At 39.7% G+C, this 131,019-nt stretch overlaps 1 protein-coding gene across 1 annotated transcript; it reads left to right on the top strand.

Moving 5' to 3' along the window:
- The first annotated feature begins 46,339 nt into the window (after positions 1–46,339).
- Positions 46,340–107,705, top strand: ITGB8 (integrin subunit beta 8). Its single transcript, XM_058183081.1, has 14 exons — positions 46,340–47,235; positions 67,250–67,335; positions 68,326–68,497; positions 82,482–82,728; positions 84,366–84,531; positions 87,227–87,385; positions 93,656–93,751; positions 93,834–93,923; positions 95,460–95,594; positions 96,216–96,612; positions 97,506–97,731; positions 102,778–102,875; positions 104,960–105,126; positions 105,211–107,705. The coding sequence occupies exons 1-14, from the start codon at positions 46,917–46,919 to the stop codon at positions 105,325–105,327; spliced, it is 2,475 nt and encodes an 824-aa protein (XP_058039064.1). The 5' UTR covers positions 46,340–46,916; the 3' UTR covers positions 105,328–107,705.
- The last annotated feature ends 23,314 nt before the right edge of the window (positions 107,706–131,019 follow it).

Here is a 131,019-nt window from a genome sequence, read left to right as displayed (position 1 = left end):
ATGCAGGCACCAGGAATGTTGTTGTGTTTGCATCATTCCCTTGTTATTTTTAATTAAATTGCAGTTTATCAGGATTTTTCCCAGGTACCTCTAGTCTAAATTAACATATTTCTACGCAGAGCAACATTACAGTGTTTGGAAGGCTGTATGCAGATTTATCTTTGTAGGCCCTGTTGTATAATAATCCAGATGTACATCATTATAAGGTTATTCCTTGGACCAGTGTATTATTGCAATCAAATACATAATAAGGAATAGCATCTTATATTTTATCTCCTGCCTTATACTTTCTATAACTCAAAATAGCATACATAGTATTTTGTTTTGCTTTGCATTTTCCCTACAACTAGGAAAGAAAGAGAGTGGTCTAAATTATCCAGCCAGCTTCATGCCAAAGGAGACCATAACTCCATCTTTAATGATTCTACAGAGGACTTATTGAGTCTGTCATCTGCACCTCCATAAGTGTCTGGTTTGGCTCTGCAACCAAACAAGACAAACAGAGACTTCAATGGATAGTTAGAACTGCAGAAAAAACAATTGCTACCAAACTGCCTTCCATTGAGGATCTGTCTACTGCACATGTCAAAAAGAGGGCTGTGAATGTATCTACAGACTCCTCACATCCTGGACATAAATTGTTTCAACTTCTTCCCTCAAAAAGACGCTATAGGGCACTGCACACCAAAACAACTAGACACAAGGACAGTTTTTTCCTGAATGCCATCACTCTGCTTAACAACTAATTCCAACAACACTGTCAAATAATTTACTACAACGCTTCTCTTCCTTACTAGTATCTATCTCTTCCCACTTATTACTATAACCATATTGCTTGTAACTTTAATTATATTGTTTTTATTTGTTTCCTAGTACGATTTGATAGCTTATTAGTAACCTTGATTATCACTAAGTGTTGTATCTTTTTATTCTTGATGAATATATTTTATTCTCCTTATGTACACTGAGAGCATATACACCTAAGACAAATTCCTTTTGTGTCCAATCACACTTGGCTAATAAAGAATTCTATTCTATTCTTCTAGTGTGGCTCCTACATCAATTTGATACAGTGATTTTAGTGCTAATTTTTTATATATATACCCAAGGCATTTTGAAGGCCCTGGGCACTCTTCCTATTGTGGGATAATGTGGACATATTTCTGTGAGACCTGCTGTTCTCTTATAAAAGCTTATATAAGTGGAAGATCTGGTTATTAGTAGGATTACTAAGAGAATTATGATACCACAGGAGTTGACATATACATAAATGCAATTAGAATCATACTCTTCCTTGCCAAAAAAAAAATAAGCTTCCATTCTTTGGAAGTATAGAGAATGGGTATCTACCTTCTGAATCTTTATTTAATGGACCATGATTACAAATATTTTGAAAATAACTTTTCCACAGCCACCGTTCTGGTTTGTTGCTAGGGTGTTTGCCCTGAATTAGGGTATGCAGGTGTGTTAAGCTTTGCTCTATTGTCCCCCATTTTTTTAATCTTAAAAAAATCTTAATCTTAAAAACTGGTAGGGAAACACACCAGTTTTCAAATCACAACACTGTTGAAAATTTACAAATAGTTTTGGCTCATAGGTAGTCACATGGATTTAGCTATATGGCAAATTATCAAGTCTGCTTGTGGATCAGTTTTCACTCCTGATTTTATATGAAGGGATTTGTTTTTCTGAAACTATTTATGCAGAGATAACCAGTTCAAGACATCAAGGCCCTTTTGACATCACACAAATGATATAATTATGTAATTTCTGCAGTAATGAAATGATATACAGTATGGTATGGCATTTGTGCTTTGATGTTATGATGCCTATCACTTGGACCATTGCTTTCCCATCTCTCAAATCTACATGTTCATTATATGCTAGCATAATAGTTACAACTAAAATAATCTTTCTTTTGAAGTGCTGAATTGGTAATAGGCAGCCTTCGAAGTTGAATATGGAGTTAATTATTCTATTAGTTTTTAAATAATTTCTGACTTTAAGTATTACACTGGTTCCTTAATGGAAGTTTAGATTAGAATTCTAATTACATTAAATTACATTAAAGTAGTAGATTTGTTTCCTAGCATTTTTCTGCAAGTTCTGATTTATCGGTTGTGACAATAATTATAATTATATTATTAATGCTAAAAGATGGTTATACCAAATAACTTTTGATTTCTGGTTTCTGACACAGTTCCTCTATGACTAAAATCCATAGCCTAACACAATACTATTGTAGACACCACATTTAGATTATGATCTTAATATCTGGAGTGTTCATTGCTAATATTGGCTAATAAATAATTATGTGCTTCAATGCATTAATCAGAATATTTGTAGAAGAACTTTTTTAGGCAACCAGTAATAATACAGTAGTAACTGTCTGCTGATTTATTCATACATTCTTCATTTTTTTCCTTCTCTTTTTAACCGTGAAGCCAATTGTGGTTATTATGTTGCTTTAATAGTTAAATAGTTTGAGATTAGGATAATTACAAAAGAACAGTGAGGCATGAATAAAAAGGTGATGTCTGAGTTCCAAACAAAATGGATTTATCCAGAAACAGACACATAATATCCATCATATTCAACTTTTTACCTTCCAATTTTCATTCAAGACATCTAGGGATAGCAGATTATAGATAACTACATGCACACACTCTTCACATACAAACACACACACACATAGTTACGTTTTATGTTGTACAATGTTCAATATTGCTCAGTATCATCAATTCTCTGGCAAAAACTCAAGGCAACATGCAGCATTTTTTCAGCTTTTTCTTTTGAATTCATTTGTGTTAGGGGCTAATTACGTATGGCAAGTTATGTGCTCAATTGCTATAATATCCTTCAAATGTTTTCCAACTGAATTACTTCTGTGTCAAAGTATGCTGTCTGTTCTTGTTAAATATAAATTGCAAAAGGAAAAAATGCTGTATTTAAGGACATTAGTTATATATTAACTATAACTATATTATATATTTTAAGTGTTTCTGGGATTTAGAGGCAGCAAAGTTACCTTACATTGTTTATTTAAATCAAAGGGTTTATGTTTCTATATGTTTACCTAAACGAGAGATTCATTAAATTATTTATAACAACAGTGTGCAAAAAGTAATAATTAAAAGGGGGAGTGATGACACCTATTACTATTAGGCCCTAGAATGGAATTTGGTTGCTCATATCATGAACAAGAGTTATTGAAAGAGAGTGTGAAAGAGAGTGTGATTAATCAGCATAAGAACTGTCTAATCATAAGCTTCCTCTGAATCATAACACTGCATGAATAACCAATTCTGTGACCTTCAAATTCTGTTTTCGCAATCTCTTAGCATTATTTAAGCTCATTGGATATATTAGAAAACAAGCTTGTGGATGGTACCCAGTCTGCCAGTGCCTAATAAGAATGGTTCTGTAAACCTGATGAGACCTTATTACACTAAACTTTTAAAATCTTCTGATATAGGAGGGCAGGGATTTGTCTGAGTTCTTAAGCTTCTAGACAGTTAACTTTAAGAGTACAGAAGTCACAGTAATTTATTAATAAGTGCCTCACCAAAGACTTCCAAACAAGCTTTTCAAGCATGGGATATGAATCAGTAACTGCATAAAGAGCAGGAAGAACATAGCAATAAATGGACAGTCCTTTCAAGAATGGCATGCAGGAAGTTTAGTCTCCAAGGATTAGTATAGAAATTGATGAGTCAAATTTTGTTGTTAAATGACCTGGAACAGTGAGGTAATTATGTTTTCAATGCAGTGAAGATAAAAATGGATAGAAAAAGGATCTCTTCAGCAAAATGGTAAAAAAATAAATAAATGTGGAGTGTCTGGTCCTGTCTATGAGCATTGTTGTTTGCTTGTAGACATTTCATTACCCAATTTTACCAACTGGATGATGAAAATCTACTGTATATGCAAACAATTATACTCAGAGATTACCAAGGTCTCTCTATTTCAACCTAAAGCTACATAATTTTTTTATTATACCTTAGGGTACTGTATATGTAGGAAAAATTATGTACATTGGGCAAATACTCCTCACTTTACATAAATGTATGAGGCCTAACAAGGGAATGACTACTTTAGATTGTTGTGGATATGTGAATCAAAATAATCTAGGAAGCCTGGCAACTCTGGAGCTAATGATCCTGCTTATCATCTTGTTTCAGAAGAGATCAGTCAAGTGCTGCCATCTGCTGATACAATATGCATTTCTTATTGTGATAACCATATTGAATTGCCTCTGACCTGGATTATATTTGAAATATTATTTCTAAAATAAGGCCACAAGTAGGAGCTATTGTTGCAAGGAAACTCTCCTTTTATAATTATTGTATTTGAAACAGTGACCTTTGAGACATGTTCCTGATGCAAATTATTATTGAAATCAATATGACATACTTCAAAGTAAAAATCTACAGGAGTATGTCAATCCCCTAATTTAAAAATCAATTTGTAATAAGTAACTTTGTACAAAAGGAGTCATATTATCTGGTACACAAAAATCAGTAGTTTGTCTGAATTTTTCAGGCTAAAGTAATGTGTTTTATTAAGAAACATAAGCTTGTTATTTTGAAAAAGATATTACTAGATTCCTTCTAATTTTTGGAACATGATGCTATCTCAAATATTATTTATGAGTGACAGTAAAATGAATTTTATTTTCAACAATGACATTTTATTAATATAAAGAACATCCAGCCTTCTGTAAATATCAGGGCAGCATTCAATAAATACAATAAAAAATTGTTTAGTAATATATTATCATAAAACAGCAGAAAGACAGCAAAGAGAGAAAGAGAGAGAGCGTGCGTGCGTGTGTTTCAGCACTGAAAGTTAGTAAGGCTTGGCCAACCATTCTCCTCAAAGAATTTGTCATTCTCAGCATGACCTTTGTCTGGTATGCAGAATGAGCACTACAATGTACTTATCAGTGCCCTTGGAATCTTTTCCAAACTTGATAACAAGGCACCAGAGTTAGTGAACTCCATATTTTTAAAGACTCTGACTGATACTTACCATATATGAACATATAAAGTGATAAAGTAGGGAATCTAATAGCACCTACTTTAAAATGCCTTATTTAAATTAAATAATTTAATGCTGAAGAGCAAAGCACCAAATTGTAGCAGCTTCTTTATTTACAGCAGTGCTTTGGGAAGCCATACCATCAAAATTCTTAGAAAAGAAGAACAAATCATGGTTGTGGGTTAATGTTTTGTTTGGGAGTGGACACTCTTGGCTTAAAAAAAACAAAACAAAGATAAGGTCCTAAGATAATGTATAATTCCTTGGTCTTCAAGGGATAATAGAAAGCTTCCTTATCTGTTTGTATACTATTAAATTCTGATTGTTTGTCACTGATTATATTCTCTGTGGTAGCTAAATTGGCATTATATATACAATATATAATGTGCTTTCAAAATTCCAACTATCAGCTCCGGAGTATTGCCAATCCTTAACTTCTGACTCTGTAAAATATATATTCATTTGTTCAAGGAGTTGCCTTTTAGTTAAATTCTAACTAACAATAAAACAAAAAATGTAAACATGAGGAAAATTGTATGGTTAAAAATTAAACAAATGTTATGTGGAACATTTCAATGTCAAATATTTTACTTATGTTCTGTTTTTTTTTACTTCTGTTCAATGTTCTCTGATTCTCAGCGATTGCCTGGACATGTCCTTGTAGTTTTCTTGCCAAGGCTTTTCAGAAGTGGTTTGCCATTACCTCCTTCCTAGGATGGAGAGAAAATGACTGGCCTAAGGGCCCCAGCTAGTTTTGTGCCTTTAAGGTCTGAAACTCAGAGTCTCCTGATTTATAGCCTGATGCCTTAACCAGTACATCAAACTTTCTCTTCACTGGCAGATTGATTCTAGTAGTACAGAGTTTTACACTGTATGTTAAGAATACATATAAATAAACAATATCTGCATTTTAATTTAATGGGAGGCATTCATTTTTGAAATAGCTTAGTAATTATATAAGGTATGCTATTTAGTCTAATACAATGATATATAATATTATATATAAAATAATATAATAGTTTTGGAGAGCTAAATTTAAATATAACAAACAGTGACAATATTGCTTCATTGAAACGAAATACATGGATGATGAATGTCATCAATTGAGAGAATAGTATGGCTCAAATATTCTACAGACAGTTCTTGACTTTCCACTGCTAAGCAACACAGTTGTTAAATGAGTTCTGCTGTCAAGTCGCAAAGCCTGTTCTCAAGTTGCCTGGCCTCAAGGCAAAGCCTGGCCTGTTCTCAAGTTGCTAGAGGCAAGGGGGATGGGAAAACGAACTTCACAGCTGCATCAAGGAGCTGGTATCTCAGTCAAAACAGAGCACATTCCAACTGATAAGCTGAGGGCATCTCCATGGAAACCCACAGTGGCTGGAGAGGAGTGATCTCTATAACTCGCAAAATTGCTTCATTGGAGAATGTTACTGACGACCTACCTTGATGACTTACCTTCCCTGAGGAGGGAAACTGGGTCAGAGTCAGGACATAAATTAAGTGAAGTCAGAGTTGGATTCATTTGGTCCATGCTGACATGAAGCTCCTAATAAATAACTGGATTTCTTTTGAAGTCTGGCGTGAAGCTCATGATTTAATTAGGGCATCAGTGGGAACCCTGACAGCAAAGCCAACTTTCTCAAAATGACCAGACTCCTGAGTCCTGGGCACTCCAACCGCTCTCCGACATCTGGGGTGCATGGAAAGAAACTCAGGCCACCATGGCAGAGGGTTGACTATCCAAAAAAAGCCTGCTCCAGGTGACCCAGAAAGAGGCAGAACTTGCCTCCATCCAGGAACTTCTAGGACCCAGCAGCCCAATCAGAGCTGGATTGCAGCCCTTCCTGACCATCAAAGCCAAGACAGCCAAGATGCCTGTCCCAGTGACTGAAACAAAAAGGGATGAGTATTGGTGGGAAAAAATCCCTAAAGCAGCTGAGGTTGATTTCCCCCACCCTAGCACCCAGGCAGAGGTGGGATGCTACCGGTTCACACTTGTTCGGGCGTACCAGTTGTTAAGATTCTGCACAGTTGAGCAAACCAGCAAATCCCACCCCGCCTTCCTGCCCACCATGCCCCTCCTAGTCACTCCTTAGTCACGCCTGCCTTGGCAAGTTCCTAAAGTCACACCTGAGGCATAGCTGCTGCTGCTCTTTGGTTCCTTCGCTTGCCTCGATCATGTGGCCCAGCTGATCTCAGCCTGGTGAGCCTTCCTTCACTTCTCACCCAGCTGCCCTCCATGTGGTCCCAGAAGCCCACCTTGCTTGCCTGCCTTCCCTGTGGCCTCCCATGCAACCCAGGTACCTGCCTGTCTGGTGAGCCTTCCTTTGCCTGTTTGCCAGTGTGAATGGCCTTCCTAGGGTTCCCCTGGCCTCTTACAGGCCGAAATGGAGGGTCCCTGGCCCCAATCCACCCTCCCCATCCAATTTCTTATGGCTTTACTGTACTTACTTTTTGAAGAACTACAGAGGACGCTGAGCCACATGGCAAAAAAGCCAAAGTTTTTTATTCAGAAGCCGGTGAAGCTTTAAGAATGTGAGATGTAAGGAAAACAGCTTTCCCCATCTGAATAAAACATTTGGCTTCTCTGCCATGAGGACCTGCAGGCTTAGTTTTTACCCAGTCTGGTCAGGCTTATTTTGGACCTAATCTGCTTGCTGTTGACTGTCTAGTTTGAATGAGCATGGGAAATGGGGTGGGGAGGAGTAAGTGGAATCTGAGATGCTAGCAAAGCAGGCCCAGTCTGTGGAGACCCAGAGGATGTGGGGACTCCAGGGGAACATAGGTATCTAAGTGGATTGGGGAAGGCCTTGGATGGTCTGCTCCAGCATTAGGCCCCACATGCTGTTGCCCAGCCTGAGATACCTCATGTGCATTTAAAGACCTGTGCATTCTATTAACAAATGCATTGAGGAAAGCAGGGAGTGATTATGTTCATTTAACGTGATTCAATCAAATGAATCCCCAGGTTACAAATATAATTGGCAGGCTCTATTAAATTTGTTACTGGAGGATTACCTGTATAATAAGAGTGAGGGAGGGTCTCAGGAAGTCCTGCCTTAGCACCACATGAGTTCCATGTCATGCCCACCTTGGCCATACCCATATAGTCACTTGACCACCCAGCCATGCCCAGAGAACCGGTTGTTAAAAATTATGCAGCCTACCACTGCGCCCAGGGCTGGGGAAAGTCCCTGAGCAAATTCAGAAGAGTGGAATAGATGTGAGTCTGGGAACAGGCCAGGCTCCCAAAAACTCTGAGGGAACCCTTGGGGAGATCCATAAAGCAGCTGAGGGACGAATTTGACCAAGCCACCCTTTATGGTGAGAGGCCATCGTGCTGTCCAAAAGAGAGAGGGATTGCAACTGAGCCCTTTGAAGGGAAGAGACGCAGATGGGAATGCAACCCCACTTCTCCACCCATCAAAACTCAGGCTGCACTAGATGCTTGATTAACCTAACCACAGTCTGGAAACTGGGGATTAGAGCGAAAAGACTGGCCCACTCGATCAAGTTTGAACAGGTTGATGGGTCCCTATTGTGAGGAGCCTATGCCACCCACCTGGAGTTGCCAAAAAGTGGGGGGAACACAGTAATCTGGACTGTGATAGACTTATTTCCAAGCAGTCACACTTCATTCCCTAGAGCAGACTACCGCAGCCCACCAGCTAGCAAAACTGTTCCTGAAGCACATCTACCACCTGCATGGAGTGCCACGAAGAATTATCTCAGACAGAGTGATCTAATTCACAGCTAAATTCTGGAGGGAGTTCCTGCAGTCCATTTGGTCATCCCAGGGCCTTAGCTCAGTCTTTCATCTGAGCATCAATGGGGGGGGGGTGGCAGAGAAACTGAATGCCATGGTAGAAGAGTGCCTGAGGTGTTATATAAACTACCAGCAGTGCAATTGGGCAGACCTCCTGAAGTCGCATACAATAATGCTGTTTATAGTAGCATGGGACTAACTCCATTCAAAGTAGTGAGCGGCATGGACTTCGTCCCACTGCCAGAATATCCAAGGGATCCTCCCTCCTCAATTAGTTTGACAGACTGGCTGTCAATGCTGAAAGCATCATGGGAAAATGTCAAGAAAGTGCTAGCTAAAGCAGCGCAGACCAATAAGAAACAGGCAGACAAACACTGAGCCCCACAACAGCCATTCCAGCTGGGGTAAAAGGTCTACCTCTCCACAAAATTCTTCAGTTTAAAATTCCCCAGCAAGAAGCTTGGACCCAAGTTCAGGAGGCCATTCCCCATAGTGAAGATCATCAACCCAGTTACGGTGCAATTAAATGCCCTGACAGCTAGGGAAGATACACTCAGTATAGCTTCAAAACCTAATCAAGTGGAAGAGCTATCTCTTATCAGAGGCCTCTTGGGTAAAGAGTAGAAACATCCAGCACCAGTCTATGCCCCAACCACTGGTGCTGAAGAGGATGAACTTGACTGGTTCTATGAAGCCCTACGGTACCTTATAGAATTAACATTCATAGCTAAATTCCATGCAGATAACCCAAATAAGCTGGGGGTGGGAATCTCAACCCTAAAATCTATACCTGTACTCAGATTGTCTTTGCTTTGCACAGGTCACCTTCGGGAAGTGAGAGGAGCTGAATGTCAACTTGCAAAGTATCCCTGGCCTGCTCTTGAATTGCCATAGGCCAGGGGGATGGAAAAACAAACATCGCGGCTGCATCAAGGAGCTGGTATCTCAGTTAAAACAGAGCACATTCCAACTGATAAGCCAAGGCCTTTTCCATGGAAACCCACAGTGGCAGGAGGGGAGTGGTCTCTACAACCCATGAAATTGCTTCATTAGCTAATGTGACTGATGGCACACATTGAGGGGAGAGGGGAAACAGGGTCAGAGCTGGTAAATTAAGTGAGGTCAGAGTTAGCTTGATTTGGTCCATGCTGACTAATGACTCCTAATAAATAACTGGATTTCTTTTCAAGCCTGGCGTGAGGCTCAGGCATCGGTCAGAACCCTGACATGTGCTGCATTTTATGGCCTTTCTTGCCATAGTTGTTAAGTGAATCACTACAGTTTTTTTACTTAGTAACATAGTTGTTCAGTGAATCTGGCTTCCCCATTGACTTTGCTTGTCAGAAGGTCCCAACAGGTATCACATGACCCCAGGGTGCTGCAGCTGTCATAAGTACAAGCCAGTTCTAGGAATCCAAATTTTGATCATGGGAACATGGGAATGCTGTATATGTGAAAAATGGTCATAAGTAACATTTTCAGTACTGTTCAGTACTGTTGTATCTTCAAATGGTCATTAAATGAATGATTGTAAGTGAAGGACTACCTGTACTTGAAAGTCAAGAGAACAATATTTTATTTATTTATTTATTATTCGAATTTATATACCGCCCTATCTCCCAAAGGACTCAGGGCGGTTCACAGGCATATAAAACATCAATATACAAATTAAAATAATCCTTAAAAAACTTATTCTAGCGCCCGAATTATTAAAAATAGAAATATAAATATAAAATATAAATATTAAAATCAATTTAAAACCCCTCTAAATTTAAAATCTAAGCCAGTCCTGCACAGATGAATAAATGTGTCTTGAGCTCGCGACGGAAGGTTCGAAGGTCAGGAAGTTGACGGAGTCCTGGGGGGAGTTCGTTCCAGAGGGTGGGGGCCCCCACAGAGAAGGCCCTTCCCCTGGGCGTCGCCAAACGACACTGCCTAGCTGACGGCACCCTGAGGAGTCCCTCTCTGTGAGAGCGCACGGGTCGGTGAGAGGTATCTGGTCGCAGTAGGCGGTCCCGTAGATAACCCGGCCCTATGCCATATCTGATGTCCTTTAAATATTGGCCTTCTATCAGATGCAACCAGAATTGCTAAGGTATTTAGCAATATTTTTCAACATCTTCTGAAAAGTGTTCAGCAGAAGCTCTTACTCTGGAATTTATAACCATGTTTTCCTGAAAATAAGACCTGGTCTCGGGGCATGGGAGGCCTGGATGCAGTGGTTCTAAGGTAAGCAGGTAAGACATCCCCCCAAAATAAGGTGTGATACCTCTTTTGGAGACAAAAAGTATATAAGACCAGGTCTTAATTTGGGGGAAACACGTTAGAAAGATGATATTAAGAGATATGATGAGTTTCATCATCCTATTTTTAAAGATAAATATTACCATGAATAGTTCCAAACTAGAACACTGCATTTTATGACACATAATGAACACTATTTAAAAATATATAAACATAATATTGAAGATAAATGAAAGCATTTGGATGGTTTTGCTGACCTGCAGAGGGGAAAGAGGAAATGGTTCTGTGCAAGTGGTGGGCAAGCGCACACACACGCAGCTCCATTTGTGCAAGTGGAAGGCACCCGCACCACCGTTTGCATAAATGGAGGTACACATGCACTTGCCCGTCACTTCCGTGTCCTCGTTCTGAACAGGCCACAGCCCAATACTGGATCACAACCTGGAGGCTGCGGACCCTGGCTTAAAGTATATTAATTAATATATCTTATGTTGGTTGAAAATCCTTCTGAGCTTTTCAGATATTCCTGCAATATATGGAATGGCAACATTGTTATGCTTGTTCCCTTCTTTGTCTCTTCTCTGTAATGGAGGAGCTATTGCTGGATCTTTTTTTTGGATTTAATGAAGGCCCAATTTGGATAATCACAAGTTCTGAGGATTCCTTGATGTGTTTTAGTTTTCTTTTCTCTCTTTACTAGTAGGTAAACTTTCAGCCTGGTGGTATAAGGTTCTGATCACTCTCGTTTTGTGCTCCAGTGGGTGGTGAGAATCAAAATGTTAATAATTATTTCTGTTTTTGAGTTTTCTTTAAACTTCAAGAAGAAGCCTTAACATTGGTGAAAGAAAATATGGATTTTCTGTAAACTTCAATATTAAAGTTTAAATGGGGCAAAGCTCCCTTTAATTATAACTATCTCACCTCGTAACAGAAATTTTGGGCACAATTGTGGTTTTACATTGAGGACTAAGGTAAGGAAAAAATGTAAACAAAACAAAAAATTGTTTTGACTAAACTAGAGGCTAGTTGTAGATAATTCATTGATGATTAGAAATCTATTTTAATTTCATTGTTGTTTCCAATAGTCTGATTGGAAGTCTGATTGACAGTCTGATAAAAATATATTTAATAAATTTTCAAAATGAAGCAAACCAATCATTCAAGAAAGCATACAATTGAACACCTGGACAAAAAAAAGTAGATTTTCAATTATCAGCTTAGAGATAAAAGATTTAATATTCAGTACTGGATAAAAAAATATTCAGGACTGACAAAAAAGCCAACACAGTTCTGGGTTGCATAAACAGAGGGATAGACTCAAGATCACATGAAATGTTATTACCACTTTATAATGCCTTGGTAAGGCCACACTTGGAATATTGCATTCAGTTTTGGTCGCCACAATGTAAAAAAGATGTTGAGATTCTAGAAAGAGTGGAGAGAAGAGCAACAAAGATGATTAGGGGACTGGAAGAACGGTTGCAGGAACTGGGTATGTCTAGTTTAATGAAAAGAAGGACTAGGGGAGACATTATAGCAGTGTTCCAATATCTCAGGGTTACCACAAAGAAGAGGGAGTTAAACTATTCTCCAAAGCACCTGAGGGTAGAACAAGAAGCAATGGGTGGAAACTAATCAAGGAGAGAAGCAACTTAGAACTAAGGAGAAATTTCCTGACAATTAGAACAATCACTAAGTGGAACAACTTGCCTGCAGAAGTTGGGAATGCTCCAACACTGGAAATTTTTAAGAAAATGTTGGATAGCCATTTGTCTGAAATGGTATAGAGTTTCCTGCCTGGGCAGGGGGTTGGACTAGAAGACCTCCAAGGTCCCTTCCAACTCTGTTATTATGTTGTTGATTAGTGATGTAAATTATAATGAAATATGATTTCCATTCATTGAAATGTGTATTATACAACTATTATCCATGTATATGTTTCTATAAATATATGGCATGTATATTTTTGTTTCTTCTTTTGCTTTGTTTTTCTTTGAAAGGTTATTTGGAACTATAATTATTCTATTTAAAAATATCTCCATGGTATTAAAACACACACACACACCCCACCCAACCAAACTCCAATTCCAGACATATGTGGGAATAGGAAAAGTAATACTTTAATTCATCAAATAAAATATTTCATAAAATAATATTTATCCATAGTCCTGTTGCTGTTATGATAAATGTACAAAATCAAGTCAACACGCTATTTATAAAAGGGCATATAAATTCCCTTTATGTACATTTTCACTAAAAGTACTATATAATGTACATGCATACCTCAAAGTCTTTTAGTGATATTATAAGAGATTGTGGCTCTATTGACAACATCATCTAACCAGACAGAAAATGATGAAGTCATTAGGGAATCCTAATTTAGATAATTTTGAAAGGAGATGAGGAAATCCATAGAGTTAAGTTTATCAATGAATATTAATAAAAAATCTTATAGAATGCATTCAGAATCAGAAACCTTAAGGATCTAAATTCTATTGACGGAGAACAAAAGGAAAATTGTGAGAAATAATATGCTTAAATTTTGAACACTAACTAGGAAGTTTTGATCATGATGTCATTAATTAGAACACAAGCAAAGACCTTGAGGTTTTTTTTCAATCTAACCCTAGCTTAAAGAAATATTGAAAATCATTAGTATGATAGAAATCAGTCATCATAATAGCCTTTAATAGATTTCAGCAATATATGAGCTTTCACAATTACTACATAAAACCTATTTTGGCTGATTTTAAAAAATATATATAATTGTATTTCTAGAAATGATTCAACATTATATACTGTACTTTTGTTTTTCATTACATGTTTCATTTATGCAAAATTGGCTGTGAACCTTAAATGTTTTTTCGGTTTCTAGTATATAATTAATCTACTCCAAATGTGTATTAATACTAATTATTCAAGGTATTTTTCCAGAATTTATTGGTATTTACAAGTATTTTATGTCATATTTATTATTTTCAAATTCTAAAATGGTTTTTATTATCATTTAATCAAAGAAAAATTTTGAAAGTTGGAAAAAATGTTATCTGGCCTTTGAATATATGATAGTGCCTGCCATTCCCTTAATGCCTCAATGCAAACCTCTAAATATGTTGGGCTACAATTCCCCATTAAAACAGATACGAGTCTGCTGGTTGGAAATTCTGGGAATTGTAGTTTAAGCATTTGTGGAGAATGCCAGATGTGAGAGATTGTCTATGCTGCAAAATCCTTTTCCCGATAAAACTAATCTCCCAAACTTGCACTTTGTTCCTTGTATTAGGAAGCTTTTTCATTTGAGGAAAAACTTAATATACTGTAGTTCTTCAGGATTATTCAGATATCATCATATTTCTATTTTTTTTCATGTCTTTCATTTATGTTGCTTGTAAGTTTTTTCTTCCCTTTTCAAATTATTACTGGTAATTAACTTTTATAGCTACAGCTTGGTATAATTGATTGCGTAGTGCAATAATTCTTTTCTGAATGTTCACATATACAGGAAATTAATTAATTCCAAAAATTAGTTTAGTTCCAGAAATAAGATTTGTACTATCATCTATGGGATTTAAAGAAAAAAATTCTCCATCTTTAAGTTTATTCCCATAAACTATACTATTCTCTTTTAACACTGAGACCACAGTTATCTAAAAGAAGACGTTTATGGTCAATTTCTGTACAGGATGTATGTTGACGTAGGCCGTGTACTCATTTCTTTGCTCTAGAGAGATTTAGCTTTCTATATTTTGCCACTGCACCGGTTGGTCTCCATAGCAACCCATTTGCTCCCATGGCAAAATGGGACGGGGCTTTCTCAGAAAGCAAAACAAAAAGAAGATGCCTCAAATATTGAACTTATAAGGTTTATTTCTGTCTGTTGTTGTGTGTGTGTGTGTGTGTGTGTGTGTGTGTGTGTGTGTGTGTGTTGGGGGGCAAATCTTTGACTTCTCCTTGGCATTCATGTTTAATGGTAATGTTATTGAAGTTAAGAAACAGCTTTCCCAAAGGAAGCAGCAACAATAAAATCTAACCATATTTCCTTGTCAAACTGAAAGACTCATTTGCTTGTTTACATCTAAACATAGTGGCATTCGCTGTAGAAAAGCTAAAGAGTTCCCAATAGGAGGCAATTCTTCCAGTTGTTTAGGCCAAAATGTTACTTTCTCATACCTATTTCTCCTATCAGGTCATTTATTCTGCACACTGATTAGCAGCAAATTAAAAAAAACAAGCTCTGCAAAGTTATTGGTGAATGGTTGAAGCTGTTCTCATAAAAATGGCTTCCATGATCAACCCCTCCTGGTCACAGATTACTGAAGGCAAACTGGTATGGGTAAAATGGAAAAAATACCTTGGCTAACAGTTCAAAGATCTAGTATGATTTCAAAACACAAAACTTGATTGTGAAACTATCTGAAACCTCCTGTTTTGCAGAAGGTAGACTGATGAAACTAAGAGATATCAATGACTAGAAAACTGGAAATGGTAATGACAGGCTCAAAGCGTTAAAGGCTATTGCATATTTCTGCTCTCTGAATTATTTTTTTTTAAATCCCTATCACAGCAAAAAAAAAAAGATGATCAGAGAGAAAAACTCAAATAACGAATGCCATTATTCCCACAGATCTTAATTCAGTTTATCTTTCCTATTATAGATGACTGAGTGCATTTCAAAGTAAAGCCTAGATCAGGGCTTTCAAACTTGCAGCCCACAGGCCAGATGCGTCACACACCAGCCACACCATGCCTGGGGGGAGGGAGTCTCAATACATCAAGTGATACCACTGTGATGATGTGAGTTTGACACCCCTGGCCTAGATCATCATCCTTATTTTTTTAAGAATATCTTTGGACCTGGAGAGGTTTTTAGAATAAACATAATGTTGAAGCTCAGTCCTCGTGTCTCCCAATTTTTTTATTGATAAAATCTTTATTAATCAGAAGACGCTACTATAGAATTTGTTAACTGGGAATGGCATAATTATCATTTGTGCATCTGTCTTCTAACATGCAATATTCAGGTAGTGGTGGTCTAGAATATAGGTGACCAATGTAAGATATCTTTTTAGAAAGAAAAAAGAGAAAGAGATTTCAGTCTTCATTGAAACAATTCTAAGAAATCTGAGGAATTATAAGAGTTTATCTCAAAATAGTCATCTTTCCTGTATTGTGCAGAAAAAAATACTTGTGTATAAAGTAAATACTTATTTGTAAATCCTTATTAAGCATCACTAAAGTGCTTAGATTTTTCCCAGTATTAATGCATTATTGCTTCAAAACCCCAGTCTGGTGAGCAACTGTTTCATTTGTAGGTAATGAAGCTTTCATTTTCTATGCCAACTTTTCAAGTCCAACTTTTGACATGTGAAAAATACATTGCACAGATGGGCTATTTTAATGCCTAACTTCTCCTTACCTCTACAATGCATTCTCTAAAATCTTTAAATAGGCTGATTATATATGTGCCCTGAGTAAATGTTGGCTAACAGTTCTCTTGCAAGGTAGGCACTTTCACATTTCTATTGCCACATACTTTCTTTGAAAAGAAGGAAAAAAAATAAAGATCTGCATTACATAATAATGAATTTTGCAGCTATAGTTTGACAGCAGAATACAGAACCAAAAAAGGAATGGGAAAGCGAATAATACTGGGGATTATACTGATAAATTTCAGGCAAACATTTTGGTGAAATGTTGTTTTGTCACCAAAGTCTATTGAAAGCACAAATATTTATATGATAGGTTAGGTATTTAAATACAAGTGTAATATAAAATGCTTTCATAATTAGAACGAGGAAGACCTAGTTCTTCCAGGGTGCTATTTCTACAGCAAGCAAGCAAAAGTTTCTTTAAACTTCTCAAACAACACATGAATATCCTTACTTATTATCATTTCCATCAATTTTCAGATGATTTTTTAAAAGATAGATTAGGACAGCTACCATACTTTGCTTGCTTCTAAAGCAGAGGTCTTCAAACGTGGCAGCTTTAAGACCTGTTGACTTCAACTCCAACATAGCTGGCTGGAGAATTCTGGGAGCTGAAGTCCACAAGTCTTAAAGCTGCCAAGTTTGAAGACCTCTGTTCTAAAGCTTAGCAGGCAAACACTATTCAATAATCAATGAATAGTGTACGACTTTGTATTCACAGCTTAAAACTATTTACTTGTTCCATTTATTCCCGTTTACTTCTCTATGTAGTATAAACTATAAATTGACTTATTGGAAAAAGGAAAAAAATCAATGCCCTAAAAATCAATGTTCAATATGTGGATTATTTTACTTTAGCTTCTTACAAGATTTTTTTTAAAAATGGGTAGGTCTTGTGAATTCAGAAGCCTATCCTGTGACTTCTTTGTGAAGAATAGAATAGAATAGAATATTTTTATTTATAGACCACCCTTCTCCCGAAGGACTCAGGGCAGTGTACAGCCAAGAATAAAATACAGAAAGAAAACAACAATACAAAACTAAAAACAACCCTTAAAAAACCTATTTGATATGGCTACTTATAGATAAAATATTACCCTCTAAAATTTACAAAAAATTTAAACCTCATAAAATTAATTTGATAATTTAAAATTTAAGCGAGTCCAGCAAGACGAAATAAGTAGGTTTTAAGTTCGCGGCGGAAGGTCCTAAGGTCAAGTATTTGGCGGAGTCCAGGGGTGTCGTGTCCCACTCCTCCGCTGACGGCTGGGTCAGGGAAATCCGAATCAGGCTTGCCTCTGCAGCTCTGCACAAAGTCCTAGCAAAGTCCTCAGAGCAGGCAGGAGACCAGAAAGTGACTTCAGCAAGATAAGTTCGACTTTGCCTGACTCAGAGACTGCCAGAAAGCAGATCCTTTATATAGGCCATGGGGTGTGGCTCCATGACTCAGCACTCATTAAGGCCTGCCCCTCCCTTCCTTCTGTTGCCTCCGCCTATCCAGTCTTCTGATGCGAGGGTCACTCCAATCAGCAGCTGTTGGAAATAAACTTTCCTCAGGCTCACATGCTGTGGAGGAGGGGGAGGGGTCTAGCTGCTCCGTTTGCCTGGGCATGGAGCCAGGGCTGGGGCCGGGGGGTGCTCCCTCCTCTGCAGCCTGCTTGGGCATGGAGCCAGGGCTGGGACCGGGAGGTGCCCCCTCCTCTTCAGCTTGTCTGGGCATGGAGCCAGGACTGGGGCCGGGAGGCATACATTCCTCCGTGTTCGGGAGCAGATAAGAAGGCCCCGGCTGCTGTGAGAGCGGGCAAGACACAACAAGGGGGAAGCTCGTTCCATAGGGTAGGAGCCCCCACAGAGAATGCCCTCCCCCTGGGGGCCGCCAACCGACATTGCTTGGCTGACGGCACCCTGAGGAGCCCCTCTCTGTGAGAGCGCACCGGTTGTTGGGAGATAGACGTTGGCAGTAGACGGTCCTGTAGGTATCCCGGTCCTAAGCCATGAAGCGCTTTAAAAGTAGTAACTAACACCTTGAAGCGCACCCGGAAGACAACAGGCAGCCAGTGCAGTCTGCGCAGGATAGGTGTTACATGGGAGCTCCGAACTGCTCCCTCAATAACCCACGCAGCCGCATTCTGGACTAACTGGAGTCTCCGGGTGCTCCTCAAGGGGAGCCCCATGTAGAGAACATTGCAATAGTCCAGACGAGAGGTAACGAGAGCATGAGTGACCGTGCATAGGGCATCCCAGTCCAGGAAGGGGCGCAACTGGCGGATCAGGCGAACCTGATAAAAAGCTCTCCTGGAAACGGCTGTCAAATGGTCTTCGAAAGACAACCGCCCATCCAGGAGCACGCCCAAGTTGCGCACCCTCTCCATCGGGGCCAATGACTCGCCCCCAACAGACAGCTGTGGCTGCAGCTGACTGTATCGGGGTGCCAGCATCCACAGCCACTCCATCTTGGAGGGATTAAGTTTGAGCCTGTTCCTCCCCATCCAAACCCGTATGGCTTCCAGACACCAGGACAGTACTTCGATAGCTTCGTTGGGGTGGCCTGGGGTGGAAAAGTACAGCTGCGTGTCATCAGCGTACAGTTGGTATCTCACCCCAAAACCACTGATGATCTCACCCAGTGGCTTCATGTAGATGTTTAACAGGAGAGGCGAGAGAATCGATCCCTGCGGCACTCCACACATGAGGCGCCTCGGAGTCGATCTCTGCCCTCCTGTCAACACCATTTGCGTCCGGTCAGAGAGGTAGGAGGAGAAACACCGATAAACGGTGCCTCCCACTCCCAACCCCTCTAACCGGTGCAGCAAGATACCATGATCGATGGTATCGAAAGCCGCTGAGAGGTCTAATAGGACCAGGGCAGAGGAGTAACCCTTATCCTTGGCCCTCCAGAGATCATCCACCAACGCGACCAAAGCCGTCTCCGTACTGTACCCAGGCCGAAAGCCAGACTGGAATGGGTCCAGATAGACAGTTTCATCCAGGTACTGGGGTAACTGACATGCCACCACACTCTCTACAACCTTCGCCGTAAAGCGAAGGTTGGAGAACGGACGATAATTTCCTAAAACAGCCGGGTCCAGGGAAGGCTTCTTGAGGAGAGGTCTCACCACCGCCTCTTTCAAGGCAGCGGGAAAGACCCCGTCCTGCAAAGAAGCATTTATAATCCCCTGGAGCCAGCCTCGTGTCACCTCCTGCGTGGCCAGCACCAACCAGGAGGGGCACGGGTCCAGTAAACATGTGGTGGCATTCAGTCTTCCCAGCAACCTGTCCATGTCCTCGGGAGTCACAGGGTCAAAACCATCCCAAACACTCTCAACAAGACGGGTCTTGAAACTCTCGTCCGGATCTACCCAATTTTAATCCAATCCGTCCCGAAGCTGAACAATTTTATCGTATAGATAACCGTTAAACTCCTCGGCACGCCCTTGTAATGGGTCCCCCCACCCCTCCTGTTGAAGGAGAGAGCGGGTCACCCGAAATAGGTGGCCAGGCGATTATCTGCCAACGCAATGAAACGTAAGAACATTTCGCATCCCTCAATGCCACTAGGTAGGTCCTGATAAAGGACCTAACTAGTGTCCGGTCAGACTCAGAATGGCTGGATCTCCAGGCACTCTCTAGACGTCTTCTCCGGCGTTTCATCTCCCTCAGCTCCTCAGAAAACCAAGGAGCTGGTTGAGACCGACGCCGGGTCAGAGGGCGCAAAGGCACAACACGGTCCAAAGCTCCAGCTGTTCCCAGGCCGCGACTAGTTCTTCAGTCGTGCCTTGGGCCAGGTTCTCGGGAAACGGCCCAAGCTCCGTCAGGAACCTCTCAGGGTCCATCAAGCACCTGGGACGGAACCAACGTATTGGTTCCGTCTCCCTGCAGCGGTGGGTAGTGGTCTGAAAGTCCAGATGAAGGAGAAAATGATCTAACCATGACAAAGGTTCAATAACTAAATCATTTAAAATCAGATCATTCAGCCACTGGCCAGAGATAAAAACCAAGTCTAGGGTGCTACCCCCAATGTGAGTAGGGCCATCAATTAATTGAGTCAGGTCCATGGCCGTCATGGAAGCCATGAACTCCCGAGCAATCGAGGATGCCGCACCAGTTGATGGCAAGTTGAAATCCCCCATGACCAACAGTCTAGGGGTTTCAACTGCCAACTCAGCCAGCAACTCCAACAGCTCAGGCAGGGCTTTTGTCACGCAGCAAGGAGCCAGGTACGTGATCAACAAGCCCCCCTGAGTCCTACGACCCCACTATTGTTTTAAATTTTATTCTCAACAAGATCTACAAGCACATTTTTTAATATCGAGTTTCATTGTAAATTTGCTTTAAAATATATACAAACTGTGTTCTAAGTAGTGGCTATAATTAATACTGCTGATCTTAAAGGAAGCATTTAGTAGTCATAATGCCTATTTATTTATTTATTCATTTATTTCTTTATAACGACAATTTTTGCTATGACAGCCATTCAAGCAACTCTTTAACTTCCATAAAACAGTCTGGTCACCTTTATGGTCACTTCTAATGTCACCTAAAATTAATGGCTATCACTCCATATTGTAATAATAATTTCACTTGTGAATTATGAACTATGGCATGGGTGGGAAATGTGAGAGATTTTGTTGGGAACTACAACACAATCTCTTCATCTATGAGTTCACCACCATGTTTCATCTGGAAAAACACAAATACGTTGCCCATGGCCCCAGATCAACCATCGGTTGTCCACTTCTGCCTTCATATAAAGTTCTTCTTTTATTCTTTCAATCTTAGGCAATAGAAAACTATACTAAAGGCTCATTAGTTTAATAGCAACATTAATATGCAATAACAGACACATACACCTTTTCATAATTTCCTATGGTGATAGAAATTCTGATGTAAAAAATGTCCTCTCCTCCTTAAAGCGTCCTGCTACCTATGAGTGTGCATACACTCATACATTACATTACAATTGTACCAACTTTTAAGTGTAATTAAGTGTGTCAGGAAAAGGTAAGAGTACCACAGTGTTGTCCCCAATCATTATTGCAAACAACTTTTGTTTCAAGGTAACACTGCCTCTGAAAAACTATATAGTTAATAGGTTAACTACCTAATTAAACTGTTCACATGATGACAAGTGTGTGTGTCTTTTACTTTTTGGCAGGTTTCTTGAAAATTTACTCACTACTATTTCAGAATGTAGATAACTGCAAATTTCCAGCATCAGCAGAAATTGCTGATGCAAATGGCATTTTCAAGATCTTACCAGGAACAAAATGTCCAAAGAGACAAATTACAGAAGGAAGAGACTTAAAGAAAATGAAGAAATTACAGTATCTTCCTGTCTTGGCAACAATTCCTTTTCAAGACAACCAATAAGGCACTATTTTAGTGGTCCATTAAAGACTGGGAAGAGAGTTCTCTTACTTTACATCAATTTTTTCTTTGTTGTTCTGTATTATCTACCTATGATCATCAGTGGTTGTTTATTGGACAAAAATAGCAATTCCCAGCAGTTGATTCTTTCAACTGAAGATACCAAAGGTATAATGTAAGGCCTCCTAAATGCAAAGCCTATGATTTATCAACTCTTGTACAGAATGTAGTAAGGTTCATTGTAAATGTCTGTTCAACAAGAAAATAATGTGTGATAGTCCTTAGGGTTTAAAGAAGCAGGCTGTACGACTGACAGCATGGTGAAAATCCTCATATCAGAAAGATATACTTTATGTACCACTTTAACCTGGGAACTTCACTTTTGGAGAATGTATAAAGGCCTGTCCAGTGAGAATATAAGGCAGGGGTAAGCAACCAGCGGCTCCAGAGCCGCAAGCGGCTGTTTGGGCCCTCTGCTGTGGCCCCTTGTCCCATCACTAGTTGGCCCCTCCCCTCACCCCTCTTATTTATTTTTTTGGACTCCAGCCCGGAACGTCAGGAAGCGAAAGCTGTCTTATGCATAAATGTGGCATGAAGGCAGGTACAGGGCTACTTCGCTCCTGCAGTCTCCTCCCCCCTCCTCCTCTCATGACCCCCTGGCTAGCTGTGACTGAGCTGGGAGTATGCGCACATGCAAGGGAACCCACCTTAAGCAAGCTGCTGCCGCCCCATGTGCACCTTTCCTGAGCTTTGGCACTCTCTTAAGAAGGATCTCCCCATGCGTACACATGCTCCCAGCTTAGCCACAGCAGTCCCAGGCATCCTGAGAGGAGGATGGGGAAGAGGGTTGCCAGAGAGTGCAGGAACGAAGCCATATTTGCACATAAGGCAGCCTTCACTTCCTGCCACTGGAGCTGGACTGGAGTTTGTATTCTCCGCGCTTGGCTAAAGAGCTTCCGGGGGTGAGGGATGACATGACAAGGCGATGGCTGGAGCATTAGTGCAGGAGAGAAGCTGCATCCTGTTAAGACTCTCTAAGAAGCAGCCACCCACCCCATTCACATCTTTGCTGTACTTTGGCACTCGTTTGCGAGGGTCTCCCCGTGCGTGCACACGCTGCTGGCTCAGCCACAGGTGGCCAGGGGATTATGAGAGGAGAGGCGAGGAAGAGGATGGTCACCCAAAGGGAGTGGGACAGAGAGACGCACACACACACATATAGAGAGAGAGACATACACAGAGTTACATAGAGAGGGAGTGAGAGAGGGGAAGAGAGGGAGAGAAAGATACAGAGTGAGTGAGACACATGGGGGAAAGAGGGGAAGATAGGGAGATACAGAAAGAGAGGAGAGAGAGGGGGGAGAGGGAGAGAGACATAGAGAATGGTTTTGTAGTTGGGTAGGCAAGGCTATAGGTCATGTGACTATATTGGAGTGAGTGACATTGAGATGGCCATGCCCAGCCAGGTTTTGTGGCTCCCTGTGTGTTTTTTTTTCTGTAGTAAACCGGTCCAAGTGGCTCTTTGATTGTTTAAGGTTGCCGACCCCTGGTATAAGGTATACAGTGAAGGACTTACCTGAATGGCCCCCAGTTTCAGAGTCCAAAATCAAATCACTCATTGGCCAACTCAGGACTGGGAAGGCCTCAGGAGCTGACTCCATTACTGCTGAATTATTGAAGGACAATTTGGAGTGGTGGATACCAGTTCTGGCGGCGCTATTCACTTATATCGACTCACTGGCTATGTTTCAGAAGATTGGGGCTTGGCAATTGTTGTCCCAATTTTTAAAAAGGGAAAGAGAGATGACCCTGCCAATTATAGACCAGTAAGTCTACTAAACATAATCAGCAAACTTTATGCCAAACACCTCCAAAATAAACTAAAGGAGTGGCTGAATTCTGAGAATTTGATCGCTGAAGAGCAAGCCGGGTTTAGAGAGGGGAGAGACACCACCAATCAGTGCTTAGTTCTTCATCACCTGATTAAAAAATGCATCTCAAATAGACCCATACATTGGTTTTATAGATTTCAAGTCACCCTTTGATACAGTTACCAGGACTAAGCTATGGGAGAAGCTGGAAGCTGCTTCAATTGACCACAGGCATCTTCATCTATTACGTGCCCTACATACTAAAACATCCCTCAAGGTGAGGTGTAATATGCAAGAGTCCCTCTTAAAGTCAGTTAAAACTCAAAAGGGGGTTAAAAAGGGCTGCATTTGCCCCTCCCTGCTTTTCAACATAAAAAGGCTAAACAAACCAAATCACCATCCCCAAAAAATAGGTGACAGAAGCATTGCCCTCCTGCTGTATGGTAATCCTCACCAGGACACCAGTAGGCCTTAAAAGAGCCTTGCAAGCCCTTCTCCAGTACTGTAATTACAATAAACTGGACATAAATTATGAGAAAACAAAGATCATGGCTTTTGCAAAAAGGCCAAAACTTTATTTATGGATCTAAATGGCCACAAAATAGAGCAGTTAACCACCATCAAATACCTGGGGGTGGTCATTCAGGCCAATGGTTCAAGAAAAGCACATGGAGAATATGAACCTGCCTTGGGCCAAAGATCAGCGAGCACCGTTCTTAATTTTTTCCGCACAAAGAGAGGATACTACGTCTCTGCTGCTATTAAGCTTTTTGTGGCCAAGTCACTAGCACAGCTCCTTTATGGGACCTTGCTTAGACTATCAACTTCATGTTTTCAATAGTTCAATCCAAATTCATTAGATCAATTCTCCAGATGCCACGTTGTGTCTCAAATGCACTTCTGCACCTGGAGACAGGATCGATAAAAGTCGAAGCAAGAATCTGTATAGTGTCCTTAAATCTCTGGCTAAAGCTTAACTTATTTCTGCAAGGTCTTGCTTCATTAATCCTCCAAGACAAATTCTCTTCATCATGGATCAAGGCTGTCGAATCCAACCTTGCCAAATTAGGTTTCTCCACAGCTTTAATATTCAAGATGGACTATGATCTAGCAAGACAAACCCTTGTGACAAAGGGTGGAGGACATCGAGAGGCAGGTGGACTTAGGGAAAGCTCTGTTGCTTCTGGCTCCAGTTGCCACTTGGGATGGCATGCTTTCTTATGGTATGGGCAAGCTAAAACACAGGGATATTTTAAAAGACATTTTGTAAGAGAGGCATTGTTATTAAACTGGGAGAGGATTAAGAAAAGCCATTTTTAAAAAATTATAATTTGGGTATCATCTATTGAGGCATTCTCATATTCAATAACATTTAGAAAGGAACAAATTGTTAGATACAATAAATTGTTGAATGAAAAGGGTGAGCTGAAAACTAAGCAAGAACTAGAAGTAGAAAGCATAAAAATGAATTGGTTTTCTTACTTGCAAATATATTCCAGATATGATAAAGATTCCAAAACAGAAGGCTTCTGTAATAACTTGAACTAGTTTTGATAAGATTTTAACAGGTGCTGATGATAACTTCATTAGGAAATTGTATGGATATTTATTAGAGATTAAATTGGAAGAAGAACAAATAAAAGAGACAATGATTGCCTGGGGGAAGAATTTTGGTCATGGGATAGATCTAGAGGTATGGCAGAAATTATGGACATATAATTATAAAATGACAATGTCTACAGCATACAAGGAGAATTTGTATAAGATGTTTTATAGGTGGCATCTACCCCCGATAAGAATTGCCAGAATGTTCAAGGACAAATCTGAAAAATGTTGGAAGTGCCATCAAGTATCTGGATCATACTACCATATGTGGTGGATATGTGTTGAAGCTAAAAGATATTGAATTAAAATACACACATGGTTGGAGAAAATGATTAAAAAACATATAGATTTTAAGCCAGAAGTTTTTCTGTTGGGGATTATACCTGAAATATATAGTGGAGAATTAAAATATTTGATGGTGAATGTTATAACAGCAGCTAGGATTGTGTTTGCTAAAAATTGGAAAAATGAGAAATTACCTTTGCAAGATGAAATCATTAGGAAGATAATGGAATGTGCAGAAATGAGTAAATTGACATTTGAAATTAGAGACCAAGAAGATAAACAATATTATAAAATATGGGATTTATTTTATCAATGGTTAGAAGGAAAGATATGTTAGAAAAGAATTTTAAAAAAGTTGTTGTTAAGAGAAACAATTGAATTAAATTAATCTAGGAGAATGGAATGAACAATGTTATTAGATAAAATCTTAATTTGGGGAAATTAACATGAAATGAGAGCATGAAATGTTATTTATTTATTTATTTATTTATTATTTAAATTTATATACCGCCCTATCTCCCAAAGGACTCAGGGCGGTTCACAGGCATATAAAACATCGATACACAAAATTAAAATAATCTTTAAAAAACTTATTCCAATGCCCTATCATTAAAAATAGAAATATAAATATTAAAATCAATTTAAAACCCCTATAAAATTTAAAATCTAAGCCAGTCCTGCACAGATGAATAAATGTGTCTTGAGCTCGCGACGGAAGGTACGAAGGTCCGGAAGTTGACGGAGTCCTGGGGGGAGCTCGTTCCAGAGGGCGGAGCCCCACAGAGAAGGCCCTTCCCCTGGGCGTCCCCAGACGACACTGCCTAGCTGACGGCACCCTGAGGAGTCCCTCCCTGTGAGAGCGCACGGGTCGGTGAGAGGTATCTGGTCGCAGTAGGCGGTCCCAGATAACCCGGCCCTATGCCATGGGCGCTTTAAAGGTGGTCACCAAAACCTTGAAGCGCACCGGAGGCCACAGGTAGCCAGTGCAGCCTGCGCAGGATGGGTGTTATCACGGGAGCCACGAGGGCTCCATCTATCACCAGCGCAGCCGCATTCTGGACTAACTGTAGCCTCCGGATGCCCTTCAAGGGAGCCCCATGTAGAGGCGTTGCAGTAATCCAGGCGAGGCGTCACGAGGCGTGGTGACCGTGCATAGGGCCTCCCGGTCCAGAAAGGCGCAACTGGCGCACCAGGCGAACCTGGTAGAACGCTCTCCTGGAGGCGGCCGTCAAATGATCTTCTAGAGACAGCCGTTCATCCAGGAGGACGCTGTTGCGCACCCTCTCCATCGGGCCAGTGACTCGCCACCGATGGTCAGCCGCGGTTAGCTGACTGTACCGGGATGCGGCATCCACAGCCACTCCGTCTTGGAGGATTGAGCTTGAGCCTGTTTCTCCCCATCCAGACCCGTCGGCCTCCAGACACCGGGACAGCACTTGATAACCGTTGGGGTGGTCCGCAGAAAAGTACAGCTGGGTGTCATCCGCATACAGCTGGTACTTCACACCGAAACCACTGATGATCTCACCCAGCGGCTTCATGTAGATGTTAAACAGAAGGGGCGAGAGAATCGACCCCTGCGGCACCCCACAAGTGAGGCGCCTCGGGGCCGACCTCTGCCCCCCTGTCAACACCGACTGCGACCGGTCGGAGAGATAGGAGGAGAACCACCGATAAACGGTGCCTCCCACTCCCAATCCCTCCAATCGGCGCAGCAGGATACCATGGTCGATGGTATCGAAAGCCGCTGAGAGGTCTAATAGGACCAGGGCAGAGGAACAACCCCTATCCCTGGCCCTCCAGAGATCATCCACCAACGCGACCAAAGCCGTCTCCGTGCTGTAACCGGGTCGGAAACCGGACTGGAGCAGGTCTAGATAGACAGTTTCATCCAGGTGCAAGGAAACTGATATGCCACCATACTCTCTACAACCTTCGCCGCGAAGGTTGGAGACCGGACGATAATTACCTAAAACAGCGGGTCAGGAAGGCTTCTTGAGGAGGGCCTCACCACCGCCTCTTTCAAGGCGGCGGAAGACTCCCTCCACCAAAGAAGCACTCGTAATCGCCTGGAGCCAGCCTCGTGTCACCTCCTGCGTGGCCAGCACCAACCAGGAGGGCACGGGTCCAGTAAACATGTGGTGGCATTTAGCCTCCCCAACAACCTGTCCATGTCCTCGGGGCGACAGGGTCAAACTCATCCCATACAATGTCACCAAGACCGCCTCAGCCGTCTCACCCGTATCACCGCAATCTTGGTCCAAACCATCCCGAAGCTGAGCGATTTTATCGTATAGATAACCGTTAAACTCCTCAGCACGTCCCTGCAGCGGGTCATCCCGCTCCCCTGATGTAGGAGGAGCGGGTCACCCGAAACAGGGCGGCTGGGCGGTTATCTGCCGATGCAATGAGGGAGGAGGCGTAGGTACGCCTCGCTTCCCTCATTGCCACTAGGTAAGCCCTAGTATAGGACTTCACTAGTGTCCGATCAGCTTCTGAACGGCTAGACCTCCAGGAACTCTCTAGGCGTCTTCTCCGGCGCTTCATCCCTCTCAGCTCCTCGGAGGACCAAGGGGCTGGTTGGGACCTGCGCCGGGTCAGAGGCCGCAAAGGCACGACCCGGTCTAAGGCCCCCGCCGCGGCCCGTTCCCAGGCCGCAACAAGTTCCTCAGCCGAGCCGTGAGCCAGACCCTCAGGAAATGGCCCAAGCTCCGTCCGGAACCCCTCCGGGTCCATCAGGCGCCTGGGACGGAACCAACGTGTCGGCTCCGTCTCCCTGCGGTGGTGAATGGCGGTCAGAAAGTCCAGGCGAAGAAGGGGGTGATGTGGCCATGACAAAGGTTCAATGACTATTTCCTTTAAGTCCAGATCTCTCAACCACTGACCAGAGACAAAATCAAGTCCAGAGTGCCACCCCAACGTGAGTAGGGCCATCAACTACTTGGGTCAGGTCCAAGGCCGTCATGGAAGCCATGAACTCCCGAGCTACCGTCAATGACGAGCCGGACGATGGCAAGTTAAAGTCCCCCACGACTAAAAGTCTGGGGGTCTCAACTGCCACCCAGCAAGCACCTCCAGGAGCTCGGGCAGGGCAGCTGTCACGTAGCAAGGAGCCAGGTACGCGACCAGCAAGCCCATCTGACATCTATGACCCCATCTCACAAAGAGGGATTCGCACCCGGCAATCTGAGGTACAGTGGTCTCCCTCGGCTCTAGACTCTCTCTAATCACAACCGCCACCCCACCACCCCTACCCTGGCCCCTCGGCTGATGAAATGCTCGGAAACCCGGTGGGCACATCTGAACAAGGGGCACGCCCCCTTCTGGGCCCAACCAGGTCTCCGTAACGCCCATAAGGTCCGCGGCACCCCCCTGAATAAGATCGTGAATTAGGGGGGCCTTATTGGCCACGGACCGTGCATTGCATAACATCAGCCGAAGGCCAGGGCCCTGAGGATCCTGACCATCCGGGGAACGGGAGAAGTTTGAGGGCTCGGGGCGCGCGATCGCCTGTAAGCATCGAGCGCGCACCCCCCTAACACGATATGAGCCCCCACTTCCGCCATATCTGCCCCTCCCCCTTACCGTGGAAATAGCACCACCCTCCACCAATGGAACACCGACTCCCCCCATGACCCTCGGACCCACCAACCCCCCGCCACGAGCATGTGCAGGAACTGGACTTCAATAACATTGTTTAATTAAAAATTGATTGAGTAAGAGATTTAGATAATGTAACATTAGATGAATGAAAGAGATGTTTATCTTGAAATTGCACAAGAGATATGTAAACACCCCACCGACACACTGTAATTGGACTGAAGAGGCTTTTATGTTTGTTTGTTGTAAAAAATAAAAAACTTTTTATATAAAAAAAAAGGATGAACAATCCATAACTACAGCACAGGTGGTCAGATTCTGTGCAGCAGCACTGGGTTCGTTGCAAATATGTGTCTTTTCCACTTTAGTGATGCTCTACTGGGGAAGAGCAAAGGGCTAGTACTAATAGTGCCAGAAAGAGTGGGCCAAAGCCGAAAGGACACTCAGCTGTGGATGCATCTGGTGAGGAAAGGAAAGTCCAATGTAAAAAAAATTGAAACCTACCACTGCTGATAACCACGATGGGATGGTCACTGACCTCAAGCCAGACATCCTAGAATGTGAAGTCAAACGGGCCTTAGGAAATCTGAGCAACAACAAAGCTACTGGAGGTGACAGTATTCTAGCTGAGCTATTCAAAATCTTAAAAGACAATGCAGTAAAAGTTCTACACTCAATTTGCCAACAAATTTGGAAAACTCAGCAGTAGCCACAAGATTGGAAAAGGTCAGTTTACATTCCAATTTCAAAGAAGGCAATGCCAAAGAATGTTTAAACTATCACACCATTGCACTCCTTTCACATGCTAGTACAGTTATGTTTAAAATCCTACAAGCTAGGCTCTATCAGTATGTGGATCGAGAACTACTAGAAATACAGGCAGGATTTTGAAGAGGCAGAGAAACTAGAGATCAAATTGCGAACATACGCTGGATAATGGAGAAAGCTAGTGAGTTCCCAAAAAACATCTACTTCTGCTTTATTGACTATGCTAAGCCTTTGATTGTGTGGATCACAACAAATTATGGCAAGTTCTTAAAGAGATAGGAGTACCAGACCATTTGTCTCTTGAGAAACCTATATGTGAGTCAAGAAGCAACAGTGAGAACTGGACATGGAACCACTGATCGGTTCAAAATTGGGAAAGAAGTCCGGCAAGGCTGTATATACTATCGCCCTGCCTATTTAACTGATATGCAGAGCACATCATGAGAAAGGTGGGCTAGGCATACATTCCTCCGTGTTCGGGAGCAGATAAGAAGGCCCCGGCTGCTGAGAGCGGGCAAGACACAACAAGGGGAAGCTCGTTCCATAGGAGCCCCCACAGAGAATGCCCTCCCCCTGGGGGCCGCCAACCGACATTGCTTGGCTGACGGCACCCTGAGGAGCCCCTCTCTGTGAGAGCGCACCGGTTGTTGGGAGATAGACGTTGGCAGTAGACGGTCCTGTAGGTATCCCGGTCCTAAGCCATGAAGCGCTTTAAAAGTAGTAACTAACACCTTGAAGCGCACCCGGAAGACAACAGGCAGCCAGTGCAGTCTGCGCAGGATAGGTGTTACATGGGAGTTCCGAACTGCTCCCTCAATAACCCATGCAGCCGCATTCTGGACTAACTGGAGTCTCCGGGTGCTCCTCAAGGGGAGCCCCATGTAGAGAACATTGCAATAGTCCAGACGAGAGGTAACGAGAGCATGAGTGACCGTGCATAGGGCATCCCAGTCCAGGAAGGGGTGCAACTGGTGGATCAGGCGAACCTGATAAAAAGCTCTCCTGGAAACGGCTGTCAAATGGTCTTCGAAAGACAACCGCCCATCCAGGAGCACGCCCAAGTTGAGCACCCTCTCCATCGGGGCCAATGACTCGCCCCCAACAGACAGCTGCAGCTGCAGCTGACTGTATCAGGGTGCCGGCATCCACAGCCACTCCGTCTTGGAGGGATTAAGTTTGAGCCTGTTCCTCCCCATCCAAACCTGTATGGCTTCCAGACACCGGGACAGTACTTCGATAGCTTCGTTGGGGTGGCCTGGGGTGGAAAAGTACAGCTGCGTGTCATCAGCGTACAGTTGGTATCTCACCCCAAAACCACTGATGATCTCACCCAGTGGCTTCATGTAGATGTTTAACAGGAGAGGCGAGAGAATCGATCCCTGCGGCACTCCACACATGAGGCGCCTCGGAGTCGATCTCTGCCCCCCTGTCAACACCATCTGCGTCCGGTCAGAGAGGTAGGAGGAGAACACCGATAAACGGTGCCTCCCACTCCCAACCCCTCTAACCGGCGCAGCAAGATACCATGATCGATGGTATCGAAAGCCGCTGAGAGGTCTAATAGGACCAGGGCAGAGGAGTAACCCTTATCCTGGCCTCAGAGATCATCCTGCTTGACCAAAGCCGTCTCCACTGTACCCAGGCCAAAGCCAGACTGGAATGGGTCCAGATAGACAGTTTCATCCAGGTACTGGGGTAGCTGACATGCCACCACACTCTCTACAACCTTCGCCGTAAGCGAGGTTGGAGAACGGACGATAATTTCCTAAAACAGCGGGTCAGGAAGGCTTCTTGAGGAGAGGTCTCACCACCGCCTCTTTCAAGGCAGCGGGAAAGACCCCGTCCTGCAAAGAAGCATTTATAATCCCCTGGAGCCAGCCTCGTGTCACCTCCTGCGTGGCCAGCACCAACCAGGAGGGGCACGGGTCCAGTAAACATGTGGTGGCATTCAGTCTTCCCAGCAACTGTCCATGTCCTTGGGAGTCACAGGGTCAAAACCATCCCAAACACTCTCAACAAGACGGGTCTTGAAACTCTCGTCCGGATCTACCCAATTTTGATCCAATCCGTCCCGAAGCTGAACAATTTTATAGTATAGATAACCGTTAAACTCCTCGGCACGCCCTTGTAATGGGTCCCCCACCCCTCCTGTTGAAGGAGAGAGCGGGTCACCCGAAATAGGGTGGCCGGGCGATTATCTGCCAACGCAATAAGATAAACAATATTATAAAATATGGGATTTATTTTATCAATGGTTAGAAGGAAAGATATGTTAGAAAAGAATTTTTAAAAAGTTGTTGTTAAGAGAAACAATTGAATTAAATTAATCTAGGAGAATGGAATGAACAATGTTATTAGATAAAATCTTAATTTGGGGAAATTAACATGAAATGAGAGCATGAAATGTTATAACATTGTTTAATTAAAAATTGATTGAGTAAGAGATTTAGATAATGTAACATTAGATGAATGAAAGAGATGTTTATCTTGAAATTGCACAAGAGATATGTAAACACCCCACCGACACACTGTAATTGGACTGAAGAGGCTTTTATGTTTGTTTGTTGTAAAAAATAAAAAACTTTTTATATAAAAAAAAGGATGAACAATCCATAACTACAGCACAGGTGGTCAGATTCTGTGCAGCAGCACTGGGTTCGTTGCAAATATGTGTCTTTTCCACTTTAGTGATGCTCTACTGGGGAAGAGCAAAGGGCTAGTACTAATAGTGCCAGAAAGAGTGGACCAAAGCCGAAAGGACACACAGCTGTGGATGCATCTGGTGAGGAAAGGAAAGTCCAATGTAAAAAAAACTGAAACCTACCACTGCTGATAACCACGATGGGATGGTCACTGACCTCAAGCCAGACATCCTAGAATGTGAAGTCAAACGGGCCTTAGGAAATCTGAGCAACAACAAAGCTACTGGAGGTGACAGTATTCTAGCTGAGCTATTCAAAATCTTAAAAGACAATGCAGTAAAAGTTCTACACTCAATTTGCCAACAAATTTGGAAAACTCAGCAGTAGCCACAAGATTGGAAAAGGTCAGTTTACATTCCAATTTCAAAGAAGGCAATGCCAAAGAATGTTTAAACTATCACACCATTGCACTCCTTTCACATGCTAGTACAGTTATGTTTAAAATCCTACAAGCTAGGCTCTATCAGTATGTGGATCGAGAACTACTAGAAATACAGGCAGGATTTTGAAGAGGCAGAGGAATTAGAGATCAAACTGCCAACATATGCTGGATCATGGAGAAAGCTAGGAAGTTCCAGAAAAACATCTACTTCTGCTTAATTGACTATGCTAAAGCCTTTGATTGTGTGGATCACAACAAATCGTGGCAAGTTCTTAAAGAGATGGGAGTACCAGACCATCTTATTTGTCTCTTGAGAAACCTATATGTGGGTCAAGAAGCAACAGTGAGAACTGGACATGGAACCACTGAATGGTTCAAAATTGGGAAAAGAGTCCGGCAAGGTTATATACTGTCACCCTGCCTATTTAACTTATATGCAGAGCACATCATGAGAAAGGCCAGGCTAGAGGAATCAAAAGTTGGAATTAAGATAGCCTGGAGAAATATCAACAACCTCAGATATGCAGATGATACCACTCTAATGGCAGAAAGCGAAAAGGAATTAAAGAGCCTCTTGATGCGGGTAAAGAAGGAGAGTGCAAAAGTTGGCTTGAAACTCAATATTAAGATCATGGCATCCGACCCTCTCAATTCCTGGCAAATAGATGGGGAAGAAATGGAGATAGTGATAGATTTTATTTTCCTGGGTTCCAAGATCACTGCAGATGGGGACTGCAGCCAAGAAATTAAAAGATGCTTGCTCCTGGGGAGGAAAGCTATGGCAAATCTAGAAAGCGAACTAAAAAGCAGAGACATCACCCTGCCAACTAAAGTGTGTATAGTCAAGGCTATGGTTTTCCCAGTTGCAATGTAGGGCTGTGGAAGTTGGACCATAAGAAAGGGTGTGCGCCAAAGAATTGAGGCCTTTGAACCCTGGTGCTGGAGAGGATTCCTGCGAGTCCCTTGGACTGCAAGGTGATCAAATCGGTCAGTTCTAGAGGAGATCAATCCTGACTGCTCTTTAGAAGGCCAGATCCTGAAGAGGAAACTGAAATACTTTTGTCACCTAATGAGAAGGAAGGACTCACTGGAGAAGAGCCTAATGCTGGGAAAGATTGAGGGCAAAAGAAGAAGGGGGCGGCAGAGAACGAGGTGGCTGGATGGAGTCACTGAAGCACATCAGCTTAAATGGACTCAAGAAGATAGTAGAGGACAGGAAGGCCTGGAGGAACATTGTCTGTGGGGTTGCGACGGGTTGGACACGACTTTACAACTAACAATAACAATAGATTTGGAAATGATATCTGTTGACCTGTGCTCCTTGGTAAAAAAAATAGATTAAAAAAATAATTTACAAATCCTCTATTAATTCCAATTCCTCACTAATCAGCAATTGTAATAATAAGACAACTAATTGTCAGAATTGCTGCAGATAGCATATTACAGCTAATGGCAAGAGATTACATGGCAGTAAAATAACTAAAGAAAAAAAAAGAATGACTGCTTCGGAACAACATATGTTCGTTCTTAACTATCATGTAACCTTCAGTAATCTTATTTGATAAAGCACAGAGAAAATGTCAAAAGTTTCATCATAAGTTAATGCATCCTGCAAAAGTCAAGGTACTTAGCTGGATATAGCTTTTACAAGTTAGCAATGGGTTATTTTGAATGCTGACTTTAAAACATAAGAACACAAAAATAATTATACCTGTAGAAGTTAACAGCAGCCCTTGCCTGCCACCTAAAGGTTTCATGGGCCACTATACATTTTGGCTTTTGCGTATCTAAGCACTTCTCACAAATGAAAAGCAGAAAGGGAGAAGGACTATACACCCACCCACCCCCGACCTTTCATTTTCAAACATGTGAAAGTATAAACCTTTTTCTTCATGCATGCAAGCTGTTTGGAATTACCAAATGAGTTCTTTGGGGCAATTTCCTAAGAAATTATATTATACTTACACATGAGATATACATCATGAAATATCTCAGAGCACATTCTTTGCACGTTACTGGTGCCCTTGATGTTCAACAATTTTTCAGTATTCAAGCAATACTGAATATTTCAAGAAAGTCATCATAAGTATATATTTATTATTATCATAATTATCTTCTTAGTACTGAGAGACATAGTACATATCAATGGCCTGTTGATTTAGGAAAATCTGCAAAGGATTCCTTATCTCTCTTCCACCAGACAACAGAACATTTTGTTCATTTTTAGGAAGGAATAGTGGAAATAGATTAGCTTAGCCAGATGTCAGTTCCCAAAAGAATAAAGGACAGTCCACGTTTTCCACCCACATAAAAAACACAGTCTTCCTGTTATCCCAGAAAAAATGTAATCTTTATGTCTGGAGGGAACTCCCTGTAGACACGCTTGGAACAAGCATTGCTTCTTCCACCCTAAAAACTCAAATTTGTCCATAAGAATAATTCAGGACAAAAACCTGAATTTGATCCATATGTCAATGATGGATAAATTTTCAATTTTAAATATTTTAAATATTCATGTAAATATTGAATTGAAATCTCTAAGTATGTAAAGCAGGGACATTATATCAAATGCCCATATTATAATAGTCATGCAGTAGACTGTATATCTCAGAGGAGCCTGCTGGAGATACCAGTTGTATGGTATCTGATCATTGGAAGAAAATATTTTACTGTTGCAGAGTCAAAATAAGGATGTAGGTGATGCTACTTCTTTTAATTATACTACTCTTGCTACTCCAAACCTTCCATCAAAATTATATTTTCAAAAAGTCTTTAGTGCAGTTTTCCAATTACTGAGTCTATAATTTAATTTATGCACATGTAATCAAAACTGCATATATATTCCCCCTCCCTTCCTCTGTTATTTTTACTGTTTAAGATTCTAAGTTTTCTACTCTTCAAACAGCAGGAGATGCCATATTATGGATGTGACGATCAACAGTAACAAAATGCTTTTGTCTATTTTCATTTATTCCCATCGGGTTAACCTTACCTCCCTAAATTTTCTATTGCTTTCTATTTCTATGTTCTTTCTTCCTTTCCACCCTGTCCATATTTTAAAAGTTCATTATTTCTTGTCTCTTACCGCTTTGTAAGTTTTTTCTGAGTGACACTATAATGCAAATTTCATGTTGGTAGAATGAGGCAAGTCCTTTTTAAATTGGAGTTGGAGTTTATATATGGAGGACAAAAGGAGAAACGGTTATATATGCCAGATTCAGAATATTGTTAAATTATCATTGTACAATGTATGAAAGCAGAAAAAAATAGATAGGAAAAGTAATCAGGAGTATGGACATGAAGAGCAAGTTCAAAAGAGGCAGCAGAATTAAAATCATATGTTGAACTTGTAAATATATTTTAGCATGCATTAGTAAATTGGAAAAAAGTATATAAATATGCAGCATGTAAGTTTAACCATGTGGCATAGTTACTTAATACAACTATTAGATCATATTAGTCAAAGAGGTTTACAATATGGTAGTGGCCTGTTATTTGTCCTTCAAGCTATTTTCCATCATGCTGCAGGCACCAACTTGCATGCAAACTCTGAATATGTGATTTACAGAAGCCTGTTGTTGACTTTCAACTAAGAAAGTGCTGAAATAGTCAAAAATGAAAGCACTGTGCTTTTACTATCCCAATAAGAATGTCCTGCGTAATTCAAAAAAAGATTTATTCACTGACATGGACCAATGTTATTAAACATGTGTGGGAAGAATATTGTGCAATATATAATACTGAATTCTTTTTATTGGAGCACTACTTTAGGTAGTAATATGATGCTAAATTTGGTGTTATTTGAATAACTTTGCTGTATCTAGATTCTTTCCTAGGCTCTTTCCTAGTTTAGAATGTTCCTATTAACATTGAAAAACATTGAAATCAGTAGATCTGAGGATAAGAGAAGTTGCATTAAGTAAGCCACTGTTATGATTGGCTTCTGATTAAAGCAAATGAGTGGATTAAAAAACCTAGAAGCTCCAGTTAAAAAACAATTCACTTTGAAGTATTTCTTAGGGTCTTTGATTTTACAGAGAGATGGGGAGGAAGCAAAGGCATGTGAAGTTTGGACTGTGCCTCTATCATCTTTGCAGTCATTTTAACAAAATGAAAGATTATATAACTTCATTAAAGCTCACATTGATTTTAAGCAAAATGTCTATGTTGGATCCTAAAACTTTTCCCAATGATTTTAAAGACAGCAAATTTTATGGTCTGATTCATTTCTAGCTATAGCAGTGTTAAAACTATTTTTGCATGCTACAGTAGTATGCAGTTTTAATAATATATGATGGAGCTGGAAGAGGAGGAAGAGGAGGCTATTAAATGCCTATTAAATGACCAGAGTAATGAAGAATCAAATAGCAGATAATAATCTCTTTGTGGCAATGGCATGTAAAGAGAAGGATACATAGTTGTGAATAAAAGTTTTATCTACATCATTTTGCCAATTACATGACATAATAACAAGTGGCTAAATCTGAAAGATCAGGACAGTACAACATTGATTTGGGAAACTTATTTTATGATTTTATTTAATGCCTGTAAATCAAGAATATTACTAGAGTTCCCATGCTAGTTAATTCTTCTCTGTTATTTTGTTATTTAAAATGTGACATTCTAATGCCATATTAATTCAGAGCTGTGAACATGTTTTAAGAGACACAAATTCTTTACATCACTGTTTTCCTTAGGAGAAATGTGAAGACTGTATTCATTCTTCAGCCATAGAAATAAATAAACTAAAACAATAAACTATGATATATCTCTCAAATTAAGACCACAGATTTCTGTTCAAATAAAAGCTGTACTTCTAAACAAGACTTGCTAGGTTATAAGCCCCATTGGAACATAATGATATTTACTCAAGAAAATTAAATACAAGTAGTCCTCGACTACTTGATCCCACACATTTCTGTTCTTCACTTGCAGTTGTTAAGTTAATAACCTGGTTGTTAAATGAATCTGACTTCTCCATTGACTTTGCTTGTCAGAAGGTCACAAAAGGGAAATCACATGACTTTGAGAAATAAATATGAACAAGTTGCCAAGCATCTGAATGTTGATCACATGAATATGGGGATGTTGCAAAATTTGTAGCTGTTAAAAAAGTCCTAAGTCAATTTGTTCAGTGCAGTTCTAACTTTGAATGGTCACTAAATGAACTGTTGTAAGTCAAGGACTACCTGTATACGTAATTGTGCTGATAGCGAACAATGATAAAGTATACCTTTATCAAATGACCTTAGGAGAGGTCATTTCTGTCTATGTGTACGTGGGGCAGAGGGAAATGCTCACAGGAAAGATTTCATCTGAGCAGTGGTTGAATTCTGTAGTGATCAAATTGATTAATTTCTCTCATTCAATTTAGTAAAATAAGTTGGTTAAAATATACTTTCAACAGTATTTTGAATATTTCAACACATTCTTACTTCAGAAAAAAGCAAGGGAGACTTACAATTATATGGATAATCAGAACAATTTAAATTAACATAATTTAACATAATTTCCTAAAATATTTCCCAATAGCTGTTATAAGGAAGGAAGGAAGGTACTTAAAGGAAGATACCAAAAAAATCCCCTCTCAAAAGACATTGAGTCCATCTGGCAGACAAATAATTGCATCAATAAATATGTTATTTTGTATTTTTCTCCCTATGCAGAAGCTCACCAAGAATTATTAATTTCACTATTTATTGAATATCCTGATTGTTCCAATTTGTTGTCAAAATAGTATTATCAAACTGATTTTATTCTCTTACCACAACCAAGTACTTGCTGTTCTATAATCTGCACAGTACAAAATAAACTATTAACTTTAATCCCTTTAAGATATTTTAATATAAATATTATTTTTCTTTTTTCTTAATTAATTGTTTTATTTGCTGGTCTACGATCAAATGAAGATTGATTTTATTTGATCCCAAAAAATTTTAAATTCAGAATATTTGTTGCATTATTTATATTGTAATGCAATAATAAAATGAATAATCAACATTTTTCAGGGTCTTTACCTTTCAATTAAATTCAAAGACTAGTAGAGCGTATTTCTGTGTTTAGGACTGAAACCTAGTAATTTTTTACTGAGATTAATCAAATTCAAATTAGTTACAAATAAAAACTTTCTCTGACACTTCACTAAAATTCAAAAATAGCTAAATATATTTTTAAGAAAAGAAAGTTGATAATTGAAGTTAAAGATACTGTTGTGAGTACACACCGAGGTGGGTTTCAGCAGATTCTGACCAGTTCTGGAGAACCAATAGCGGAAATTTTGAGTAGTTCAGAGAACCGGTAGTAAAAATTCTGACTGGCTCCGTCCTCATCTATTTTCTGCCTCCCAAGTCTCAGCTGATCGGGAGGAAATGGAGATTTTGCAGGAACCTTTTCCTGGAGTGGGGTTGGAGTGGAGATTTTACAGTATCCTTCCCCTGCCACGCCCACCAAGTCATGCCCACCAAGCCACACCCACAGAACCAGTAGTAAAAATATTTGAAACCCACCACTGGTACATACTCTGTATGAGGGAAAAGAAATAACATTGTTTTACCTTGAAATATGCTGTGAGTTACATATTGTTGTTTTCTCACCTTTCCAATAAAGTAGTCCACCACACACTTAATCCTAAATATAGATTGTAATTAATTAACATTAAATAACATTGTTTTACCTTGAAATATGCTGTGAGTTACATATTGTTGTTTTCTCACCTTTCCAATAAAGTAGTCCACCACACACTTAATCCCAAATATAGATTGTAATTAATCAAAAAGCATTTCCTGCTAAAATAAACAACTGAAATGATTTACACTCATTTTAGGAGTATAGATTTTTGTTAAAATATTGAATTTGTATTAGTTTCTGCTTTTTGTCCAATGTACTAACTTGAAGAGCTATTATGACTTATGAATCAATGCTTTCTAATCTATTTTAACATTAACATAACATCAGAGTTGGAAGGGACCTTGGAGGCCTTCTAGTCCAACCCCCTGCCCAGGCAGGAAACCCTACACCATCTCAGTCAGATGGTTATCCAACATTTTCTTAAAAATTTCCAGTGTTGGAGCATTCACAACTTCTGAAGGCAAGTCGTTCCACTTATTAATTGTTCTAACTGTCAGGAAATTTCTCCTTAGTTCTAAGTTGCTTCTTTCCTTGATCAGTTTCCACCCATTGCTTCTTGTTCTACCCTCAGGTGCTCTGGAGAACAGCCCAACTCCCACTTCTCTGTGGCAGCCCCTGAGATATTGGAACACTGCTATCATGTCTCCCCTAGTCCTTCTTTTTATTAAACTAGACATACCCAGTTCCTGCAACCGTTCTTCATATGTTTTATCCTCCAGTCCCCTAATCATCTTTGTTGCTCTTCTCTGCACTCTTTCTAGAGTCTCAACATCTTTTTTACATCGTGGCGACCAAAACTGGATGCAATATTCCAAGTGTGGCCTTACCAAGGCATTATAAAGTGGTACTAGCACTTCACGTGATCTTGATTCTATCCCTCTGTTTATGCAGCCCAGAACTGTGTTGGCTTTTTTAACAGCTGCTGCACACTGCTGGCTCATATCTAGATGGTTATCCACTAGGACTCCAAGATCCCTCTCACAGGTACTACTATTGAGCAAGGTACCACATATACGGTACTGGTGCATTTTGTTTTTGGCCTAAATGTAGAACCTTACTTTTTCACTGTTGAATTTCATTTTGTTAGATAGCGCCCAATGTTCAAGTCTGTCAAGATCTTTCTGTAACTTGAGCCTATCTTCTGGAGTGTTGGCTATTCCTGCCAGCTTGGTGTCATCTGCAAATTTGATGAGTTCCCCATCTATCCCTCGTCCAAGTCATTGATGAAGATGTTGAAGAGTACTGGGCCTAAAACAGAGCCTTGGGGTACTCCACTGCATACTTCCTCCATGTGGATGTAGTTCCGTTGAGGACTACACGTTGAGTGCGTTGGTCAGCCAGTTACTAATCCATCTGGTGGTGGTGCTGTCTAACCCACATTTTTCTACTTTATCTAGTAGTAGGTTATGGTCTACTTTATCAAATGCTTTACTGAAGTCCAAGTAAATTATATCAACAGCATTCCTCTGGTCTACTAATTTTGTCATTTTGTCAAAGAATGCGATAAGATTAGTCTGGCATGATCTGTTTTGACAAACCCATGTTGGCTTTTGGTTATTACTTTGTTTGCTTCTAGGTGTTTGGTGATTCGTTGCTTGATTATCTTTTCCAGAATCTTCCCGGTATTGAGGTCAGACTGATAGGTCTGTAGTTTCCTGGATCTGTTTTTCCTTTTTGAAGATGGGAACTACATCAGCTCTTTTCCAGTCCTCTGGCAGCTCCCTGTGCTCCAGGATCTTGAAAGATATAGTTCAGTGGTTCTGAGATCACGCCTGCCAGTTCCTTCAGAACCTTGGGTGTAATCCATCCGGTCCTGGTGATTTGAACTCGTCTAGGGTAGACAGGTGTTCACTTACCATTTTCTTCCCTATTTTAACTTGTGTTTCTAATCTGTTTTTTGTAGTGCTGTTTTTGATAGGTTGGATTGTTTTTTCCTTTTGTGTAAAGACAGATGCAAAATATGAGTTAAGTAGATCTGCTTTCTCCCTGTTGCTTGTCATCTTCTTGCCACTTTCTCCCAGCAATGGGCCAATTGTTTCCTTGACTTTTTTCTTGTTTTTAACATGTTGGAAGAAGCTTTTTTTATTATTTTTTACTTTTGTCGCTAGCCTTTGTTCATTGTGAGCCTTAGCTTTCCTCACTTCATCTTTACAGGCTCGGGCTACTTGATTATTTGAGATAATCAAGGAGAGAACCAATTTAGAACTAAGGAGAAATTTCCTGACAGTGAGAACAATTAATGAGAGGAACAACTTGCCTTCAGAAATTGTGAGTGGTCCATCACTAAAGATTTTAAAGAAGAAAATGGATGGCCATTTGTCTCAAATGGTATAGGATAGTGATGGTTAACCTTTTCCGGACCGAGTATCCAAAACGCCTTAACCCCCAAAATGCAATGCGTGCACACACACCCCACACACATGTGCCCTGCCCCCCATGCATGTCCGTGCCCCAGCACACGCCCCCCCTGTGCATGTCCAAATGGGCCCCCTGGCGCACACTTCCCCCCCCCACGCATGCATGGGCACCCCCACGTGCCCCACCCTCTGCACATGTGTAGCAGAGACCCAAAGACCAGCTGGCCAGCAGTAGACACATGTGCATGTGCCCACAGAGCTGAACTGGGCTGAACTGGGATGATGGCTCATATGCCCACAGAGAGGACGCTGTGTGCCACCTCTGGCATACATGCCATAGGTTCACCATCATGGTTATAGGATCTCCTGTTTGAGCAGAGGGTTGGACTAAAAGACCTCCAAAATCCCTTCCAACTCTATTATTCTGTTATTCTTTATTCACATAGCATGATAAACCAGGTACTTAATTTTGGTTTGTAGTAAGCCTTATTTGGCATAGTTTGTTCCATGACAAGAATGTATGCATAACTTAGATAACATGTGTGACTAGAGAGGAAATATTCCAAGATGCCAAAAAACTGTCCTAGACCCAAAATGTGAAATAGTATGTAAACTGAGAGATCAGTGGCTAAGTCACAGGCTATAACTGGTTTGTTTTTAGCTTAGCATTATAAGTGAACCAGGCTATTATGACCTACTCAGTAATCCAGTTTTACAAAATCTGCCTTATTACATGTATGCGAGTTCAGCCAACATTTTATTGGAGTAAATACCTGGGGGAAAGGGAGGGAGTTTCCTTGGTTTGAAAAAAGGTACTTTCCGTTCATTCATCTGTTAAAAGAAACCTTTGTTCATTTCCATTTGCTCATCAAGCACTATTCTCATCAAGTGAGAATAGTAAATTTGTAATGTGGAAAACCATCCATGCATTTTTCTTCATTTGTATCCTTAATCCAAAGTAGCCCATTAAGACTTATTGAAATATTATTTAAAATGATTTACAGGAAATGGAGAAAAAGTATTATGCTCAGCTTCACAGAAGGATATGAAGGAAGACATCCATAGTTAATAACTGTTAGAAGAATTAGTATGGGAAAAGGCAGAATTATATTTATTACTCACTCCTAAGAGTGGGAAGAAAAATACATGGCCCTTTATTTTATTTTCTCTTTTCTTTGACTTTGGAAGTATCTAGCAATAATGCCTATATCTATTTCTCTCTTTTAATATTTGTGTATTTCTCTGAAGGTGTGTGTGTGTGTGTGTGTGTGTGTGTGTGTGTGTGTGTGGTCTTCCAAAGTTTATGGAGTCTTTCAGTCCAACTTAATTATTCTGCGGTCTTAATGTTACAACCAAGAAAACTTTACACAAGCTCTCAATTGCAACCCAATTTGGAACAGAGTCAGTTACGCTTTGAATTATGGGAAGAACCATTATAGCTCAATGCTAAACCCATGTAGATAATCCCAGTTAAACTGTATGCACTAATCAGCTAGATATAAGGGGTTGGGAGAAAATAACTGCAATCAAAGTAAACAGTACTGGACTAGACAAGCAATATGATCTAGATTATAGTGGCTTCCGGATATAAATCAGGACCCACTAATTATGGGCCTTAATAAACTGAATAACAATACTAATTGTTTTCTATATCCTGTTACATATTAAGCTGTGTGATACATTTAAATGGGATATAGTCATGAAGGCATTCCACAATTATAAATCTCATTCAAGCAGAGATTTCTTGTGGTCTGGAGAGAATCAGTATAGCTGAGACTTAATTTTGATCTAAACAAGAGGCAGAAATTTTTTGGGTGGCCGGGGATTTGCACCCAAATCCTATTTGCCCCTGCAGGAATGAAAGCAAGAATGAGGGGGGAAACCTTATGTGATGATGCATATAGGTAGTCCTCGACTTATAACAATTCATTAATGACCATTTAGAGTTACAGCAGAACTGAAAAAAGTGATTTATGACCATCTTTCACATTTGCAACTGTTGCAGCATCCTCATGGTAATGTGATCAAAATTGTTTGGTGACTGACTCATATTTATGACAGTTGCAGTGTCCTGGGGTCATGTGATCACCTTTGGTGACCTTCTGACAAGCAAAGTCAATGGAGAAGCCAGATTCATTTAACAACTGCATTGATTCACTTAAGAACTTTGGCAAGAAAGGTCATAAAATGGTGGAAAATTCATTTAACAACTCTTAGCCATACTTAGCAACAGAAATTTTGGGCTCAATTGTGGTCGTTAATCAAGGGCTACCTGCACTGATGGGATTAGGATTTTTTGGATACTTTTCTTCAAAGGGGGAAGGGGAAGTTTCAGAAATATTAGTTTTAGAATCTTTGTTTAAAGGCTTACTGTGTGATCCAAAGAGGGTCTATGGATGTTGGGACACATTTGGATATCAAAAACCTATTTGGGGGCCATATTTAGTGTTAAGGCACCAGGCTAAATTCTAATCTTGCTTTAGGCATGAAAGCCAGTTTGCACGCTACAAAAATAATAAAGGTGAGATATAATTATCTACAGTGCCTGCCTGCCTGCCTGCCTGCCTGCCTGCCTGCCTATCTATCTATCTATCTATCTATCTATCTATCTATCTATCTATCTATCTATCTATCTATCTATCTATCTATCTATCTACCTACCTACCTACCTACCTACCCCACCCACCCACCCACCCATCCATCCATCCATCCATCCATCCATCCATATGTAACACCTGACATATACCTAGGGTAGAATTATTGGGAATGAGTCAGTCACTGAACCAAAGTAAATACTGGGATATAGATGTTCTAGAACAACTTAACAAAAATATTCTGGCTGCATTCATACATTGTGCTAAGATGTAAAATTTGTTTGTTTCATTTAACACAGTGTAAACCATGTCACTGTAGTTTGCTAATCATTATTTAAAGCTTAAATATATGCCAGAATTTGGCTGCTGACTAGAAACCATGGTTATAAACTGACTTGTGAAATTGGAACATAGAGCTACATTTAGCTGACTAATTTATACAATATAATTAATCCAAAATATACTGAGTTAAATCCAGGTTAAAATAGTGGAAGTGAATATCTTACTAGACTTAGTGGGAATTTTTCATAGCATTGTTTATAAATGCAGCAAAACCTAATTTATGACTGATGTAAAAATATACAGGCCTGGTTTACCCTAAGGCAACTTGAAGCAATCACTTCAAATATATTACTAACAGAGTGCAATTTTCTTACCTCCCACTCATAAAATCATGGAGGATGGGTCTCCTGCCATGTTGGCTTGCCTACCACTAATTATATTTAATGAACTTTAACACCAGAGATCAGAACCGACAAGAAGAAACAAACATGATCCTTCATACCACCCAATTTCCAGCTTTGCAACCTCTTGTCAAGATTCTGTTTGAAATTACACAATCAAAAAATAACAATAAGATGTTCAACTACACATATAGAAAAAGCTTTTCATGTTAGGTTAAGCTTGGTTTCTTTTTCCTTATGAACTGGCTGGAATCCCAGTTTTGGTGGCAGAGTTGTCTTAGGAAAGCCACCAAACAGGGAGGAGTTTAATAGGTGTGGTTTCATCAACTGGGCTTTCCACATTTCTGCCTGCTGTTGCATTACTATTCAGAATGTGGGAGGGAGGTTCAAACACTGCAACTTTTCCTTTCACTTTTCTGGTGTGGTAAGTGATTCTTCTGGATGAAATCAACATGCTGAACACAGGTGGCCTTAATTTGGTTTAGCCTGAATTAGATTTCTCTGTCACAGCACATCTGGAAACATGTATCATTTGGAGACGGTTAGCATAACATATATCAGGAAGTCGTGTGAACCAATCTACACATGATGTGTACTTCTGCCTAGTGCAGATGGGATTTGGGAGGCCTTTGTGTCGGCCCACCTGCAGCCATCTGTCACCTATGGTTACACTTTCAAGCCCTTCATAGCACAGGTACGAAGCGATACCTAGACGCAGTTGCATTGCATTGCTGCATATCTACACTGCAAAGGAGTTGTACATTGCAGATGGCTGAAGATGGCCAACACAAAATTATGGTTGTGCTGAGGTGCGGTCTTGAGTGCTGATTGGTTGATCCAACTTCTTATTTGTTTGAGCGCCCCCTAGCCGGAACGTTTAATATTCACAGACATATACACGAAAAAGCTATGCAACCAACCAATGTGTGGCAGGCGCACACATTCGCTGACGGGCAATGACGGAGAAGTCTAATCTGAGCTTTAGGCGGCTCTCGGAGAGCAGAGCGTGGGTTGATTGTCAAGCGGCAACGGAGAGGAGGGCGGAGAGAGCGGCTCGCGGCTTTGCAGCCCAGAATGGAACAATAGAGGCAGGGGCAAGATCTGAGCCGCTGCTACAAAACAAAGAGCGGCTGGAGACAGGTCCACGCCCCGCTCTCCACCCACTCCCCGTCTTCCCTCCTTCACGTCTCTTCGGTTTTGCTCTAACCTGCTGGAAGGGAAGGGAAGGGAAGGGAAGGGAAAGGAGCAGCCGGCCGGGAGCCCCACCGGCACCAAGCGAGCTTTTCGATGCCCAAGCACCCGCGCCATTCTTCGATAGTTTCCCCAACACGCCGGGAATCAGAGAAGAGAAACCTTGCCACAGATACGCTTTCGTTCTTCACCCTCCTTTCTTCTTTCTAATTCTTCTGCTGCGAACTTGGTTTTGGTTGCCAGGACAGGCGGAGGACAGGCGGACAAAAGACTTTTGTTAACAGCTGCTTTGCAGCGGCGGCAGCGGCAGCAGCATCCAAGAAAGTTAAACGGCCAGATGGAGAGTTTCTCTGGAAAAGCAGGGCGCCACTTCTGCCGTCCTCGTCCTGCGATTTCGGCCGAGGGATGGCCCTGCTGTCCCTAACATGCGGCCGCGCTCCCCTTCCGGCTCTGCTGCTTCCTACCTGCGTCTCGGTGGGGGGTGGTAATTCATCCCCGTGCCGCCTCCGTCGTGGTCTCTACAGGGTTAGCGACTCCGCGACGAGCTTCTGCGCCGGGACTATGCACGACCTCCGAGGAGAACAAAACTGCATTATGTGGATCTCACTCCTGGCTTTCCTAACGGTCGGGCTCGTCTCGCTGCACAAATGCCAGCGGCATCCCGGCCCGGTCCTGGGAATGAGTCGCCTGCTCGCGGTGGTTGTGCCAGGCTCGGGGCAGCGCCGTAAGTTTCTTCTTCCCATGCCGAATCGCATCATGTTTTCCTCCCCCTTCTTCCCTCTTCTCTACCTGCCTATTCACACGTAATCCTTGAGATGCACCTGACTGGTTGCTTGCAGTTGAATCCGTGTCAGCCTCGTTATAACATAGTGGGACTTGGTCCAACCTCGCATGAAATCGAGCTTTAGTTAAATTGAACCCGAACCCACTCTGAGTTTTCTTAGATTGTAGTTCTAATATAAAGTTACAGTTATTTGAATGTTTATGAGCATTGCATCTTTTATACACTTCTAAAGGGGTTTAATATTATAAACAAGGCAGGAGTGACTCTAAAGTGAGTCAAACATAGATGAGACATACCTTTTGAGTATATTCTTTGAAAAGTAATCCTAAATAATGTTGGGTGTTTTGATTTTGGGGTCCTAGAAGCTGCTTATCCTGACTTTGGAGAGAGACATTGGCAGTGGTTTCAAAAAAAATTGCCAGATGGGTTGAATAGGATCTCCTGCTTGAGGGGATGGACTAAAAAACACCAAGGTCCCTTCCAACTCTGGTTTTCTGTTCAAGGCATCTGTCAAATGTATACAAATTCTGTTACCAGGATTTAAGACACAACCTTACACATGGTCAGAAACATTGATTCAGCTAGATCAGTACTAGATGTTTGTGTACTGATGGCAGTTTGACAGATTTCAGAAGCCTTCTTTCTCAGTCCTGCTTTTAGATACAAACAACTGAAATTTAGACTTCTGGAAAAATAAACAATATGATATATCACTGAATTTAACTATTTGCAGTTCATGTTTTCCATATGCATGATATGAAAAACTATAAGATGTTATCACTAATTACTACTTTTTGAAAGCATATCTGTACTTAACTTTGGATAATTTAATAGTCCTACTTTTTGCATACTCTACTTTTTGCATACTATTACTTTTCAGTTCCCACCTGAATCCTTTGAATAGGTGTCATCAAATTGCAGGAGATTCTGCTTGGCATGTCTTCCTTGGTCCGCGAAGTCCAGGATTTTGGGATAGTTGAATAAGAAAATATGGTCTGCTCAACATCTCTATTTTAAAAACTATGCCAAGCTGAGGAATGTTATTGGTTTATGATGAGTATATGGGTATTTGCATGTTTCACTGAGTAGAACTTGACGAATCAATTATAAACAGGACAAGAATTATTATTATTATTATTATTATTATTATTATTATTATTATTATTATTATTATTATTATTATTATTATTATTTATTAGATTACTATACCGCCCGAAGGACTCAGGGCGGTGTACAGCCAAAATAAAACAATACAATATACAATTAAAACAAAATTAAAAAACTTATTATACAATTGGCCGTAAACTTTAAAACATTTAAAATTCTAAGAACCCATTAAAATTCATATAAAATTTAGAAATATAAAATATAAATTTAAAAATACAACAAAATTTAAGCCAGCCCCGCGCGAATAAATAAATACGTTTTCAATTCGCGATGAAAGGTCCGAAGGTCAGATATTTGGCGTAAACCAGGGGGAAGTTCATTCCAGAGGGTAGGAGCCCCCACAGAGAAGGATCTTCCCCTGGGGGCCGCCAGCCGACATTGTTTGGCAGACGGCACCCTGAGAAGTCCCTCTCTGTGTGAGCGTACGGGTTGGTGGGAGGCATGAGGTAACAGCAGGCGGTCCCGTAAGTACCCAGGCCCTAAGCCATGGAGCGTTTTAAAGGTAGTAACCAAAACCTTAAAGTGCATCCGGGAGACCACAGGCAGCCAGTGCAGTCTGCGCAGGTGTGGTGTTATATGGGAGCTACGTGGAGCTCCCTCTATCACCCATGCAGCTGCATTCTGGACTAACTTAAGCCTCCGAGTGCACTTCAAGGGGAGCCCCATGTAGAGAGCATTGCAATAATCCAAGCGGGAGGTGACAAGAGCATGAGTGACTGTGCATAAGGCATCCCGATCAAGGAAGGGGCGCAACTGGCAAACCAGGCGAACCTGGTGAAAAGCCCTCCTGGAGACGGCCGTCAAATGGTCTTCAAACAACAGCCATTCATCCAGGAGAACACCCAAGTTGCGCACCCTTTCCTTTGGGGCCAATAACTCGCCTCCAACAGTCAGCCTGACTGAATCGGGGTGCCGGCATCCACAGCCACTCCGTCTTGGAGGGATTGAGCTTGAGCCTGTTCCTCCCCATCCTCCCCATCCAGACCTGTACAGCTTCCAAACACCATGACAGCACTTCAACAGCTTCGTTGGGGTGGCCCAGGGTGGAGAAGTACAGCTGAGTGTCGTCAGCGTACAGCTGGTATCTCACCCCGAAGCCACTGATGATCTCGCCCAGTGGCTTCATATAGATGTTGAACAGGAGGGGCAAAAGAATCGACCCCTGCGGCACCCCACAAGTGAGGCGCCTAGTGGCCGACCTCTGCCCCCCTGTCAACACCGTCTGCGACCGGTCAGAGAGATAGGAGGAGAATTACCGATAAACAGTGCCTCCCACTCCCAATCCCCCCAACCGGCGCAGCAAGATACCATGGTCGATGGTATCAAACGCTGCTGAGAGATCTAACAGGACCAGGGCAGAGGAATAACCCCTGTCTCTGGCCGTCCAGAGATCATCCACCAATGCGACCAAAGCTGTCTCCGTGCTGTATCCGGGTTGGAAGCTGGACTGGAACGGGTCTAGATAGACAGCTTCATCCAGGTTTTGGGGCAGCTGCCGCGCCACAGCACTCTCTACAACCTTCGCAACAAAGCGAAGGTTGGAGACCGGACGATAATTACCCAAAATAGCTGGGTCCAGGGAAGGCTTCTTGAGGAGGGGTCTCACCACCCTTTCAAGGCGGCAGGGAAATCCCTTCCAACAAAGAAGCGTTGATAATCCCCTGGAGCCAGCCTCGTGTCACCTCCTGTGTGGCCAGCACCAACCAGGAAGAGCACGGGTCCAGTAAACATGTAGTGGCGTGGAGCCTTCCTAACAACCTGTCCACGTCCTCGGGAGTCACAAGATCCAACTCATCCCAAACAATCTCAACAAGACGTGACTCCGCCCTCTCACCTGGATCATCCCAATTTCGGTCCAGACCATCCCGGAGCTGAGCGATTTTATCGTATAGATAACCACTAAACTCCTCGGCACGTCCCTTCAAAGGGTCATACCGCACCTCCTGGTGAAGGAGAGAGCGGATCACCCGAAACAGGGCGGCCGGGCGGTTATCTGCTGACGCAATGAGGGTGGAAGCATAGGACCGCTTCGCCTCCCTCATTGCCACTAGGTAGGTCTTAGAATAAGACCTAACCAGTGTCCGATCAGCTTCGGAATGACTGGACCTCCAGGTACTCTCTAGGTGTCTTCTCTGGCGTTTCATCTCCCTCAGCCCCTCGGAGAACCAAGGGGCCAGCTGAGATCTACGCCGGGTCAGAGGCCGCAAAGGCATGACACGGTCCAAAGCTCCAGCCGCGGCCTGTTCCCAGGCCACAACTAGTTCTTCAGCCGTGCCGTGGGCCAGATCCTCAGGAAATGGCCCAAGCTCCATCAGGAACCTCTCAGGGTCCATCAGGCGCCTGGGACGGAAACAACGTATTGGCTCCGTCTCCCTGTGATGGTGAGTGGCGGTTCAAAAGTCCAGGCGAAGGAGAAAATGATCTGACCATGACACCGGTTCTGTTACTAAATCATCTAATTCCAGATCATTTAGCCACTGTCCAGAGATATAAATTAGATCCAGCATGCCTCCTCCCATGTGCGTAGGGCCATCATTTACTTGAATCAGGTCCAAGGCCGTCATGGAAGCCTGGAACTCCCGAGCTGCAGTTGATGACAAGCTGGTCGATGGCAAGTTGAAATCCCCCATGACTATAAGTCTGGGGGTCTCAACCGCCACCCCGGCAAGCACCTCCAACAACTCGGGGAGGGCTGTAGTCACGCAGCAAGGAGCCAGGTATGTGATCAACAAACCCAACTGATTCCTATGGCCCCACCTCACAAAGAGGGATTCACAACCGGCAATCTGAGGAACAGTGGCCTCCCTCGGCTCTAGATTTTCCTTAATAACAACCGCCACCCCCACCCCTACCTTGGGTCCTCGGTTGATGAAATGCTCGGAAACCCGGAGGGCTCAACAAGGGGGACCCCCCCCCTGGGCCCAACCAGGTCTCCGTAATGCCCATGAGTCCACGGACTCCCCCTGAATAAGATCACAAATCAGGGGAGCTTTATTAACCACGGACCGGGCATTACATAACATCAACCGAAGACCGAATGTTAGATTTTCTCCACAGATGTATTAATTCATTACCTAAATAAAATCTGAGCAATTGTTTCACTCTCCCCAAACTTTCCATGAAATAATAGTAATGAAAGTTTCAATAAATAATGTTTAGAAATTTTTAGAAACAATTGAAACTGTTCAAGAAAATAACCTATGTGGAGAAATTCTTTCACCTCTTTTTCCTCATCATAAAACTATTTCACTAGCCTTCAGTCATTATGTACCACTGACTATATTATGTGATATATGTCTTTTGGTGATCAGCACAAGAAGACCCATGAACCAGGTTACATTTGCAAACTTTGTCAGCACAATGATAATTCCAAATTCTTCTCTAAAATATTCTATCATATATTTTTAGAGAATCTATTGGACTGTTAGGGATTTTTGGAAAAAGAGGAATCATATTTAAAATCTTACCCTGTTGTGAAATACTTAAGATGGTTTTAGGTTGATACCTTTCTTAATTATAATTTCTAGTCTATGAACTGGCACTACACTGGAAGCTTAAATCCCTCTCTTCAGATAAAGAAATAAATATTTGGATTTGGCAGGAACACTCTTACATGGAAGAAACCAAAAGGTTCCTGCATATATAAAGGTAAAGGTTCCCCTCGCACATACATGCTAGTCGTTGCCGACTCTAGGGGGCAGTGCTCATCTCTGTTTCAAAGCCGAAGAGCCAGCGCTGTCCGAAGACATCTCCGTGGTCATGTGGCCGGCATGACTCAATGCCAAAGGCACATGGAACGCTGTTACCTTCCCTATTTTTTCTACTTGCATTTTTCGTGCTTTCGAAACTGCTAGGTTGGCAGAAGCTGGGACAAGTAACGGGAGCTCACCCCGTTACACGGCAGCACTAGGGATTCGAACCGCTGAGCTGCCGACCTTTCGATTGACAAGCTCAACGTCCTAGTCCCTGAGCCACCATGTCCCTTTTTCCTGCATATATAGAGTTGTCCAATTAGATCTGTAAGATGTTGGCCTATTTGCTGATTGTTTTACTGTATAGTAATCTTTTTCTGACTTGATGTTGTCCAGAAGCGTTGGGATGACCACTCAGAATTTCACTCAGTCAGAAGTTGGAATCCAACACATCTGGGATGCTTACATTGAGGAATCATGTTTTGGAATGCGACTGGATATTAGGAATATACCTTATTTTATTTTATTTATTTATCATATTTTTGTACGAGTATGAAAGTGACTTGTGGCATACAACATTTAATTTAAAAATATATAAAATTAGATGCAATTAAAAAAATTGCTTTTATTTGCAACTTAGCTTAGCTTCTGATTTGATCAAGAAGAATCCAGCTGTAACTGAAATCCAAAGGCTAATTGCCATTATGCTTAATTTCTTATTTGAATTAAATGTTATAATATCTATTTACCTGAAATAAAGACTCAACTTCCCAAATCTGTGAAATAAAATTTTCTCGGAACATGATGTTTTCTTGTCTAAACTTTTCTAGTGAAAGAGCAGAATTGTGTTAAATGTAGAAGCATCATCCTTTCTGGTAAACATCTAAATAATTCCATGCCTAAATACCATGGAGAGTGTGCCTTTAACCATGACAAATATGAAGCTATCTAAGAATGGAATCTTAGATTACACCATTACAGATTACACCATTATGACGTGGATTCCAGATTAATTTATTCATTACATTTGCAAATATTCTTGAAACACCAAATTAATCTAATTTGAAATTGAAGCTAAAGTTTTTATTATTGATGTAGTGAATATCATGTTTCATTTCCTGATTTAAAACATAACAGTATTTGTTGGGGGATAGTAATTGTTTTTCTTTGCGTTTAGCTTATACACCAAATTTCTGCCTGGAGTCAATTAAAATATTCATGCTGGAACAAGTATGTTGTTACATATTTGACCAGTTAATAGCTCATATTGGACCTAACAATAAACAAAGGTTTGTGGAAGAAGTCCCTGGCTTCTATTCTGCCCCTCCCTTTTCTCTTCCAGTGTAGCTATGGGAAGGAATTTGGGAATGTTTGCTTCTGATTTCAATTAATCAGAATTACATAGTATGCCTCAACTATAAACTGTGATCTACTTCATGGCCTGAGCTATCTTCAAAAACTAAAGCTAGCCTTCTATTACTAATCCAAATTAAGACAAATTGTAGTTTGATTAGGTTCATTCAGATATAATATTTAATTATGTTTAATCAAATATGGAAGCAACGTTGAACTTCCCTTCCTATTGTTATGCCACAGAAGGGGAATGTGAAAACCCCAGATTCACTGTTTTTCAAGCTGTTACAATGTGCTAACTTTTATTATTAAGAATAGAAGATGTATAGATCATTTGCCCAAAATGTTATTCTATATCTCTCCATTTTTATATAATGCCTGCTTTTTAAATTTTAATTCAATCCAAAAGAAATGTAAAAACAAACTAGTTTTAAGCAAGATTTAATTATAAAAACCAGATCTGATTTTGGTATCTTTATTTATCCCACTCAAAAAGAATGGAAAACTGCTCTGAATGGCTAATTAATGACATTTAATACCTACTTTCTTGTAAAGGAGGAAGGAAGACAGAGGAGACTTTGTAAAAGCCTGCAGCATACTCATATCCATAAGATGACACATCTTTTGTGATGCTTAAATGCAGCTTTTGTAGTAGATTTTAGTGGTATGCCATCAATTTTAAATCAGCTGGAACCATGTCTGTATTTTTAATGCCCAGAATTTTATTTTGAACTACATTTGTTAATCTTGAAAGCTTTTATTATGGAAACATGTTGATAAAAATAGCTCATAATGTTTCCTCTATTCAAAATTTAATTTAAATAGGATGTTTAAATAGGGCATCTTTCAAGCAGACAAGAAGCTTTGCCCACTCTTAGCATTCAGCTAGTGCCTTTCTCTACTAGTAAGGGTATAAACTTATTGTGCGTTACTATTGTTAGCACAGATTGATTCATGCTATGCAGATATACCAGCAATATTCTAGTGGAGAGTCCATTTCCATCAAAGGGCTGCCTATGTAAAATATAAAAGTAAAATATGTAAAAGTAAGTTTTACCATGCTTTAAATTGAAATTGTGACCTTGCTATATAGCTTCTGTATGACAACAAAAGCCATTCTCAGACATGAGCATGCATTTGTTAACAACGAAAGCCTTGCCTCTCCTTCTTCATAGTAGCAGGTTACTTGGATCTCTAAAATTCACTTCTTCAGAAAGATTAGTTTTGAAGTGTACCAATGTTAGTGAGAAGTTAGCAAATTTATGATCATCATTTCAGCAAGTTCTTTTAGTTACTCCTGCCTACATAAGCAAAACAGAGTGCTTAATTTATGAAAAGAAACACGTGAAAGTAGACCTCAAATGTGGCAATTCTTAGGAAAAAGTTTAGAATGCTGATAAGCAAGAACAGCTTTATGGCCCAGTGACAAAGAATCTCCTGTTCTGTGACTTTCACCAAATGGTAACTTAGTTCAGCCAAATGAAACAAATATCTGGTGTTGGGATGAAAACAGAGGTGAATGGCAAAATCATTTCTCACAACAACTTGCCTTATTTCCCCCCCCCCCCCCCAGTAATTTGAAGGTTATCAAATGAATATATTTTAATAGCAAGAACGAAGATAATTGTCTGATGTTAACTACATTAACTTAAAATTTGGGAATGATCTGCTTTGGCAGGTATAATGAATGATTCAAAGCTTACTAAAATCTTTCTAGAAATGTTTAATGTAAGCAAAACATGTACAGTAAGCAAAAATTGCCCAGTTATAAGAGAAATAGGAGAATTTAGGAGATTCAAAATGTATGTAGATTACACAGAAGAGCTAAAAAAATTGAAGGATAATTCGTTGGAAGGGAAGCAAGTTTTAAGCAAAAATGGGCTTAATATGTCTAGGGCAGGGGTCTGCAACCTTAAACACTCAAAGAGCCATTTGGACCCATTTCCCACAGAAAAGAAAACACCAGGAACCACAAAACCCTTCCCATGCCTATTTCTTGTGCAATCACAAAACTAGCATATGTAGTTGAATTAAATGTTCAGTTTCCTTCTGAAACTTTTCTTTTCTTGGATTTATCCAAATTGGCCTACTGGGGGTTGAAAAGCTCAATAAATCGTGTGCCAGCGGGTGTTGTACATTGGCAGTTATGACGCATATTTTGAGTGACAGGGAGCCGCAGCAGAGGGGTGAAAGAACTACATGCAGCTCCAGTGCCGCAGATTGCTGACCCCTGGTCTTGGGAAACATCTTCCATTTAGTGTGTCTACCCTTTTATCTGCTGTTATTTCCATTTGCTGCTTTAGTTGAATTAGAAGAAGAAAAAATAAAAGTTACAAGAACGAAAACTTCCACAAGGTTACAATAATAAGTACTGTAAAAGGAAGTGTGGAATGTAAGGTAGCAGAGGATGCCTTGCATGTAAACCTGTTTTCAGGTTTGATCACTGATAATGAAGAGTTTATTGGCATTTCATCCATTCTTTGGGAGAAATACAGCCATTTCAGTGTATCTTTTAAATCTTTCTAAAGACAGAATAGATTGTAGCATTTTCATGATCTTTGAAAGGTTTCACCTAGTGACCATTTGAGGTTACAAAGTCACATTTACAACCATTAGAGCCTCTTCACGGTCATTTGATCAGAATGCAGATGCTTGGCAACTGGCATGTATTTATTGAAAGAGTTTTAAAAAACAAAAACATTTTTCCCCGTTTTTCCCCCCTCCCTCCCAAAAAAACCCAAAACCCTTCCCCCTCCTCCCCCGGTTTCCCGGGTCAATCACAAGGTATTGTTATACATATATACATATATACAACCAAACATAGAATAAAATTTTCCCTTCCAGTCCAAATAACCACATCCAAAGCTTTTCATCTCCCAACCCCCTCCCCATTACATAAAATAACTTTCTAATTATACAAAGGCAATCTGATATTTCTTAATCTGATATCTGTTTTGTAGATAATCAATCCATTTTCCATTCAATTAAATATCTTTCCTGCGTATTGTCTTTTAAAAGCTGAGATTTTAGCCATCTCAGCCAAATTAATAACTTTCAATATCCATTCTTCTATTGTAGGTATCTCTTCTTTCTTCCAGTATTGTCCAATCAACAGTCTTGCTGCTGTTATTAAATTCAGAATCAATTTAGTCTCAATCCCTGTACAATCCGTTATAATTCCCAAAAGGAAAAATTGTGGCAGGAACTTTATCTTCTTCTTCAGTACATTTTGAATAATCCACCAAATTCTTATCCAAAAGACCTTAATTTTCTTGCAAGTCCACCAAATATGAAAATATGTAGCATCATCACAATCACACCTCCAACATTTCGCTTGGATATTAGGATACATACATGATAATTTTTTGGGATCTAAGTGCCATCTATAAAACATCTTATCAGCAAAGTCTTTTTTGCATCTATCACCAGTTCAATAGCAATAAATCTTCCTTGAATATCTGCCTCAATTAACTTAGCTGGTATATCCTTCCTGATATATACAACAATTCCATGCTTCTTTTCCAAAGCTGATGCAACAAAATGGTTACCCAATTTTGAATTAATTAAATATTTTTGGTCTGATAATTTTATATGTGTCTCTTGCAAACAAATCACATCATTTTTAAATTGTTTCAAGTAGTGAAATATTTTCCTTCTTTTCTGAGCTGAATTCAAGCCATTAACATTCCATGACAAGATTCTATTTGCCATTACTGGCCTCCTGAAGCTTTGAAGCAGACAACGAAAGCTCCTCCTCCGGTATCTTCCGTCTAGCTCCTCCCACAGCTTCCATACTGGGATCCTGACTTTTACTTTGAGACTGTTGCTCTTCTTTACGCTTAAGGGCTCCTCTTGTCACCCTTTGCTCTTGTGGTTCCTCTAATACTGGCAGCAATAAAGGCTCTTGGATCACCACGCCTTCTTGAGTCTCTTGAAGTTTTTCTATCACTTCTATTTCGACTTTCAAAACTGTAGAAAGAAAATCCTTTGCCTTTAAAACAGTGTCAATTCTATATCTCCTTCCTTGATAGAATACTGTCAGTCCAACTGGCACCTCCCATCTGAATTGAATCTGATGTTTTTTAAGTTCTTGTGTAAAAAAAGCAAATTCCTTCCTGTCTCTTAACATCTTTGAAGGAATCTCTTTCAACACCTTCAACTCCTGTTCTCCAATTTTTAAAGTTGTCTGATATGAAACTTGCAGAATCTGATTTCTCATAGTCCTTTTCACAAAATAAACCACAATGTCCTGAGGAAGCTTTCTCTGTCTTGCAATCCAGGAATTAACTCTATATATTTTATCAATTTGGTAAGCTACCTCTTGGGGTCCACTTCAATAAATTCAGCCAATGCTTCTGATATAATTTTTCTTAAGTCTTCTCCTCGCTCTTCTTGCATACCACAATTCTAAGAGCTCCTTCCATAAGTTTATATTGTAATATCACAACCTGATCTTCATTTTGATCCACTTTTTTCTGAACACCTTTCATTTTGTCTTCTAAATGCTTATTTGACTGAGAGATCTGTTGCATTTCCACTTCCAATCCTTCAATTTTTTTACTCAGTCCTTGAACTGCCATAAGAATATCTTCTCTTATTTTTGCATTAAAATTCTCCATCATCTCTTTTTGCCTATCTTCAGAAAGTTTTAATTGTTCTTTCAATATTTCCTCAAGACTTGGTTCAGATCCCCTTCTTCCAGAAGGCTTTAAAGGTTTAGCTGCCATTCTGTCTTCAAAAGAATCAGGAATTCAAACTTAATAACTCTCCTTCCCTCCTTTCAGTATAAAAAAACTCCGTTTGTAACAATCCACAAATAATGCTGCTTCATCGTACTAAAAATTTTTACTTTCACTTTCAGACGCCATTTTAAAAGTCAATTAATCAAAGACAAAGAAAGGTTTCAAGTTTCAAAAAGGGAGTCGGTACTTGCCGTGCTGATTCTACATCAAAGATCGAACGCTTGTGAAATTCCCGTCTGCTTAGAATATCAATCAATTTAATAAGTCCTTTAGAGCAGAAGCGACATTCCCACTCCTTTTTCCTGATAAAAACAGGAGCGTGCTGAAGTTGGAGGGAGTGGAATTCGGTGGGGTCATAAATCCAGGAAAATTCGCTCTTGAGAGCAAACCCCCTGTCAGACCTGCCACTTTCCCACAACTCTGATAACCTCTTTCACCCAGAGGTTATGCTAAGCTCAGTGAACAGTGATTTTTTTTCTGTTTCACTGACTTTTACAATCTTCTAACACGGAGTGCTCTGTTAGAGCACCCAGCAGGAGGGTGACGTCACTGGAGCCGGCAACTGGCATATATTTATGACAGTTGTAATGTCCCAGGGTCATGTGATCACCTTTTGCAACCTTCTGACAAACAAAGTCAACAGGGAAATCAGATTCACTTAAGAACTGTGTTACTAACTTAACACTGTAGTGATTCATGTAACAAGAAAGGTTGTAAAATGGGGCAAAATTCATTTAACACAGGGATAGCCAACCTTTTTATACGTACCATCCACTTTTGTATCTCTGTTAGTAGTAAAATTTTCTAACCGCCCACCGGTTCCACAGTAATGGTGATTTATAAAGTAGGTAAGTAACTTTACTTTATAAAATTTATAATTTGACAATTTGACAAAACTCCTACTACCCACCATGAAAGCTGGAACGCCCACTAGTGGGCGGTAGGGACCAGGTTGACTACCACTAATTTAACATTTGTCTTGCTTAGTAATAGAAATTTTGGGCTCAGTTGTAGTTATAAGTCAAGGGCTACTTGTATCTTCTTTAATTGGACTGCTTTTGTTTGGAGTGTATTCAATGTGCCTATACATTATGTAATTCGAGCCACCTGGAGAATTTCATGTAAAATGAGAAAAATCTAAAGGGCTCTGAAGTTTTAATTCCTGAATAAAAATAAATTTGGCCACAAAATATAGGGACAGGAAAAGAATGTGTTTTTTTGATAGGAGAGTCAATGCCAATCTATTTTTAAAAATCTGGATTATGCATAAAAATGCATTAGGGTGCCATCCCTGACAGGTAGTCCAGACAAGAAGCAAAATGAGGAGTACTAATTTATCATTATCCTAAGGTTAAATTAACAGAATCTTGCAAAACCGAAAATATTTCTCCTCTGCTTTCCTTTTACTCTTTAAAAATGAAGAAAATCCCTTCTGAAAAGTCCATTCCTACTTTGTGGGCTGAGATAGCTTTTAGAGGCTGTTTATTCCATCTGCGACTCTTCTTCTTGTCTCCCAAGGTTCCATATGCTATTTCATAGGGATAGCATTGAACTATTAGTCAAATTCAAATCTTTATTGTCAGTGCACAACATATGTATAATGAGATTGGTTGAGCTCCCTCAGTGCACCTCCCCAACACAGTACAACTCACGGTGAAGACAGAAAATCCCTAATCCAATAAATCATATTAACAAAACACCCGGTCCTATTCCACCAGTGTCTTTATTAATAGTTCAATTATTTGAATACACACTTTTTGGTTATGCTTAGATATAATTTAAGGCACAGTTTAGTGGTCAGAGAATGAGCTTTTCACCTTTTTTCCCACAGGATTTGTCCAAAAGAGAAATAAAAGTCATTTGTCTATTATTTTCAGGTAAATGTAGTTTGTCTAAATTTGAACATCATTATTATTATTATTATTATTATTATTATTATTATTATTATTATTATTATTATTATTATTTATTAGATTTTTATACCGCCCTTCTCCCGAAGGACTCAGGGTGGTGTACAGCCAAAATAAAAACAGTAACAAAATACAATTAAAATAAACAATTAAAAAACTTATTATAAAATTGGCCAAATTTAAAACATATTAAAATTTAAAACCCATTAAAATGCATCCAAAAATTTAAAATTTAAATTTAAGCCAACCCCGCACGAGTAAATAAATACGTCTTCAGCTTGCAGTGAAAGGTCCGAAGGTCAGGCAATTGGCGCAAACCAGGGGGAAGTTCGTTCCAGAGAGTAGGAGCCCCCACAGAGAAGGCTCTTCCCCTGGGGGCCGCCAGCCGGCATTGCTTGGCGGACGGCACCCTGAGAAGTTCCTCTCTGTGTGAGCGTACGGGTGGGTGGGAGGCATGAGGTAACAGCAGGCGGTCCCGTAAGTACCCAGGTCCTAAGCCATGGAGCGCTTTAAAGGTAGTAACCAACACCTTAAAGTGCACCCGAAAGGCCACAGGTAGCCAGTGCAGCCTGCGCAGGAGTGGTGTTACACTGGCACTGCGTGCGGCTCCTTCTATAATCCGCGCAGCTGCATTCTGGACTAACTGAAGCCTCCGAGTGCACTTCAAGGGGAACCCCATGTAGAGAGCATTGCAATAATCCAAGCGAGAGGTAACAAGAGCATGAATGACCGTGCATAAGGCATCCCGGTCGAGGAAGGGGCGCAACTGGCGAACCAGGCGAACCTGGTGAAAAGTTCTCCTGGAGACGGCCATCAAATGATCTTCAAACGACAGCCGTCCATCCAGGAGAACACCCAAGTTGCACACCCTCTCCACTGGGGCCAATGACTCGCCCCCAACAGTCAGCTGCAACTGCATCTGACTGTACCGGGATGCCGGCATCCACAGCCTCTCCGTCTTGGAGGGATTGAGCTTGAGCCTGTTTCTCCCCATCCAGACCCGTATGGCTTCCAAGCACCAGGACAGCACTTCAACAGCTTCGTTGGGGTGGCCTGGGGTGGAGAAGTACAGCTGCGTATCATCAGCGTACAGTTGGTATCTCACCCCAAAGCCACTGATGATCTCACCCAGCAGCTTCATATAGATGTTGAACAGGAGAGGCGAGAGAATCGACCCCTGTGGCACCCCACAAGTGAGGCGCCTCGCAGTCGATCACTGCCCCCTGTCAACACCGTCTGCGACCGGTCAGAGAGATAGGAGGAGAATCACCGATAAACGGTGCCTCCCACTCCCAACCCTCCAACCGGTGCAGCAAGATACCATGGTCGATGGTATCAAAAGCTGCTGAGAGATCTAATAGGACCAGGGCAGAGGAACAACCCCTATCTCTGGCCCTCCAGAGATCATCCACCAACGCGACCAAAGCTGTCTCCGTACTATATCCGGGCCGAAGCCGGACTGGAACGGGTCTAGATAGACATCTTCATCCTGGTATTGGGGTAGCTGCAGTGCCACCACACTCTCTACAACCTTCGCAACAAAACATAAAGGCACAGTTCTGACAATGATTTAAGCCAATGATCCAGGACTATGAACCACATTTTTGAAGCAGGTTTACTCAGACGTAAGCTTTAAGTAATTTCAACTCTGAAACGAAGTATTCAGCTATTCAAGTTATACTAATTTATTCTATCTAAATCTAAGCTTCATTTTCTTAACTTGATTAGAAAGTTCAATAGTATAAACCAGAAATGAATGTTCACACTTTGCAGAATGATAGCTAAGATTACAACACAGAGATACACTTTTACTTATATATTTGTATCCTTATTATTTTCACAAATAACTCAAGGCAGTAATCATATCCAACACTCCTCCTATTTTCATCACTACATCAAGCCTGTGAGGTGAGTTGGGCTGAGAAAGTGTGATTGGCTAAGGCCAATATCACGCTCTGGTTACTCATGCTCTGGTTACGTCTCGGTTGGATTACTGCAATGCTCTCTACATGGGGCTGCCCTTGAGGTGCACCCGGAGGCTGCAGTTAGTCCAGAATGCAGCTGCGCGAGTAGTAATGGGAGCCGCGTGTGGCTCCCACGTAACACCACTGCTCCGTAGTCTGCACTGGCTTCCTGTGGTCTTTCGGGTGCGCTTCAAGATTTTGGTTACCACCTTTAAAGCGCTCCATGGCTTAGGACCCGGGTACTTACGAGACCGCCTGCTGTTACCCTATGCCTCCCACCGACCCGTACGCTCTCACAGAGAGGGTCTCCTCAGGGTGCCGTCCGCCAAACAATGTCGGCTGGCGGCCCCCAGGAGTAGGGCCTTCTCTGTGGGAGCATCGAAGCTCTGGATTGAACTCCCCCCTGGCCTACGTCAAGTGCCTGATCTTCGGACCTTCCGTCGTGAGCTAAAAACATATTTATTTATTTAAGCGGGACTGGCATAATAGTTTGATTTTAAATTGGGGTTTTATTAATATTTTAAACTTTTAAATTTAAATTTAACTCTCAGCCGTTTTGTAATTTTGCTACATTTTAATTCATTTTAACTGTATATATCTTGTATTTTATTGCTGGCTGTACACCGCCCTGAGTCCTTCGGGAGAAGGGCGGTATAAAAATTTAATAAAATAAAATAAAATAAAATAAAATATTTAAGGTAGAACTTACAGTCTCCCCCTTTCTAATCTGGTGCCTTAACCATTATGCCCAACTCTTTTTACATCAAGCACTTTTAACCTCTAATACTTTTTATCTTTAAAATAAACAGATCGTATTTACATTGCAGCCAAACTATTACAGATAAATATGAGAATGGGCTAATTTGGGCATAGTCAGCAGACCTTTTCCTTAAGCAAATTGCAGAGAGTTTAAGAAAGTTTCTGGAAGTAACAGGGTAGGGTTTGGAGGTCACTGCACATGTTTAGCATAGTGTAAAAGAAACACCAGCAGCATGTGGTGGAATGTGGTTTCTTCCTAGTTCTCAGCAGCACTTACAGAGGCTTTGCCAGTGACTCCCTCAAAGGTCTCTTGGTGGGCATAGCCAACAAGGAAATCTTTGTGGTATTCCTGTTGACTCTGAAAATTATAGTATCGCCTACAACAGTGTTAAATTTATGTATATGAGGATATCATGTGGCAGTCAACAATTGATGAATTGAAGTGCTCATGATTGAATAAGCAGGACTGCTATGAAAAAGCTTAGCAGCTTTTTGCTTTTTTTTTTTGCTATACTTACAAGAAAGAATGTATTCTTGACCTGCTAGGAAACTCAAACTCCAAATTCATTGCTACTTTCGAACTCATTGTTGCTTCTCAAGCAAGACAGGAAAAATGTTAAAGAACTGTATTGCAATAGCTGAATGAATAGAAAAGTGTTACATGAATGATTTCAATTTATAATTCCTTAAACTATTGGTATTGCAAGAGAAAGATTTAGGTGCATAAGAAAAGCTTACAATTATTCTGAAGGAAAACAAAATGGACTAAACATTTTCAATAATGTTTCAAAGATGAATAATAATTAATATTTTCATGTTTGAATAGTATTACGTATCAGATTTACTTTTAATACTAGAGCTTTGCTTAAAGATGAGCAACATTCATTCTATCAGGAGGAAACATGAGACGTGCATTTGGGTGAAAATAGTATCTTTTGAATTATTTTAGTTGGTGAAGCATATTTAGTTTTTAATGAGACAATAATTCCAAATATATGCAGATGATTGAAAAGAATCATCTACTTGTAATTAGGAAATTTTTTCAGGAGTAAAATTAATGTGAATGAATCTCTCCATAGTATTTGATCAAAATAAACAAAAAAAAACATACACATTAGCACAAATGATCAAAAAAACATACACATTAGCACAAATGCAAAGTATAATTTTGTTAAGAAATTATACTTATTGTCATAATTAATTAATTTAATATGAGTTGAAGACAATCCAGTTTAGTAACTTTAAGGCTTCATGAGATAAGAGTAATTTGTAAAATATTGAGATAGGCAAACATTTAATTCCAGATCTGTCTGTTTTTTGGGCAGATCTGGCTCCTTATTTCTCCATCGCTTCTCCAGATCTAGGATTTGAGAATCAAATGTCTTACTGCTGGTTAAATAACTATGTACTGGTCTTAGATAAGTGACTGATTTTAAGAGAGTTAATTATGATGTCAGAGTCTATGTAATTAATTTTCAGAATAAAAAATTTGATTTGAATATTCTGCGGCTTGCACAGTGTATATGTCATAATCTAATTCAGGTCTATATTGAATTTTATCTTGCCCAAGTAATACATTCCCCACCCTTACCCCCACAGTATTCATTCTTGCAATGCCTGGCCTATTATGTCTTATTTAGGGAAATGAAATGTAATTCTCCTAGAATGCACAAGTTGATATACAGTTCGACACTGCACAACTAGTTATGCCTGAGGGTTTAATACATACCGTACATATGACTGTTTAATGTACGGGAGCCAAAATGCAGCTTCTCTTGCCTATTGATACATATTCAGTAGAATAGCCAGTAGAAGCTTGCCCCTTGATTTTTTTTACAACATAGATATTCATTTCTACCAGTTTTGTTTGGATTCTGCTAATAAAATATTTTAAAAATTATATACTGAACCAAGTTGTAGAAATATTTGAGCTTTATTATTAGGTTTAGAAAAAAAGAAAAAAGGTACAACTGATTTAGTTATGCTTTAATTCTAATTCTTTAGAAGTAGACTGGCAGAAAAATATTTTCTGAGTCAATATATCTATAAATTTTATTTCTATAAGAAATTATCGAAATGTATTATTAACCAAACAGATTGTATTTTTAAAATTATGTAACCCTAACTCATGTTTGTTTCCATGCAACACTTATTAATGTATGACTTTAAAACAAATATGGTTCAAAAAGCTTGTTACGGGCAATCTGTCTTGCTGTCTTCTGTAGGTATGCAGTAGTTGATCTGTTATTAGACACTGGATATTAATAACAAAATTTAGTTGGACAAAAGCTTTAATAGTTTTTTCCCCTACTGTCAAAACTTGCACAGTTTTAAAAGGGTAAAAATTCAGCAGGAGGCAGTAACAAAATAGTATTCCATTGTCAGCTATATGAAGCAGACTATATAAAAAAAAAACCAATCCCACAGTAAGACTATAGCATACTTTAATGAAATAAGCTGTAATAATAGAATTTTGCAAGTCTTCTTATGTTTTATCTTCCATTCCCCTTATATCCTTATTGAGTCAGGGAGGAGGGAACCTGAACCTAAATTATAATCTACAATGATTAAATAGGGCTGGGATAAACTCCTTTCTAGGATTTTGGAGAGTTAATGCCCTTTACTGGGAAGACCTGCCTTGTGGGCTTGGTGAAAGAAAACATTAGAAGACATCGGCCAACGCTTTGGGAAGGCAACAATTTGGAGAACACGAATAGCGATCGTACAAAATTAAATGGATTGTTTGAGAATGATTCATCTTACTGATATACTTTGCCCTATAATATGTCTCCAGACACTATATATTTCAGTGATCTAACTTTTGGTGAACTATATAAAGTTGGTGATAGAGAGAAAGCTAAGTGATATTTTTAACAAGTTTTTAATCATATGCTAGAATGCAGCATATAAACTGAAGTAATAAGTAAATATTATGTAACATGATTATCTGAATTCGAATAAACAGATGAAATGAAGACTTTAAACCATTAGATTCTGCAGTTCTTGTAATCAAGTTATCAGCACGTGGCTCATGTCCAGCTCTTTGCCATGTGGCTATAAGTACATATAACTGAAATATATTTTGGAAGGGTGTTCTGGCTCTGTTTTGACCTGCTCTAATTTCAAAATTGTTTTTAATATACTGGCATTCACTTTTTAATGAAAAGAGTCATTGACATTTTGGTTTATTCTTTTCATTTTAGTAGTGGGATTCAGCGAGTTCGCACCACTTTGAGAGAACCAGTTGTTAACTTTCTGAGCAGTTTGGCATACTGGTTGTTGGAAGAAATCATTAGAACAGAGAACCGGTTGTTAAATTACTTGAATCCCTCCACTGTTTCATTTCATATTTGGCTCATACTGAAAAAGGGGACCTATCATTTAATAACAAAACGTTACCATTTCTGTTGTAGAATTTGAAATAAATGTACTTTTTAATTTTCATCTTCTATGGATATTGTTGCTGTACTGAAACTCTGCAAAGTGACTGAACACAAAACAGATTATATTTCAATGGCTGTCTTCCAGTATGCTCTGACAAAGGGATGAAAATAGTTGATGGCATGCTGTCCTTTAGGAGAGTACAAACTTCTAACAACATATCAAATATACAAAGGATATGGTTTGGAAATAAACAGTAGTAGTCACAGTAATGTGGCCAAATTAGAATAGTTTTTTAATCTGAAGCATAAATGCTTCATTTATGACAAATGATAGTTAAGATTTAATGTAAGAAGAGTTGATAGGCAATAGATGTAATAATAATATTGGGTAGTGTTTGAATTTTTATGAAATATGTATCCCATGCCTTCTTCAGCTTGCCAGTTTAACAAGAAAAAGGTACAATTGTAGCAGAATTTCCATAAATGAACTAAGCAGGAACCAAACTGCATGTAGCAGTTTGCATGTAACTGGATGAATCAGAGTAAGTGACATATGGCATTCTAGCTGTTGATCAAAAATGCTCATCATCCTTAAGAACCATGAATGCTGGGGATTGTAATTTAATAGCTTCTCTAGTGCAAAACATTGCTTATCCCTGGCTTGAGGATAAAGAAACAAATCCAATCTCCCAAAAAATCACATTGGTTGCTTTTCAAAAAGAGAGAGGATGAAAACTTTATTTCAAATTTGAAGTTTCTAAAAGACTTTTTACCACAACTCATCAGGAATGTCTTTCTTTGTTTGTTATGATTGCATCACTTCCCATTTTGGTTAAGACTGATAATATTGTTTTCATGCTTTCAGAAGAGCTGCCTAGTTCTAAAATAAAAGACGTCATAAGTACAAGGATTAACATTTTATAAATTATGCCTTGGTCCTTCGAATGTTTTGCAGTTAGTTTAATAGTTTATTTCTTTTTGTAGCAGACAACAGATGTGTCGTATCAAATGCAGCAACATGTACTGCCTGTCTTGCTGTGGGTCCTGAATGTGGTTGGTGTGTTCAAGAGGTAAACAGTTTCTTTGTATTAGTCAGCTGTTAATTAGTTGTTTACCTTTCCTTCTCTACTTATACAGTAGGATTTTGCAACCCTTCAATTTTGACAGAATGGTGCTTGGGAAATTCCTGGGATTTCTCACACTTAGCAAATTCCAGTTACCAGGAATCAACACTGACTTGAAGGCACACACATATACACAAAAATACATAAAACTGACTTGAACATTGACTTGAGGGTACATATACACGAAAGGCACAGTAGGCTCAAACTTAAACTTTTCCCCATGTTTGGTCATTCATTCTCTTTCTTAACAGCCTCACTCCATTACAGTGAGATGGGCGGCAAGCAAATTTAATAAGTAAATAAATAAATAAATCTTCTCCGGTGCTTCATGTAATAAAGCTCTTCCTTAAAGTAAGGAGCTATCTTGAGTCAACAGACAGATAGAGGCCACTAAGATGCATTCTTATCCAAGGTTTTAGTTCTCTATTCTAACAACTAACCAAACCTTTGGCAAAACAACATGTAGGAATAAGCTTCTTTATGATCCCCAAATTAAAAATAGTCTGAAATAATAATATTTAGTGCTTTCTCCAAGAAAAGAGATATAAAGTTTGTATTTTCTCCTAAGGGCATATGAAGGGACTTCAGATTTGCTAGGCTCATGGTCCTTTAGATAAAATTTCATCTACTATTACAGACATTAAAGATGAATACCAGCATTTGTACTTGGTCTTAAGATTACGTATTTTACCTTTAATACCGATGATGATTTCTTATAAAATATCCTGAATATGTGCTTTAATCTTACACATGTCCAATTTTGCTGCAATGTGCAGCAATATCTCCCCCGTCTTCAAAAACAGTGGTATTACAAATGGTTTGGTTATGTTGGCTTTATTGTTGATTTTGGATAATAACTTTTTGTTTAAATGAAATGAAAGTTCTCCAACTTCTTACACTTTGATTATGTATTTTGCTTTCCCCCCATTCAAATAGGATTTCATGGCTGGAACAAAGCTGAAAGAAAGATGTGACATAGTTTTACATTTAATCCAAAGAGGCTGCAAGCCAGATTTCATAGAAAGTCCTAAAGTTGATGTAACAGTGCCCAGCAGTGAGGCTAATATTCAAGTTACACCAGGAGAAGCTTCAGTGCACCTGCGTCCAGGTTTGGATATGAGAAATATTATTTTAATATAAAAACTACATTTTGCTTTTGGCACAGTCTAGGAGACTGAAGATAAAGGACCTTGGATAAAGATTCTAAGATGGTTTTTCCATAATAAAAAAAATAGATTCTAAAGATTCACTCAGTTTTGAGAAAACAAATGAAAGGATTCTAACTTATTCAAAAACTACAACTGCATGATCTTTTGGATACACTAATTCAGTTAGTTGTGGGCTTGGTATAAAATTATTTACAATAATTGGTTCCAACAATTTTTAATGTTCTTGCCATCTTAAATAGCTAATGAGTCTGGCTGCCATTATTATCTATTGTCTTAATTTCTACTAACCGTTCATCAAAACTGGGTAATTAAAGTGAATCACTCTATATTTAGTTACTACTCTCTATATCCAAATTCTGTAAATGACACTTTGTTTACATTGCCCATATTTCTTAGGTAGGTTTTGTTTTCTTAAATTGAAGACAGGAATATCCTTCCAGGTGTGAAACCTGACTCTGATTCCAATATGCATCTTCCCTTCTCATGCATGAATGCCTGTGCGTGTGTGCATGCATGTGCACACACACAAATACACACACATAAACACAAACAAAGTGAAATCTACCACTTTACTTCTGCTGCACAATGCCTTTCATTCATTCAGTGCTGGCTTCAAACTAGCCTTGATGTATTGCCAGGAGCAAAATATTCCAGCTGCTCTGCAAACTTGGAAAACCACACACACACACACACACACACACACAGGGTCTTTCATCCCCCCTCATTGGTTGGAACCTGCATTTCTCCTATCGGTATGCCTTGCTTTTTAACTGGGATCACTGACAAGCTCACCATGCTCCCAATTTCCAATTTTGTTTCACACTTACTTGATAGCACACTCTAAAAAGGATCTGCATTCTGCAGGTGGTGGGGACAAATTGAAAGCAAAGTAGGCTGAAATTACAATGCACTGAGAACACCTTGTAAATTCAATAGTTATGGCATAGCAAAGTTTCCTGTTATATGTACGTATTTAGATACGTTTTAAGCATTTTAATAGATTCCTGTTTTCTTTTAAGCATCTAGGTCAGTGGTCTCCAACCTTTGGGGCTTGGCAGCCTGGCTGGGAGAAAAACTGGGCCGCATGAGAGGTGGGCCTGTGCATGCATGTGCGCAGCTCGATTTGCATAATGGCAGGCCAGCATACATGCACATGCAGCTCAACCTGCGTATATTGAACTGTACAGGATGTGCACGCATGCCGGCCTGCTGCTTATGCAAATCAAGCTGCGCACTTGCATAAGCACCACTCGCATGATTCCAGATAGGCCACAGCCTTGGGGAGGAGGACCCCTTATTGAGGTGCTTTACTTATGCCTTCTGAACGATCACTTTATGGGATGTTCATTAATTTGAGACTCTGAGTAAACTCCGCACTGTATTTGAACTAGGAAGGATGGATTGGAACTTTTCACCTCCTACCCTTGGCCGTACCTGCTTCTCTGCTAGGCTTCACCTTGGGGGATTCTCCTCTAGCTTTTCTCCTTGGGTGACATGCCCCCGCTCATTTTCCACAGCTAATCAGCCACGGCCCATTCGATGCCACACTGTTAGTTCCGGGCTTTTCGCTTCCTGGGACAATTAGCCACTAGCCAATCAGCTAGTTGCCAGTGCTGGCAGCCAGAAGTCGGCTTCATCTAAAGAAGTTTTTGTTTCGGGTGGGTATCCTAGCCTTAGAAAGAGAGAGAGAAGGAGGAAGGGAAGGGAGAGAGAGAGAGAGAGAGAGAGAGAAGGGAGAAAGGAAGGAAGGAAGGAAGGAAGGAAGGAAGATGAGAAGGGAGGGAGAGAAAAAGGAGAGGAAGAAAGAACCACAAACCCTGGCACTAGACGCAGCTTCAGTGGATGCTTTGAAACATCACAGCAATCCAGGGCTGGAAGGGACCTCAGAGGTCATTCAGTCCAACCCCTGCTCTAGCAGGAGACATTATATCATTTTGATATAATTAGGAAGGATTGTCAGAAAACGCAATCAATGATCAACCACTTGGATGAAGCAGTGGGAAGAAGGAAGTTGAGAATCTCAAGGGATCAACCAATAAGGTTACATGTTATGGTGCATGTTGCAGCTATTGATGCATATGAGGATATTTGAAGCACATTGGAAGCAATATATTTTCAGAATTGAATACAGACTTGTTTGTTGCAAATATCCTGCTCTTTAAGTTAAGAGTATGTAGATATAAGCTTGTTTTAATGCCGAATGGATGCTAAGGTATCTTCATACAGACAAAAATAGAAATCATTGTTTATTCAGAATGCTCTTGGTTTGGAAATTTAGATGTTTAATTTGATGATTAAAATTAAGGAAAACAAAAACTTCATTCTGACAAGCTAATTCAGTTTCTGGGAGTTATCTAGATGTTTGAAAGCTGGTGAACTTCATTTGTAAAGACATAAGGTTAACTTGAGCATTAACATATTGAATTCTGGTTTGTTCAGAAATCTAGCTCTAAAAATCTAGATGTATGAGCCAGATATATATAAATAATTTTCTCTGAATTACTTTTTAACTATAACAGAATTTATTTGCCAAACATATACCTCGTCCCTAATTTTTTGTAAGTGAAGGGGAACTTCAGACTGTTATTCATCTGCCTAAAGTTTTCCTATCCGAATATTATTGTTTTCAACATCAACACAATTCATCATTGGTCTAGTGCATTGTACCAAGACTCCTCATTCTTCTTGGTAAATTAACTTGCTTACAATAATATTTTTTAAGTTGATGATTCCAGCTGCATTGAAAGGCTAATTTCTAGTTTTGCCTATGATCAAAGAAAGTACAATATAATCAATTTACAAGCTTAACTTGAAAAACTTTGGGTTTCATAACTGTAGTATTTCAGTGGGCATCACCTTGCAAGCTTAGTGTTGACTCATGTGGAATTGACCATAGCATAAATCTAATAAATGCATAAAACAGCACTGTGTGTTGCATTGGATATATGCAGACCCCCCTTTTCCATATCTGTACTGGTTTTAGTGACAGCTTTGATTCCTCAGTACTACAGAAAGTTCTTATCCCAGCATTTGAATTGCTCAATTAATACAGCCACCTGGCATTATCATAACACATATGTCATTTTAATTCGGGGTTTTATTAATATTTCTAAAATTTTAAAACTAAATTTTTTAATTATCAGCCTTTTTGTAATTTGCTAGATTTTAAATGTTTTAATTGTATATATTTCATGTTTTATCTTTGGCTGTACACCGCCCTGAGTCCTTCGGGAGAAGGGCGGTATAAAAATTTAATAAATAAAATAAATAAATAAATAAATTTGAATGTTGCAAGCAATGTAGATTTTCTGGCTATTTCAACATATGTAGAATTAAGGCAAATACCAGTATCTTTTTTGTAGTCATGGAGAAAGCATAGAAGAAACAAATGTAGCCCAACTGACACTGATTGCAGGTGCCTCTATTAATGGTCCATTCTTTTAGAATCCTCCACTTCAGGCGTCCCCAACCTGGGTCCATAGACCTATACCTGTCCGTGGCATGCCATAAACTGGGCTGCACAAACAAGCGAAGCCTCATTCGTGGGATGCAGGCAGAACACGAACCCATGCCCCCTCTCTCTACGGAACCAGTTCCTGGTGCCCAAAAGGTTGGGTGCCACTGCTCTACTTCATACAAAATCACACGCAATATCCTAGAGGAGACAACCAATCAGCTATGGACATTGCCCAGGGCATGGAAATTTTAAAATGCATCAGTGTGCTCAGTTAGTACTGTGAAATTTTCACCAACTTAATACAGCTACAGTATTGTCAGTAAGGGAGAAAACCTAATTGCTCCCTATTAAGAAACTATTATAGGCTGTCCTCATAACCATCCATTGAAAATAGTGGCTTATGACCAGGTTTCACATTTGCAATTGTTGTGGCATCATCATAGTCACATAAACAAAATTCGGGCACTTGGCAACTGGCACATATTTATGAGAGTTGTACTGTCCCATGGCCATGTGATCATCATCTGTAACCTTCATAGCTGACTTCCGACAAGCAAAATCAATGGGGAAGCCAGATTAGTTTAAAAACTGCATGATTCACTTAAAAGCTGTGGCAAAAATGTCATAAAATGAGGCACAACTCTTAACAACTGCCTTGCTTAGTAACATAAATTTTGAGGCCAGTCATGGTCATAAATCGAGGTCTACCTATTCACGTTTCTGGTATAAAAAGGTATGTTAAATAAAAGCCTAGGTAAATATAGTGCTGTTAAAGGACTTTGCTACTGGGCCCATCAGTGTTTTATTTCTACCTTGGGGGACTATAAGTACATATAGAACATGAATATCTGCAAAGGGGAACCTGCTCTGGATTAACTGTGATGGGATAAACTCAGTTGTACCAGATTTCTGTACATGCACATAGGCCTTCACGCACCTAAGCTGCTCTATGGCAGAAATGCACCTAGTGGTATGAAAATGGTCTGTTGTTGACTATGGGAATGCTCATGCTATAGCTCTAAAATCCACTCGTAGATGACTTATAAGGAGGTTTAAATTGATTTCAGCCAATAAGACTGAAATTATAAATTTAGATTATTTTTCAGGATAACTTGGCCAATCTTTTCATTATGCTATTCCTTTATAATAGTTGCCTGTGTACCTGAAAATAAAAGAATGCGGTATTCTGAGCCAGCTGACATTTCAGGAAAAAAATTTCCGGTCTGTTGAAAATCAGCTTTTTAAAGTTCTAACATATTTCACATTTTATCCTCTTTCAAGGAAATTGGCATAAAATAGATGAGTTTATCCCAATGTTCCTGGCTTGTAGCAACCCTGTTAAAAATGGTAGAAGTTGTCTAAAGCCACATAGTTTGTCTGTTTTTATAAACCTACATAATTTTCTTATTATCATTAGCAAAACACAGGAAATTACAGTTGTGGCAGACGTAATATTTCATTGAAGTAGTGTTATGAAGTAGATTATTATTAATTCTGCTACAAGAAATGAGTTTGCATAAATTTAGGCGGGAAGTGCTAAGGAAAAAAGATCATGCTGAAATCTCATATACTTTTTATTACTTCCTATCAAAGGAGCAGGACACTAATAAGTGAGGATATACAGTATGTCTTACAGTTTAATTATTACAGAAGTACAGTTTAGATAAATCCGGAAAAAATGCCAAGCCTGATGTAAAATGGATTTATCTTAATAATATCTTTAGAATACAAACATCCATTTTTTAAAATAATATAAAATTTTATAGCTTGATCAATATCCAAATAGCATAACTATCAGCAGAGACAAAGATACAATATTTATTCCTATCTTTTTTTTTTTTTTTGGTCAAAGTGACATACATACCTAATGCTGATAACCTAAAATAGCAGTTACTTTTTCTAAAGGTGTGACCACAGCAAAGGAGGACAACAGATGGGCATATATTAAACTTCATTGAGAATTATCCTTATTAACGCTATAATTTAATGACTCCCCCCTCTCCTGCTATGCAGGAAATTATGTAAGAGTGGTCCTTGGTGCTCTCTGAGCTTGCTTGATTTCTTTTTTTATTTAAAAAAAAATATTTCCATTTTCCAACATCATATTTATGTACAAACTATTATCCATCATTAATCATTAATTTTTATTTATTGCTGATTCGGGCCTGCCCAACTGCCACTTCCTTTCTTCACAATCTCCCTCTACCCTCTACTACTTTCCCATCCTTCATCTCCTTCACTTTACTACTTCCTCTCCTCCTTCTCCACTCCTCCCTTCTTCCATCCTATCTAACCTTCTTATTCCCCTCCTCCTTCTCAACTCTTTCCTACCTACTTTCTTCCTTCTACTCCTCTCTCCCTTTCTTTCTGAAATGGCAGTCGGGCAGCCCCAATATCATTTAAATTTTAATTTCATATCTTCAGACATTACTGTACATTAATAACCAATCCATGTATCATTCCCCCCCTTTCCCCCCCCCCTCACCCCTTCCACCCCCCGGACTTCCCAGAGCAAATACCGGGTATTATGACCAACAATCACAAGCTAAAGTATACAAAATATACATAAAGTCCCACCCCTCAAAACTTTAAAACTTTAAATCCCCTCACAATAAAAATAAAGAGATAAGAAAGAATAATAAAAAAGAAAAAAGAAAAGAAACAGTACCAACTTCACATATTACTTCTTCTTACAATCCATTTTTAAAATTAATCCATCTTCTCAAATTCAAATTTTTCCCACTTGTATATTCCTTCAAATTTCATAAGTCCATTTCTTAAATTACAGTCCATCTTCTCGAGCTCAAATTTTCATCACTTATATATTTCTTCAATTGTCATAACATTTAATGTCCGTTTTTCTTACAGTCCATTTTAAAAATTAGTCTATCTTCTCAAATTCAAATTTTTCCCCACTTGTATATTCCTTCAAATTTCATAAGTCCATTTCTTAAATTACTATCCATCTTCTCGAACTCAAATTCTCATCACTTACATATTTCTTCAATTGTCATAACATTTAATGTCCGATCTTCCAATACTACTCCATCAATCAAATATCATTACGAATAAAATCTCTCAAATACAATATTTCCAGCTTAACTTCATAACTTTTACTGTCTATAAACGTGTCAATTAAAACAAATAATCATTTAAGTTACATCCACAATATAACAGTAAACAGTTAAAATCATTACATCCACAACATTATCTAAATTCATAAATTTTACTTTCCATCCTTCACAATTAAATAATATCATCCCATAGGTTTATACCATACAAATAGCAAATAACAAAAATCCTATAATTTATACCCTAAACAAATCAATTCCAAAAATTAACCATAATCATCATATTCACATCTTAAACATTCCTCCCCTCTCCTATTCTATTTTCCATCATTTCCAAACCAGTTAACTTAGCATCTAACAACAAAGGATTCCCACTCTTTAAAACATTAATATAGAAGTGTCTTGCTTTCATAACTGAACTAAGAAAATACTTTCTGCCTCTAAAATTCACTGACAAACCCATTGGAACTTCCCATCTAAAATATATCTGATGTTTCTTAAACTCATCCACTAAAAAAGCAAATTCTCTTCTCTTTCTTAACATTTTAGGAGGAATTTCCTTCATCATTTTTATATCTTGTCCCAATATTTGAAATTTATTTTTATAAAAGGCTTGCAAGATTTCATACCTAATCTTTTTAGTTGTAAAATAAATAACCACATCCCTCGGTAATCTATTTTGTCTTGCCCAAGAATTAACACGATAAATTCTTTCAATATTAATCTCAAAATATTCTGGCTCCACACCCTTTATCTGAGCAAAGGCTTGCGTAAAACTCTCTTTTAAATTTTCCTTCCTACTTTCCCTCAACCCCCTCACCCTTATAGCATATTCCATTAATCTATATTGTAATATTACTTTTTCTTCATCTGCCCTATCTACTTTTGCCTGTATATCTTCCATCTTATTATTTAAGTTCCAATTATTTTGATTATTTTGAATTTCCTCTATTTTCCTTTGCAACTCTAAATTAGCTTTATTAATTTCTTCAAAATTATCTTCCATCTGAATACAAGAGCTTAATATTTGCGAAATTGCATCCTTTACCATTTTCATTTCCCACTTCCTTAAAATCTAACATCTCTTTCTCTATTTCATCAAATTTTTGATCTATTTCTGAAAAACGAATCTCCAAAAACTCCTGTAAAAATTTTCTTAATTCCTCTTTAATTTCTTCTTTTAATTTTCGAATCTGAACTGAAGAAATTTCAAAGTTTTTAGTGGCTTTTGGTACTATTTGCTTAAAAGCCATTTTTTAAAATATAATGTAACAACGGACAAAAAGAAGTTAAAAAAGAAAAATTCAAAAAACTTTTCTTCTAAATCACTATAATCCCAAAGAAGAAGAAAAAATATAAATCATAAAATTCTCATTTCTTCCATTTAGTCAGTGTCTTCTTTTATATCTCCTAGTTCCACATTAGCTGTTAATAAGCATTTCCTTAACTTTCGTTACCAATACACACATTCCACAAAACGCCATTTGCATTCTTCTCTCCTATCTTCGCAACAAATGTATCCTCAGGGGCTTGCAGTCTTCTTACAAACAAATGCTAGAACTCCAGTTTCTGCTCTGTTCGTGTTACAATCCATCACAAATCAATTTCTGCCGCGGAGACTGGACGCTATGTTTTTTTCTGCCAAAAGGCAGATGCCCCTCCGAGTCTGGAGCTTTTCAGGCTATGGAAGGAGCACTCCCCTCAAGCCTCCAGAAACTTTTTCTGTGGCTTTTTTGAGTGTCTCAACTTCAGCCTGAATGCTCATCTCTCCCTCTTTGCCTGAGGGGGAGATTTACAAGCTGTCGGACAATTGATTTACGATGTCCTGACAGTTCTACAGACTATGGAGTTAGCAGTCTAAACAAGACTGCTTTTCAACCCAGCGGAGCCAGACTGGAAGTCTAAGCTTGCTTGATTTCTTACAGACCTTTCATTCCCCAAACTAGGTAACATCATCAGTGCTACTGTAAGAGACCGGAATTTGTTTATTTATTATTTATTTATATTCTGCCATCTCTCTGTTGAAAACAACAGTTCCCCCATCTATTATGGACTATCCAAATGGGCAATTGCCATTGAAATAATAGCTTATATTCCAACCATAAGAATGATATGTCACATGCAGTAGGCCAGGCAATTAAAAAAATAACAGTGAATGATGGTTCTAAATAGACATAGAACCATCAGAAGAAGGAAAAAGTGGTTCACAGCAATAGCATCATAACCACAGTGTTGTGACATAAAGTCCAGCCCTTTTCTAAGTTGATGGAGATATTGCATGCGTGCCTGAATGGGGCAGAGCTAGGCAACATGATGTTGTTTTGTTATGTGAACACCACTTGAGTACACCAACTTCCTGATCACGGCTAAAAGCAATGGATAGATTCATATTCATATCAATAGGTATTTCACAATTTGAAACAGTAATATTATTTCTTTCCATAGTGCTACAGTAATTTATATACTTTAAAACTGCATAAGTTTTAACATTAAATTTGTTTCATCCAGTAAATCTTGTTTATTTTTTTAATAATTAAGTTGAAATCATACATAAAATTTCTTATTTCTTAGCGTAACCTTTTGATCCAAATTTGTTTTCTTTTTTGCTTTGATTTCCTTAGGAACTGTTCTCTGTGTTTTTGCATTTGTAGCCTTTGTTCACTAGTATTGGCCAAGTTGTTTCTTCTGTCTTTTCCTACTTTATTTCTAGAAGTAAGGTATGCAAAAATAAATTGGACCATGGTTCTAATGAAACCCCAACTTTTGTCTTATATATCAGTTTAATCACCTTTGTTGGGAAAATAACTGCCTCTAAGGTAAATTATTTGGGAAGGGGTAAGACTTTTTTTTTAAGCATTTTAAAAGAATGATATCATTAGATGATATTCCAATAGGAAATAATTGAACAAAATGAAAAGAATTGGGGCATTTTCTCCTTTTGGAGCTGCAGTGAAATCCTCTTTTTTCCCCCAAGTAATAACTAGAGGATAGTAATTTCAGCTACATTGTGCTATTTTCACCTGCATGCACAGTTTGCTTTCACTACCAGAAGGAGGAGCACTTGACCCCAGTTTATAAGGTGGTGTTGGGTTGGAACAGAAGCTAGCATGGAAGACATCACTTTGTCATTGGTAACTGTTCTGCTTAGAATATCAATATTTGTGCATGTGAGAATTTTGAGTCTGTAGAGTTGAACCATGGGATGATGCCATCATAGGATAATCTACTGAGATTACTTATCCTGCTGCCCAAACAAGAGGAAAATACAGGATATCATTGTTTCCCAAATTCAGTAGAAAGTGTGGAACTTCTAGCTCTGTATTAACATGCAGTTTATATTTTATATATAATTTTTTTACTGTGGTTTTGTGCAGTGGTGAAATCCGAACCGGTTTGTTACCGGTTCGCTGGCCACCATGCACAGTGTGTGTCAAAAGGAAGCTTGAGAAGGTAAGTAGAACAGCAAGGGGGGATCAGCTGTGGTTCATGAATTAACTTTGCTAGAAAGCAGGATTTCCTGCTAGAAAGCAAAGCTAATCTGCGCTGCATAGCTGATTCCCTCCCCTCGCTGTTCAACTTATCTTCCCAAGTCTTCTTTTGGCACATGTTGCGCACACGCGCATGCGCAGTAGGTGCCAAAAGGAGGCTTGGGAAGATAAGTAGAACAGCGAGGGGGGATCAACTGTGCAGCACAGTTCAGCTTTGCTAGAAAGTAGGATTTCCTAGTGAAGCTAAACCCCGCTACATAGCTGATCATCGGAAATGCCGGTTCGCCTGACCAGTAGCTTTTTAAACTGCCAATTCAACCAAACCGGTAGCTAACTACCAGTTTGTCTGAATTGGTAGCTTTTTTTGTTTTTTACTACCGGTTCATCTGAACTGGTAGTTTTTATCACTATTGGTTCACCTGAACTGGAGCGAACCAGTAGCATTTCTGGTTTTGTGCCTCACTATTGCTTACTTTGCTTATTCTTATTTATGGTCCAAAATCAACTCACAATATTTAAAATACAGCATACCATTAATATATACATATGTAATAATATACAATATACACAAATATGAAAGCTGACAGCCTGGTTTGAGATCTGAGCACCATATCATAGGTTGAGCTCCCATCTTCACCCCAGCTCCTGCCAACCTAGCAATTCGAAAGCATGCAAATGAAAGTAGATAAATAAATACCACTCTGATGAGAAGATAACAGCTCTCCATGATGTCATGTTGGTCACACGACTACAGAAATGTCTTCAGACAACATTGGCTCAATGACTTTGAAATAGAGATGAGCATCATCCCCCTATAGTCAGCAATGTAGTAAAATCCACAGGGACTCCTTACTTTTTTATAAGATGGGGAGGCAGGAAATGTTGCGGGTCCCATCCTCTGGGGAGATAAACTTGGTGGGACCCAGAAGAAGGGCCTTCTCCATGGTGGCCCCCTCTCTGGAACATCATCTCCCCAGAGATAAGAATAGCTCCCACTCTAGCATTCTTCCAGAAGGCACTGAAAACCTGGTTCTGCCAGCAGGCCTGGGGAACCCAGAGTGGGATGGAGCCCATTAAATGGCTTGTGTGAGGTGCTGTCATCAGGCTGGGGGGTGATTTTAGTATATTAATTTATTATATAACTGTTCTGTTATTAGTTTTATTGTTTTATTGTTTTTATATGAGGTTTTGAGTAACCATGGGCATAGGCTGCAATATAGATTTCCTAAATAAATACATGAAAAAAATCTTATAAACAATTTATTGAAGGCACCTACAGATTTCTATAAACTGAGATTATAATAAAATAAAAATATAAAAAAGTTGATACTGCCTTCAAAACATTTGAGTAGAGTCAATAGTCAATAGAGTCTTTCAGACTTAAGACCTGGCCTATTGGTTCTAATCACCAATGAGAATGCAGTAGGCATGTTAAGAGGATATTTGAAATAGACTTAACCTCTATATTTGAGCAAATATATTCTCAATCTTCATATGGAAGTTCGGCATATAAGCCATCTGTCACTCTAGTATAGAAAGTATCTATACAGGCTAGGAAGAAGATCCTTCTGTGCAGGACTTAGAAAATCTTATAGAAGTAGTTGAGTGTCCAAGGGAAGAAGCAATTTACCTTTAAGAGGAATGGGATTAGTTTTGTTCTCTCTACTTGAATGTTTAAATCCCTATGCAGCTATGCAGCGCAGTTTAGCAATTTTTTCAAGGTTTTTTTCTAGGCCTAAAACAAATAGAGATTAAACTGCTAACATACGCTGGATCATGGAGAAAGCTAGGGAGTTCCAGAAAAACATCTAGTTCTGCTTCATTGACTATGCTAAAGCCTTTGATTGTGTGGATCACAAAAAATTGTGGCAAGTTCATAAAGAGATGGGAATACCAGTTCCTCTTATTTGTCTCTTGAGAAACCTATATGCGGGTCAAGAAGCAACAGTGAAAACTGGACACGGAATCACTGATTGATTCAAAATTGAGAAAGGAGTCCGGCAAGGCTGTATACTATCACCCTGTCTATTTAACTTATATGCAGAACATATCATGAGACAGGTGGGGCTGGATGAATCAAAAATTGGAATTAAGATTGCCGGGAGAAATATCAACAACCTTAGATATGCAGATGATACCACTTTAATGGCAGAAAGTCAAGAGGAACTAAAGAGCCTCTTGAGACAGGTGAAGAAGGAGAGTGCAAAAGTTGGCTTGAAACTCAACATTCCTGGCAGATACATGGGAAAGAAACGGAGGTAGTGACAGTTTTTATTTTCCTGGGCTCCAAGATCACTGCAGATGGGGACTGCAGCCAAGAAATTAAAAGACACTTGCTCCTGGGGAGGAAAGCTATGGCAAATCTAGACAGCGTACTAAAAAGCAGAGACATCACCCTGTCAACAAAAGTGTATATAGTCAAGGCTATGGTTTTCCCAGTTGCAATATATGGTTGTAAAAGTTGGACCATAAAGAAGGTTGAATGCCAAAGAATAGAGGCCTTCGAACTCTGGTGCTGGAGAAGACTCCTGCAAGTCCCTTGGACTGCAAGGCGATCAAACTGGTCAGTCCTAGAGGAGATCAACCCTGACTGCTCCTTAGAAGGCCAGATCCTGAAGATGAAACTCAAATACTTTGGACACCTAATGAGGATGGAGAAGAGCCTAATGCTGGGAAAGATTGAGGGCAAGAGAAGAAGGGGACAGCAGAGAACGAGGTGGCTGGATGGAGTCACTGTAGCACGTGAGCTTAAATGGACTCCAGAGGATGGTAGAGGACAGGAAGGCCTGGAGGAATGTTGTCCAAGGGGTTGCGATGGTTGGACACAACTTTGCAACTAACAATAACAACAACAACAAAGCAAATACGACTGGTACTGATAGGGTACTGCATTCACTCAGGATTGAAAAGTTTTTGTAAATACAGTTTATGACCATAGCCTCAATGTATGACCACAGTTGAGCCAAATTTTTGGTTGCAAATGAGACATTCATTAAGTGAATTTTGCCCCATTTTACAGCATTTGGTTAAGTAAATCACTGCAGTTGTTAAGTTAGTGACACTGTTGTTAAGTGAATCTTGCTTCTCCATTGACTTGTCAGAAGGTCACAAAGATTATCACATGACCTCAGGATGATGCAATGGTCATAAGTGTGAAAAATGCTTATGTCACTTTTTTCAGTGGCTTTCTAACTTTGAATGGTCATTAAATGAACTGTTGTAAGTCAAGGATTACCTGTAAATATCTGAAATCCAAAGTATTGCTATACTTAGTGATACATACTGTATAATTATATAATTTTTCAACCAAACTGCCTCTTTGTCAGTAAGAATAGAATAGAATAGAATAGAATAGAATAGAATAGAATAGAATTCTTTATTGGCCAAGTGTGATTAGACACACAAAGAATTTGTCTTTGGTGCATATACTCTCAGTGTACATGAAAAGACAAGTTACTCTCACCAAGAATCGCAAGGCACAACACCCAGTGACTGTAATACGGTACAATAAGCAGTCAAACCATACTAGGAAGCAATCAATATAAATATAAATCGCAAGGATACAGGCAACAAAGTTAAAGTCATAAAGTCACAAGTAGGAGGAGATGGGCAACAGGAACGATGAGAAGACCAATAGCAACAGTAATGCAGCCTAATGTGAAGAGTTTGACAGTGTTGAGAGAATTATATAATTATATAATGAGAAAAGCATAGAAAATGGAATGGCTTGAAAAGCTGTGTTTCTGTGCATGTGTGTGTGTAAGTAACACATACTTAATGCTTACTTAAAGTTTAAAAAACTAAAGTAAATTAAACTAGTAAAACTGGAAAAACATTCTGCATAGGATTTGATTTTAAAATAATATTCAGAAGTATTGATTGTAGATCTACTTTTTTGCATTATTAGGCTCTGAAGCAAGTTTTATGCTGAAAGTCCACCCACTGGAAAAGTATCCTGTTGATCTTTATTATTTGGTTGATGTATCTGCATCTATGCATAGACATATAGAACGATTAAATTCTGTTGGATTTGAATTATCTCAGAAGATGGAAAATATCTCCATTGATTTGCAACTTGGATTTGGATCCTATGTAGATAAATCAGTATCACCTTATATTAGTATTCATCCAAAAAGAATCCATAATCAGTGCAGGTAAGTATTGTTGAAAAATAAATATATATAACTCAAGGGGACATTCATGGGTATAAATTTATACATTCAGTGTCTAATTTTGGAGAAGTGAGTGAATTTGCATTTGCTTTATCTGCTACAAGGTTTAGGTAAATATGTATTGTCATATTATAATATGGAGCTTTAGATAGGTGACTACTCCAGTATTATCGATAAGGCTGGTAATATATTTGTTTGATCCCAAAATTGTAAGTTTCATCTTTCCAGGACTGTCTGTAGGTAATCAAGGGAGCAACTGCAATGATGCAAACAATGCCTGTTGTTTATGCATATGTGCCTAAAAATGTAGAATTTAAGTGGCATCATTGGTTGCATTATCAACTTTTTCTACCATATTCTTTGGATGCACCCATTTTATACTATTAATAAATAATATTCATTGATAAAAACCATTTAACTGTAATACTAATTTTGGAAACAAATGTAATTTACACCCTAGTTTTAAAAGTTTTAGATTTCATTTGCTGATGTATGTCTGGTAATAGGTTACTAGCAGGAGAATGGAACTGATGTTTATTTTTATTGATGCTAAGAAGGGTAGTTGCATTTTTAAAAAAAAAATAATCATTTTTTTAAAGAAAAAATATATATTTGTATTATTTTCTCTCTAAAGTAGCATATTTCCAATTTACATATTTTTTGGACTATAAGACGCTCCAGACTATAAGATGAAGCTACCTTTTTGGGGGAGGAAAACAAGAAAAAAAAACTGCCTTCCAATAATTTGCTTCCTTGCAGCAAAGAGCAAACAGCCAGTTTCAGTTTCAGCACAGCCTGATTAGCACAAGAAAAAAAAAATCTGCCTCTGCCTCCCAGCAATTTGCCTCTTTGCAGCAAACAGCCCGTTTCAATTTCAACTTCAGTACAGTCTGATTAGCACAAGCAGCTGATTGTCAGTTTGATCAACAATTGCGGTCAGCCTCCCAAAAATCAGCTGTTTCAGGCTGCAGGGATTGTCATAGCCTATTGCCACATCTCCGTGCCCCATTTTTCAGGTGGGCAGTGGATGAGCGGTGGGTGGCCTGGGCTACATTCAGAATATAAGATATACCCAAATTTACATCCTCTTTTATGGGGCAAAAATTGTTTCTTATACTCTGAAAAATATGGTATATAATTCACTCCTGAGGCAGAAAATTAGAGGTGGATTTATGAGACCAGCTTAGTCCTGCATAAAAGTCATAATTTTATGTGGCTATATGAACACATTCAGTGATAGTAAAAATAGAGATATTTTTTAAATTGTCCATTTTTTAAATCTTTATAGAGACTATATAGCCACAAAGTGTAAATAATTGACATTTACACTCTTACATATCCTTAGGATATCACGTCCCAAAAAATAGTTAAAAGTGGTGTTTTTTTTCTGAACTATGCTGATACAACCAAATCACAGTGAGAAACTTGAATTAATGGAAGACTTCTTAAATAAAAGGTTGCCAGTGAAGAGCAAAGATAATTCCTATGTCTGTTTATTAAGCCTAGAAGTTATCACTATAATGTTATAAATATCTGTTTGCTGTACTACATTACCAAATACAGCAAGTTTAAAAATTCTCTGTGGGAGTTACAACTTACTATTCTTTGATTCCAAACAGTGATTATGAACTTGATTGTATGCCACCTCATGGTTTTATTCATGTTTTATCACTGACTGACAAAATATCAGAATTCAGAAGTGTAATTAATAAGCAGAAAATCTCTGGAAATATTGATACACCCGAAGGAGGCTTTGATGCTATGCTTCAGGCGGTGGTTTGTCAGGTAAGCAATAACAGATAATTTGACATTTTATTTTTCTCTTTTGGGGATGATTTAATCTTGTAATGTTGCAATGTTAAATGCAAATGACATATAATATACTGAAAGATGGAACGTTGTCTTGGTTTTGATCGATGAAGACTGGATATTAAAAACTATGTATTTTATCGACGAACTGGAAATACCAATTTAATCAGAAGATTCTGAAGACTCTAGGAATGGAATGGACTGATATATAATGGATTGGAAGAGGAATGTACATTTCTTTTTTTCGTTTCTTGTTTCTGGAAGGGGAGTTAAGGTTTTAGAGAGTGGAGGGTTATGGATAATTAGTATAATTTAGTATGTGATTGTTGGATACTATTCCCTGTATTTGCCCTGGGAAGTCGGGAGGGGGGAGGGTCTGGGGGAGTGAGGGAGGGGGGTTAGGGTGGGAGGTAGGGGGGATATATGGGGGGATTTTTTGTAAAACTTTTTTAATAAAAAATATCAGAATTCAGAAGTGTAATTAATAAGCAGAAAATCTCTGGAAATATTGATACACCCGAAGGAGGCTTTGATGCTATGCTTCAGGCGGTGGTTTGTCAGGTAAGCAATAACAGATAATTTAACATTTTATTTTTCTCTTTTGGGGATGATTTAATCTTGTAATGTTGCAATGTTAAATGCATGTTTCTTTCCACTGCAGGTTTACATTCTTTCATGTATTTATAATCCCTTTTTGCCTTCTATAGCCTTCTAAAGTTACTTTTGGGGGATATATTTACAGTGAAACTTTGGATACAAAGAAATTGTCCTTCAAATGAAGGATTTGATACAACCAGCAGTGTTTCGGATTCTTGATTTAAACTCTTTATATTGTACTGGATCACCATAGTAGAGCTTCTGGTCAACCATGTGACCTCTTCCCTTGGCACCTGATATGGGTAGTGTGGTGTTTTTTGTTTAATTATAGGCCATTTGATTTTTCTCAGCCATTTTTATGAATTGCCACATATTCATTCTCCACGACCATAGTGCCCTCAGAATTCCAGATGTCCCTATCATAATGGAATATACAAATTATTTTTAAAGCAGTACAATATTTCTTAACGTATTGTATTTTCCCTTACATTTTGATTACAGACCAGTGGCACTCACTCCTATCATCGTGAAGTGCTTTGAGAAATTGGTTTGCCAGCACATCATTTCTGATCTTCTGCATACATTTGATAAATACCAGTTTGCATACAGATGAAATAGATCTACAGAGGATGCTATAGCCATCACTCTTCACACTGCTCTGACTCATTTGGAACAGCAGGGTGGGGGGGCTGTGTGAGGATGCTTTTTGTAGATTCTAGCTCTGCATTAGTGTCTAAACTTATGGATCTTGGACTTTCTTATTCAATCTGCCTTTGGATTATGGATTTCCTGTCTGGCCACTCTCAGAGGGTCAGATTAGGTAATCGTATCTCTTCAGCCCTTATTCTTAACACTGGTACACCACAGGGTTGAGTGTTGAGTCCCTTACTCTATACTCTTTATGTGAATGATTGCATTCCCGCTCATGCTAGTAATACTATTGCTATAGTATAAATTTGCAGATGATACAACAGTGGTGGGATTCATCTCCAGGGGGGATGAGTCTGCCTATTGAGATGAGGTGTACCGGTTGCTTTTGTAGTATGGAGACAATAACTTGGTCCTTAACACCAATAAGACCAAGGAGCTTATAGTAGACTATAGAAGGAATAGATCAGGCATCCAACCCTTGCTTCTCAATGAAGACCAAGTGGAGCAAGTGGCCAGTTTTAAGTTTCTGGGTGTTATCATAAAAAAGGACCTGACCTGGGGCACTCACATTGCAGCACTGGTCAAAAGTGCCCAGCAGAGATTATATGGGCCTCTGGTGGCTCAGCAGACTAAGTCTGTGTGTTATTAACACAGCTGCTTGCAATTACTGCAAGTTCAAGTCCCACCAGGCCCAAGGTTGACTCAGCCTTCCATCCTTTATAAGGTAGGTAAAATGAGGACCCAGATTGTTGGGGGCAATAAAGTTGACTTTGTATATAATATACAAATGGATGAAGACTATTGCTTAACATAGTGTAAGGCGCCCTGAGTCTTTGGAGAAGGGCGGGATATAAATTCAAGTTAAAAAAAATACTATCTGAGACTTTTCCAGAAACAACAACTGAATGAAAAACTGCTGGTGACCTTCTACCGCTGCACCATAGAGAGTATTTTAACTTACTGCACCTGTGTAGGGTTTGCCAATTGCACAGTGGCAGATAGGACAGCACTCCAGAGGGTCAACGTCATTGCCCAGAGCATCATTGCCCTCTCCCCTCTTTGGAAAAGTTTTATAACTCCCACAGCTTTAAGAAAGTTCAAAACATTCTTAAAGATCCATCTCATCCTGGGCACCCTATTTTTGAACTATTACCATCTGGCAGATGGTACAGAATAATAAAAATAAGGACAAAAACAGCTTCTATCACAGAGCAGTAACTATATTGAATTCTACTGTAAAGTGCAATATTAATGCAATATCAGGATTTCAATTCAATTGTATAGAATGTGATGGATGTGTGTTTGTGTTTTATTTTTATAGTTATAATATACACTGAAGATGGCATTTAATTTCATTGTATGAGGTGCAGTGACACTAAACTAAACTAAACTACATAGCTTAACATTCTTTTATTTATTGCAGAGCCATATTGGTTGGCGTAAAGAAGCAAAACGTCTACTTCTCATGATGACTGATCAGACATCACATTTGGCTCTTGACAGTAAATTAGCAGGGATAGTAATTCCAAATGATGGAAAATGTCATTTGAAAGAGAACGTGTATATCAAAGCAAACAGTATGGTAAGGTATATGTCATAATGCAGTGTTACTTTTGGACTAATTCCTAAAGCATTAAAAATGTCTTTGTGGGAATCATGTTCTGAGAGATATGAACTTCTGTTCAAATTATCTTATTCAAATGCTGCTCAAATTATCTTATTCAAATGTTGGATAACCATCTGTCTGAGATGCTGTAGGGTTTCCAGCCTGGGCAGGGGGTTGGACTAGAAGGCCTCCAAGGTCCCTTCCAACTCTGTTGTTATTATTATTATAAATTATTTCATGGTTTTAATTGATCAGAGAGAATACCTAATACATTTGTTCTTGGTCAGAGTCAAAAGAAAAATATAGAGCAGAGTCCTTCGCTTAGGTACTAAGGGCATTGAAAACTGGCTTTATACAACTTTCTCCCCCCCCCCCAATATATCCCTTTGCAATAAAATTGAAGTGATTAAGCTTGGAGCTCCATGCATATAGGGAGATATAGAAGCAATTTCTAACATTGCAGAAGCTTAGAAAAAGAGTTGCTTTAATGATGCAAACAGAGAGGATTTATGCACCTTCCAGCATAATGCAAAGTACCTTTCTTAAAGCACTTGCCTGGTTTTACAAGGTAATCGCTTTCCTGTCTTGCAGAATACCTAATTGTTCTGAAAAACCTAAACCCACTTGATTTCCTCTTTCAGGTTTTCATTGTTTTGAAATTTTTGTTTGAAGTTGAAATGTGACTGCACACTTTTTGTTGTTGTGGATTGGTTAGGTTGATTAATTGATACCTCATTAGGTTGTGCGTTGTAATCTTTGCTTTTCCTTTTTAAAGTCAAGAAACTTTAGCAATTGCAACTATATCCAGAATGGAAGAAATTTGCATAGTAAATAATTTTTGTGACCCCGTTCCTACTATACATGTTTTTTTTGTACATATGCTGCTATCTTAAAAGTCTCAATTCATTCAAAAAAACAAGTGTTCAGAATTTTTAATTACTATAGCATTATATTTTTTTTAATGTAAAAGTATTTCATTGCGTGTTTCTAATTGTTTCAAAACTTAAGTGTCATAAAAAACTTAGAAGTTGAAAACCTACTGAGAAGTCTATTTATTGAACAAATAGCATGTCTGTAGCCATGTTCATTTTCTCCATGCTGGAAACAAAGCTGGAAGATAAACAGTCTTTGTCAACAGCAATGGCATCTTCCCCTCATTTCCTAGTTGTACCACAACCAATTGCAGTGATCTAATTCACATTGATTTTACTGAAGATACTGTCAAAAGGGCACTACACAAACTAAAGCCATCTCTATCTATTGGTACTGATGGAATATGTGCCTACTTTCTAAAAAAGCTCTTCTCCGCCATAGCTGAATCTGTAAGCACCATCTATGAATCTTTTAGAATGAGCTCCTTGCCTGACATATGGACATTAGCAACAATCATACCTAATTTCAAAAAAGGTGACCTGGGCCATGTTGAGAATTATAGACCAATCTCCCTTTGCTGCGTCACCTATAAAGTCACGGACTCCATCATAAACCAATCCATCCTCCTCCACTTAGTGTCAAATAACCTACTCTCTGATAAACAATTTGGTTTCAGGAAAAAATTGTCATGTAATCTGCAACTCATACACTGCAAAAACATTTGGACCTCTCAACTCAACCAGGGTTAAGCAATGGATACAATCTACATAGACTTCTGCAAAGCCTTTGATTCAGAGGTACATGACAAACTTCTGTTAAACTTCTGTTAAAACTAAGTCCTTACGGCATTTCTGGATCTTTGCACAGGACGATAGCTACATTCCTATCAAACAGGCATCAAGTAGTTAAAATTGGAAACACTATATCAAACCCTGCATCAGTTAACAGTGGTGTTCCCCAAGGCAGCATTCTAGGACCAACACTCTTTCTGCTTTATATTAATGACCTTTGTGATCATATTACAAGCAGCTGCGTCCTCTTTGCCAATGATGTAAAACTATTTAACACCACAGACAATTCTACTACCCTACAAAATGACCTAGATTATGTATCTGAATGGTCAAACAATTGGCAGCTCCAAATCTCTGCTAACAAATGCTCAGTCCTGCACATTGGCAAAAAATAATAATAATCAAAACATCAAATACAAGCTGGGCAGAAAGTCTGTCAAGGACTTAGGAGTACTCATTTCAAAAGATCTAAGCACCAGAGCTCACTATACCAACATTGCTAAAAAGGCATTAAGAGTTGTTAACCTTATTTTATGAAGTTTTCTCTATGGTAACACTATATTTCTAACTAGGGCATACAAAACTTTTGCCAGACCTATCTTGAATACTGCTCATCTGCCTGGAACCCACTGTATACACTGTATTTTGGACATTAATACATTAGAGAGGGTCCAGAGGTATTTTACAAGAAGATTACTCAGCTCATCTGCTCGTAATACTCTAGACGAGTTCAAATCACCAGGACCGGATGGATTACACCCCAAGGTTCTGCGCAGTTTGCACTGGCTTCCTGTGGTCTTTCGGGTGCGCTTTAAGATTCTGGTTACCACCTTTAAAGTGCTCCATGGCTTAGGGCCCGGGTACTTACGGGACTGCCTGCTGTTACCCTATGCCTCCCACCGACCCGTACGCTCTCACAGAGAGGGCCTTCTCAGGGTGCCGTCCGCCAGACAATGTCGGCTGGCGGCCCCCAGGGGTAGGGCCTTCTCTGTGGGAGCTCCTACACTTTGGAACGAACTTCCCCCTGGTTTACGTCAAGTGCCTGATCTTTGGACTTTTCGCCGTGAGCTGAAAACGCACCTATTTATTCAAGCGGGACTGGCCTAGATGTTTTATTAAATTTTAACTGGGGTTATTTATATTTTAGGGTTTTAAACTATTTTAATGTTTTAAATTTTTTAAATTTTTGGCCATGTTTTGGCCATTGTAATATGTTTTGTTTTAGTCTTGTTTTAATGTATATATTGTGCCTTTTTATTTGGCTGTACACCGCCCTGAGTCCTTCGGGAGAAGGGCAGTATAAAAATCGAATAAAATAAATAAAATAAATAAATAAATAAAGGTTCTGAAGGAACTGGCAGACGTGATTTCAGAACCAGTGAACTATATCTTTCAAAGATCTTGGAGCACAGGGGAACTGCCAGGGGACTGGAAAAGAGCTGATGTAGTTCCCATCTTCAAAAAAGGAAAAAAAACAGACCCAGGAAACTACAGACCTATCAGCCTGACCTCAATACCAGGGAAGATTCTGGAAAAGATAATCAAGCAACGAATCACCAAACACCTAGAAGCAAACAAAATAATAACCAAAAGCCAACATGGGTTTGTCAAAAACAGATCATGCCAGACTAATCTTATTGCATTCTTTGACAAAGTAATAAAATTAGTGGATCAGAGGAATGCTGTCGATATAATTTACTTGGACTTTAGTAAAGCATTTGATAAAGTAGACCATAACCTACTACTAGATAAAGTAGAAAAATGTGGGTTAGACAGCACCACCACCAGATGGATTCGTAACTGGCTGACCAACCGCACTCAACGTGTAGTCCTCAAGGGGAACTACATCCACATGGAGGGAAGTAGGCAGTGGAGTACCCCAAGGCTCTGTTTTAGGCCCAGTACTCTTCAACATCTTCATCAATGACTTGGACGAGGGGATAGATGGGGAACTCATCAAATTTGCAGATGACACCAAGCTGGCAGGAATAGCCAACACTCCAGAAGATAGGCTCAAGTTACAGAAAGATCTTGACAGACTTGAACATTGGGCACTATCTAACAAAATGAAATTCAACAGTGAAAAAAGTAAGGTTCTACATTTAGGCCAAAAAAACAAAATGCACCGGTACCGTATATGTGGTACCTTGCTCAATAGTAGTACCTGTGAGAGGGATCTTGGAGTCCTAGTGGATAATCATTTAGATATGAGCTGGCAGTGTGCAGCAGCTGCTAAAAAAGCCAACACAGTTCTGGGCTGCATAAACAGAGGGATAGAATCAAGATCACGTGAAGTGTTAGTACCACTTTATAATGCCTTGGTAAGGCCACACTTGGAATATTGCATCCAGTTTTGGTCGCCACAATGTAAAAAAGATGTTGAGACTCTAGAAAGAGTGCAGAGAAGAGCAACAAAGATGATTAGGGGACTGGAGGCTAAAACATATGAAGAACGGTTGCAGGAACTAGGTATGTCTAGTTTAATAAAAAGAAGGACTAGGGGAGACATGATAGCTGTGTTCCAATATCTCAGGGGTTGCCACAAAGAAGAGGGAGTCAAACTATTCTCCAAAGCACCTGAGGGTAGAACAAGAAGCAATGGGTGGAAACTGATTAAAGAAAGAAGCAACTTAGAACTAAGGAGAAATTTCCTGACAGTTAGAACAATTAATAAGTGGAACAACTTGCCTGCAGAAGTTGTGAATGCTCCAACACTGGAAATTTTTAAGAAAATGTTGGATAACCATTTGACTGAGATGGTGTAGGGTTTCCTGCCTGGGCAGGGGGTTGGACTAGAAGGCCTCCAAGGTCCCTTCCAACTCTGTCGTTATGTTATATTATGTTAATAAGATTCCTTATACCACCAGGCTTGAAATTTTAGGCCTGGATAACCTTGAACTATGCCATCTACATTCTGACCTAAGCTTAGTACACAAGATTATCTACCTTAATGTCCTACCTGTTAATGACTACTTTAACTTCAACCACAATAACACAAGAGTTATCAATAGATACAAACTAAATGTAATTCACTCTTATCTTGATTGCAGAAAATACTACTTCAGCAAATGTCTGGAATACTCTACCTGATCCTGTCATTAGTTTCTCTAACCACCTCATACTTTTTACCTTAAACTGTATACTGTGGACCTTACACGCTTCTTAAGAGGTCCCTAAGGGAGCGTGCATAAGTGCACCACCATGCCTTCCATTCCTCTCCTATTGTCCCCATTTATATGTAATCATTTTATGTGTTTGTGGCTACATTTTGCCTATTTACATCCATTTATTTGTGCCATTTTTTTCATGCGTCCATGTCTATGGCTATACTGATACTTGTTTCCTTGAACTTGCTGGAATGGCCTTTAAAATCCCGATTTAAATATTACTTAAAATTTATGACATATGAAACATGCACAGTCTGAAAGGAGACCTAAAAACACTTCTGAGACAGAAGAATTCTGCAAATAATTGTAGTTAAAAAAAATACTGTAGACAAACTCTTTGCTGGTTTTAGCGAACATTCAGAATCTGTTATTTGTCCCAAAGAACTGTCTGAAAGCATGTTCAAAATTTTGCACTTGCATTGAGTGTTTTTTTAACTGTAAAAAACATGTTAACTTTATGCTGTTTAAAGAATGTGCCCGTGTTTATTCATGTAAGAATTCATCAAAACATGCAAACTGACCAGGGCTATCTATGTTGTTGTTGTTTTTTTGTTGTTGTTAATGCAACTATATGTTCACCAACTTTTAATCATAAAAAGCTTGGTGACTAGCTCCATGCTCGGATCTGGCATTAAATCTTGCTTGTCCATATACTTTACCTCCTACTAAGAATTTGGCATACCCAGTAGAAGACTTACACAAGATTCAGCTAAATTAGGCTCTTTATTGCAAAGAAGAACAAAGCCATGTATGCACAGCTGATTTGGCCATGCAATGCAAAAAAGTCAAACTTTTTATGTAGTTTGTCTTCCAGAGTTTAAGCCTTTTTCTTCTGCCTTTTCAAGTAAATGGCTGCTTAGCCAGACTTTTGACAGTCACAAGAAGCAGCTGGTAAATGTTTGCCTAACAGTTCTCTGGTTTCTGCCTTGCCAGTTTTGGCCCTTATACTTAGGATGATAAATAATACTTTTGTAACTCATCTATGCTACTAAGCAGGAAAAAAGGTTATCTCTTTAAAGATTAGACTAAGTTGCATTAATAAGAATAATTAATTAATTAATAAGTTGCATTAATATGAAATGGATGATTTATACAAAATTATCTTACTGGAAAATTTTGTAGCCTCTCTGTTACTTGGCAATGGTTGTGACAATAGTTGAATTTCAGTAAGTGTTCAGTATGATGGTTGAATTTTATTGTGTGTTCATAGATGGCTAGTAAATTGTAAGAAGGGCCCTGGTCCTAAATTAAATGTGTGTATGCAGTTTATTTTTTAAAAGGAATAGGAATTATTAAAGAATTATTTATATTCATGTATATATGAACATACCTTAGGTCATTTAAGTAAAATGTTAGAATTGGTAATTATAATAATCTATAAAAGCCACATTATGAATCCTCTTTCTGATTTATAGGAGTACCCATCACTTGGCCAACTTTCTGAAAAGCTCATAGACAACAATATTCATGTAATTTTTGCAGTCCAAGGAAGCCAATATCACTGGTATAAGGTATATTTAAAAATAAAACAATTATGTTACTTGGAGACAAGATATACACCAGCATGATAACCCTAAACTAATATTTTCACAGGATCTTTTGCCACTGCTACCAGGAACTGTTGCAAAACAAATAGAATCAGAGACAGCAAATCTTGGGGATTTGGTACTAGAAGCTTACAAGGTATATTCCAGTAACAATAATATATCATTATTTTACGGTGTTTATTGAAGTTAATATTCTGTAGATGCTAAATATATGATATAGGAAGATGTTCAATGTATCTCTATAAAATATAAAAATACAATTCCCTTTATAAATTAATGTGGTTGCAGTTTTTGCTTTAAGGAATTGCTTTTTGGGTTACAAAACAATAACAATTAGAACTGATATATGTACAATAAACTGAGTAAAAGATATTAAGAGTTCTACAACTTTCATATCAATGAGGATCTTTTTAATACTGTAAAACGTTGGACTGTTTTGAGAAATAAACTAAAAATCCTGCAGATGTTTTGGAATTCAACTCAACTTCCTGTAACCTCAGATAGCGTGGCAGGATTTTGGAAGGTATGTTCCAAAAAATCTGGAAGGCAGACTGCCTACCTCAGTACTGTTAAAAGAAAAAGCCTGATACTTTTGCAGGTTTCTTTTAACACACTTATCTTTTTGTTTCCTCATGCCAATTTTCAGTTAGGTTGTGCTACTCATATTGCTAGTAGTATTTTATTATGTATGTATATGACATTTTTATCATAGATAATTTTTAGCAAAATTTGTGATTTTGCTGTGATTCATATAATTCAACATTTTGTTTTTCAGTGCTGACTATTGCATTTTATATGTGCATTTGATGGTGATGGTTTTTGCTATTACATCATACACAAACACATTTTTCTTATAATGCCATAAATTTGTGTTGTTATATTTATATTATGAAAATCCCAGCTATGTTTTTATTTCTTCTTCTTCTTAAAAAAAATGGAAAAAAATGCCTACTTAAAGCCACTGGATATATAGCGTGTATGTATGTATGTATGTATATATGTATATATGTGTGTGTGTGTGTGTGTGTGTGTGTGTGTGTGTGTGTAATTATAGCATTGTATGCAAATTGAAAAATATATCATTAAATTAAAATACTGTTTTAGAAAAATTATGAATGCACATCATCCTTTATGACTCAATCCAGCATGTTTAGAAGAGTAATTTGTAAAAATACATACTGTTTAAAATTGTATATTTTATGGAGGATGATGAGCAAGGAAGACTACCATATGATCCAAACCACATCCCCTTTTTACATTGCTGCTGCATTCTTGCTTTTTGAATGACACACTCATTTCTGCAGATGTTCTTGTTTCTATGTGCTTTAGGTAGTATTGGTGGAAAGGGTTGGACATCGTCAGGTGAGAAATTCTCATAATCTTGAACTAATAGCAGACAGTTCAGACAAGTTGCTTTTTAATACCTAAGCATTTACTTACACACAATGTCCAATTAAGAATGTAATATGATGCCATTCTGTGGCATCAGAATGAAAAGGAAGGTCATCCTAAGCATTGAATCACACAGCTCTGAAAACAAATATCTGTGCAGAAAACAATTCTCTCCTTTATTCCTGGACTGACAGGTTATTTCACTCTGATTGAATTGAGTAGAAATGCTAATAGGTAGTATATGTTGCTGCAGTACTATCATTATTTTATTTTATTTCAGAAGCTGCTTTCTGAAGTGAAAATTCAGGTCGATAACACCCTCAAAGATATACATGTCAAAGTTACTGCAATCTGTCCTGATGGAAGTAGAAAAATGGGCTCAGAGGGATGCAAGAATGTGAAATCCTCAACTGAAGTATGAATGTTTCTTTTTTTTAAGAAGGGAGATGAAATATTTCGTTCATGATATTGTGGACATTTTTCAATAGAAGAAGGCTTTCTGTGGATTTAAAACTGCATTTCAGAGGATTAAAGTTCTTAGGTTCTCCATGTTGCTGCCATGGATTAATTTTTTTGGAGCTTTATTTTAAATTAATCTTAAACCAAAAGGTTTATTCTTAGACGTTCCAATATGCTCAAATCAAGTTAACATTTATTTTCTAGAATTCATGTATGCTCTTGTCAAGTCGTTGTAAATGCTCATACATTTTACCAAAAGTCTTACTGACTTGAAGTCATTTATTTATAAGTGGGAATGGCAAATGGGTCAAGCTAGCAGTTCTTTTACAGAACAGAGAAGCTTAGGAATCAGTCAGAACAGAATCAAAACCAAGAGTCCCTCAGTAGAAAAACAGAAGTACAATATCATTCATCCAAAACGGTCATTATCCATCTCTGCAATAGTTCAATTGTCCAGGACAGAAATCCATGGTTGGTTCCAAATCAGCACAAAATTCTCACATGCATTTCCCCTAAATCTCCATTAAGACATTTTGTATGATGTAGTAATTTGAATACTTCATATTTTTAATCACAGGTGTTCTTTAATATTTCTATTGCCATGAAAGAATGTGGTTCAACTGGCAGAAGAAACCATGTGATGATAAAACCCCTTGGTTTCAATGAATCCTCTAGAATTAACATCCACAAAAGATGTGTGTGTCAATGTGAGGACAGTGGAAAACACAAAAAAGTCTGCATCACTGAAACTGAAGATGAAATATCCACCTGCAAGGACAGAGTCTGTGGTTCTAGTGAAAAATTATCTTCGGAGCAATGTAAGATGGAACAGGATCATCTTCTTTGCAGTGGACAGGGAGAATGTATACATGGGAAATGCATTTGCTATAAAAACAAATATGGTACAATATATGGTAAATACTGTGAAAAAGATGACTTTTCCTGCCCATATTACCTTGGAAACCTATGTGCTGGTAAGGTTGGAATTTTATAATGTTTTATTCATATTTTAGACCTTTTCATATGATTTATAATCTGTCTTAATACTAAATCCCAGGCTAAGAAGCATATTCTCACGCTCTCTCACATCCACACACCCACAGTTGCATTCTTGTAAAGCATTATTGAAACACAGAATTGTATAAGCAAAAATAGATATAGTGTGGTAACAATGTTCTAGATTTTTTCTCTCCAAAACACTCCAATCTAGACATTGCAGAATTGGTTTGCCATTTTTTGAAAGTAATTCCCCCAGTTCTGGAAATGAGTCTGGATCACGTCTAAAAATACTAAAAAGTGTTTATATGCAAGAAGAAAGAGAAGCAGTACAATTATTTTAAAGAATGTACAAATTCAGCAAAGAAAAAAACCCAAGATCATTTAAAAGAGCCTGGATATTTTTAATTGGCAAACCTGAATTAAGTTGACCAAGATTCAGAGTAGTGGTAATTATGAACAATAAGGCCTGACGTGTCAGTACGTTTTTAAAGATAATAGCTAAAGATAATAGCTATTTTGTTGTGCTATTGGAATTGGAAGCAATTAGAAGCCATTGAATGAATCTAAGAACTTTGATACTTTGATTTTAAAGTGCTACTTACAATTCACACTAAGTGTATTGTGCCATGGAATAAAATCTCAGCTGAATCAAAAACATTTTTTATATTTTAAGTATTTTCCACATAAAAATACTCTTTATGTATTCATAATGAAGTAGGATGACATTTGTTCTAAAGAGTTTGCCTAAAAATATAATATGGAACAAGACTTCTAGCAAATAATGTAATCAGCTCTGTCTTTTCTTTTCTTTCTTTCTTTTCGTTCTGTCCTTCCTTCCTTCCTTTCTTTTTTTGCTCTGCTTTTGTAGGCAATGGAGAATGTGAAGCTGGCAAATGCAAGTGTTTTAAGGGCTGGGAAGGTGATCGCTGTCAGTGCACCTTATCCTTGCAAAAACACTGCATGAACTCAAATGGCCAAATCTGCAGTGGAAGAGGAACTTGTGTGTGTGGGAAATGCAAGTGTGCTGACCCCAACAGCTTAGGACGTTTGTGTGAATTCTGTCCTTCTTGTAGAAAAGCTTGCAATGACATGCAGTAAGTCTCCAGTTTTGGAAATATTTGTCATTTTTTAAAAAAATATTCTGAATCCAAATATATTAAATACTCCATTAACTTTTTGTTTCACAAAGTAGTTTGATTCTACTTTTTAATTTTTTTAGGTGTTTCAAGAGAGAAAACATACCAATTTTCTGTGACATAATTTTTTGGCGTTTGGCTTTAAGGAAGGTAGATTAATTGCAATGAGGAGGAGGAAGAGGAAAGGGAGCAGGAGGCATCTTAAAATGAAATACCAAGAGAAAAATAGACTTGCCTAGAGTTGCCATTTTCATTCATTATTTATTTAAAAAAACTTAACAGCTGCTTATCTCATAAAGTGATCCTAAGTGGCTCAAAACAACCAATAAAAACAACAATAAAAGTAGAATAAAGATCAGCCAAACTATTGACCTCCTCACTTGATTTCCATCCTAGCTCAGTATTTGGGTGAAGAGCTAGGTCTCCGTGGCCTTCCAGAAAGCTAAAAGAGTTAGGATCTCTCAAATCAGGTGGGAGGCTGCTCCAGAGAGCTGGGAAGGCTACAGAGAAGTTGTATGGCTCCAAAGTACCACCAGATGACAATCTTTAAGGGAAAAGATTTGGAGTGTTTTAAAAAATAAATACCGTATATACTCGAGTATAAGCCGAGTTTTTCAGCATGTTTTTTGTGCTGAAAAGCGCCCCCTCGGCTTATACTCGAGTCTACGTCTTCGGGAACCCCGCACAGGAGGGGGTACCGAACGGACTCCCATGGGAGGGACGGGGAGCGGGCCCGCCGAGGTCTCGCGGGATTTGTCGCCCCCAGGCCGGCCCCCATTCCCGTGTCTGGTGGGCGGACGGCGCAAACTTGGCGGGCTGTGCATTGGCGGGAAGCCCTGGTGGTGCAGTGAGAGGGCTGGGCAGGGCCGCCAGCCTTCTCGGCTGAGGAGGAGGTTTCCCGACGCGCGAGCTCGCCGCCGCGAGAGCCACCCAAAGGCCAGAAGAAAGGTCATTCCATCGAGTAATGGGCGAAGGCTCCTTCCTCTCCCGCCTTACCCATGCTGTGCGAGCCCGGCTGGGCTGCAACACCGCCGCCGCCGCTCCTTCCTCAGCCTCCCGGGCCTCGCGCTCTAGCAGCCGCCAAGCTCAGGCGGACTCGGCAGCTCCCCATCAGCACTCGCCGCGCGATTCGGGCAGGAGGTCGGGCTCGCTCTGTGGCGGTGGCGCCGCCGCCGCGCCGCCGCCACCGCCACGGAGCGAGCCCGACTCCTCCTGCCCGAATCGCGCCTGCAAGTGCTGATGGGGAGCTGCCGAGTCCGGCTTGAGCTTGGCGGCTGCTAGAGCGCGAGCCCGGAGGCTGAGGAAGGAGCGGCGGCGGCGGGGTTGCAGCCCAGCCGGGCTCGCACAGCATGGGTAAGGCGGAGAGGAAGGAGCCTTCGCCCATTACTCCAATGGAATGACCTTTCTTCTGGCCTTTGGGTGGCTCGCGGCGGCTGGTCGGGAAACCTCCTCCTCAGCCGAGAAGGACTGCACCGCCAGGGCTTCCCGCCAATGCATAGCCTGGCGGGAGTTACTGCGGCTCACCCGGCTCCGCCCCAACTGGTGGTGTCGGGCAGCCGCTGCCGCTTAGCAAAAGGTCGCTCGCCCAAAACTCCTCGCCTTCTCCTGGGAAGGGCTGGATGGCTAGCCGGAAGGGTTGAATAAGCCAACCTACCTACCTCCCTCCTCCTCTCCCCAAGCGAAGAGCGTTTTCCCGTTGGAAGAGAGAGAGAGAAAGGAGGGGCCGTTCCTCCCCTTCTTTCATTCTTTCTTCTCCCTCCGTGCTTCAGAAGCTGGGCGTGTGTGTGCGCGCCTGTGTGCCCTAGTCCCCTTCTCTTCGGCGGCGCTGGAAGAGAGAGAGAGAGAAAGGAGGGGCCGTTCCTCCCCTTCTTTCATTCTTTCTTCTCCCTCCGTGCTTCAGAAGCTGGGCGTGTGTGCACGCCTGTGTGCCCTAGTCCCCTTCTCTTCGGCGGCGCTGGAAGAGAGAGAGAGAGAGAAAGGAGGGGCCGTTCCTCCCCTTCTTTCATTCTTTCTTCTCCCTCCGTGCTTCAGAAGCTGGGCGTGTGTGTGCGCGCCTGTGTGCCCTAGTCCCCTTCTCTTCGGCGGCGCTGGAAGAGAGAGAGAGAGAAAGGAGGGGCCGTTCCTCCCCTTCTTTCATTCTTTCTTCTCCCTCCGTGCTTCAGAAGCTGGGCGTGTGTGCGCGCCTGTGTGCCCTAGTCCCTTCCTTCTCTTGGCGCTGCCCCAAACGGCCGCCCAAACGCCACTCAACCGGCCGGGAAGGGGCCCCACGGAGGAGAAGGCTTTCCTGAAGGTCGATCCGAGCTAGTAGTCACCGTGCTGGGCGACCTGGAGCAGCTGCTCTTCAGCCAGATGCTCGGTGAGTCAGCCGTCCCTTCCTTCCCGTGGGGTCTGCCTTGCTGGTGAAGGTTATTGGGGCTTTTGAGCAAGGGAGGAGGAACGCGAGCACCGCCTTCGCTGGCATTCCGGGATTTCCTTTGTTTAGAGCTGGGAATCCTCCTTCCCTTTGCACTCCTCCTCCCTCTCTCTCTCTCTCTCTCTCACACACACACACACACACAGACTTCTAAAGTCGATTGGCACAATGCTAAGCAAACACAGCAGTGGGTCAAGGGTGAAGGCTAGGAACCTGGCAGGTGAAAGGTTGAGCGACATGAAGGCAAAGACCACAATTGTTTTAAGAAAGAAGCTTTAGCAGGAGGGGGATGGGAGGGTGTTTTAAGTTTTGGCAAACAGCCAGGCCAACTGTATTGGAGAAGGTCACACAACTGGCCTTAACATTTTAGCTGCTGTCTTTTCCTCACACTTGGGTTTAATGATATTAGAGACCCTTATTGCCCTGCCAAAAAAAAAAAAGAGCCACCCCAACGTCTATGAAAATTAACCTTCTCTGCCAAGAGACACTGTGCAGGGTATTTTCACTATTGGTGTGCATACAGGCTTAGATTTGTGCTGGGTTCTTAGTGCTTAGAGCACTGACCTTCAGAGGCACCCTGGTCCCTTGGAAGCTAAAGGAGGACTCATTTTCATGCTTGCAGTTGTATTGTCAATTTCTGTGAGACAATGTTGTTGAAGTAACTCACTCACTCATTCATTCATTCATTCATTCCTTGTGTGTCCAATCACACTTAGCCAATAAAAATTCTATTCTATTCTATTCATTCATTCATTCATTTTATTTTGTCAAATACATATTAAATAATTATATAATATAAGCATGAATTGAATACATAAAAGGAATACAACTAAAGGGAACATTAGGACAGGGACGGTAGGCACGCTGGTGCTCTTATGCACGCCCCTTACAGACCTCTTAGGAATGGGGTGAGGTCAATACTAGATAGTCTTTGGTTAAGGCTTTGGGGATTTTGGGAAGAGACCACAGAGTCAGGTAGCACATTCCAGGCATTAACAACTCTGTTACTGAAGTCACATTTTCTGCAATCTAGATTGGAGTGGTTCACTTTTAAGTTTGAATCTATTGTGTTCTCGTGTATTGTTGTGGTTGAAGCTGAAGTAGTCATTGATAGGAAGTACATTGTAGCAGATAATTTTATGAGCTATGCTCAGGTCATACCAAAGGCGGCGTAGTTCTAAATTTTCTAAAGCTGGGAATCCTCCTTCCCCCTTTTGCACTTTTATTGTTTTTCGTTCAAATAAATATTCATGTTATTTTACTTGGCTCTATATTTATTTTTTACATTGACCAGTAGCTGCCTCATTTCCCACCCTCGGCTTATACTCGAGTCAATAGTTTTTCCCAGTTTTTTGTGGTAAAATTAGGTGCCTCGGCTTATATTCGGATCGGCTTATACTCGAGTATATACGGTATTTTGTTTTCCAGATAGAACACTTTAAAAAGATCAGCCAGACCAACTTTCTCAAAACTTGTTTTCAAAGAGCTGAATGTTCAAAATTCTATCTCTTTGTCCAGACTCCTTACAGAACAGGGATGATGTATAAATATAATATAATATCTGTGGTGTCTGTTTCAAGCTTAAAATATTTTGTAGATCTTGTCAGAGTCCATTTAAATGACATGGTTTTGAGAAGGCTGAGATGAAATTATAATTGTTGTATAAAGTGAACTTTGAAATATATTGTTGCAGTATAGATTGCATCTTTCCATCCAAGAATCATTGCCAAGCAGGGAAAGACAAAATAAATTATAATATTTCTTGTGAAGCGTTTTCTGTTCAAAGCTAGCTGAAATCCTGATGATGGCATATTTGATTTCAAACCATTTCCTTGATTAAACAGGAAATAATAATTCTTATTCTAAGACACAGATTTCAGAGGATAATTAGAACTGCAGAAAAAATAATTGCTACCAACCTGCCTTCCATTGAGGACCTGTATACTGCACGAATCAAGAAGAGGGCCATGAAAATATTTACAGATCCCTCACATCTTGGACATAAAAAGTTTCAACTCCTACCATCAAAATGACGCTACAGAGCATTGCACACCAGAACAACTAGGCACAAGAACAGTTTTTTCCCGAAGGCCATCACTCTGCTAAACAAATAATTCCCTCAACACTGTCAAACTATTTACTAAATCTACACTACTATTAATCTTCTCATAGTTTTCATCACCAATCTCTTTCCACTTATGACTGTATGACTGTAACATTTTGTTGCTATCATTAAGGGTTAAATTGCAACCTATGACCATCATTTGTGTTGTAAATGTTGTACCTTTGATGAAGGTATTTTTTTTCTTTTTCTTTTCTTTTATGTACACTGAGAGCATATGCACCAAAACAAATTCCTTGTGTGCCCAATCACATTTGGCCAATAAAATTCTATTCTATTCTATTCTATTCTATTCTATTCTATTCTATTCTATTCTATTCTATTCTATTCTATTCTATTCTATTCTAATTGGTACTGAGACCATGAATCAATGTGCAGACTTACATCCATGGCTAATATTTTGTATTGCTATGAAATCCAGAGAGAAAAATAAAATTAAAAATCTGATCTGCTTAATTTTGTCTTATAGCAATTGTGAATCCTGCCGACACTTCAACTCTTCGCATAATACACTTGGCCAATGCAAAACTACTTGCAATTATAGAATGCATTATCTTGAAAGATCAGGTAGGCAAAAAAATACCAACTGAATTATTTATATATCAACCTTCTTCAGCCTAATTATTAGAGTTTTCATTGGTATGAGTTTTAAGAAAGTTTTGTTTATGAAATATTTCTCAGATATGAATTTGCCTGATGTACAATTCCTTTTAATAGAACGCATAATTAAAAATAGATAGTTTGTAAATTAATGTCTGTAGATTAATTTCCAGCTGTAATCAAATTATATATTTTAATGTATCTTTTGCTTTTTCTGCCCTTTCTTTCACCAGCATGTTGCTAAACGCTTAGAATTTTTTTTCTCACATATGAATCACATTCAGTTTTCATTTTGATTAAGAAAACTCAGAGGAATGTTTATAAATATATATGTATTAATGCTTTAATTGTTCTAAGACCAATATCTTTTTCCTGTGGAAAGCAATACCTAATAACAGTAAATGTAATATTGAAAAAATGTTGATTATTAAGCAGTCTGAGATCTTTGAGAATTAATTTTGTTACTGGCAAAACTGGTCAGAATAATTCAAGAAGAAATGGTTCTCTCAGATCATCACTATATATTGTCATTTTTGCATATAAGGCTATTTTATTGCACATCCCATAGAAAGAAAATGTGCAGCTATTTTTTAACTTTTAAGAAAAACTCATCTTGTTCCGTCTGAGAATTTTTTCAATGTACAAGCACCACTTGTAGCAGTTTATACTTCCTTAGGCAAAATATCATCTTGATGATCTTTCCAGTTCTGTTAGTGTCTATATATGGTGGAATTCACTTGGGACTCCTAGGCTTTTCCAGAATAATAATTAAGATGTTCACTACATTTAGACCTAGTTCAATGTTGTTGTCTTTTATGTTGGCTAGGACTAAAAGAGAGTAATTGGCCCAAAGTCACCAAGCATGAGACCATACTTGGTGACTTTGGGCCAGTCACTGTCTTTCGATCCTAGGGAGAAGGCAATAGCAAACTACTCCTAAAAATCTTGCCAATAAACCTACAGTTTTTAATTCAGACAGTCACCAGGACTCACCACTGATTTGAAAGCACAAACATAATTGTCCAGATAATTGATGCACTTAGCTGACTTTAGTTAATCTCAGAATGGTAAATCAAATCTCCTTAGTATATAGAAGGGGAATTTTGAAGAAACACATTGAAAGGCATACTGCCAAATCATTTCCTTATTACCTCCCAAGTCGGTCATGTCTGTCAAGTTGATTTGAATAAAACTTTATCTTATATATCAAAAACAACTCAATTATTTGTAATGGAAGAGTAATAGCAGATATTGGTAACCCTCAAGAGACCTAATGAGAAGGAAGGACTCACTGGAGAAGAGAGGAAAGATTGAGAGCAAAAGAAGAATGGGATGACAGAGAATGAGGTGGCTGGATGGAGTCACTGAAGCAGTAGGCGTGAGCTTAAATGGACTCCAGAGGATGGTAGAGGATAGGAAGGCCTGGAGGAACATTGTCCATGGGGTCGTGATGGGTCGGACATGACTTCGCAACTAACAACAAGAGATTCTAAAAAACATTAGAAAATAATTGGCAGAAAGAGAGGGTGCAGGTAGAATGGAATGCAGGCTTAGTTGACTATGAAATATTTTCGTATTTTAAGATCTATAGGAGCAGCTCTTTTGACTATACTTCAACTTTTAGAGACAATTTTTTGTGTGTGTCCTGCAAAGATTACAAGTTATTATACGTACTCCTTAAGGTGTGCATTTACTACACTCGTCCTTACTTACAAAATCAGTAAAAAATAACCCTCTTTGACTCAATCAGTAATTTTGTTGTTTCTCTTTTAATTTTATATAATTTTTGTGTGATCTTAAGTAGTAACTATATTTCAGCAGAAAGACAGGATATATTTCAAACAATAAATAGTTTATTATCAGTTTATTCATATTTATTATTAAAGAGTTCCTATTACATGAACAAATCTTGTCAATATAAATTGGTTAGTTAACTAGTTGAATTAGTAAGTTGTTTGTTCTGCAGTATAAATATGTTGTCTGGATTTTCTCACAATATTATCAATGTGATGATCAGTTTTTATTTTTTTGTTTTTTCTGTTTCATTGCAGAATGTCTTTCTGATGATCCAAGTTATTTCAGAATATTTTTCATTATATTTATAATAACATTTTTGATTGGTTTGCTTAAAGTGTGTATAATACGTCAGATAATTGTATATTGTGACCATAGTAGAATCAAGTCTTCAGCAGGTTACAGAGTGCCTACAGCCAAAAAGGTAACTGATGATTATTTTCTTGAATATAATTATAATGCTGGTTGTGCGTTATAGCTTCTGACCAGCTATATTTTCTCCTTCAAGGATAAGATCTTCTTGCCTACTGTTTGTGCAAAAACAGTAACTTACCGGCGTGACAAGCCTGAAGAAATAAACATTGACAGGAGACAAGTAAATGAAGCATTCAAATGCAGCTCTTGAAGACAAGAACCGGTTTCTTCAGATCTTTTGTTTTCTTGGTTGAGAATGTTTTTAAAAATATTTTGTTTAATGCTATGGGATTTACAATTTTGGACACTGTAATTTTAAAAAAACTGACTTGGGAACTTAGTTGCACATTGCCTAGGTTTCAGAAAGAGCTGCTTGTTCAAAACAAAAACAAATGTGCATTAACTACTGTTTAATGTGATTAAAATACTGGTTGCAGCTAAAATGTATTTGGATTATCAGCCAGTTGAATCCCATTTAATAGTGATAGGATAACATTGGCTTACATGGAAATGTTCTGGAACTTGGATTTTATATCGATTTGTAGGGCCATTCAGTATTTAGCACTTTAACATAATATAACTTATTTAGTTGTGTTATAGAATATTAATTAAAACATTTGTGGTAAAAATGCACTGTTCTCACTTTAGAAGTAGCTAACATGGATGAGGATTATAATCACAAACTCCCAAATCTCATTCTAGAAAACAGTAACTGACAGAAATCAATAAATCAACTATCCACAAGTCATCCTATTCTGAACTCTCGGGACAGGGTGGAAGCAGGGAGAAAACAAATGAATATTAAAATTCTGTTAGAAGAGTACAGTTACTCCTTATTCTTCCAACCTTGGTGGATAGGAAGACTAGGATTTTCTAATTGCACTAGTTTGGAAGAAAGTAAAAAAGTATGCTTTCATCCAGCTTTCTCAAAATACATGGAAGCAATTATCCCAAGCATATTTTATATGGTAGTAATTCTCATGGAACATATTTCCATGATAATATTGCTTGCAAATATTCAGAAGTTGTTGGAGGAGTCTATTCTTTCTGGCAGCTGAAGATATCTTAGAAGGCAAAACCACTTGTCTAAGGAAGGATGTCTACAGAGTGTGGTGAAAGAAGTAAGATGGTGGCCTTGACAGTAAAAAAAAAGAAGCTTGGCCTGCTTTTTTGTTTTTTTTTCCGGAATCAAGCACCAGTGCAGTCACCATCTTTTTTTTTTTTACTATAGTCTGCAAACACCCTGTTTCCAAATGAAACACAAATCCGATGAGTCAGGAAATTGATCACTACATAATGAGTATTTACTTACTTATTTGCATTTAGTTTGCTTCAAAGACTTCCTAAAATTGGATAGATATTTTTTTCTGTAAAATATAGGAATAAATGTAATTAACTTTTTAAATGAAAATGTTACCGTCAAATACATCGAATTCTTCATTTGTTACGTGGTAAAGCGTTCAGTTGGAGTAATTTTCTATTGCTTTTGTTCAGAAAAAGGTGAGGAGGTAAATTTGCCAGATGGGAATAAATCTAGATTATGACTCTGATAGTATGATCCAAATTAAAGCTACTTGCCTAAAATGAAAATTAATTTATTTAAACCCCAAATTTTACCTGAAAGCAAGTTCAACTGAATTTAGTAGAGGGGTTTAATGTTTGGCTAAGTGTGCAGTATATACGATAGTATTTGAGACTTGATGATACCTGAAATTCATATCCTAATATTAGTATCTTATACTGATAGCAATTTCCAAGCAAATTTGAATATCTGAAAATGTGCACATATCCTATGGATTATTTTTATTTTTTATTTTTAACAGAACTAGGAAATTGGACTCTATTAACATTTAACAGAACTAGGAAATTGGGCTCTATTAACATTTAAATTGCATAACTGCAGAACAATTTCTATTACTGGAAAAATATATATCTGTGGTTTTATTTGGATTGTCCTCAGGTCTGTATTTTGCACACTCATAAAAAGGTATTAAGTGTTAAAATATTTTGTCTAGTACAATATGTAGAATTTCTGATCAGACTTTTCTACAGTTTCCTATATAGATACAACTAAAATAAACCTAACTGAAAATGTATATTTTGTAGTGTTTCCTGATGTTTTTGTATAATGTGTACTGTTCTGTTTTCCTTTTTTAAACAAAAAAAAAGGTGAATCAGTCATGTTTTTCTGGATTTAGATTTTACTATGTACTGGTAGATTCTTTCTAGGAAAGAAATATGCAGAGAATAATATCAAAATAATAATTTAAAAAAGTTGAATCCTATTCTGTTTTACTAAATATTTTGTAGTGTCTGTGACTAACTCTTGTTTCCATTTATTTATTGATTTGTCACATTAGTATATTGTGAGAAAGTCTATTTTTCTATGAGAGGTATAATAGTTGACATTAAATTAATACTAGATTATGCAGTCTCAATTATTGTCTCTAATCAGTGTTTGAAGCGTTATTTTTTTAACAATAAAATTTTAATTAAATAAAACATCAGCACCAAGTTTGGAATCCTACATGTTCTAATATCAACCATAGTTTGAAAGAAACAAAATCAGTTAACATTTTGATTTTTATGGACAAAAACAGAATCCAGAAGGATCACCAAAAATGGGCAACACTCGATCCACTTCTCCCAACAATGTCTCCTGAAGTATGTCTCCTGAAGCATTTTTATTCACGTCTTATTCTGTTCTCCAATAAATATCTGAATTTTGGTCCACTAACTTGTTCTCCATATGAACCAAACATGTGACTATCCCAATCCACCTGCTGCATACATGGAAGTTTTGCAAATTAAATGTTTCGCAATATCTGGGTATGCTTCTTAGAGAAATATTCATTGTGATAACATGTTTGTTTTTATTTTTAACTACTATTTTAAAACCCTAGCCACCAACAAACTCAGTGTTCCACTTTGGTTTGTTATATATCTCTTGAATTCTGCTTGTCATTAGAGCTAAAGACATTAAGCCGAATTAAGGTTCTTAAGCAAGCACAAGGCCTTCTTGTCTACTGTTATGTAATTAAAGGATCTCTTCCAAGCCTTCTTGCTTGACTGCAACACAGAAAAATTTGATCACAGTTTTGAGGCCTGTTTAGAATCTTTTAGTTACATCTATTTTCAGATTATACATGTAGATTTTTTTTTGGATTAAACGTTGTGGTTTATTAGCAAGTATTCTGAGTATTTTCAAAAGGTCTATATCTTAACAGAAAACATTTGGAATTTAAGGGTTTGCAATTTAAAACAACTGATAAAATATAGAAATATAAATCAAGATATTAGTAGCTTTGAATTTCTAATAAGAATACCAAGGAATACTATATGTGTGTGTGTGGGGTGAAATTTATCTTCCCTACTGGTTCACTATCTGCACATATGCAAAGCATATGGGTGGGGGCTTTGTTTGGGGGCCACCCAAACAGGACACACACCCAGCCAATCAGAGCACAAAAAAAACCCCATCCAATCAGAGCACAGCCAAGCTCCCACCCAATCAGTTCAAACCCCCACTAGCAGTTAAAAGGAAGAAACAGCTGCGATCACACATTGCTCCCAGAAGCACGAAGCTGAAGCCTGAAGATGACGAATGAGACTTCATCGAAACGTCGCCAAGACACTTCCAATTTTATGCGGGAGAAAACCCGAATAACCAAAGACCTACATACAAACATCCGCGAAAATCTCAGAAAACAAATATATATATATATATGCCTTCTAATATGATATGTTTAATCTGTCAATCAAAAAATTACACAACCTCATTTCCACCCATTATGTCATTGACTACAACAAAGAATACATTATGACATTGCTATTTATAACTACGATGAAATATGGCTTTCAACTGAACTTAAGCTGTTAGTCTGAGGACATACATTTAACTCTATGTAGACTGTATGTATTGGTGACTGGATTTATTTTACTGAATGTGAACTGTATTTTTTAAAACAAATGCCATTTCTTTCTGAGGAATCCCATTATAGAAACCTTTCTCCTCCTTTTTAACTAATCATTTCTTTATTGAAGAGTTGTTTATTCTTCTGCACCTGGATTATATCTCTTGAAAATCTGAGTCATTAATGCAAGGCTTGTCAGGCACAAAAGACCAAGAGCAAACATGAAGTTCCAATATAACTGATTTAGTGTTCATACCCATGAACACGAATCTACTCAGCTAACAGTACTGTTTTGGTGCTAAATAAGGGTTAATGAAATTCCAGGGGGTTTGGACTTAATCGATTCTAGGCTGATTCCTCTTTTAACTCCATTCCCCCCGCCATTCTGTCACTCTTTCTCTTACAAGGCTCTCTCAAATTGTCCATTGTCTTAAACATCTGGCAAACATCATGCTTGTGACTAATTATTTATTAAGCCTATTTTCTACTTTTGCTATACCAAGTTAAAGCAACATATACTAATCCTTGGATCATTTTCATTTTTTAACTTCACAACTATGAAGTAGATAGACCAAATTGATAGCAATTCATAATGGTATCTACAGAGCATGATCAAAATAGTTAAGATGATAACCATGATAATGTGATACCTAATCATTATTTTCTGCATCACACCTTTGCTGATGAATTGCCATTGTTAAGAGTGCACTTGGTGCCTTAACCACAGCACCACATTGCTTGGGATGTGATGTTTGCATTTTACCTGGATGTTAGTGGCCTGGAAATGAGAAAGTTTTTAATATGAACTATCATTTCTAAACTTAATAATATCTATACATGAAAATGCTCAGATCCCTGTGTAGTTTATAGGAGCCAGTAAACTAAATAGGCACCACATACTGGGCAATTAGGAATACTAATTTTCTACTAATTTTAGTAAAAGTTATTTCTATAGGATTCATCAAGCAAATGTTTTATTTTCTTTTTATTCTATATATTTACAGCTAAGCCTTGAATAATCTAATGGTGAAGCTTAATTTGTCTCACATTCAGTCACTACACACTACATACATTTATTCTGAGAGTAAATTTTAAAGAGAAAACTGAAATCTGAATTCATTATTATCCCTGGGTTTTGCAAAGTTTTTTTTTTTTTTTGCAAAGTATTTTTGTGGCTCCTAAAACTACACAGAACTGCTTTCTTTCCTGCTCACCTGGAACTGGTTTAAAGAGCAACTATGCCATCTTGTGGTAGTAGAGATTACTGCCTATAAATTCAGAGCAATGGATATATTATGCTGTTTGTGCTCATAACAGTCCTCAGGGATCATTTGAGGTGAATATTATTGCATGTAATGTATGATGAGGACTTGCTTTCATGTTGCATATGTGTTGTCAGATAAGAAGACAAAGCAGAATAAACTTATACGTGACCAAAGACTTCTTAGTATCTAGACTAACCTTGCGCAATAACATGCCCTCTGGGTATGTTTTGACTTAACATTCAAGCTCCAGAATTTCCAATCAGCTGTCTAGGAATTAGGTTGTAATGAAGCACACTCGTACAACACACTATTAGGAAATACTGGTTTAGAATTAGTGTGCCATTTTAGGTATGCACTGTGTTCTGTCATCCAGAGAAGATTTTGTTTAGTTCAGCCATATGTGTTTAAATGTAGAGCTACAGCAATACCATTTACCAATATCATTTCACAGCTGTTCCTGCCTTAGATTCAAGGCTACAATATGTGCACCTTAAAAGTTTCCTTCTACCACACTACTCTCATTCTGCCAAAGAAGTGTAATTCTAGCTTAGTAGTTAGGAACCCAAGGGTTTATGGCATTGTTTCTCAGTTTCAGCAACTTTAAGATGCATGAGCCAACTACTGAGTAACAGAGGAACAAGAGTGAGGTAGTATAGTTAAAGTTATACAAAGTTAGACTTATACAAAGTCACCTTTTATTGCCCCCAACAATCAGGGTCCTCATTTTACCTACCTTATAAAGGATGGAAGGCTGAGTCAACCTTGGGCCTGGTGAATAGAATAGAATAGAATATTTTTATTTATAGACCGCCCTTCTCCCGAAGGACTCAGGGCGGTGTACAGCCAAGAATAAAATACAGAAAGAAAACAACAATACAAAACTAAAAACAACCCTTTAAAAACCTATTTGATATGGCTACTTATAGATAAAATATTACCATCTAAAATTTACAAAAAATTTAAAACCCATAAAATCAATTTGATAATTTAAAATTTAAGCGAGTCCAGCAAGACGAAATAAGTAGGTTTTAAGTTCGCAGCCACAGAGAAGGCCCTCCCCCTGGGGGCCGCCAGCCGACATTGCTTGGCTGACGGCACCCTGAGGAGCCCCTCTCTGTGAGAGCGCACCGGTCGTTGGGAGATAGACGTTGGCAGTAGATGGTCCCGTAGGTATCCCGGTCTTAAGCCATGAAGCGCTTTAAAGGTAGTAACTAACACCTTGAAGCGCACCCGGAAGACAACAGGCAGCCAGTGCAGTCTGCGCAGGATAGGTGTTACATGGGAGCTCTGAACTGCTCCCTCAATAACCCGTGCAGCTGCATTCTGGACTAACTGGAGTCTCCGGGTGCTCCTCAAGGGGAGCCCCATGTAGAGAGCATTGCAATAGTCCAGACGAGAGGTAACGAGAGCATGAGTGACCGTGCATAGGGCATCCCGGTCCAGGAAGGGGCGCAATTGGTGGATCAGGCGAACCTGATAAAAAGCTTTCCTGGAGACGGCTGTCAAATGGTCTTCGAAAGACAACCGCCCATCCAGGAGCACAACCAAGTTGCGCACCCTCTCCATTGGGGCCAATGACTCGCCCCCAACAGACAGCTGATTGTACCGGGGTGCCGGCATCCACAGCCACTCCGTCTTGGAGGGATTAAGTTTGAGCCTGTTCCTCCCCATCCAGACCCGTACGGCTTCCAGACACTGGGACAGTACTTCGATAGCTTCGTTGGGGTGGCCTGGGGTGGAAAAGTACAGCTGCGTGTCATCAGCGTACAGTTGGTATCTCACCCCAAAACCACTGATGATCTCACCCAGTGGCTTCATGTAGATGTTGAACAGGAGAGGCGAGAGAATTGATCCCTGCGGCACCCCACACATGAGGCGCCTCGGAGTTGATCTCTGCCCCCCTGTCAACACCGTCTGCGTCCGGTCAGAGAGGTAGGAGGAGAACCACCGATAAACGGTGCCTCCCACTCCCAACCTCTCTAACCGGCGCAGCAAGATACCATGGTCGATGGTATCGAAAGCCGCTGAGAGGTCTAATAGGACCAGGGCAGAGGAGTAACCCTTATCCCTGGCCCTCCAGAGATCATCCACCAATGCAACCAAAGCCGTCTCCGTACTGTACCTGGGCCGAAAGCCAGACTGGAATGGGTCCAGATAGACAGTTTCATCCAGGTACTGGGGTAGCTGACATGCCACCACACTCTCTACAACCTTCGCCGTAAAGCGAAGGTTGGAGACCAGACGATAATTGGTGGGACTTGAACTTGCAGTAATTGCAAGCAGCTGTGTTAATAACAGACTGCTTTAGTCTGTTGAGCCACCAGAGGCCCTTCTTGCTAAATATATGCAAGAATTCCATTTGCACTGGCAGAGGGTTGCAGGAGACCATGGCAACCGAACATGGAACTCAGGAGCTTGTTTTTGCTGGCAGAATCACTGTAGGCCAGTCCTCTATTTCCAGGGCAGCCCCGTGGGCCATATCTAAGCATCCCATGGGTCAGATCCAGTCCCCAGGCCTTCAGTTTGACACCCCTGTCATGATACCATCTAGTTACTTCAAATCTATCTCTATATAAAAGCAAAAACACTCACAAAATCTCCAGAATCATAAAGCCTACAAATTTGAAACTTGACATGTATGTTCCTCTTGACTTCTAGGTGCTTGCTAAGAAAGGATTTTTCAAAATGACCATCAGATCATTAGAATTGCTTATATTATTATTAACATGCTATGATGCTAATTAGTTAGAGTTTCTACTCCTCCTCCCAACCTGAAAATAACACTGGAGAGAATGGATAGGATAGGATAGGCTTCTGTGGGGCAAGGCTGAGGGAGAGAAGGAAAGAGGAGGGGCCGATTGTAACTACTCATTAATTTTCAAGCTGTAAGTATCAATTTATCAAGCCTGATCACATACTAGTTTCGTAGCGGAGCATTGGTATTCAGCTAGTAATTGGATATAGTTATGTTTAGGCAGGGGTGAAATGCTACAGTTCAGGCTGGTTCACCTGAACTGGTAGTATAAAATGTTACTAGTTCACCAAACCATTAGTAAAAAAAATAAAAAGAAAAGTTCCAAAGTTCCAATCAGCTGAGAAGATGGACAGTAATTTGAGAAATGGACTTATGAAATTTGAAGGAATATACAAGTGGGAAAAAAAATTGAATTTGAGAAGATGGATTAATTTTAAGATTGGACTGTAAGAAGAATTAATATGTGAAGTTGATATTGCTTCTCTTCTTTTCCTTTTTTTTAATTATTCTTTCCTATCTTTTTATTTTTATTGTGAGGGGATCTAAAGTTTTAAATTTTTAAAGGTGGGAGGTTATGTATATTTGGTATACGTTAGATTGTGATTGTTGGTCATAATACCTGGTATTTGCTCTGGGAAGTCTGGGGGGGGGAAGAGGGAGGAGGGAGGGAAAGGGGGGGAAATGATACATGGATTGATTATTAATGTACAGTAATTTTTGAAGATATGAAATTAAAATTTTTTAAATGATATTGGGGATGCTCGACTGCCATTTCAGGAAGAAAAGGAGAGAGGAGTAGAAGGAGGGAAGAAAGTAGGTAGGAATGAGTAGAGAAGGAGGAGGGGAATAAGAAGGTTAGATAGGGTGGAAGAAGGGAGGAGTGGAGAAGGAGGAGAGGAAGTAGTAAAGTGAAGGAGATGAGGATGGATGGGAAAGTAGTAGAGGGTAGAGAGGGAGGTTGTGAAGAAAGGAAGTGGCAATCGGGCAGGCCTGAATCAGTAATAAATAAAAATTAATGATTAATGATGGATAATAGTTTGTACATAAATATGATGTTTGAAAATGGAAATAAAAATTATTTATAAAAAAAAAAAGGTAAAAAAAAAAGGTTCCGATGGTCACAGCTGTCACATGTGAGCTTGGGAACCTTTTAAAAAAACTTTTTAAAGGTATTTTTTATACAAGTTCTCCGGAACTGGTAGTTAAAAATGCTTTTAAAAAGTTTTTACATTCCCAAGCCTCCTTTTGGTGCATACTGTGTATGTGCACATGAGCAGCACACGTTAGGTGCGCACTGCACATGTGTGTGCACTTGGTGCACAGCGCGCTTGGTGCGCAGCATGCATGCGCAGCCAGCAAACTAGTATTAAACTGGTTCATTTTTCACAACTGGGTTTAGGACTTGTGATCTGCAATGAACACAGACTATGCCCTGGGATTGGCTGGAATATAAATATAATACTTACTCCTCCAATTGCTAGGAATAACAATAGCCCAGAAGCCCACAGCCGCACTCCGCCAGGAATTATCTAGAACCAAAGACAAAATACAATGTAATACAAGAAACAATGTAATCTTCAAAATCAACTGTTACCATTGCAACCAATTCTATGTGGAACAAACATCATGTTAATTAAAAACCAGGATCCATGTACACTGGCTGGCAGTCAAGGATAATTTTTATAGTAATAACATGAGGCAGGTGTGGCAAGAGATTCAACATATCACCAACCATAAACCAACCAATGTCATTTCTGCTGAGGGGGATGCTTCGTTGACAAAGGAGCTGAATCATTTGCTTTGAAGCGGAGACATCAGAGACAGCTAAGATACAGCCACCAGCCCACTGTAGCCCCCACCACATTGTGGAGGTACAGGATTATCACATTTTGAATTCTACTGTATAATGCAATATTAATGCAATATCAGGGGTTTTCAATTCAATTGTATAGAATGTGAAGGATGTATGTTTTTATATGTATGATGTACATATAAGCCTGAAGATTATTATTATTATTATTATTATTATTTATTTGATTTTTATACCGCCCTTCTCCCGAAGGACTCAGGGCGGTGTACAGGCAAAAGTAAAAAACAGGCAATACAATGTACAATTTAAAATGCAGATTAAAAAACTTATTTTATAATTGGCCTAAAAAGTTTAAAATATATAATAAACTAAAACCCCATTTAAAATTATTAATAGAAAATTTAAAATCAATAAAATTTAAGCCAGCCCCGCGCGAATGAAAAGATGTGTCTTCAGTTCGCGACGGAAGGTCCGAAGGTCAGGTATTTGGCGTAAACCCGGGGGAAGCTCGTTCCAGAGTGTGGGAGCCCCCACAGAGAAGGACCTTCCCCTGGGGGCCGCCAGCCGACATTGCTTGGCGGACGGCACCCTGAGAAGTCCCTCTCTGTGAGAGCGTACGGGTCGGTGGGAGGCATGGGGTAACAGCAGGTGGTCCCGTAAGTACCCAGGCCTAAGCCATGGAGCGCTTTAAGGTCGTAACCAAAACCTTAAAGTGCATTCGAAAGGCCACAGGTAGCCAGTGCAGTCTGCGCAGGAGCGGTGTTACGTGGGAGCTACGCATAGCTCCCTCTATCACCCGCGCAGCTGCATTCTGGACTAACTGAAGCCTCCGAGTGCACCTCAAGGGGAGCCCCATGTAGAGAGCATTACAATAATCCAAGCGAGAGGTAACGAGCGCATGAGTGACTGTGTACAAGGCATCCCGATCAAGGAAGGGGCGCAACTACCAAACCAGGCGAACCTGGTGGAAGGCCCTCCTGGAGACGGCCGTCAAATGATCTTCAAACGACAGCCGTTCATCCAGGAGGACACCTAAGTTGCGCACCCTATCCTGGCATTTAATTTCATTGTACGAGGTGTAATGGCAATAAAGTAAACTTAAACAAGTTAAAGTTAAATACTACAATCCCAAATCCTTAATTTCTACCCACACCAACACCAAATACCAGCAGTTTGATTGGAGCATGCTACCAGCTGCCACATTCATGAGTTCATTGAAACCTGGCACTCCACAAGCAATTTCATCAACTGACACAATGACCTACAACCAGCCTACAAACTCTTCAAAATCCAAATCAACGGCACAGCCAACCAGAGACAGCCTTGACCATTATAGCAGTATCTCAATATCTAAGGAGCTGCCACAAAGAATAGGGATCAATCTATTCTCCAAAACCCCTGAAGGCAGAACAAGAAGCCATGGATGGAAATGAATGAAAAAGAAAACCATATCAAGAGAATCAAGAGAAAATTTCCTGATAGTTAAAACAATATCAGAGAATAACTTTCCTCCAGAAGTTTTGGTTGAGAAGAGAAAAGAATAGATAACTATTTATTGAAATGATATAGGCTCTCCTGCTTGAGCAGGGGATTAGACTAGAAGACTTCCAAGGTCCCTTCCAACTCTGTTATTCTTATCTGACAATTGTCTAGTCCTTTCCTCTTTCCCAAGGTTATTCTCACATATCATTATAACCCCCAGTAAGTATTTTTGCTCGGTAGCCAGCAAGGGATGGTGAGGAGGGGAATCAGGAAGTTTTCTAAGGGACCATAACATCCTCTGAAAGAAGCAAGAAAAGCAAGCAATTATACAGAAGGACTTTAATATGAGAGCATTGCAAGTGGAAATGGGTTTCAATTAACACTTTAAGGAAAAAGGGTAAAATACTGTAAAGTAATTAAATGAACATGGAAATATGATTTGTGACACTGTGAATACTTTCATGGATATAGAAACCTGATACAAAGGGTGAATTATTGGTTGGTTATCAATATTCTATAAGAATCTGTATTTTTTCTTTAAATGCAATGTAAAATATACAACATAAATAGAATTATATTAAGGTTGTAATGTTTATCAGATATGTTGCATGTCAACTTGCACAATCCCTAGACATATTTGGAATTATAGGTTCTTATTGTCTGTCAGATGCCACATTGGGCAAGGCTGGTTATGGCATAGTAATTTTCATTCTTTAATGACCTTTCATTTTCATAATCAATATGTATCTGTATTTTGTTTATTTTTTTAACTTATGTTCATCCCAATGAATAAAGGTATAATAGTTCATATGCTGAAGAAGTTGTTCCTGCTTTATCTGGCATTAGTTCATTGCAGAAGAAATTCAAAATGTGTTACCTCATCACCTCATTCTGCAATAAACTGAGAAAATTTAAGGACGTTAAATATTTAATTTAGAAAGCCTGTTTGGCTTAATGATTAAGGCTAAAAATTGGGATATCCCATACAAAGGCACAAAACCAACAGGGCGCCACTTTGCGCATATCATTTTTAGCCCTAGGAAGCAGGGAATGGCAAACCACTTCTGAAATCTTGCCAAGAAATTTTCAGGGACAAGGAAAAGAATCACTCAAAAAAACTCACATACAAAAAAATAAGGGCCAAACAATTTGCATTTGCCAATGATGGGCCTGCCAATAATCATCAAGGTACAACAGTTACAACACTTAATGATGGTCATAGGGTACAAATTTAACACTTAATGATACAACACTATCATAAGGATTACCAGCAACAAAGTTACAGAAATTTTCAGGGACAAGGAAAGGAATCACTCAAAAAAACTCACATACAAAAAAATAAGGGCCAAACAATTTGCATTTGCCAATGATGGCCCTGCCAATAATTAAACTGTGTGTACAGATATATGGATCTTTTCAGTAATTAGATACTTTAAATTTAGCAATGTGATAGGGATGGAAGGATAGTTTTAATCTTGACTGATCTCAAAAAAATTAATTAGGGTCCTACCTCACTATTATTCAGTTGGGAGAAGAGCAGTGTTCCTAGACTAGGAAGTGTTCTTAGACTAGGAAGTAAAAAATACATTTCAAAAGAGGATATTACAAAAGGTATCTATAAGGTCACCATGAGTGATTTTGAGTCTTTCCCTTAGGAGCCTATTCCAGGCTTATAGCTCAGTTTTCATATGTTGAAACTCATATTGCCTATTTCCAAATCTAGAGAGAGCTTCATCGTTATAGCTTCATAATGTTCTATTATGAAAAATTATTATCACCTCGAATCCAAGCTATTGATCTTAACTATATCTTAACTTTTCTTCATTCAAACTAGAAAATTAATTTTGGCTGAATTATGCTTTCAAACCAGTCCACTTTTTTTTGTTCATATCTAAAGAAAAAGGTGATTGTTCTGTCCCCCCATCTCAGTCCGGGAGGCATGTGAAATGACTCAATTAGCCGGCAATTTAGTCCATGGCAGCTATCAGTTCTGGCAGCAAACCAGCGAGCATCTGCCAAGGTTTTCTTTTATCTTCCTTGATGCCGGCGTGTCAACCAGGAAGTCAGGAACAAACAGCAATCAAAGTCAAATGCTCAGTCAAATAGTTCAGCTCATGTTTTCTCCTGTCAGTTTGATTTGTCCATCACGAAGTAGTAGAGCAGCCCCACCTGCTTTTATACCCTGTGGGGTGACTCGGCACTTTCTAGGCCTGCTCCACCCCTTCTTCTGTTGTTTCCACCTCTCTTGTCTACAAAACCGGGGATCTAACCAGGACTGATTGTCCACAGCTGGGTCTGGAAGCATTACCTGGGTTGGGGGAGGTACAGGAGACAAAGGCCTCGTTACTTACTCCACCTGGCCTGCCTCTGGCTCCTGGAGCTGAGCTAGAGAGGCCGGCCCTGCGGAGGGGAGCCCTGATGGCCCTTCCCCCTCACTCTCTGAGTCACTCTCTGGCAGAGGGCCAGGCTCGGGGGGGGGGCTGGAGCCACAACAGTGATTTTATCTCTTGTCTGGTATCTGAGATATGTGCATTTCTTCACACATTAGAATTTTGTAGATCAGAACAATTAATCCTTGCAAAACGTATCCCTGCTTAGTGGAATAGATCACTTGTATGGAAGTTATATAATAGTGTTTTATTTTTTTAGTCACTAATGCTAAAATATTGCTCCCACTTGAACTAGAGCTCTTTTCTGAATATCCAAAGGTGTTTTTTTTTTAGCAACGGTAGACAATTATATAAAATGATTGTAGTATTTGTCACTGTATATGCAAACATAGACCTCAGCTATACCAACTTTGCCCTGGGCTTTAATCTTTCTCATATTTTTTCCATAGGTAAAGGTAAAGGTTCCCCTCGCACATACATGCTAGTCATTGCCGACTCTAGGGGGCGGTGCTCATCTCCATTTCAAAGCCGAAGAGCCAGCACTGCCCGAAGACTCTCCGTGGTCATGTGGCCGGCATGACTAGACACCAAAGGCGCACAGAACGCTGTTACCTTCCCACCAAAGATGGTCCCTATTTTTTCTACTTGCATTTTTATGTGCTTTCGAAACTGCTAGGTTGGCAGAAGCTGGGACAAGTAACAGGAGCTCACCCCATTATACAGCAGCACTAGGGATTCGAACCGCTGAGCTGCCGACCTTTCGATCTACAAGCTCAACGTCCTAGCCCCTGAGCCACTGTGTCCCATCTATTTTCTATTTTCCTATCCTTTTTCCATAACATACATATTATGGAAATTTTGTGCTTGTAAAAAACCTTGTTATGGCCTGAAGAACTTTAAGAAGATTAAAATTTAAAAGGAAGTATTACAAAACTCTGTACAGGTTATTTCACCTCCGTGACAGATAAAAGATAGATAGAATGATGAAGGAAAGTAACACTGACCTTCCAATGAACATATATATATGCTAAGGGTTAATTGCATCATTGGTATGATTTGCACTGAAAAACAGGTTAGTTCAGTTTCTCAAACCTCAGAATGTAAGTTTTCTGTAAATAATTTCTGTGTATCAGTAAATGACTGAATTTATAACAGTCCATCCTCTAAAGGAAGATTAGATGGAGAAAAAAAACACCTTGTCATCTACCCCTGTATTACCAGCATAGCAACCATTCTATTTCATGTTTAAATAATTTGCAGTTAACACAATAATGTTGGTTTATTTCAGCCCCTGCTGATAAAATCATTAATAGGAGGTATTGAATGACTGTCAGTACCATTTGTAATAACTGAAATTCTCAAACACAAGAATACAGGTAGTCCTTAAGTGGCCATTCAAAGTTATAATGGCATTATCATGCTTTCAAAGATTATTATTCATATTTATATTCTTGTATGCTATCTTACAACCACTGCAGCATCACCATGGTCACATGATCAAAATTCGAACACTTGGCAATTCATAACAGTCACAGTGTCCTGGAGTCATGGGATCACCTTTTGTGACTTTCTGACAAGCCAAGTCAATGGAGAAACCAGATTTACTTAACAACTATGTTACAGCTTAACAACTGCAATGATTCACTTAACAACTGTGGCAAGAAATGTTGTAAAATGGAGCAAAACTCATTTTACAACTGACTTATGTAGCATCAGAAATTTTGGGCTCAATTGTGGTTATAAGTAGAGGATTAACCGTAGTTAACCTCTTCCGGACAGAAATAAGAATGTGCAGCTTTATTAAGGATTTTTCCTTACATGAAAATAGAATGTGAATTTAAAACATTTTAATAAAATCAGAATCAGGAAATAACAGTAATATCTGATCCCATGATGCTAGGTATTCCTATATAATTTTTTAGATATTTTATTATAGTTTCCTTTTTAAAAATTTAATAGACAAAAGCCCAAAAGTATTGGTTGTTAAGTTATCACACTAAGCTGTGGTTTAATCATAGTTTACTGACTTAAAAACTAGCCAAAGCATACTTAGTGTGATTGGCAAACTCCCGAGAAGTTTTATCAACTTTTTAAAAAATCTCTTGCTTTGCACCTCTATTCTTATATTCGAGAATTTCAGTTATTACAAGTGGATTCATTATGGACTTAGGTATGGGATAAAAGCAAACAACAGTAGTAGAATAGAATAGAATAGAATAGAATAGAATAGAATAGAATAGAATAGAATTTTTTATTGGCCAAGTGTGATTGGACACACAAGGAATTTGTCTTGGTGCATATGCTCTCAGTGTACATAAAAGTAAAGATATGTTCATCAAGGTACAACATTTACAACACAAATGATGGTCAATATATCAATATAAATCATAAGGATTGCCAGCAACAAAGTTACAGTCATAGTCATAAGTGGAAAGAGATTGGTGATGGGAACGATGAGAAGATTAATAGTAGTGCAGATTTAGTAAATAGTTTGACAGTGTTGAGGGAATTATTTGTTTAGCAGAGTGATGGCCTTCGGGAAAAAAATGTTCTTGTGTCTAGTTGTTCTGTTGTGCAGTGCTCTATAGCGTCGTTTTGAGGGTAGGAGTTGAAACAGTTTATGTCCAGGATGTGAGGGATCTGTAAATATTTTCATGGCCCTCTTCTTGATTCGTACAGTATACAGGTCCTCAATGGAAGGCAGGTTGGTAGCAATTATTTTTTCTGCAGTTCTAATTATCCTCTGAAGTCTGTGCCTGTGTCTGTGAATGAGAATCATGACTTACATGTGCTTTCCTGATATACAACTGATGTATACCAAACCCTGCTGAGCCAATACTGCAGTCTGAACATATTGTCCTAAAATGGTTATACATTGACTCCATAAAATATTGCTTTATTGTGTTTACAAACGTGATTCTAAATCCCTTTTAGCTTTTTCTCTACTTAAAGTGTTTATAGTTTGGGATTCTTCATCTTCTATACACCAAGGACTAGAATTTAATTAGCTATTTATTGCAGCGATTTGTAATTCATTTAAATTACAAATCCATTTGTAATCCATTTAAATTTTGGATAATTTGCAGAGTACACTCTGGTCCAAAAACAGTATTTTTTAATCTTTGTGAAAGATTACAGGTTTTTTTTCTATTGTATATTTTCATGATAACTACCATTGAACTGAGACATAAATGAACCTGAGACAGAGAACGATTTCCTGGCAGATAAGGATAACGTATCTTGTCAAGTGATAAAATACTTGATTGTCACTTCTGTGATTATGAATCACTTTTAAAAAGTGAGCCATGGTAAGTCACAGAATACTTCTGCCTCTGGGGACAATTACTTGAAATTTTTGACATAGGGCCCTGGTACTTATTTTACCTTAAGCAATTCTATTTCACCAGTTGTAAGACCTGAACTTCCCCATAAGCACATTCTTTAGCTGATTCATTATCATTCTTTCAAAGATTGTTATTCATATTTATATTCTTGCATACTGCAAGTAACACCAATTACACATGCTATTTAAATAAAAAAAAATGCTCATTTTTCTCTGATTCATTATACATATTTCATCTATATTTTCTTCTAATACATTCTTATCTTTACTACAATCCTCTTCTCTCTTGGCTTTTTATAAGTTTCTTCTAAATAATTTGCTGAAAATGTCTGCATTACATATGTAATTCGTGGCTTAAATGTTATGTCCTTTATATGAGATCTTGTCTAAGCTGATTATTTCTTGTAATGAACTGCAATTATTCAGAAATATTAGAAGTTTTCAAAAATTAATTCAGAAATTAATTTTGGGCATTCATCACAAAGAAGTCTGTGACAAATGAAATGAAGTGAAGATACAAGAATGCAGAAAACAAGGATTTTTGTAATATACTTGTATACACTAGATACAAATACATACTGTACTATCATGTCTAGTTATGAAAACAAACATAACAGTCACAGGTTATATGAGTTTAAAAGAATTAAAGAAGCTCCATGATTTTTCAGCCTTGCACCTCTCAACTGCTTATCTTCCATGTTTGTATTTATTTATTTGTTTGTTTGTTTTTTATTAATTTGTTTATTTATTTATTTTGTCAAGCATGTATTAGATAACAGTAAAATATTCAAGTAAAAACATGAATATGAATATATAAAATGGATATGTATAAAAGTGGATATTAGGACAGGGATTTTAGGCAGGTTGGTGCACTTATGCACCCCCGTTATAGACCACTTAAGAAGGGGTGAGGTCAACGGCAGACAGTCTAAGGTTAAAGTTTTGGGGGTTTTGAAAGAAACCACAGTCAGCATTAAGAGTAGCATTAAGAACCAGGGTCTTGGAAATGTTGTACGAGAGGCATCCTGGGATAGTTCTCATGAAAGGTCTTGCCAGAAGTTACGTTTGGTGGCCACAAATAGATAAGGACATAGAAAATTGGATTGCACAATGCCCATCATGCCAAGAGTCTAGACCAGCCCCCCCCCCTCCGCCCCTGTTAAGGAATGAGAGCGGCCTCGAAATCCATGGTCCCGAATCCATATCGATTTTGCTGGCCCCTTTCATGGCCAAAACTTCTTAATTATCATTGATGCATATTCAAAATGGTTAGAGGTGTCCCTAATGAAATCAACAACTACTGAGGCAGTGGTCCGAGTCCTCCGAAAGCTATTCTCCACACATGGCCTTCCTGACACCCTAGTGTCCAACAATGGTCCCCAATTTACCTCACTACAATTTGAGAGCTACCTGGCCAGTTTGGGAATCTGCCACGCACTCTCGGCACCCTACAAACCAACGATGAATGGTTTAGCTGAAAGATTTGTACGATCCACAAAGGAAGCTTTAGCAAGTTTGGGTCCAGGGGACTGGCAAGAACGAATTGACATTTTTTTAACTGCTCAACATGGCACGCCTTGCCCGGCCATGGGCCTAAGCCCAGACGAACTCCTCATGGGACGCAAGCTTCATTGTACCTTGGACCGCCTTAATCCGAATTACTCCCCTGATAAGTACCAGGGAGGAGGAGAGGGAACTAGGGAGTTTGAAATAGGCCACCCAATTTTTGCACGAAATTACTCAGAAGGCGCAACATGGCTAGCCAGGCAAATAGTAGAAAAAAACGGTCCCAAATCATATAAAATGAACATAGGGAATGGAAAAATTGAACGGAGGCAAATTCGATTAACTTCAAAAGCGAACAGTCCAAAAATCCAGCCCTAACTACAATCCGATTGTTCCAACAGCTAACTCAAACCTGACAGGACTGGTTGACTTACCACAGGTCTTCGGTGTCTAGCGCCACTCCGGTCTGCTGCTAGAATCCACCACCGACCCAGCAGCAAATCTTCCACAAGGGTTTGAAGAAATAACCGCCAATAATCCACAAAAGCCTAGATCATGTTGATAATGATAATAAAAGAAAAATACTCGTCCCATCCTAGCACATTGGAGATCAACACAAAGCACTTAAGGAAAGTGCTAGATATGATCATTGTGCATCAGTGAGCATGTCCAAGATGGCGTCGCCCTGCTGATCGGGGGAGCGGCGACGGGCCTTTTCGGGCTTTGTCCGGGTCTGGGGGGGCCCTTGGTAACATCTTAGGCCCCCGCCCTGATGGAAGAAGATCCAGTCACCCGGAAGAAGGGTGATTTGGTGCTGGGCAACTTCGGGGGGTGTTGGGAGGAGCCCCGGAGTTGCTATGTTCTAGTGGTGTTCCTGGCGGCTTGCTGAGCTGCCGCTGGCCTTTTCAGCATTCTGGCGGCGGTGGCAGTGGCAGCGGTGGCGGCGGGGGGCCTCTGACACCTTGGACCCCCGTGGACCTCTGCCCGGATGGAGGAAGATTCAGTCACCTGGAGGATGACTCGGAGCTGGGCAACTTCGGGGGCAATGGGAGGAGCCCCGGAGGGGTTGCCCCCAGCGGAGATCTGGAGGGCCTCCCAGGCTTCCATCGGCCTTCTCGGCCTCCCGGTGGCGGCGGCAGCAGCCTGGTTTCCCTGCGTTCGGCATCGGCGACGGTGGAGCCCCGGGACTGCTGGCAGGATTTGGCGACTGGTGTCCCTTCCCAGATGGTGGGGATTTCGGTGGCCTTCATGCAGCGGCGATGGGGCTTTTTCGGTGATGATGGCGAGGCGGAGGTGGCTGGCAGCGGCGGCTTGCCCCGGTGCTTGAAGGCGGCGGATGGCCTGGTAGGCCTGACGTGAGTGTAGCCCTGACCTAGTGGGTGGCGTGGATACCTGGTGGTTGCCTTGAGGAGGGCCCACGGACCCAGCGGATACCCCTTTTATTATTTAACATCTTAACATCTTTATCATTGCTCCTCCCCCCTTCTTCCATAGTCCACCCCTGGTTGTTTATATGGGGTGGTGAATTGACTGAGTTAGCGGTTTGGTCATCTACCGCATAAGGATTACCATTAACTGTTTCCCATCAGGACAGACTGGTCGTGGTCACTTTATCATCTGCTACCATCCTGACCAGCCCACGATGGGCCTCTTGCTGGACTTTCTCTGTGATGCGAACATTTACCTTCTTGCCCTGCGAGATGCCCCTCTCTCGCGGGTTTGGCCCTCCAGATTATCGAGGGCCCACCTTGAGGACGGGCTTTGGAGCCCCGAGAGGTGGCATGCTAAAAATAGGAAGCTTAGGGGTTTTTTAATTAGTTGTTTTAATGGGGATTTTAAGGGTTGGGAGGGGGGAGGGATGAGTTGGTTGGGGGAAAAAACCCACTGGGGAGGGAGGGGAGGGTATGTCCAGTCCCAGTGCATGCTAACGGCATTATTTCATCGGGTCCGAAGACAGGCTGGGAGGGGGATGTTCAGAGCGTAGAGTGTTATTCCATCTGTACGGTAAGTGGGAGAGGCAGAAATGGCGGAGGCAAGGGGTCATATCGTTCCCTGGGAGCACGTGCTTGATGTTTAAAAGCGATCACATGCTCCGGCCCCTCAGTCCTTACTCGTTCCCCGGATGGATGGCCAAGATCCTCAGAGCTTGGGTCTTCGGCTGATGCTGTGCAATGCCCGGTCCGTGGTTAATAAGGCTCCCTTGATTTGTGATCTTATTCAGAGGGAGTCCGCGGACTTTACGGGCATTACGGAGACCTGGTTGGGCACAGAGGGGGGTGTTCCCCTGATTGAACTGTGCCCTCCGGTTTTCCATGCATTTCATCAGCCGAGGGCCCAAGGTAGGGGTGGGGGGGTGGCGGTTGTGATTAAAGAAAGCCTAGAGCCGAGGGAGTCCACTGTGCCTCAAATAGCTGGTTGTGAATCCCTCCTTGTGAAATGGGGCCATAGGAATCAGATGGGTCTGTTGATCGCGTACCTGGCTCCTTGCTGCGTGACTACAGCCCTACCTGAGCTGCTGGAGGTGCTTGCCGGGGTGGCAGTTGAAACTCCCAGACTTTTGGTCATGGGGGATTTCAACTTGCCATCGGCCGGCTTGTCATCAATGGTAGCTCAGGAGTTCCAGGCTTCCATGACGGCCATGGACCTGATTCAAGTAACTGATGGCCCTACACACTCGGGGGGCGGCACACTAGATCTGATTTTTATCTCTGGACAGTGGATTAATGATCTGGAATTAGGAGATTTAGTGACAGAACCGGTGTCATGGTCAGATCATTTTCTCCTTCGCCTGGACTTTCGGACCACCGCTCACCACCGCAGGGAGACGGAGCCAATGCGCTGATTCCATCCCAGGTGCCTGATGGACCCTGAAAGGTTCCGGACGGAGCTTGGGCCGTTCCCTGAGGATCTTGCCCACAGCACGACTGAAGAACTAGTTGCGGCCTGGGAACGGGCCGCGGCTGGGGCTTTGGACCGTGTCGTGCCTTTGCGGCCTCTGACCCAGCGTAGATCTCAATTGACTCCTTGGTTCTCTGAGGAGCTGAGGGAGATGAAATGCCGGAGAAGACGCCTAGAGAGTACCTAGAGGTCTAGCCGTTCCGAGGCTGATTGGACACTAGTGAGATCTTTTACTAAGACCTACCTAGTGACAATGAGGGAGGCGAAACGTTCTTACGTTTCCACTCTCATTGCATCGGCAGATAACCACCCGGCCGCCCTGTTTCGGGTGACTCGCTCCCTCCTTCATCAGGAGGGGCGGGATGACCCCTTACAGGGATGTGCTGAGGAGTTTAACGGTTATCTATACGATAAAATCGTTCAGCTTCAGGATAGCTGAGACCAAATTGCGATGATCCAAGTGGGATAACGGATGCACGTCTTGTTGAGGTTGTTTGGGATGAGTTTGAGTCTGTGGCTCTCGAGGACGTGGACAGGTTGCTGGGGAGGTTACATGCAACCACATGTTTACTGGACCCGTGTCCTTCCTGGCTGGTGCTGGCTACTCAGGAAGTGACACGAGGCTGGCTCCAGGGAATTATAAACGCTTCATTGTTGGAAGGGGTTTTCCCCGCTGCCTTGAAAGAGGTGGTGGTGAGACCCCTCCTCAAGAAGCCTTCCCTGGACCCAGCTATTTTGGGAAATTATCGTCCAGTCTCCAACCTTCGCTTTGTGGCGAAGGTTGTAGAGAGTGTGGTTGCATGGCAGCTTCCCCAGTACCTGGATGAAACTGTCTATCTGGACCCGTTCCAGTCCGGCTTCCGGTCCGGACATAGCACGGAGACAGCTTTGGTCGCGTTGGTGGATGACCTCTGGAGGGCCAGGGATAGGGGTTGTTCTTCTGCCCTGGTCCTATTAGATCTCTCAGCGGCTTTCGATGCTATCGACCATGGTATCTTGCTGCACCAGTTGGAGAGCTTGGGATTGGGAGGCACCGTTTATCCGGGTTCTCCTCTTATTTCTCCGACCAGTCGCAGACGGTGTTGACAGGGGGGCAGAGGTCGACCGCGAGGCGCCTTACTTGTGGGGTGCCTCAGGAGTCGATTCTCTCGCCCGTCCTGTTCAACATCTTATGAAGCCACTGGGTGAGGTCATCAGTGGTTTCGGGGTGAGTTATCATCTGTACGCTGATGACACGCAGCTGTACTTCTCCACCCCGGACCACCCCAACGAAGCTGTCAAAGTGCTATCCTGGTGTCTGGAAGCCGTATGGGTCTGGATGGGGAGAAACAGACTCAAGCTCAATTCCTCCAAGACGGAGTGGCTGTGGATGCCGGCATCCCGGTACTGTTGTGTCTCGTCCGATCTCACCACAGCCAGGATCTTCTTATCTGCTTCCGAACACGGAGGAATGTCCTAGTATGCCTCCCGGCCGCAGCCCTGGCTCCATGCCCAGACAGGCTGAAGAGGAGGAAATACCTTCAGCCCCCAGCTCTGGCTCCATGCCCAGGCAAACGGAGCAACTAGACTCCTCCCCCTCCTCCACAGCATGTGAGCCTGAGGGAGGTCAATTATCAACAGCTGCAGACTGGAGTGACCCTCGCGTCAGAAGACTTGATAGGCGGAGGCAACAGAAGGAAGGGAGGGGCAGGCCTGGATAAGTGCTGGAGCCACACCCCATGGCCTATATAAAGGATCTGCTTTCTGGCAGTCTCTGAGTCAGGCAAAGTCTAAACATATCTTGCTGAAGTCACTTTCTGGTCTCCTGCCTGCCCTGAGGACTTTACTAGGACTTTGGCAGAGCTGCAGAGGTACGCCTGATTCGGATTTCCCTGACCCGGCCGTCAGCGGAGGAGTGGCACACGACAGGTACAGTCAGCTGCAGCCGTGGCTGACTGTAGAGGGCGAGTTATTGGCCCCAATGGAAAGGGTGCGCAACTTGGGTGTCCTCTTGGATTGGCGGCTGTCGTTTGACGATCATTTGGCGGCCGTCTCCAAGAGGGCCTTTTACCAAGTACGCTTGGTTCGCCAGTTGCGCCCCTTCCTTGACCGGGATGCCTTATGCACTCATGCTCTTGTCACTTCCCGTTTGGATTATTGCAATGCTCTCTACATGGGGTTGCCCTTGAAGTGCACCCGGAGGCTGCAGCTAGTCCAGAATGCGGCTGCATGGGTAGTAACGGGAGCCACTCGTTGCTCCCATGTAACACCACTCCTGCGCAGTCTGCACTGGCTTCCTGTGGCCTTTCGGGTGCGCTTTAAGATTTTGGTTACCACCTTTAAAGCGCTCCATGGCTTAGGGCCCGGATACTTATGGGACCGCCTACTGTTACCTCATGCCTCCCACCGACCCGTACGCTCTCACAGAGAAGGTCTTTTCAGGGTGCCGTCCGCCAAACAATGTCGGCTGGCGGCCCCCAGGGGCAGGGCCTTCTCTGTTGGAGCTCCTACATTCTGGAACGAACTTCCCCCTGGTTTACGTCAAGTGCCTGATCTTCGGACTTTTCGCCGTGAGCTGAAAATGCACCTATTTATTCAAGCGGGACTGGTTTTATTAAATTTTAATTGGGGTAATTTATATTTTAAGGTTTGTTAAATTGCTTTTAAATTTCGGCCACCTTGTAATTTGTTGGTTTTAATCTTGTTTTAATGTGTATATTGTGGATTTTTTATATGGCTGTACACCGCCCTGAGTCCTTCGGGAAAGGGTGGTATAAAAATCGAATAAAATAAATAAATAAAATAAATAAATAAATAAATAAATAAATAAAACAGGGCCCCAATGGAAGAGCTGGGAAGTGCGGAAAGCACCTCTGACCATCATGTTTCCCCCGCCAAAATTGAACTGCGTAAGTCAAATAGAAACAGGGAACCCCTAATTATCTGCGTGATTACATATGTTTAAACATGCAAGGCCATCTGGGGGGGGGAAGAGTGTTGTGTATGCTCCCATTGGAGGGGAATTTCAGCGGGAAAACATTTGAATACTATTGTTTGTCAAGTGATCCAGGTGTGCATAAAAGGAGAACATCCTGCCTGTGTCTTTGCTGAAGTCTCACACTAAATAAAAGTTGTCACTGGTCTGGTCTCGAATCTCCATCCATTTACCCAATCTAACACGTGAAATATCTCGGTCATTTGTATTAATGTCCAATACACACCGTGGGTTCCAATCAAATGAGCTGCATTTGAGAATTGGTCTAGCAAATGTTTTGTATGCTCTAGTTAGCAGTACAATATTGCCAGAGAAGAAGTTATGCAATATTAGGTTAACAACTCTTAATGCCTTTTTGACAATGTTGTTACAATGGGCTCTGGCACTTAGATCATTAGCGTATTAGAGTATGTGTATTGTAAACTGACTAAAAATTAAGCCATCTTATCAGATCCTTTTCTGGATTTCAACCCTTTCCTTTCCTTTAACCAGAAAGATGGTTTAACATTCAATCTGAACTACATTTACAATGACTCAAGGTTGGTGGAGTTCCTATTTCTTTACCTTTCTTTACTCCCTTGTTTTACCTTCTTGATAAAACAAAATCATTGTATAAACTTGTATAATTTTTAAAAAACACAGTGATGGACAGTGATCAATGACTGGAGTAGGGTAGCATTTCCAGAACAGGAGGAATAGGCAATTGGAAGATAGTGCTTTTGGTTGTAATAAATTAGAGAACAATTAGCAAGCAGAATACAAAACAGTATGTATAACATGATTCTAGGGAACACAGAGTGTATCTGCATTAGTTGCTGGTAGCAGCAAGGTTGGGAATAGCATCCTGCATTCTTCCCAACAGAAATAGGATAATTCATCCTCATACTGGGACTATGAGGAGACATACTTCATATTGGAATCATGGGTTTGCTATACGAAGCTTTCATTTTATTTTAAAGAAACACAAGATCAAGATCACAAGATTTCTCGCCATGTACATGCATACGTCTGAACTAGACTGTGTTGTTTCTCTGTCATATAATATGTGGGTATGTGGGTATATGCATATTTTTTGTTTATCTTGTCATGTTTATGTAGTGTATATTGTAGGTGGTGACCCTTTGAGAGCTGTATGCAACAAAATTTCATTTTAATGTAAGCTGATCAGTGTACGTTTAAAGTTATAATAAAGTTATTCTACTCTATTCTATTCATCATTGTAATGAAAGTAGCAAGCTCTTGTGAACATTGCTCAAAGAATAACTATGCCAAATTTGATAGTAAGGCAAGGATGGAACCTGGATAAACACATGGAATGTTTTTCACATTTCTTTACACACATGGAGAGAAAAACCAACATTTCAAGTTAAGATTATTCCCATTCTTAACAATCAGGACTCATCTGTTCCCACACACCTCATTCTTCATGAATTAAGATCAACATCTATTCTATTCTATTCTATTCTATTCTATTCTATTCTATTCTATTCTATTCTATTCTATTCTATTCTATTCTCATGGTAAATGGCCATTGCCAAACTCTTCATACTAGGAACCAAAGACAGG

Source organism: Ahaetulla prasina, chromosome 4, assembly GCF_028640845.1.
Source record: "Ahaetulla prasina isolate Xishuangbanna chromosome 4, ASM2864084v1, whole genome shotgun sequence".
Lineage (NCBI taxonomy): Eukaryota > Metazoa > Chordata > Lepidosauria > Squamata > Colubridae > Ahaetulla > Ahaetulla prasina.
This window is presented reverse-complemented; position numbering and strand designations above follow the sequence as displayed.

Coding starts and splice junctions, on each gene's coding strand:
- ITGB8 (XM_058183081.1), top strand. CDS start 46,917: ATGGCCCTGCTGTCCCTAACATGCGGCCGCGCTCCCCTTCCGGCTCTG. Junction 87,386..93,655: donor ATATCAAAGCAAACAGTATG/GTAAGGTATATG, acceptor TCTGATTTATAG/GAGTACCCATCACTTGGCCA. Junction 97,732..102,777: donor AAAGCTTGCAATGACATGCA/GTAAGTCTCCAG, acceptor TTTGTCTTATAG/CAATTGTGAATCCTGCCGAC.